This window comes from Urocitellus parryii, unplaced genomic scaffold (genome assembly GCF_045843805.1).
Source record: "Urocitellus parryii isolate mUroPar1 unplaced genomic scaffold, mUroPar1.hap1 Scaffold_109, whole genome shotgun sequence".
In the NCBI taxonomy this organism is placed as follows: domain Eukaryota; kingdom Metazoa; phylum Chordata; class Mammalia; order Rodentia; family Sciuridae; genus Urocitellus; species Urocitellus parryii.
In genome coordinates this window covers 509739-653917 of record NW_027551845.1, presented here as the reverse complement: position 1 = coordinate 653917, position 144179 = coordinate 509739, and the positions used below count along the sequence as shown (strand labels likewise).

At 35.6% G+C, this 144179-nt stretch overlaps 2 protein-coding genes and 1 pseudogene across 5 annotated transcripts; 2 read left to right on the top strand and 1 right to left on the bottom strand.

Moving 5' to 3' along the window:
• The first annotated feature begins 23083 nt into the window (after positions 1-23083).
• Positions 23084-70650, top strand: LOC144251571 (lysosomal cholesterol signaling protein-like). Its single transcript, XM_077794416.1, has 16 exons — positions 23084-23145; positions 33773-34269; positions 42085-42484; positions 44200-44365; positions 45204-45359; positions 47118-47201; positions 47818-47935; positions 51534-51618; positions 51712-51802; positions 52780-52990; positions 59187-59291; positions 62171-62307; positions 63798-63893; positions 65991-66055; positions 67666-67803; positions 70353-70650. The coding sequence occupies exons 2-16, from the start codon at positions 33804-33806 to the stop codon at positions 70648-70650; spliced, it is 2616 nt and encodes an 871-aa protein (XP_077650542.1). The 5' UTR covers positions 23084-23145; positions 33773-33803.
• LOC144251572 (secernin-3-like) lies at positions 69140-104840 on the bottom strand. 4 transcript variants are annotated; one of them, XM_077794420.1, is made up of 8 exons: positions 104777-104840; positions 102854-103020; positions 99627-99808; positions 98949-99148; positions 91484-91696; positions 79876-80038; positions 78759-78939; positions 69140-69217 (listed from the first exon to the last, which is right to left on the bottom strand). In XM_077794420.1, the coding sequence occupies exons 2-8, from the start codon at positions 103007-103009 to the stop codon at positions 69212-69214; spliced, it is 1101 nt and encodes a 366-aa protein (XP_077650546.1). In that variant the 5' UTR covers positions 103010-103020; positions 104777-104840; the 3' UTR covers positions 69140-69211. The 4 variants fall into 4 exon arrangements, with proteins under 4 accessions (XP_077650546.1, XP_077650543.1, XP_077650544.1 ...); XM_077794417.1 differs by lacking the exon at positions 69140-69217 and adding an exon at positions 72085-75933; XM_077794418.1 differs by lacking the exon at positions 69140-69217 and adding an exon at positions 72085-75933 and having other exon boundaries at positions 91484-91693.
• A 120-nt stretch (positions 104841-104960) lies between these two features.
• Positions 104961-140714, top strand: LOC144251573 (corepressor interacting with RBPJ 1-like; annotated as a pseudogene).
• The last annotated feature ends 3465 nt before the right edge of the window (positions 140715-144179 follow it).

Here is a 144179-nt window from a genome sequence, read left to right as displayed (position 1 = left end):
CACTTGATACTTTACAAATTAAAGAGGTTGATTTGGCTCTTGAATCTGGTGCCTGGAAGGTCCAAAGAGCAAGATGCTAGTATCTGGTGAGGACACCCACCAGCCTCACCCCCAGCCTATATCACAACATGGTGAATATGTAGAAAGGGAAAGAGCTGCATGCAGAAGGGCCAGTCTTGTGGGGTGGCCTCACTTTATAGCAACCTGTTCTGGAGAGACTTATTCAGTCACATGAGACCCAACCCACTCCTGCAGATGGTATTAATCCATCATGAGTGGTCATAAGGGTAAAACCCCTCTGGGTAACAAGCTTACAGCATAAGAACTTTTTTGGAAAAATATCACATCCAAATTATAGCACTTAGTGAATATATATATAGTGTTTGTGTGTGTGTGCGCGGGCACGCACATGCATGCACTGCACTGAAGACTGAATCCAAGGCCTCATCCTTGCTAGGCAAGCACTTTTACCACTGAGGTATATCCCCAAACCCAGCAAATGTGTTTTTATAACATTGAATGAACGTTTCCTTAATGTATGAATGCTTTAGTGTATTTATTCCATAAGAGCCTCTATGCACTGGCATCTTTGAGGACCCGGAAAGACAGTGCGAACAATTTAGACTGAGTCACTGCTCATCACAGAGCTCACATTCAGAGGGGAAGCCACAAACAAGACATATCAGGATTGAGATCAAGGCTATGAAGAAAGCGAAACTAGATGATGTGATTTAGTGATGGACCGGGAGCAAAGAGCCAGTTTAGATTGGGTGGAGAGACAAGGAAGAGAGAGCTAAAATCTGAATCATTAGAAGTAGCATTCATGACCTGGGGTAAGAGCATTCCAGGCAGAGTGACCACTGATGAGTAAAAGGAACTAAACTAGGAGACTTAGGTAGAGACAGATCACTGTCTTTTCTAAAACATAAGGAAATGAAGGATAATAAGTAGGAGAGTAACATTTTCTGATTTAAACATGTAAAGTCAATCTGATGCTGTGTAGGAAAAGGGTCAGTGGGGTGCAAGGAGAAGGAGGTGCCTGGGAGACTGCAGCCATAGGCTAGGTGAGAGTTAAGTGGAGCTAAGAGCAGAGTTTACTGGGGTTGTAGAGAAGTGGACTCATTCTACATATTGGGAGGTAGAGTTTCATGGGACTAGCAAAGTATAACTTAAGTGGCTTCTCTGGGCTTACTGTTACTTGAAATTCTATTAAGGGTGAAAAAGAAATTACCAAGTCTTATATCTAGTAACTTTGCATGTAATTAGAGATAAGATGTATACCTATGACATATTTATAAAACACACACAGACTCAACGTGCCTTCTAGCGTGACAGAGGCAATAATGTAGGAAAGAAGGCTCCAGTGTGGGTAAAGTTAATAAGGAAAGCTCCATGAACTTGAGAATGGTCTTTAAAGACTCAGAAGATTTTAAAAATCAAAAGATAAAAAAAATTTTTAAAAAAAGAAGATAAATAAAATTGAAGGAGAGCATTCCAGGTTGGATAGGGTATGAACAGAAGAGTGGAGGATTGTACAATACTTAGGGTGGGTGAATAAACTGATCTGATGGGAGTAGGGTACTAGTGTAAAGTGAAGAATGCCACCAAAGTTAGGTCAGCCAAGTAACCATAGATGACAGAGGGCTTTAAAATCTAGGACAAGTTTAGATTTGACCTTCCAAGTCAGAAGTCAGCAAACTGTTTCTGAGAGGGCCACACAGTAAATAGTTTGAGTCTTGCAGGCCATACAACAACTCAAATCTTCCTTGCAGTGTGAAGGCAGCCTTAGACAATACTTCAAAAATGAGTGTGGCTGTGTTTCATTAAAACTTTATGAAAACAGGCGGCAAACTAGTATTGGCCCTTAGGCTAGAGAGGTAGTGTCATAAAATAAAGCAGGGTTTTATTAGAATTTTTTAAGTGACCACGTACAAGCATAGTATACATTTTACAGTTACTGAGTCAGCATCTATTTCCCCATTCTCCTTCCTCATGGTTTCCAGGCTTCCAGTCAGATGTCTGCTTCTCTCACATGTGTAGGACGGAGCTGATGCACTTGCCACAGAGGAGGAATCTCCGACTGTAAATCTCTCAGGTTATCCCATCCCTCTTTCACAATGTTGGCCCCTGCATCCTAGACCTAAGCCAACTAGTGCTTTCATTTGTCAGTCACAGATGTTGGTTCATGGAGAGCAGCTGGTTTAGTTTGGCCCAGTAAGTTTACTAGGCCTTCTGGGAGAAAAGCTTTCTCACAATGTGGAGGGAGCCACCAAATGGGACTCTCTTGCTCCTTCAGGAGAGTTCTATTGGTGCATACATCACTTTCATTATTGAAATCCATCTGAGTTCCCCATTAGTTGAAATTCAAGGATTCTACTGTCACAGCAAAATAACATGGAATGGGTAAATACTGAAGGGCTCCAGATCAGAGGAAGACCAGGACTGATGTGATAAGGAACAAGGTAGTGATGAGAAGGGGCAAAGGGACACTCTGGGCCACTGAAGAGGGAGAGTTAATGTGGGCTAATCTATATTAACATGGCCAGCATTTCCACAGTGGATATATGAGACAAAGGAAAATTTTAAGGAAGACAGAGAATGAGGGAACTTGAGACTACTCACAAGGAAATACATATAAAACAGAATTGAAATGTTGAAGATGAAAGAGACACTTATTTGAAAGCTTAGCCAATACTAATTCAACAGATGATCTCACCCTGGCAACAAAAGCTCACTATAAAAGCTTCAACTAGCCTGGCCCTGGGGGCACAGGCCTGTAATCCCAGTGCCTCGGGAGGCAGAGGCAGGAGGATCCGTAGATCAAAGCCAGCATTAGCAATTTAGCAAGGTGCTAAGCAACTCAGCAAGACCCTGTCTCTAAATAAAATATAAAAAAGGGCTGGTGATGTGAGTCTGTGATTAAGTACCCTTGGGTTCAATCCTCAGTACCAAAAAAACAAACAAAAAAACTTCAACCAGAGTTCATAAAACACTATGTAAAACCGTAAAACAAACATCTGTAAAGATAGAATAACTACCTAACTTTACAGAACTTTACAGAATTTTCGGGTTATGTCTTGGCATGGAAGATGCATCACATTAAGAACAAAAAGAATTGTGATTGTGTGTGTGTGTGTGTGTGTTTTGGGATCAAACCCAGGGCTTCACACATTCTAGAAAGTGCTCTACCACTAGGCTGCATCTCCAGCTTAAGAACAAAAAGGAAGAGAGGGAGGGTGGCCAGATGGCAGATTGTGAAACTAACTAGAGGTCAGTGTAGGACTGACTGATCTATTTCAGTTACACACATTTTAATATTTTGAGTTAGGAGACATGAAGTCCATTTACATATATCTTCCGGAAGCCCCAGTAGAACAACAGGACAAGTTAGAGAAACAGCTGAGAGAGACCCAGCCCCAGTTCACACAAAATCATTGAGCCTTCTCATGTTTCAGTGATGAAAAGGTAGATGGGAACAACTGAAAGGACTAATGGAAGGGCGCCCTGTGCTTAAAAGAAATAGTATTCAAAGGACAGAGGCAACTGTGAAAAGAATGATAAAGTAGAGGATGAAGCATGGCGTTGTAAAAAGAAAGACACGGAAAGTTTTCAAAAGAAGTAATGAAGATGTTACTTCATTACTTCATAGGAAGACCATTTCTTGGGGATGCAGGGTTCAGTGGCACAAAATAATAGTGAGAAACGAATTTTGTTGGGTGTCTGTAGTATGACAAATTGAATAAGATGTCATTTTTAATTCATGTCATTTAATCATGCAATAGGGCTTTATTGTTCCTATGTTAAAGTTAAGAAAGCATTAGGTAAGGTGTAGATTCACACCTATTGCATTAGTTTCCTTAGAGAGTACCTTAAACTCATTCTGAATTTTTTTTTTCAAGAGTGAAAGGAGTAGAATTTATTTACATGAGAAGAAAAGAAGTAGAGCTCTTATTGGGTGAGAAGGAATGTGAGAGCAGTTTACCCTAAACTCATCTAATTTAAGAGTAGGGATTAACATATTTGAAAGGTCAGTATGAAAAGAGAATCCACAGGAATAAATGAACTTTGAAAGTGCCATAATGAAAACCTTTGGGGAGTAACAGGTTAAAATCATGGGAAATTTTAGTTTGTTTTAATTTTAAATTTATTCTAATTAGCTAAACATGACAGTAGAATACATTTTGACATTGTACACAAATGGAGCACTTCTCCTTCCTCTGGCTGAACATGGTGCAGAGTCACACTGGTTGTATAATCACACATATATATAGGGTAATAATGTCTGTTTTATTCCACTGTCCTTCCCATACCCAAACCCCCTCCCCTCCCCTCAGTCTCCTCTGCACAATCCAAAGTCCCTTCATTCCTGACCCCTTCCCCCATGAAGGATTAGCATCACTTATCAGAGAAAACATTTAACCTTTGGTTTTTTGGGTTTGGCTTATTTCATTTAGCATGATATTCTCCAGCTTCATCCATTTACCTGCAAATGCCATAATTTCATTCTTCTTTAAGACTGAGTAATATTCTACTGTGTATCTGTATCACATTTTTCTTTATCCATTCATCTGTTGAAGGGCATCTAGGTTGGTTCCACAATTTAGCTATTGTGAATTGAACTGCTATAAACATTGACATGGCTGCCTCACTGTCGAATGCTGACTTTAAGTCTTTGAGGTATAAACTGAGGAATGGGATAGCTAGGTCAAATAATGGTTTTATTCCAAGTTTTCTGAGGAATATCTATACTGATTTCCATAGTGGTTGCACCAATTTGCAATCCCACCAGCAACGTATGAGTGTACTTTTTTCTCATGGGAAAGTTTTAAATGTGCTAAAGCTATAAAGACAAAATATACATGGCATATAGTAAGGCTAACATGTACATTCATACTTTGAGCTCCTAAACACTTACCAATGACCGATGAAACATATAAAAGAGGAAATTTAAAAAATAAGTGGAGTCTTTTGGTTTCAGTTTTCACCTCTAAAAAGCTTGGAAATCACCACTCCATTCTAACAAGTAAAAAGCTGAATAAATTGAAAAATCAAAACTCTTCTTAGATCAATCAGAGTAGAATTACAGGTAAACTGCTACTTCCCAAATTGGAGAGACAGACAGATGGATATAGAAACAATTTACTAGAGCAGAAAGGTTTGCAAGAGCTAGCATTTAGGTAGGAATATCTGAGCTTTAACTGACAAATCACTGAAGGCAAGGAGTGGACAAAACTAACAGCTAAAGACTCCAGAGGGACACAGTCATGGAGAGCCTCCATGCTTTTGTGAGTTTTTACCTCCAGGTGCCCACAGTAAATGTTGGAAAAATTCCCCTAGGGCTCCGGTGGGAGAAGAGAAAAGGTCCTATTTTGAATATGGCAGAACCCTCAGTTGGTACCAAGGTCTGCCCTCAGGAAAAGCTAGTTTACCAGAACCTAACCTGCTGGAGTTTTACTAGCACTTAACTAACCTGGAGGAAGGGAAAAACCCAAATCCAACCTACTCTAGTCATTCCATCCCACCTAAGTGGGGAGAAAAAAAGCTGAGGAAACACTTCTGAAGTTCATAGTTAAGAGGCATAGGCTCATGAAATAATGAGACTTCATCACAGGACCATGAGTGCCTCCTACCTACTTCCACCTTACCACACATTCCTAAAGGTCTACTTAGTCTATTCTTTTTACCCAATACATCATGTTTGGCTACCAATTAAAAAAAATTACAAGGCATACTAAAAGGCAAAAAACACAGTTTGAAAGACAGAGCAAGCATCAGAACCAAATGTGGCAAGAACACTGACATTATCAAAGAGGGAATTTCAAATATCTACGACAAATATACTAAGAGCTCTGATTGGTTAGCAGACAACATTGCAAGAACAGATGGGCAATGTAAGCAAAGATAGAGAGGTAGAAATCCTTAAAAATCAAAACATACTAGGGACTTTAAAAAGCAACAACACGCTATGTGCTGTGGCACACACCAGTAATCTCAGCAACTTGGGAGGCTGAGGCAGGAGGCTGGCCTCAGCAATTTAGCAAGCTCTTAAGCAACTTAATGAGTCCCCATCTGAAAATAAAATGGGCTGGGGCTGTAGTTCAGCAGTTAGGTGCACCTTGGTTCAATCCCCAAATCCCCAGTGGAAAAAACAAAAAGGAACAACATTGTTTTAGAAATGAAGAATGCCTTTGATAGACTTAATGAACAACATGACTAAGGAAAGAAATCTCTAAAATTGAGGATATGAGGATATGTAAATAGAAACCTCTGAGACTTAAAGAGAACAAAGAATAAACAATGACAACAAAATATAACAGACTATCCAGAAACGATGGGACAACTTCAAAAGGTGTAAATACATATAATGGGAGTGCCAGAATTAGAAGAAAAGATAAAAAGAATAGAAGAATTATTTGAAGCAATAATGACTGAGAAATTCCTAAATTAAGATCAGCTACCAAACCACAGAACCAGGAAGCTCAGACCACACCAAACAGGATAAATATCCATCTAAATACACCTAAATATATCATTTTTATACTACAGAAAAATCAAAGATAAAGCCCTGAATAAGCTTGGGGGTGGGATGAGAGTGGGACACGGGGAGGGATTACCACCCTGTCAAAAGAAGAGCAAAGATAAGATACATATTACTTTCCCCAGAAGCTACACCAGCAAAATAAAACTGAATGTTTAAAGTATTGAGAGAAAAAGACTACAATTTAGAAAAAAGACAACAATCTAGAATTCTGTGAAACTATCCTTAGAAAGTGAAAAAGAAATAAAGACTTTCTTGGATAAACAAAATCGGGGAATTTGTTGCCAGTAGATCAAATTGTAAAAAAAAAAAAAAAATTAAAAGAAGTCCATCTACACCTAAAAAATAAATATTTAAAAAATTTTAAAAAAGAAATTAATATAGTTAGAAACTCAGATCTACAAACATATATATTTATAAATATTTATTTTTAAATATTTATTTTTTGGCTTTGGAGAACACAATATCCTTATTTTATTTTTATGTAGTGCTGAGGATCAAACCCAATGCTTCACGCATGCCAGGTGAGCACGCTACTACTTGAGCCATATCCCCAGCCCCAATAAGGACATTTTTAAAGGAAGTAAAATAAAAACTTTTATTTTAAAAAAATCTTTTCTTTTGAGATGGAGTCCTACTGTATTGCTCAGTGTGGCTTCGACTTCTGGGCTCAAGCAATCCTTCTGCCTCAGTCTCCCAACTAGTGTTTTGGATGTGAGGTATCCCCCAAAAGTTCATGTGTGAGACAATGCAAGAAGGTTCTAAGGAGAAATGATTGGGTGTAAGAGTCTTAATCAAATCAGTGATATAATCCCCTGCTAGGGATTAACTGAGTGGTAACTGAAGTGTTAGGGTGTGGCTGGAGGAGGTGGGAATTAGGCTGTGGCTTGGTGTATATATTTGTATCTGGAAAGTGAAGTCTATTTCCTGATCACGGTGATGTGAGCTGCTTCACTCAACCACACTCTTCCTCTGTGTTCAGCCTCACCTTGAGCCATGAGGAATGGAGCCAGCCTTCTATGAATTAAGATCTTTGAAACCGTGAGCCCTCAAATAAACTTTTCCTCCTCTATAGTTGTTCTGGTCAAATCCTTTGGTCACAGAAATGAAAAAGCTGACTAAAACATAGACTATTGGTGTGTGCTACCATGCACAGTTTTATTTTTCTTATTCTTAATTGACTTAGACAGCAAATAACATCACTAATGCATTTGATTATGTATAATTTATGTATATATCATATAAACATATGCTTATATATAAATGAAACAAATAACAGTCCATGATATAAGGGATAGAAGGGAGAAATTATTTTGCTATTGTACTTATACTATTTCATGGGTACCATAGTGTTATAGAAAAGTAAGTTTGGATTAGTTGTTAATGAATATTGCAAACTCTTGGGCAACCACTTTAAAAAGTTTTTTAAAGTATAACTTGAAGCCAGGAGTGTTGGCGCATACCTATTATTCCAGCTACTCAGGATGCTGAGGCAGAAGGATGGCAAATTGGAGGCTAGTCTCAGTAACTTAGTGAGGCTTTTCCTCAAAATTAAAAATAAGAAGGACTGAGGATGTATCTCAGGGGTAAAGCACCACTGTGTTCAATTTCCAGTGCTTCCCCCCAAAAGTACAATGGATATACTAAAAAAAAAAATGCAGAGAAAATAGAATCGTATAAAAAGGCTTGATTAAAACCACAAAAAACAAACAAAAAAAAAGAATTAAAGGCAAAAACATAAACAAAAAACAAGGACAACAAATAGAAAACAGTAACAGATTATTGATATAGTTAGTAGATTTAATCCAACTATATCAATAATCTCTGAATATCAGTCTACCAATTAAAAGACAGTGTACCAATTAAAAGACAAAATTGTCAAAGTAGATCAAACAACAAGACCCAGGGAGCTGACTTTAAATGTAAATATGCATATAATTTGAAAGTAACAATTAGGGAAAGATTTACCATTCTAACACTAATAAAAAGAAAGGGGAGTTGGGCATGGTGGCACAGTCCTGTAATCCCAACAGCTCAGGAGGCTGAAGCAGGAGGATGGCAAGTTCAAAGCCAGCATCAGCAACTTAGCAAGACCTTGTTTCAAAATAAAAATAAAAGGGGGTGGGCTGGGGATGTGGCTTAGCGGTGGAGCACTCGCCTCGCTCGTGTGCAGGCCTGGTTCCATCCTCAGCGCCACACAAAAATAAATAAATAAAATGAAGGTATTGTGTCCAGATACAACTAAAAAATAAATATTTAAAATAAAATAAATAAAAAGGGGTGGTGATGTCTCAGTGGTAAAGCACCCCCCCCCAGGGGGGTTAATCCCCAGTACCAAAAAAAGAAAAGGAAAAAAGAGGAAGTGGGTATAGCTATACTGGTTTCAGACAGAGCACTTCAAAGCAAGGAAAGCTATCAGGGATTAGAAAATGCATTCTCTAAGAAGACAGAATAATTTTTAATGGGCATGCCTCTAGCAACAAAGCATCAAAATACATGTGTCAAAAGCTGATAGAACTGCAAGGAGAAACAGATGAATCTTCTTTTATAGTTGGTGACTTCAACAACACGGTGTCAGAAATGGACAGATTTGACAGGCAGAAAATCAGTGGGATAAGAACAGCTTTCTAGGATTAGAAGTTCTGACCAGATGGAGGTCCCACTCTTCAGGCATGCTTTAGCAGCAAAGCTGCTCTCTCAGCACCTTAGCCATGGAATCCTCATCTTTCCCCGTTATTCCACTTTCCACACATTAGTTCAGGGCATCTCTATCAGAGGTCATGCCCAATCAGACCAGATCCTCCAGTGATAACTGACAATTGATCACAGTCTGTGCTATCTTCTCTGTTCTTTTTTTTAATTTTAATTTGTTATATATGACACCAGAATGCATTACAATTCATATTACATACATAGAGCACAATTTTTCATATCTCTGGTGTACACAAAGTAGAGTCACATCCTTCGCGTCTTCATACATGCACTTAGGGTAATGATGACCATAACATTCCACCGACTTTCCTACTCCTATGTTCCCTCTCTTCCCTTCCCTCCCCTTTTCCCCTTTGCCCTATCTAGAATTCATTTAATCCTCCCATCACCCCTCCACCCCCAGCAGCATATTATAAATCAACATCCTTAAATCAGAGAAATCATTCGGTGTTCGATTTGGGGGGATTGGCTAATTTCACTTAGCATTATATTCTCTAGCTCCATCCATTTACCTGCAAATGCCATGATTTTATTCTCTTTTAATGCTGAATAATATTCCATTGTGTATATATACCACATTTTTTTTATCCATTCATCCACTGAAGGGCATCAAGCTTGGCTCCACAGTTTAGCAATTGTGGATTATGCTGATATAAACATTGATGTGGCTGTGTCCCAATAGTATGCTGTTTTTAAGTCCTGTGGGTATAGTCTGAGGAGTGGGATAGCTGGGTCCTTGATCCACTTTAAGTTGAGTTTTGTGCATGGTGGGAGACAGGGGTTTAATTTCATTTTGTTGCATATGGATTTCCAATTTTCCCAGCACCATTTGTTAAAGAGGCTATCTTTTCTCCAATGTACATTTTTGGATAGGTAAAGAAGAACTCAAATTAGCACTATTTGCTGATGATATGATTCTTTTAACTAGAAAACCCAGAAAATTCCACCACAAAACTTCCAGAACTAGTAAACGAATTCAGCAAAGTAGCAGGATACAAAATCAACACCAATAAATCAAAGGCATTTCTGTATATCAGTGACAAATCCTCTGAAAGGGAAACAAGGAAAACTACCCCATTTACAATAGCATTAAAAAATAAAGTAAAATACTTAGGAATAAACTTAACAAAAGAGGTGAAAGACCTCCACAATGAAAACTACAGAATGCTAAAGAAAGAAATTAAAGAAGATCCTAGAAGATGGAAAGATCTACCTTGTTCTTGGATAGGCAGAATTAATATTGTCAAAATGACCACACTACCAAAAGCACCATACAGATTTAATGCAATTCCAATCAAAATCCCAGTAACATTCCTCATAGAAATAGAAAAAGGAGTCATGAAATTCATCTGGAAAATAAGAGACCCAGAATAGCTAAAGCAAGTGCCATTACTATACTAGATCTTAAATTATACTACAGAGCAATAGTAACAAAAACAGCATGGTATTGACACCAAAATAGACTGGTAAACCAATGGTACAGAATAGAGAAAACAGAGACTAACCCACATAATTACAGTTATCTTCTCTGTTCTTATGAAACTTCCACATCCCCAGCACACACACAAACAGAACTGTGTCTCTCCCCATAAGACCAGGGTATCTTTATTCTTGAAACAAAGCCTTTGAGTGATTTCAGTATGCAGGGTACAAAGCTAAATAGTAGAGGACAAAAACAGGGTTTATAATCTGCTCAGGAATACGTGCACGAGGGAAAATTATCCTTTTACAGGATGGAATTTGTGAGTAATCTGTCTTGTTGTATTCTTACGAAAATATATGTGGTAGGCTAAATCATAGCACTCCAAAGATGTCCATGTTCTTATCTTCAGAATCTGTTACATTACACAACAAAAGGGACTTGGAAAAAAGTACTCAAAGAAAATTCCTGATCAAATTAAGGACCTTGAGATGGAGAGATTATTCTGAATTTTCCAGGTAGACCCAATCGTATAATCGTTAAAAGCAGAAAACTTTTCTAGATTGTAGTCACAGGGAAATGAGATCATGGAAGAAAGGTCATGGGGAGGCAACATTGCTGGTTTTGAGAGTGCAGGAAGTGGGTCACAAGCCAAGCAATGGGAGTAGCCTCTAGAACCTAGGAAATAATTTTTCTTTAGAGCCTCCTGAAGAAACTGGCTCTGCTGATGCCTTGACTTTAACCCAGTGGAACAGATTTTGGACTTCTGACCTGCAGAACTGCAAAATAATAACTGTGTATGGTTTTAAGTCATTAAGTTCATTATAATTTATTATATCAACAATTGAAAACAAATATGCATAATATGCATGTTTTCCCAGATAGTGTATTCAGTGGTTCTGAAGAGTACACAGAACCTAACACCAAGTTCCTCTTAGGAGGAAGATCATGTAGGGAGCCTCAGTGAAAACCTTTCTGCTAGAATTGGGGTATTTTCTGGGGAGGCAGAAGAACAATTTACCTGGGTCACAGGCACATGTTGGCTCTAGCACAAGATACATAAAGCTACTGAGGCTGTCCCCATGGTGTGAAGGTGCCACTCCTCATTGATCTAGTCTGAATACCCAGTACAGAAATGCAAACTGTAAATGACTGGAATGTCTCATGGGGCTTGCAAAGAAGCTATCCCTTAGGGATGCCGGGGAGGTTGATAGGGACAGAGAAGGAACACTGAGAGTGGCAATAGCCCACCTAAGACTTTGAAGAAAGCAGAAGAGAATTCCAGACCTACAATTCATGAATTGTAGCTAAGCTTATGAGGCTTCTGTGATGGCCAGGGCTCTGCTACTGCAAGAACTCTGGTGACAGATGAGATCTATACACACTGAGAGGCACAAAATTGCCTCCATGTAGAATGCTAACCACTGGAGGTCATAGCACAGCATAGATGACAGCCAATGATTTGAGGGGTGGGGGTCTAATATATCAGAGCCTCAGATTCCTGGGCTGTTAAGGGGTATTGAACATGGAAGTAGTAGAAATGTGACAGTGTCAGTCCATGCCTTTTTACTGAGGAAGCTGACTTGCAGGGTGCGGGGCCGAGTGGGGGGGAGAGTACACAGAGTAGTGAGAAAGAAAAGTGCCATCACCTAGCCAGCCAAGGCAGCCGGTTCAACCCCCTCATTCACCCTCACACCCAGAGACCCACCCTAACCTGCTCAGAGTTTCAGTAACAGCAGTGATACTTGTTCTGGTGAACAGTGGGGAACGCTGCTGCCTGGGAGGAGAGGAATCTTCCCTTGGGCCCACCCAAATATTGGAGTTACTTGCTAAGAGGAAAACAGGTCTTTCCACAAAGGGTGTGGCTACTTAGCCCATTGCAGCCTCATACAAGTTACAGCTTTGAAAACAGATAATTCCATGTCCATGGAGATGCCGCCTTTGCTAGGATGATTTTCAATCTTATCCTATGAGTAAGTGGAAAGTATCATCAAGATTTGGTTATGCTAATATAAACCATAGTTTCAGAAGGTAACAGCTGGCCAGTTACGGTTGAGAAAGCTTATGCTCATCTTGAGAGAGTATGGAGGATTCTGCATGGAGGCCCTCTGATTCTGATGGGACACAGGACAGTACACAAGTAAGCAACTGGGTACCTAAGGCAATCCTGGGAGCATGTAGAAGACAGTAGGGGATAAATATTCACAACGCAGTGCAAGAGCAGGAGCTGGAAATCAACAATCAATTCCAAAGCTGAGTCAAGGACTCTAGGGAAATGGTGGGTGTGAGTATCAAAGCAGGAAAACAACTCTTCCTAATCATCTGTGGGAACATCTTCTAGAAATTGTTCAAATATTGCTTTCTTTGAAATGATCGGTTTTTTTAATTTGACCTCACATGGAGCTGTGAAGTGACTTTTGCTCAAGGGCATCTTCAAGGCCTTGACAGATATTACTATATGATAAGCATATCCCAGTTAGACATTAAACAAACATGTGATATGCCTACCTACAGTGGGAGTGATAACTAGCCCTTAGGCCACGTGTGCTATAGGCCTTATCTCTTCAGTATGGAAAAATTTATATTTCCATTAGCTAATCCCACTGTGCTATCTTCTCTGAATACATTTTATAGATGTTTACATCTCTTTGTACATTCTAATTTTATTTCATTTTACATTAAGGGTTTTTTATCTAGATTATAGCAGAAACTACAAAAGCATTTTTCTCTGTGTTGGGCAGGAACTTTCTGCATTTTTGAGTGTATGTAGAGTGGGGTTCTAATAACAAATGGAAATTTGAAAGATGGTACCAAGAATAACAATTTTAAAAGTCATTTAACTCTTAGAAGAAAATGTAGGTGAATATCATTATCACCTTGATGCAGGGAGGAATTTTTTTATTCTAATTTGTTATATATGACAGCAGACTGCATTACAATTCATATTACACATATAGAGCACAACTTCTCATATCTGGTTGTATACAAAGTATATTCATATCATTCGTGTCTTCATACACGTACTTGGGGTTATGATGTCTATCACATCCCACCATCTTTTCTAGCCCCATGCCCCCTTCCTTACCCTCCCCTCCCTTTGCCCTATCTAGAGTTCATCTAATCCTCACATGCTCCCCCTCCCAACCCCACTATGAATTAGCTTCCTTATATCAGAGAAAACATTCAGCATTTGGTTTTTTGGGATTGGCTAACTTCACTTAGCATTATATTCCCCAACTCCATCCATTTACCTGCAAATGCCATGATTTTACTCTCTTTTATTGCTGAGTAATAGTCTAGTGTGTATATATACCACATTTTCTTTATCTATTCATCTACTGAAGGGCATCTAGGTTGGTTTCACAGTTTAGCTATTGTGAATTATGCTGCTATAAACATTTAGTATGCTGTTTTTAAGTCCTTTGGGTATAGAGTGAGGAGTGGGATTGCTGGGTCAAATAGAAGTTCCATTCCCAGTTTTCCAAGGATTCTCCATACTGCTTTCATTTTGGCTGTACCAATTTGTAGTCCCACCAGCAGTATATGAGTGTGCCTTTTCCCCCACATCCTTGATGCAGGGAAAAAATTTTTAAATAAGATGCCACATGCACAAATATTAAAGAAAAGATTATTTAAAAGCTATATTTTATAAATAGAAACTCAGGAAAAATGGGAGGAATTTTGATTGTTTCTCAAAAACTTTAGTTTTAAGAGATGGTGAAATGACTGCACTGATATTCTGTTACATGATTCATAATATGCTCAACGTATTGACAGAAAACTAGTTCTCCCTTGATGTGAACTTTGTGTCTGGGATTTGAAAAATGGCACTATAGTGAAGATGTGGTATATATCCACAAGACATAAAGAGAGTGGTTTGTTGTGCTTTGTTTTGCTCTTCTCCACAAAGGACAAACCAAACAAATGGAAAAAGTTACCGAAATGGTTTTCTGAAGGAAGATGCCAGATTCAATGTGACTTTTTTCCTATAATGAGAATACATTTATCCCCAGAGAGTACTAAGACTCTAGTAAAACTTTCTGTGCTCCTCTCATACAAATACTACTTGCTTTTAAGATTTATTTCTACTTTTCAGTTTGTTACCTAGATGAGTAGCTCTTGACCAAGAATTTATATTAGAAACATCTGAGAATATGAAAAAATAAAATACAGACCATGGACCCAACTGCAGTGATATTGATTTTGAAAGTCTGCGTGGGGTTCTGGCATCTATATTTTTAAACATTATATTCCCCCAAAGAGGCTGAAGCAGGAGGATTGTAAGTTTGAGAATAGCTTGGGCAACTTAGTATACCCTGTTAAAAATAGAAAGGGCCGAGGAAGTAGCCAAGTGGTACACTTAGCACCTGCCTAGCAAGCGTGAGACCCTGGGTTCAACCAGTAATACACACACACACACACACACACACAAACACGTTTTCCCCAGATGATTCTAGTTGAAAACTGTTGTGACAGACCTTTGGATTCCTGACTGTGATTAAGAATATTGCTTAAATCCTCAATCTTTATGACTGATCTTCACCCCATGTTCTTCCATGTTCTTCCCATTTTGGCCTCCCGAGGCTCTTGTCCAGTAGCCACACATGCAAGTCATACTGAACAAATAATGTGTAGAACAAGCAGTAGCCTGGTAGCACCAAATCACTAGCATGTAATAACAAGATGAGATCACTAAAAAGATGAGAAAATGCTGAGAAAGTACAAGAATGATAGAGTGCCTGGAAGCACATTAAGACTGAGGCCTGAAGAAAAAAGAACAGAACAGCTATCGTTCTGTTGGGAGGAAAGGTCTAAACTCTAACCCCCTGTTGTTTCGGGAAACATTCCTCATATAATATAATCCCTGTCCCTGCTGTCTCTTTACAGGAGTTTTCCATTGGTCACCTATCCTCAGTGGATTGTTGCAACACTGCTCTTATTTCCAAGATCTGGGGAGACAAATTTCCCTTCTTCACTTACTTTGCAGTTATGTTCACTAATGTTCTACATCATTTGAAATGAAGGCTTTCTCTTCTCCAACCTTCGTATACAAGCTAACTTCCACATAACAGAGGTCACACTCTTTCCCTGCTTACCACCTTCCATAGTAAGGAAAGGATTTTGGACAAACATAATTCTCCAATTTTTAACACTTGCAGCTGGATGGGTGAAATTCCAATGGTTGAGAAGAGATTCAGAGAGGGTCTTCTCAATTTTATTGGGGTCTTTGTATGTAGTTCAAAGATTTCTTAAAATGTTCCTATTGCCCTCAGGGATGATCTAATTTTGTCACTAAAACAAACAAATCAATTCACTATGGTAAATATTGGGTGTGATTTTTTTTTCCTGTTGAGGATTGAACCCAGGGCTCTATCATTGAGCCTTAGCCCCAGCCTTGGGCTTCAACTTTTTATACTAGACCTAGGTGGGTTAAAAAAAAAGGAAAATTGTTGATCAGTTATTGAGGCAACATATGAAATGAATTTTTTAAAGTGTTTTCTAGGAATTTAACCAAATTTTAACATCACCATAAATATCATCTCCATAATGAATGCATATAATAAACCTATGTGGGAGGGTCTGGGATAGGCCTTTAGGACTAATAATAAGCCAGACTTGAGGATATAGTTAACCAGGCTACTACTAGCTATATAGTACAGAAACCTCAATTAACACTGCATGAGAAACTCACTTTTATCCACTTTATTCTCCAACAATAATGACTGCCAAACTAGTGACTAGGCCTCTTTGTGACAAGGTCTGGGTAATTTTCTTGCAGCTCAGAAGCTGTAAATTTTCTTTCTAGTTTCAATGTTTTGGAAAGGGTTAGGGAAAGCATGCATAAGAGAGTAAAGGAAATATACATAACCTTTGGACTTATAGAGACATTTAAATATTTGTACAATTAATTATAGAAACACTTTATCATATTTAGTCTATATTACAACCAGTGATGATTCCTCAACATTTATTCTGTTTCAACTACTGATCTGGTTCCTCTGTTGCCACACAGATAATTGAGTTCTGATTCTTCTTTTCCATCAGTTACTTTTACCAAAAGTGAAAGAAACAGGCCAAGAAAGAGCAGGTGTTTCCGTTTTTTAAGTGATTCTCTAAATACAGAAAACTTCACAAACCTTTTTTGGCTTGTATTCCAAGAGTTAGGAAGTCAACAAGTGCCTACTATGTGACAAGTACTGTTATAGGCACTTAGAATACTATGGAAATCAACAGATAGAGGACCTGCCCCTTCAAGGAGGGAAGAAGACTGGAACCCTTGAAATATATACTCTACAAAAAGAATGTTTCTGAGGTACTGGGCTTAATTGTTGGACTGCGCACGTGAGAGCTTTCTTTTCTCTCCCTCTTAGCTAACTATTCATTCACCAGCTCTACACATATTCTAACTAGAAGTGGCTAAAAGCCTACTTATTCCAAATCAACGTTAAAATCTGAGGTTTTTTCCACTTCCTCTTTCTAATGTACAAAATTGGTTATTTTAAGTATTTCGTTTTTTTTTTCTTTTTCTTTTTTTGGCGCTAGGGATTGAACCCAGAGTTGCTTTACTACTGAACTACACCTCGCCCTTCTTATTTTTTGAGACAGGGTTACTAAGTTGCCTAGGGCCTCATTAAGTTGCTGGAACTGGTTTTGATTTTGCAATCCTCTTATTTCAGACTCCCAAGGGGCTGGGATTACAGGCCTGCACCATCACATCCAGCAATATTTCATTTTAGACACTATTCACATTAGAAAATGCTCTGCAGTTACAAGGTCACTTCACTAAAGAATGCTTATTAAATTTGTCAGTGAGCCCACTTTTTCATGAACAAGCTAGAAGAAACAAGTGTATTTTTTGTCTTTCATTTCCTATTTCAGATCTCTGACCTTAAAAAAAAATGTGGTATTAAGAAACTAAGTCTTGAAAGAGACTGGCTGAGCCCCCAAACTTACCATGCTTCTATTGAATAGTTTCTACTCTTTGTCTTATCTAAGTAACTGAATTAGCTTATAATTTCATCACATAATTCTGTTTTGTTTCTCTTCTTAATGTCTTAAGTGCTGGCCCAGGTAAAAGCCTCTGCCTATTTACCCATATTCAAACATTACCTAAGTAATGCAGTGGCACATTCCCATAATCCCAGCTACTCCAGAGGCTGAGGCAGGAGGGTTACAAATTCAAAGCCTGCATCAACAATTAAGTGAGACCCTGTCTTGAAATAAAAATTAAAAGGGCTGGGATGTAGCTCAGTGGTAGTGTTCCTGGATTCAATGGCCAGTAATACAAAACAACATCAAAAACATAAAAGGCCAGGAACAGTGGCACACACCTGTAATCCCAGCAGCTTGGGAGGCTGAGACAGGAGGATCACAAGTTCAAAGCCAGCTTCAGCAACAGTGAGGTGCTAAGCAACTCAGTGAAACCCTGTCTCTAAATAAAATACAAAAATAGGGTTGGGGATATGGCTCAATGGTTGAGTGCCCCTAAGATTAATCCACAGTGCAAATAATAATAATAATAATAATGAGGTGAGATGGTTAGGCTCCACTTACTTTCATTGCTTTTGTGAGAATATTTCAGTAATAAAATTGAAAGGAAAGAAAAAACTAGTAGGCATTTCTTCAAACACACATATTATTACAAATATTAAGTTAAAAGAAAATTTTCAGGGTGTTACCCTGACAGATGAGAAACCAAATTATTAAATTAAAGCATTTATAATAACAAAAAGAAGTCAGAAATTTGGAAGAATATTTAAATAAGGCTATAAATAAAAAGCACAAGTGAAAGCTAGGAAAAAATAAGAAATCCACTTATTGTAAAAGAGCTATATCTCCACTGCTTATATCAAATAGCTCCCACTAAATAGAAGTACACTTCAACTTCCTAGATATCTAGTGGAAATCAGTTTTATTCAATCATTCAAAAACATTTCTGAATGTCTATCATATGTCAGAGAAAGCACTAGTCTAAGTGCTAAGGGTACAAAAATTAACAAACACAAAGCCTTTGTATAATATAAGTTTATGTACTTCACTGTATCAGTGCTCTTAAATTGTTCTGTTTTATGGGTGAATTTAGTTTACCTACCTGTTTTAGTACTTGGTAGTGATTTAGAAGAATTTTTATTAAGTATTGTTTAACATTTCCATATAACCAAAATATATCCTTTATGACTTACTTCAGACTTTTTCCTGATAAAATTAATACACATTTTTGATAGAAATTTTGAGAACTTTTCTACACAGAAAAAAAATCATATGTACTCTTGTCATACAGAGATAATTACTATAGGTATTTTCTTTTAGAATTTTTTCCATGAATTGATTTCAGGTAACAGAAAATTCAACTCAAACTTGTTTAAATAATGAAAATAAAAAATGACTGGTTCACACAAACGAAAGATCCCCAGGTAAACTTGTGAGGCTACTTCACATGTATAGTATGTCATCAAGTTCCCTATTACTTCCTTCTCTCTGTTGTGCCAAACTTGGTATCTGCATCATTTTGAGGATGATTTCTTTCATGGTCCCAAGAAGGCTGTCAGCATCTTCCTCTTGTCCAGCAAAAAAGAACATCAATATTTTCTGCAAAAGTCTTAAGAGTCATTATGTTGAAGTACATTAGGGTAAATGCTCACTCTGACTTAAATCACTAAGTTCAAAAGCATGCCATGTACTGATTGGATAGGCAAGGTTACATTACCACTTAAGGTGGAAGGATGTCAACTTCTCTGGGAACATATAGATACCTAGAGAAAAATGGTACTGTTGTAAGGAGGAGGAGAGTTTTCCAGAAACTAAATATTTCAGGATGAAATTGACCAAAAGTAAACTGTTACATTGTGTACATGTACAAATAAATAACAATGAGTTCCACTAATTTGTGTAAATATAATAGTCCAATAAAAAGTTAAAAACACACAAACACACAAGAAGCTGTTTTAAAAGAAACTTACATCATATTAGATATATTCAAACAACACATTTTAAGACATTCTTTTACATTTCTATTCTTCAATTACACTTAATTGCCACTTTTTCTTGGAAGATCATCCTCAAATTTTCATTAGGTAGGGCTGGGGTTATGGCTCAGCAGTAGAGCACTCAACTAGCATGTGCAAGGCGCTGGATTCCATCCTCAGCATCACATAAAAATAAATAAATAAAATAAAGATATTGTGTCCAACTACAACTAAAAGTATATTTAAATTTTTTTTTCATTAGGTAATACTTAATTTTCACCATTTCATTAGAAATGCTGAAAATATCTATGGGTTAAAATGTTAATATTATTAAAGGAAAAAGGTACTAAAATCTCATATGTATTATAATCCCATTTTCCTTAAATAAGCTGCATGTGCACAGAAAGTGATATAATATCATTTATAATATTAACAGGTTATTTATAGGTATGATTTCACTTCCTTCATTCCATTCTGTATTATCTGAATATTTTATAATGGTTATTTACACTTAAAAATCAGAGAAAAATCAGAACTACTTCATTTTGGAAAAAGCAAAATTTTATCAGGAATCTATATGCACATCACATTGTCTCAACATATACCTACATGACACTTATCATTGAGTCAAAACACTTGTTTTATTTCTCCTCTCAATCAGCTGGAGTTGAAGGCAACGGGTTCAATGGCTACAAATAACTTATTTGTAAGTAGTGGAAGTTAAGATAAATTTATAGTTCCTATTCATTGGTCTGCATAACTTTGAGCTTTTCCTCACTCAGTTAACATTATAATTAATAGAGATCTGCATTACACAGAATGATTAGTAGATTTGATAATGAAATCAAATGATTTTCTTATGGCTTTCACCACTAATTGCTTACATAAACAGGACTTTTCACTGAAGTCTGTCATCTTTTTCTTCACTTTGTTCCTACAGTTTCCCTCCACAAGATATTCTTGGAAAATTCAATCAGTCCACACAGATGTCTCTTCAAACCACACCTTTAGTGCTATTCTATCTCTTGAGTTTCTCTTTTTTCTCTCTGGGTATCTACCAGAAATGTTTATGCACATACACCAATGCCTTCATAAGTAGTTAGCTCACAAGACAGTGAGGTCTTTCATTCTAATTCTCACCCCTAGTCAGTTGGGTGTTCTAATCCCATAAGGCCTCAGATGGAGCAAATAACTTCGTCAAGAAAAAAGATGACACAAGATTGCTTCCCAAAGTTTTAGATTTTAGGTCTAAAACCAAATTCACCCTCCTTGTAACTGTTTTAGGAATATTTCTTCCTTTCATCTTCAGATAAAAGAATTACAGAAAACAATGGATTTTAAAACTGGAAGAGATATTAAAAGCTCACTACACCAATATCTTCTCTTCATTGCAATACATGAGGAAATACATAGTTTAATTAACGCCTTCTTCTTTGTTAGCCCTATTAGTCACATCAGTTCTCATTTTAGAATATTTCTTAAGCCAATTCCATTCTTTTCACTGCCATCATCCTAGAGTAGGCCTTCATTTCCTTATGTCTTGGGTTTTCCCCAAATCACCCTACTGCTTTTCTTGCCTTCAGTCTTTCAACTAATCCTGGGAAAGCTTCCAGATCACACATCCAAAAGTAGTGTGATCATATGTTTCTGTGGGGGAAAAATTTGATGGTTTCACTGTGGTCAAAGAATGAAATTCAAATTCTAAGGCTAATCTAAGGAACCTCCTACAGGTTGATGCTAACTTTCTAGGCCTATCTTCTTAGTAGTCCCCTAATATTCAAAGCTTAGTAAGTATTTATTTAATTGAATTAATCTCCAAACTTTCTAAATAGAGATAACTGTGGTATTAAGAAGATTTTTTTATTTTAAGTAGCCAGGTTCAAGGGAAACATAAAAGGATGTTAAAATGAAAAACACAACGAACAAAGAAGTGTAAGAAAGTAGGAGCAGGATGCATGCCTTTTCTATAGTTTCAATAATGTTCATTTTCTCGAAGTTTCATACCCTTTAACCTATGATCAACTTACTGAGTCATTTCTCGGAAGCCACAGAGTTTTATATCTTTACACTGAAACTGCAGAGATGACAGGATGACAAGAATGTCCTTAAGTTGCCAGACAGAACAGTTTTTAAAAATGCAAAGATTTAAAAAAAAATGCTGTGGAGATATTAAGTGGGATCAGGTTATAAATCTTTTAAAATATGAAATAATTTTGATTCTCATGGCATTAGCCAAGTACTGGGCTTCTTCAGTTTTCAAAATGGCACACTGTATCTGAGGACCTTGACTTCAGGCTCAGAGGTTAGCCTCCGATACAGGCAGATTCTTCTCAGTATATTGAGGGAATACTGCCTTTATGTTTCCCCCAAATTAGAAATACAAGCAGTTACTAATAAGGCCCTTATTCTAAAATCAAACACAATGCTAAAGCTTTACACTTTAATCTGATTTCGAAGGTCAAGGTCACACTTCCTTAGGAAAGATGGGAGGCAGGATTCGACACTGATCGGAGTCTCAGTCCTTGCTTTTATGTTCTGTGCTATGCAAAGACTACACTAACCAAGAGGGGAACTAGCAGATCTCAATACACGAGACTGACGTTAGCCAGAAAGACGAGACAGCTCCGCAGTCCACCAGAGGAGAGACCAGCAAGCCCTGTAAATCCCCCGCGGCGACCGCCATCTTCTAGGGGCCGGGCCGGAAGTCGCGTGGCTGCAGACTGTGGTGGCCGGGCGGGGCCTAGCGCGGGGGCGGTGTGGCCCTGAATGAAGCTGGAGACTGGGGCGGGGCCTGAAGCGGGGGCGGGCTGTGCGGTTAGTCTAGGGACCCGGGGCGGGCCTGAGGAAGGGGCGGGGGCTGTGCGACTGGAGGCTGGGGCGGGCCTGCAGGCGAGGCGCGCGCCAGGTTGCTCGAAGCTGGAGGCCGGGGCGGGGGCTGAAGGCGGGACGGGGGCGGGGCCAAAAGCCGGCACCGGGAGGGGCCGACCCGGCCACAGTGGCTTACCCCACCTCACTTTCTCGAAACGTGCGGCCGCACTCTGCCGAGGAGGGCTTGGGGCGGGAGATGACGGTGATTTCCTCGCTGCTTGGCCCTTGGCAAGCACCGACTCCCTTCTCGCGGCCGCAGGGCTGCAGACGCAGCAGGTGAGCTAGGGCCCCTGGGCGCGGACCCGCCTAGCCCTGACTCTGCCTAGCGGGCACCCGATGCTCCCGCCCCCGCCCTTCGGGGCTGGGCTGGTGGACGGCGCCCGGCCCTCCCTCTGCGCTCGGCCCCGCGGCCAGCTGCCTGCGTCTGCTCGCCTCTGCCTCTCAGCGCCTGCCTTTGGCCCGAGTGGGACCACCTGGGAAGGCTTGCGCAGGAAGGGCGGCTTGTTCCCTCCCGTGGCAGAACAACCATTCCCAGTGTGGACAGCGCCTCACTGCACGTGTATCCACCCTGTCATTCTCCGACTCTTCCTTTTATCCCGCGGGTGGCCACAGTATCTGCCCTCCTGAAAGCATCTGCTCAGGTACCTAGAGCATTTTAGTTAACCATGACCTTGTGACTTCCATGCCCTGCAAAGTTGAGCGACCACCTTTTTCTTACCCGTTTGCCTTTTCCATTTCCACTGCTTTCCCAGGCGTTGGGTGGCAACTGCCCTCTGGACAGTATTTAGTTAGGGACTCTCCGCACTCCTTATCTGGAAGGGCTAAAGTCTGTCCCTGAAGATAAAGGAAGATGGAAATGCTCAGCGCTCCACACCATGGGTTCCCTAGGGAGGATATTTGGTCCCCAGCAAGTAGGTGGGAGTGGATGAATGGTATGACTGTTCGTATTGTAGAATTCTTTAGTAGTTTCTCACTGTATTGGGCTTTTCCCATGGGATAAAGGATGTCCGTGTTTGAGAAATAGCCTAAGAGTTTACAGCTTTATCTTTGATGTTAACACACACCGTTTTCACTTAATAATTATTTGCAATTTATGTGGTTTGCAGAAGTTTTCTAAGTCAAATATGAAGGAGCCAGACGCAGTTTGTATACATAATTTCTCCAGTACCTGGTCAGGTGAACCGTCTTGTACTGTGACAGGTCAACTTGTTTGTTCTGTAACAAGCCTTATTTTTATAGATGAAAAGACTGGGTGTAATTTTTAAAAACTTCCCTTGCTATGGTTTCTGTTCATTTTTAAAATATGCTTTTGGAAGCATATTTTCTTCACGTTTAAAATAGATTTAAGATGAGCCAGGAGTGGTGGCACAAGCCTGTAATCTCCCTGCTACACGACAGGCTGAGGCAGGAAGATTACAAGTTTAAGGCCAGCGATTTAGAGAAACCCTGTCTCAAAATAAGAAATAAAAAGGACTGGGATGTAACTCAGTGGTGGAGCAATCCTAGGTTCAATCCCTAGCACCTCTAAAAGAAAAAAAAAGATTAGGATGGATAAAACTTTTAAATCCTTTTGATTGTTTTGACTTTTCCCTCAGCAGGTGTTGCTTTTATAATACTGGAAAACATTAAAAGAAACCTCATAGGAAGGAAGAAGTTACTTTTCAAAGTTTTTTCTTTTAATTTTCAATTAATTGAAAGTTAACTCTGGACATTGCTACAATTTTTTGACCATCAGAGAGAAAAATGAAGAGCTCCCTTTACTGTTAGCAGCTATTTAAGATCAAACTAAATTAAATTCAACCTCCCTTAATTTGATTATAAAACAGAAGCTGATAACTTCATGACATATGCTATCCTCTAGTTTAGTTGTAGGATCTTTAATACCTAGTATGTTTGGAGAACCAGGAATACATTTTATTAACTTTGTTACCATTCTTATTAGGACTATAGCTTCTAATAGCAATTGCTACCATTTCTTAAAGGCCTACTTTGTGATAAGCTGTGCATAAAATAGCCCATCTACCCAATATCCCTCTGAGAGGGTTTTTACTGTCATTTTACAGTTGAGGAAACTGAAATTCTGGGAGGTAGAGTCACTGACCCAAGGTGTTGGTAACTGTTATGGTCCAGAATCTGTTAGATTCTTTTCACTGAACTACTGTTAGTTACAATTGTTTTCAAAAAATATTGGACTACATTGATGTTTTTGTGGTCCAAATAAGAGGTTGTGGAGCAGTATGACTTATTAATGCTCCAAACAAAGAGAACTTTTGAAAAACATCAGAAGACTGGAATAGTTTATCACCTTCTTTACAACTGCCTTTCCAAGTCCATGTTTCTTAATGGCTCCAAATGTTTAACATCTTTGTTTACCAGCTGCTTCAAGTATGGGTATTTGTACCAATGAATAACTTTCCCAGGATATAATTTGATGCTCATTTGGTAAACTTCAAGTACGTGAGTGTTGTCAGGTTTGTTTATATTGAACCACTCCTGTCTAATCCTGGTAGAAAAATACTTGTCCTAATCCAGATTGAATGTAAGATTTTAAAGTGGTTTGGTTTATACAAGGATAGGATAGAGAAAATTCTCTTAACACATCCCCATATATCACCTGGTGATCTCTGGCCTGCCATGTGAGTCTTTTAATGTGCTAAGGATATTTGATAACTTAACCATGCAGGGTATTATAAATTTCAGGAAGCATGAGCCGTTTTACTTTCTGCCTTATATAAGGCCACTTTAGATGGTAAACCCAGAATAATTACTTAGAAATTGGCAATAATTATCAATTAACTTCAAATTACTAATAAAATTACTAATAAAAGCTGTTTAACTTGAGTCATCCAAACCTCTTCTTCATTGTGTCCCTGGCAGCAAGAGGAGAGTCTGATAATTTTTTGTCATATTAACATACAGAATTTGTTCTTTGTTGAGCATTTTTGGAACATCTTCATAATGTTTTACAACATATTTGTGTTCTTTAACATTTTATGAACATCTTTAGAACATTTTAGAGCACATTTTGTGTTCTAGGGCCTGTTGCTATAGTGAAAAAAAATTAGAATATTTTATTATTCAGAAAAAAATTCCAGGGGGGGACTCAAGATGGCGGCGAAGGGAAGGCATCACCGCAGTGAGCTGCGTAACTAATCGGGAGAAAGTCGATGTGAAACGGCTAAAGGATATCTTGCTGGGAATTTCAAGTGAAATTGAGGTGCTCCAGAATCTAGTTGACAGATTTCCACCGGGTGAAGTTCGGCTGTGAGAGCTCTATTTCTCCGCACGGAGGGCCGCATAGCCTGACAGGCGTTCGCCCCGCGGCTGAAGTCCGTGGCGGCAGGGGGCCGGAGCGGCGGAGCAGCGATACGGATTCCGGGGGCCACCGCCAGTGGTACATTGGCAGCCCCTAGTGCTGAGTTCCGGCTTTGAGACAGAGGAGAGAAGCGGTCCAGCTTGGTTCCAGATACCGGTGGTCAGACCACAAAGGAGGACAGCAGCCGCCATTTCGGAGAGATGATGTAATCAACTCCATGTTCTACTGATCGCAGCCCATTCAACCACGGAACAGGTGACATAAGGCTGGTATTTGCCTGCGTCTAGCAGACAGAGTTCTTGCTCAGGCTCGGGACTGGGGATCTTGTGGAGAATACTACTAGGGGCTCGTGCCGGGCAAGGCGTGCGCCAGGCACTGAGCAGCTAGAGGCTGGTTTCCGGGACTAACCGAGCCCAGGTCTGAGGAAACTGCGGGGTCGGCCTGCGGAGGCCAGCTCCAAGTGGAGTGTGCGCTGAGCTTGGGCCGGCTGAGTTCTGACTCCCGGAACAGTTTTGGCCTGGGGCTGGGGAACCCGCGCGGGTCGCTCGCTGGAGTCAGCTCCCAGCGGAGAGTGTATCGGGATCGGAGAGGCGGGGTTCCGGCTACCTAAGCTGTGTTGGCCCAAGGCTAGGGAACTGGCGGTGACTGCTTCTCAATCAGGGTCCTGCTGGGAGTGGTGGGGGCAGAGTGGAACTTCCACCTGCGCCCAGAGTAGAACAAGTGACCCGCCGGCGTGGTATCATGACACCCCAAACGCAGCTGGGGCTGAAGAGAGTTGCTGCCCACGCCTAGAATAGGACCAGCGACTTCGCGGCGCGGTAGTCAAGTAACCTCATTTGGAGTAGGGGCTGTGCAGACCTGCCATCTGAGCAAGTAGTGCAGGCAGGCAGACCTGCCGCCCAATGGCAAGTCAGGCCAGGTAGCTTGCCAGCGTGGTGGACACGTAACACCCAGGCAGTCGCGTCACACTGGTCGGAGTAGGGGCGCAGCAGGGTCGCCGCCCGAGTCCGGAGGGGGCTCAGCGAATCGCTGGAGAGGTAGTCAGATACCCCCCATTGGGAGTGGGGGCTGTGCAGAACTACGACCCACCGGCCTAGAGGTCTGCCAGCGTGGTAGACGCGTCACACCAATTGGAGTAGGGACCCACCAGAGTCGCCACCCACATCCAGATCTGGACAAACGACCCCAGGGTGTGGTAGTTACGTTACCACAATTGGAGTGGGGGTAAAGTAAAGCCGCCTCCCGGGCCCGCGGGGGGGGGGGGCAGACCTGCGACCGATCAGCGAGGTAGACAGACCACCATAATTAGAGGAGGAGCACAGCCACTACCAGCCCAGCAAGGGAGGCTTCCCAACTATACAAGAGCAACGTAAATAAATAGGGGGTAAATTTCAAAAACACATCAGTTGCACCAAGCAGAAAGAAACGCCAGCAGTATGAAAAGACAAGGAAAGAAGGGACCACAAGCAATGCAGGTCAACTCAACTTTAGAAGAGGTAATAGCTGCAACAGATGGAATGTCAGATAAAGAGTTCAGGATATATATGCTTCAGATGATCTGGAGTCTCAAGGAAGACATGAGACAGCAAAATCAGTCAATGAAAGATCATATTGACAAACAAATCCAGGAAGTAAAAGATCAACTTCACAGGGAGATAGAGGAAATAAAAAATAAACAAATAGAAATACTAGAAATGCAGGAAAAAATAAACCAACTTAAAAACTCAATTGAGAATACTACCAGCAGAGTAGATCACTTAGAAGAGAGAACATCAGACAATGAAGACAAAGTATTTCAACTGGAAAAGAACATAGACAGCTCAGCAAGTCTGCTAAGAAACCATGAACAGAACATCCAAGAAATATGGGACAATATCAAAAGACCAAATTTAAGAGTCATTGGGATACAGGAAGGCACAGAGCTCCATACCAGAGGAATACACAGCCTATTCAATGAAATAATACGAGAAAACTTCCCAGACTTGAAGAATGAGACAGACTCCCAAATCCTAGAAGCCTACAGGATGCCGAATGTACAAAACCATAAGAGATCCACACCTAGACACATTATAGTGAAGATGTCCAACATACAGAATAAGGAAAGAATTTTAAAAGCTACAAGGGAAAGGAAGCAGATTATATTTAGGGGTAAACCAATTAGGATAACAGCTGATCTCTCAACACAGACTCTGAAAGCTAGAAGATCCTGGAATAACATATTTCAAACACTGAAAGAAAATGGGTTCCAACCAAGAATCGTGTATCCGGCAAAATTAAGCTTCAGGTTAGAAGATGAAATTAAAACCTTCCACGATAAACAAAAGTTAAAAGAATTCGCAGCTAGAAAACCATCTCTTCAAAAAATCCTTGGCAAAACATTGCAGGAAGAGGAAATGGAAAATAACATTGAAAACCAACAATGGGAGGTAGGACAGTAAAGGGGGAAAAGTAGTCAAAGAGGATAACAAATCAGGTTTAGTAACATCAACAAACAAATATGGATAGAAGTACAAACCATATCTCAATAATAACCCTAAATGTCAATGGCTTAAACTCACCAATTAAGAGACACAGGCTAGTAGAATGGATCACAAAACAAGACCCAACAATATGCTGTCTATAGGAGACGCATCTGATAGGAAAAGATATCCATAGACTGAAGGTGAAAGGTTGGGAAAAATCATACCACTCATATGGACAGCGGAAACAAGCAGGCGTGTCCATACTCATATCTAATAAAATAGATTTCAAGCCAAAGCTAATCAAAAGGGATAAAGAAGGACACTTCATACTGTTCAAGGGAACCATAAACCAACAAGACATAACAATCATAAATATATACGCCCCAAATAATGGTGCAGCGGTGTTCATCAAGCAAACTCTTCTCAAGTTCAAGAGTCTAATAGACCACCATACAATCATCATGGGAGACTTCAACACACCTCTCTCACCACTGGACAGATCTTCCAAACAAAAGTTAAACAAGGAAACTATAGAACTCAACAACACAATTAACAACCTAGACTTAATTGACATATATAGACTATACCACCCAACATCAAGTAGTTACACTTTTTTTTCAGCAGCACATGGAACCTTCTCAAAAATAGACCATATATTATGTCACAGGGCAACTCTTAGACAATGTAAAGGGGTAGAGATAATACCATGCATCTTATCTGATCATAATGGAATGAAACTGAAAATCAATGATAAAAGAAGAAAGGAAAAATCAAGCATCACCTGGAGAATGAACAATAGGTTGCTGAGTGATCAATGGGTTTTAGAAGACATCAAGGAGGAAATTAAAAAATTCCTAGAGTTAAATGAAAACACGGACACAACATATCGGAATCTATGGGACACATTGAAAGCAGTCCTAAGAGGAAAATTCATTGGTTGGAGTTCATTCCTCAAAAAAGAAAAAACCAACAAATAAATGATCTCATACTTCATCTCAAAATCCTAGAAAAAGAGGAGCAAAACAACAGCAAAAGAAGTAGAAGGCAAGAAATAATCAAAATCAGAGCTGAAATTAATGAAATTGAAACAAAAGAAACAATTGAAAAAATTGACAAAACTAAAAGCTGGTTCTTTGAAAAAATAAATAAAATTGACAGACCCTTAGCCATGCTAACGAAGAGAAGAAGAGAGAGAACCCAGATTACTAGCATACGGGATGAAAAAGGCAATATCACAACAGACACTTCAGAAATACAGAAGATAATCAGAGACTATTTTGAAGCCTTATACTCCAATAAAATAGAAGATAGTGAAGGCATAGATAAATTCCTTAAGTCTTACGATCTGCCCAGATTGAACCAGGAGGATATAGACAACCTAAACAGACCAATAACAATAGAAGAAATAGAAGAAACCATCAAAAGACTACCAACTAAGAAAAGCCCAGGACTGGATGGGTATACAGCAGAGTTTTACAAAACCTTTAAAGAGGAACTAACACCAATACTTTTCAAGCTATTTCAGGAAATAGAAAAAGAGGGAGAACTTCCAAATTCATTCTACGAGGCCAACATCACCCTGATTCCGAAACCAGACAAAGACACTTCAAAGAAAGAAAACTACAGACCAATATCTCTAATGAACCTTGACGCAAAAATCCTTAATAAAATTCTGGCGAATCGGATTCAAATACATATCAAAAAAATTATACACCATGATCAAGTAGGATTCATCCCTGGGATGCAAGGCTGGTTCAATATACGGAAATCAATAAATGTTATTCACCACATCAATAGACTTAAAAATAAGAACCATATGATAGTCTCGATAGATGCAGAAAAAGCATTCGACAAAGTACAGCATCCCTTTATGTTCAAAACTCTAGAAAAATTAGGGATAACAGGATCATACCTCAACATTGTAAAAGCAATATATGATAAGCCACAGGCCAGCATCATTCTGAATGGAGAAAAATTGAAGGCATTCCCTCTAAGATCTGGTACAAGACAGGGATGCCCTCTCTCACCACTTCTGTTCAACATAGTCCTCGAAACACTGGCCAGAGCAATTAGACAGACGAAAGAAATTAAAGGGATAAAAATTGGAAAAGAAGAACTTAAATTATCACTATTTGCAGATGATATGATTCTATACCTAGCAGACCCAAAAGGGTCTACAGAGAAGCTATTAGAGCTAATAAATGAATTCAGCAAAGTGGCAGGATATAAGATCAACACGCATAAATCAAAGGCATTCCTGTATATCAGCGACAAATCCTCTGAAACGGAAATGAGGACAACTACTCCATTCACAATATCCCCCAAAAAAATAAAATACTTGGGAATCAACCTAACAAAAGAGGTGAAAGATTTATACAATGAAAATTACAGAACCCTAAAGAAAGATATAGAAGAAGACCTTAGAAGATGGAAAAATATACCCTGCTCATGGATAGGCAGATCCAACATCATCAAAATGGCGATATTACCAAAAGTTCTCTATAAGTTCAATGCAATGCCAATCAAAATCCCAGCTGCATTTCTTGTAGAAATAGATAAAAGAATCATGAAATTCATATGGAATAATAAAAGACCCAGAATAGCAAAAACAATACTAAGCAGGAAGTGTGAATCAGGCGGTATAGCGATACCAGACTTCAAACTATACTACAGAGCAATAGTAACGAAAACAGCATGGTACTGGTACCAAAACAGGCGGGTGGACCAATGGTACAGAATAGAGGACACAGTAACCAATCCACAAAACTACAACTATCTTATATTTGATAAAGGGGCTAAAAGCATGCAATGGAGGAAGGATAGCATCTTCAACAAATGGTGTTGGGAAAACTGGAAATCCATTTGCACCAAAATGAATCTGAATCCCTATCTCTCGCCATGCACAAAAGTTAACTCAAAATGGATCAAGGAGCTTGATATTAAATCAGAGACATGGCATCTGATAGAAAAAAATGTTGGTTATGATCTTCATTCTGTGGGATTGGGCTCCAAATTCCTCAATAGGACACCCATAGTGCAAGAGTTAACAACTAGAATCAACAAATGGGACTTACTCAAACTAAAAAGTTTTTTCTCAGCAAAAGAAACAATAAGAGAGATAAACAGGGAGCCTACATCCTGGGAACAAATCTTTACTCCACACACTTCAGATAGAGCCCTAATAACCAGCATATACAAAGAACTCAAAAAATTAGACAATAAGATAACAAATAACCCAGTCAATAAATGGGCCAAGGACCTGAACAGACACTTCTCAGAGGAGGACATACAATCAATCAATAAGTACATGAAAAAATGCTCACCATCGCTAGCAGTCAGAGAAATGCAAATCAAAACCACCCTAAGATACCATCTCACCCCAGTAAGATTGGCAGCCATTAGGAAGTCAAACAACAATAAGTGCTGGAGAGGATGCGGGGAAAAGGGTACTCTTGTTCATTGCTGGTGGGACTGCAAATTGGTGCAGCCAATTTGGAAAGCAGTATGGAGATTTCTTGGAAAGCTGGGAATGGAACCACCATTTGACCCAGCTATTCCCCTTCTCGGTCTGTTCCCTAAAGACCTAATAAGAGCATGTTACAGGGACACTGCTACATCGATGTTCATAGCAGCACAATTCACGATAGCAAGATTGTGGAATCAGCCTAGATGCCCTTCAATAGATGAATGGATAAAAAAAATGTGGCATTTATACACAATGGAGTATTACTCTGCATTAAAAAATGACAAAATCATAGAATTTGGAGGGAAATGGATGGCATTAGAGCAGATTATGATAAGTGAAGCTAGTCAATCTTTAAAAAACAAATACCAAATGACTCCTTTGATATAAGGGGAGGAAATAAGGACAGGGTAGGGACGAAGAGCTTGAGAAGAAGAGTTACATTTACAGGGTTGAGAGGTGGGAGGGAAAGGAAGTGAGAAGGGAAATCGCATGGAAATGGAAGGTGATCCTCAGGGTTATACAAAATGACATATAAGAGGAAAGGAGGGGTAAGACAAGATAATACAAATGGAAGAAATGATTTACAGTAGAAGGGGTAGAGAGAGAAAAGGGGAGGGGAGGGGAGGGGAGGGGAGGGGAGGGGGGATAGGAGAGAATAGGACAGACAGCAGAATACATCAGACATTAGAAAGGCAATATGTCAATCAATGGAAGGGTAACTGATGTGATACAGCAATCTGTATACGGGGTAAAATTGGGAGTTCATAACCCACTTGAATCAAACTGTGAAATATGATGTATTAAGAACTATGTAATGTTTTGAACGACCAACAATAAAAAAAAAAAAATTCCACAAACTAGAGAATGCCTGAAAGAGAACATTGATCCATGAAAGGTTAGGGAGCTTATTTAAGTACAAGATACTGTTTTAGTGATTCATTAAACAAGAACTTTTTTTTTCAGTGTTTCTTGTGTGCCAGATACTATGCTAGATGTTAGGGACACAGCAGTGAACAAAGACATGCTTAGTTCTTTCTTCTGTTACACTTAATGTCTGGTGAGGGAGACAGACATAAGTTCTATGTCACTCTAATATATAGTATAATTACAAAATGAGAAAAAAGTGGTTAAAGGTAAGGATAATCATTCCATTTGAAAGAGACTTGACTTGGCTAATTAATTATATGGTTTAGGAGGATCGGTAGGTGTTAATTATGTACAGAGTGGTAGACAGGTAGGTAGGGAATGTTTTAGAGTGGTTTTGCATGTGCAAAGTCGCTGTGGTACAAAGGAACTCTTGGGCCAGTCAGTATGTGTAGGTTGATGGAATGCCATCATTTTTTCATAATTTTGTCTTTCATGCTCTCATATTCAATCTAAAGTTATATTTAGCTTTGTTTAATTCACCAGATGTGATCATAAGGACTTTACTTGAATAGGCTCACGTTTTTGTGAGGTATAGACTGTTATTGCCATTTCACAGATTAAGTGAGGCATAGAAAAGTTAAAATTATTGGTTCAAAGTTGATAAGTGATGCTATACTGTATTCTTTTTCCTTATACTCAATTATGATCACACTCTGGAAGGGACTCAGAATGACTCCTTGGTCATCCCCTGATAATTTCTGAAATTTCCAGAGAATCTGGATGCAAGTGGACAACAACAGAGACTCTGTGGATCCCATCTCTTAAATACTAGATACCTCAGTTGTGGATCACTGGAGAGAAGAGCCTCAGGGCATCACTGCAGCTGTAATATTTGTGCATCTTATTTAACATATGTTGGATAGGAATGTAGAGTAGCAATACAAATGTTTGAGCTGACCTACCTTAGAGACTAAAAATGTTAATGTTAGTATCCTCCCCACCTCCACTTTATTTCCATTGTATTTTTCCTTGGTGATCGTTGAAGGAAGTATGTATAATTATTTAACCGTTTAATAAGTAAATAATTCTAAATTTGCAGTATTTCCTTTCACCTAGAATTCTTCATATTGTTACACTGAATTTTCTTTTCTTTTCAGAGATCTGACCAGAGTTGGAGAGTGAGAGAAAATGGATTCCTTTTCTAATTTGCCTACAGAGAACTCAACCATTGCCATCAATGTATCTGAGACTTCATCTACCACAGTAACACATGGATTCAATTCCACTAATGATTCACCTTCAATGTCAATAACAAGGCTTTTTCCAGCCTTACTAGAATGCTTTGGCATAGTCCTTTGTGGCTACATAGCAGGAAGGGCCAATGTCATAACATTAACACAGGCTAAAGGACTGGGAAATTTTGTCTCCAGATTTGCACTTCCGGCTTTATTATTCAAAAACATGGTTGTACTTAACTTTTCCAATGTAGATTGGGCATTCTTATACAGTATCTTAATTGGCAAAGCTTCTGTGTTTTTCATTGTATGTGTATTAACCTTACTGGTTGCCAGTCCTGATAGTCGATTTAGCAAAGCTGGACTCTTCCCTATTTTTGCTACACAAAGTAATGACTTTGCATTGGGATACCCTATAGGTAAGTTCTTTGTTGTTGTTTTTTCAATTTTTAAAAAATTCAGGTGTTTAAGGAGGTAACAAATATAAGGTTTAAATCTAAACATTTGTTAGTAATAGATTCTTATTCTTGAATTTAAGAAATCTTTCATATTTTTATCTTAAGTATATCATAAATTAGGATGGATTGTAATTTTCCCTCAACATAGGAGTTTAAGGATCCTTTAAACACCTACCTAAAATAAATGGTCATATCCTCATAACCTTTGTAAATATTCTTTCTAGTAGTATTCTATTTCTTCTTAAAAATCACATATGAAAGAAATATAATTTCCCAGAAGGGCTCAAATTCTGATTTAAATCATGTAAAGAAAACTTACATTTATATAAAAATAGTCGTTACTAAGTATTAGCATTAGAAATTTATGCTCATTAAGAGTGATATTTTTCCCTTCTTTATTTTTCTTACTATATATATATATATATATGTTTGGTTTTACTTTAAAAATTGTTTTGAAGCTTTTATTTTTTTCAAAATTTCAGAGTATTTTCATTGAAGTTAAATTATTATTTAAGAACAGAAATGGTAAGGGTATTTTTATCTTTCCATCTCTTTAAGCAGCCTAATTTTATGTTTCTATATGTGTATGTTTTCCTGAAAAACAATAAATAAACCAAATTGAGATGTTGGGGTATCTTGGAAGGAAACGTACTCTATTTTTCAGAACACTCGGTCACCAAGAAAAAGTACACCTACTAGCTTCTTTTTTATATTTTAAAATTAAAGTTATGTGTATTTTGATCATGAATCGCAATGTGCAGACATGACTTGTATGGATATAGTCATTCATTCACTTGTAAAGCACTGTTATATACCAGTGACTGTGCCTGCTGCTAAGAATACCCCTGTAAACAAATAAGTAGTGTAGAGGCACAGGAATGAGAAGATGCCATTTGAGACAAGGTGGTCAGTTAAGGTTTATTTGATGACATCTTCTGAGCAGAAATGTGATTGGAATTTTAAAGTATACAACTGAAATCTACCATTAGCTTTTTAAAAAAAAATTATTTTTATGGGTGTAGATGGACACAATACCTTTATTTTTATGTAGTGCTGAGGATCGAACCTGGGTCCCACCCATGTTAGGCAAGCGCTCTACCGCTGAGCCATGATCCCAGCCCCTCTACCATTAACTTTTAAGTTTCTTATCTATTCATTTCATCCTCTCTTCCCACCCCCAATTTATTTCACCACTGGTACCAAAGAGACTCTAGTGAACTATACTTCATACCTTTTTCCACCTTTGACCTTTCTCCATCTCACTTACCCAAAATTTAAAAATACCAAAGAAATCAAATCATGAGTAAAGCAGGAGGCTTAGTAGATGGAAAACTAGAATCTTAGGTAACTGAGCTATAAATAGTAACAAACTAAATAGGTGTTCCTTTAAGGTTATTGAATTTTAAAGGAAAAGATTTTTGGAAATAGAAGATCGAGGAGTTAATGTGTTTGACCATTTCCTTAGAACTAATAACAGATTAGTCAATATATTTATGATATAAGAAATTCAGAAGTGGCTCAGTACCATGGTTTATATATTTAATAAATATTGCTTATCTTACTTTGACATCAATTAGAAGTATATTAGTTTCATATAATCTCATAGATTAGTAAACCCATAACTAAACAAAACTAACATTTGTAACTTTGTAGTTTACAGAGTACTTTCTTACACTTATCTCATTTGAATAGGGCAGATACTATTATCCTCATTTTCAAATAAGGGAGATAAGCTTACAGAGATTGTTTTATTCCAGGTCACACAGCTAACAGGTGACTGAGATCCAAACCTAAGTTTTCTGATTCTAAGTCCTGGGCATTCTCTTATGCCACATAGTTATATAACATGCCAAGTTTATCTCAGAACACCCAACCAGCCCTTGTTATACATTATTTTCAGAAAGAATCAAAATTCTTTGTCCCTATAGTATTCCTAAATTTTCCATGAAATGAGCAGTAATGAAAAAAAGATCTATTAGATGAATTAATCAAATTTTTTATCAAGGCAGAATATCTAAATAAAGAATATAACCAGCCATTCTCATCCTGCTCTTCTTGTGTCCCATGTTGTTTTAGTGAATCTTGTAATAATCATGTTGGGCATGTGCTTGCCCAAATTTCTTTGATGTGTATGCCAATTTTGGGTTGCAATTTTTGTATTTTATTTTATTTTTTTTTACTCCCAAATAATAAGAACTCTTGTAACATTAGGTTGTAGTCTATAATTTTACTAAAACCCAATAACATAGACAACTTTCTCATATGCCTTCAGATTGGAAAATGTGATACTGAACTATATAGACATATATCTGCTCCTGGGTGAGGTTGTTTATTATTTCTGCCTGTGTCCATCTGCCTTTTGGCCTTGTACAGGGTGAACAGAGAAGCCTCTCCAGAGAGAAGACCTTTCTGTTTGTTCTGTAGCCTCTCCCAAGAATTCCCACTCTCTTGTTCACAGAGGAGCATCAATTGGGAGTTCTAAAAAGATGTCCTTTTTAAGACATTTATTCCATATCTGTCCAATTTATAGGTGACTTGAAAAATGCTAGCAAGGAAAAGGCAGATAAGTTAATGAATAAAGAAAAAGGGTAGTCACATTTGCTTTTTTGAATACCATGACATTTATAATGGCCTATAAAATTACATTAAAGTGATTTTTCTTTTTTACTCAAGTGACAGAATAGTGCATTATGACAGACTTTTTAAAAAGCCCACTGTTTTTTATAACAATTATTTTCAAAAGTACTTTAAAAATCCAAGTGTAGAAGAAACCAAGAATCTACCAAGGTGAAATGTTGATTTCAGCAAATCAGAATGGTTCCCTGCCTCTGTCATTAAAAGATACTAATAGGGCATAGTTAAGTCCTATAATTTATTCTTCAAACAATGCTGATAGCATAAGTACCCTGACTAATCATAATTATGCCCTAGTGCTTGAGCTGTAAACAGAAAGGAAATGAAGCATTTAACTATATGCCATTATATAATAGAATGATCTTGTCAGAGTCTTTGTGTTATTTGCTAGAGATTGAAACCCTGCAGGAATCAAAATAGGAGCCACAGTAGGTGGCTAATTTTATCTCTTAGTTCTTCAAAGCTATATAATAAGTCCTCATAATGGGATTCCTCCCTCCCTCCACGAGCCTTATTTATAAGCATTAATTAATTAGAACTTAATAGTTGATATAATGATTATAAATCTAATTTTAGTTACTGTAGGTTTCCATGTTCATATGTAATTTCTTTTCAGATTTAGAAACCATCTTCAGATTGATAACAGAAAAGCAATGCCAATTTATAGATAAAGATATAATGTTAAATAATTATGCAAGTGAATGGCTGACATAGACTAAAATTCCCATGTTGAACCCTATTCTTCTAGTAATTTAATAAGCATCTAATTACAATTTTTGCTCCCCCACTAGACTATACTTCTTTTGCCTTTGAACACTTGTTCAGCTGAGCTTAAAAACCCCAATTGTAACTAGCTTGTAAATATTCATAGTGTTAAAAAATACTTATAGGATTTCAGTTTGGAGGAATAAGTTCAAGAGATGCATTGTAAAACATGGTGACTACAGTTAATGTCTTATATTTTTTAAAATTGCTAAGAGTAGATTATAAGTGTTTTTATAACAAAAATGATAAGTATGTGATTAGCTCCATTTAGCCATTCCCCAATGTATACAAACAACATGTACAAATAATTATGTTTAATTTTTATTTGTCAATTAAAAAATAGATTTTCTAAAAGCAAAAACAGCTGGGCACATTGGCACATGTTCATAACACCAGTTACGTGTGAGTCTAAGGAGGTTTGCAAGTTGAGGCTAGCCTCAATAACTTAATGAGACCCTCTCTCAAAAACAGGCTGGGGAATGTAGGTCAGTGGTAGAATGCCCCTGGGTTCAATCTGCAGAACTCCTCCCAACACACACAAAAGCAAAAAACATGAAAAACTGATCTAAAAAGAAATGGATTAATTGATGTTGATTAGATAAAAAATTATTGTGTGTTACAAAATACATTTTTGCTAGTCTGAAAACTTTAGCATTCATTGATGGGAAGTTAATCCCATTCAGCAAGTATTTTCAGATTTGTTCAGCACTGTGCTGGGGACTGTGGGTCATAAAATGATGCCTTTAAGGAACTTAGAATTTGCCAAGGTGGTACTAATATGGAACAAAATACCATAGCATTCCAGTGGAGAGATTATTGATGTAAACTGAAGACTTGGTGGAAGAAGTAGCATGAGAGACTGGCCTTAAATAGCAGCCAAGACTCAGGACTAAGAAAGGAAAAAGAGGGTGCTGGGTGCAGTTGTATGTAACCCCAGTGACTAAGGAGGCTGAGGTAGGTGAATTCCAAATTCAGTTGTGGCAACTGGGCTGTTTATGTCAAAAGAGGTTTTTTTGTTTTGTTTTGTTTTGTTCTTTAATTATTTATTCTAATTTGTTATACATGGTGGCAGAATGCAATTCATTTCATATTACACATATGGCTCAGTTGGTAGAGTGCTTGCCTCGCATGCACAAGGCCCTGGGTTCAATCCCCAGCACCACAAAAAAAAAGGCTTTATAGTTGTTGGTTTTTTTAACATTTATTTTTTAGGTGTAGATGGACACAATGCCTTTATTTTTTATGTGGTGCTGAGGATCAAACCCGGGTCCCGTCTGTACTAGGCAAGTTCTCTACCGCTGAGCCACAATCCCAACCCTATAGTTCTTCTTGTGGACAGTGAGAACCGTGGGATAATGTTGACTTTTGACAGTTATGATTTGTTAACAGTAAATAAAATTGATGAAGGGAGTAATTGAAAAAATCCAAAATAATGTATTTTAGTAATACATTAGGTAGTCTAATTTTGAGACTTCTAACTAGTAACAGTAGTAAGAATCAAGCAGAGAAAATAAAGAAGATCCTGCCAAAGAAGAAAGTAAACACGGTGGTTCCTCTAATCTGCCAGGAATATGTTCCAGGACCCCTAGTGGATGCCTGAAACTGAGGGTACCAATGTTTTAATCCTATACACACATACCTACCTAAAAGAAAATTAAATTTATAAATTAGGCACAGTAAGAGATTAACTATAATAACTAACAATAAAGAACAATCATAATAATATTCTTCTGAAATAAAAGTCATGTGAATATAGTCTCTCTTTTCTTTCAGAATATCTCATCCTACCACATACTCACCCTTCTTGTTGTTGACCTCAGGTTACTGAACCTGAGGAAAGCAAAAACACTGTTTGATGATTGGGCAGCCTTAGGTAATAAAACTGGTTGCTCAAAGTTGCATTGAGCTCCTAAAACAATCAGAATCTATTATGTGATGAGGACTACTAATGTACCAGGAAAGTAAATTTCAGAAAAAGGTCATTAATATAAGTGGCTTTGAGTAGATCATACAACTGTAAGTTGTTAGAGGAAACACCTTTGCATTGTAGTGTGCCTGCTTAGGGAAAATTCTTATACTCAGATTTAAAACAAGACATTTCCAAAATATCCACTCAAGTTAAAAACTGAGTGGTGAGCAGGTATCTTTCTCTTAGCGATAGAATGTTTAATTAGAAGTAAAATGAACCTTATGAATCATGAAAGAAAACCACTAAGAGTTATAAAGCTAGCATAATTTAGAATTCAGTGAAAATTATGAAACTTTATATAATCAAATATCTTTTAACTTCTTCATTTTGGAGATATAATAGAACTTCCTATGTGCTTTGCTGAAAAATGCGGGGTGGGGGTGAATTTTATACAAAGAAGATTTTGGCTAATGAGAGCAAGGTGAACTTCTAAAGGTTATATAATCTAGTTACATAACTTTAACGGGTCATGCACATGATATTAACTGAACTTATGTATCCTGAGTAAGTAAACAACTATGTTTTCCTGCCTGTGTCACTTTATCTTAATATAAACAGAGAAACCTAATCTTTACATTTTTCCACAAGATTGAGTCTCTCCTTGGCGACTGGCTGTCCACGTTTTATCTTTTTCAATTTCAATTCTGTATCAGTTTTTCTATTTGGGACCTACTGCCAAAAATGTGCCCACAGACCAAGTTATTTATTCCATGACTCTAAATTGCCCTAATAATCCCAGACCAGGCCACCAACCCTTAACTCCTCCAGGAAACTCTTAGAAGTCAGATCCAATCCACTTAACTCCCTCCAAGGAAACACATCTTATATAGTATCAGATTCTAAAGTCATCATGGATACTCAAACCCTTGGGAAAATTCCTTAAAATTACCTATAATACACAGCACACATACTTTGTCTTATTCTATTTCCTATAACTCTAACATAGCCAGACTTTTTTCTTGAGCCTTATTGTTCTTTAATGAACAAAAGGTGAAATAATTAGTTTGTACTTGAGAACATGCTATATGAGAAAAAAAGATTTTGTTTTCCCAAGAAGGTATAGTTGAATGTGTATTTATCAAACGTACATTTATGTAACTCCACTTCATTACTCTCACAAACGTTTGTTAGATCCAACTTTCTGTCCCTACTTGCTTAGTGTCTTCACAGGTTTTCAGTATTCATTGCCTTTCATTCCCTCTCAAATGGAGGATACTCATTACCCCATAGCCTACATACCACCTGAGCCAGAGGTAGGTGAGACTGGCATCCTCACCTGGCTAGCTGCCGTGAACCACTGCTAATCCATTGCTCCCTACTCTGTTGTTGACAACTATTTTGAAGTTCATGCTATCTGTCCAGTCTGTTCATCCTCATTGCTTTCATCTTCTGACTTCATTCTAGCCATCTCCCCTCATTCATTGGAGACTTTACTGTCCTGCTTGCTGTCATCTTCTTTGTCCTAAGTCCTGCTGTTCTCTTGTTTGACTTTAGCATCCTTGTGAACTTCCCATCAAATTCTCCGCCCTCTAGATCCCTTGGCCTCCTCATCTCTAATGATAACTTTACTCCTTGTCAGTGAACAACTCCCGTGGCCACTTTCTGGACCTAGTGATCTGGAAAATATTAAACTCAACTCACTATCTGACCTATTCTGAATCCTATACTTCCAACTGCACTTAATTCTCGAGCTTCATAAGGGCCTCCAGTCCCTGACCTCTCTACTTTCAGTCAGTCACCTCCCATCTTTACTTCTTTTCCTATACAGTGTGGACTCCATTACTTCAGTGCTCATTTTTAGTTCCTTTTCTCTACACCTTCCTCAGTCCTCTGAAATCTGACTTATGCCTCATGACTCCAATGAAGCTGCTCTCTCCAGGGATACAGTCAATCACTTTGTTGCTATTACTACTTAAACATTTAGTTTGATACTAGATTTTTATTTTTATTGTTTCTTTTAAAACTTTTACAGTTCTGCCTTTTTTATGTTTGTTTTTGAAGACTAATCTTAGATCCTAGATAGTAAAAATTAATTATGTTTTACTAAAAATAATTTTAGGGGGCTGGGGTTGTAGCTCAGCGGTAGAGCACTTGCCTAGCATGTGCGAGGCCCTAGGTTTGATCCTCATAACCACATGAAAATAAATAAATAAAATAAAGGTATTGTGTCCAACTACAACTAAAAAATAAATATTAAAAAAATTTAGGTTATCATTTTGTAAACTAGATTGCATTTAGTATAATAATTTTTTTATTACTAAAATTGACTTTTCAAAAAATAGGATAATGAGGTCATTTGGAACTCTTTAGATAACTTTGCAATATGCTAAAATTAAACAGAAAATGTTATTTGCATATTTATATATTTCTATGGTAATCATTTTAAGATCAATATTCTTGTTTTGCAGTTGAAGCTTTATATCAAACTACATACCCAGAATATCTTCAGTACATTTATTTGGTGGCACCAATATCTCTTATGATGTTAAACCCAATTGGGTTTATCTTCTGTGAAATCCAGAAGTGGAAAGATTCTCAAAATGCTTCTCAAAACAAAGTAAAAATTGTGGGACTTGGATTCCTGCGTGTATTACAGAACCCAATAGTATTTATGGTCTTCATTGGCATTGCCTTCAATTTTATTCTTGATAAAAAGGTGCCTGTATATATGAAAAATTTTCTTGATGGACTTGCAAATTCTTTTTCTGGAGCAGCCCTATTTTATCTTGGTCTTACAATGGTAGGAAAAATAAGGAGACTGAAGAAGTCAGCATTTGTTGTACTAATTCTTCTCATCACAGCTAAACTGTAAGTTTCACTTATTTAACTTGGGAATTATACTTTGTAAAAACCTTGTTTAACCAATTCATTAGGATGTGTCTGAAATTATTTTTTTCCTTTGACTATTAATCCTTCCTTATAGAATAGTTGTGATTTAAAGGAGAATGGAATATTGGTGCATTTTGAAAAATGGTCTTTCATTTCCTTATTCCATGTAGGCTATTCTTTGCATTTTACTGTCAGATATTAATAACTGTTTCCCTTTAGCTTTTTTATCCTGCTTTTATATAGTTTGTTAATTGTCTCTTAATGTCCTAGTTAGATCTTATTTTTCAAGAAATTTTGCAGGATTTCTGAATCTATTAAAATCCTAAAGGAAGAGGCATCCTAGTTATGTAAGAACAATAATTTTTAACAAATTTTTTTCATGAATTTGGGAAAATATTCTGTAATTCTGAGTTTGAATGAACTTTCTAAATAGAGATGTTGATGAATATTATTGGATATCTGATCCTAACCTGTCAAAAAGTTCTTCTTAGCTTCTTAGTTTTCAATTTATGTGTATCATTAGCCATGGAGTCACACTTCATGGTGCAGGTGACATAATTTGACTACAATATTAACTCAGAGTACTTGAGGCATACTTAACTATGGGACTCAGCTCTTGTATAGGCAGTTAAGTTCATGAAAGTGGTGCAATAAGATATGTATTTATATTTGCAAAGTAAAGTTCTGAAAATCATTTACACTGCTGTTATGCTCCTCAGAAACAAAGTATTAAATAAAATTGTCACAGTAATAAATATTGTTCTAATGATAACAGTATTATCAACTTCAACTTAAAAGTAGAATTTAACTAGTCCAATTAAATTTTTTTCTAGTTAAATTCTTATTAAGTATATGTATTTTTTTCAATTAAAAAATTAAATGAGTAGTTCTTTATTTCATCCTGGAGCTTCTCTCTGGGTGCTGCTATAACAATGTTATCAACCTCGGTCTTGCTGTTTTCTTAAAGGAGAACCCAATTATTTTAGTCACTGGTTTTATGCTCTTCAATGAAATCTTAAAAGAATTTGTTTAATAATTTATTCTTCACCAGATCTGTGTTTCATTAATTTTTCTGCTCTACTTCAGTTGTTTGAGTTCCTTTTGCTGAATGTACATAATACACACACACATACACACACACACACACACACACACACACACACAAAGAATTAATTGTAAGATACGTATTTTTTCTACTGGTTTTAGAATTTAATCAAGCAGTGTTATTACCATTTAAACTCCCAATCATTTAATAGAATTCAGGTTATTTTCCAAAAAGTAATTTAGTTATTTTCTTAATATTTTGTTTATTTAGTTATTTTCTTAAAAGAAGTTCTTCCCCAAAATGATCAGGTTTTTTTCTTCTAATATTTCAGTGAACCAATAGAGTAAGGAAGATAGCAGCTATAATTGCAAGTTTTACTAATATTTTTTGGTATAGAAATAATGTTTTCCCCTCATCCCAATGTTTGAAGTATTTACAGAATGTTGTAACTCTTGAAATGGTTCCAATATGAATTCTTAATTCTTTCAATAAAATGTTCATAAGTAGGCATACATAGAATATATGCAAATAGATACAACTCTGGGAAAGAACAGAAAAATAACCTAATGCCAGTTCACTAGCGCAATCTACTATTGAGGGATAAGCATACCTTGATACCAAGTAAATTATGCATTTCTTCTTTCTTCAGCTTGGTGCTGCCACTTCTGTGCAGAGAAATGGTGGAACTCTTGGACAAGGGTGACAGTGTAGTGAATCACACAAGTTTATCAAATTATGCATTTTTGTATGGTGTCTTCCCTGTAGCACCAGGAGTGGCTATCTTTGCTACACAGTTCAACATGGAAGTAGAGATTGTATGTATATACTACTTTCTAAGTTTGATTGAAATCCAGAAAGCAACATTCTTTCTATGATAATTTGATATCTCTAAGCTACCTCATTGTAAATAAGGAGGTATTGTGTAACATTATGTAACAATAGTTATTTAATCCAGGGTCTTTAGTCATCCTTGCTTTCTTACTATTCTTTTTTAGTTTCAAGTATTCTGTTTCCATACTTATACTTAAGCCTGAAAGTTATTTAAAGAAGGGTAGCTTTGGAAATTCTGAGGAAAAAAATATATTATATTCATGATAATTTATCACCAGATACAAAATACCACATAACCTATAGCAGTAAATATCTAAAATTAATTAACATCAAATTATCAGTGTCTAAGAGTATTGTGTCTACAGCATCAAAGATTTTGAAATATGAAAGAACTGAATTATTTATTGAAGGTCAATTCTACTATATAATCTGAAGAATGTATGTGTGGTTATTTTTCTCTTTGCAAATTGCTTTTTTTGTCCTATATTTTATGAAATAGTATGTAAGGAAACTATTCATGAGTTTAATTATATCATTAAAAGGATCACTTTTAGAACCTAAAAATAACAATGGAATTTCTAGTACTTGTGATACAAATATTGATTTAACTTAGGTTAGAAGAGGGACCAAGGGAACTTACCTATGGTTTCTTTTAAAGACTTTCAGAAAGGTAAAATATGTTATCAGACAATATGCTGGATTCTATAATATCTTTTTACTGATTTATTTTTATTTCAGAAACCTTTAGTGTGTTGTGGGTATTTAAAGTTTAAAGTAATTGAATGAGATCATGACTCCTCAATTTGATCTATTTTTTTACAGATAACCTCAGGGATGGTAATAAGCACATTTGTGTCAGCTTCAATTATGTATGTTTCTGCCTGGTTATTGACCTTTCCCACTATGGACCCTAAGCCATTGGCATATGCCATCCAGAATGTTAGTTTCGATATAAGTATTATCAGCCTGGTCTCCTTGGTAAGTATGTTTCAGTGTAAAATTGAATGGAAACCATAGAACAAGTTTGAAAATAGCTTAGTAATAGAAAAAAGATTTAAAAATTAGTTTCTTAGGAAATAAAATAAAGTTAAAGCCTGCCCATAAAATGGAATATCAACCTTTCAATTAAATGAGTTTTGTCTTTTCATTTGGGAGAGTTCTAAGAGTAGACAAGGTGTGAGATTTAGTCAGACCTGGATTTGACTCCTGGCCCTATCACAAATTAGCTGTGTATCCCTGGAAAGTTAACTTAATCTCTCTAAGCTTTAGTTTTCTCAGCTATAAAAGAAAGATAATAATTTCACATATCTCCATGGGTTGTTTAAGGAATAAATGAGATAATAAATGTGATAAACATGCTGTGAATGACGACTTACCATATAAATACTAGCTGTTGTAGAATCATGAGGTCAGAAGAGATCTTTGGGGCCCTGTTCAATTGCCGATTTTATGTTAGTGACAATTTAGATTACTATTCAAATTGGATATATCTAGTTCAACTTAAATAATTAAGCATTTGACAACTACAATATCTTGTAGATCAACTTGCCTCTTAAATTCAAGCAATATTTTCAATGATAAAGGGGGTGGGGTGGGGATGAATATGTATATTGGCAACAAATAAATGTATGGCTAACATAGTTTTTAATAAATTTGACATGTCACATATTGTAAAATCTATGCCCACTGAGAAGAGAATGGTGATATAAAATCTATTGGCAATGATGGGAGAAAGAAGGAAATTGACTAGCCTACTTACTTGGCCACTATGTGGATAGAATAGAAACCCAGACCTGGGACTCAGGGCATAGCCCAGTGGTAGAGCATGTAGTTAGCATGTATAAGGCTCTGGGTCAATCCCCAGAACAACAAAGAAAAGAAACCTAATCCTTTTAAATATGAAAAATGCAAGATGATAATTCTCAGTATAGATAGTCTGTTTAAAGAAAGACAGCTTAGAATTTTGAATTTAGCTACCTTATCAGCCAGTGTGGTAGAAATAAAAAAGGGAAAACTTAGGATCTTATATTATTATTATTATTATTATTATTATTATTATTATTACATCTCCACTAAAACTTCTTTCCCAAATAATTGGCTGTGACCCAGTGTCCCCTCTCAGCCATGGAAGATAGGCATAGTTAGAACATGGCTCTAGTCAAAGCATTAGTTTTTAAAGATCACGTAATTTTAAGATGGTTAATTACTATGGGAGATTCCCATGCTTTTCATTTTATTTTTGATGTAGTTATTTACCTTAATACTCTATTTGGTACTAGGTAAAGAAAATAACATTGGAATTTCTTTCTGAACTAAGATAAAGAAGTTTTTGTTTGTTTGTTTGTTTGTTTGTTTTGTACCAGGGCTTGAATCCAGGGGCACTACCAGTGACTTACATCCCCAGCCCTTTTTTGTTTTGAGACAGGGTCTCACTAAGTTGCTTAGGGCCTCGAAAAATTGCTGAGGCTGGCTTTGAACATGCAATCCTCCTGCCTCAGCCTCATATAACTAGTTGCTGGGATCACAGGTATGCGCCACTGTGCCTTGATAAGAGGATTCTTTAAAGATAATCATCCCAGGGCTGGTGATGTAGCTCAGTGTAATACTTGCCTACTTTGCATGAGGCCCTGGGTTTGAGCCCCAATGCCACCAAAAAAGAGTTAATCAATATGTTATTTAATAAGTAATTTTAAATATTTAGAAACATGAATAACTTTTGAAACTTTTGTCTTCAAGATCTGGTCTCTGGCTACTCTTCTCTTGAGTAAAAAATATAAGCAGCTTCCTCATATACTTACAACCAATTTACTCATTGCTCAGGTTAGTATATCTATAGATATTTAGAATTTTTCAGGGCTATTCTACTGCTCCTGAGAAAATTAATGTTAGGTTTTTCCAGTTATAAAGTCATAAATACTATTAAATATGATCAATTAAATTTGATCATAATTAGTTTATGCCTAATATATTAAATATTGCAATAGGCCTTGAACTTTCAGTTGAGGCTAATAATAGCATTTGATAATAACTTTGAGTTATTAATAGAATCAATTGAATCATTAAAATCTGAACTCTCACAGTCTTATTTTTCTAGTTAGATCTTTGCATGTCACAAATCATAATGGAAAGAAATTTAGCATTTTCTATATAAATCATTACTAAATTTAAGGTTAGTATTTAGAATATATTCATTATCAGTTTCAGTTAAACATGTACATTGTTAAAGGCTCTATATACAGAAGTTTTTATTACAAAGCTTGAATTTTTCATATAACTAGTTGATAATTGGTCAGAAATAATTTACAATGAATAATTATATTTGCTGTGAATAAAACTTATACAAATATAGTTGATTCAATAGCTATTTTCTATAATAATGTTGAATTGTACGATTTGCTTAGCTATTTACAAAGTCTTTTAATAATTCTTTCTTTAGTCTATTGTCTGTGCTGGAATGATGATATGGAATTTTGTTAAAGAAAAAAATTTTGTTGGACAAATTTTGGTGTTTGTTCTATTGTACAGCTCCCTGTATAGCACCTACCTGTGGACAGGTAAGTTGATCATGAATGGATGGATATTGAGGTGTGCTTCCCCTTCCCCCATGTTTAAAAGGCCTCAGCTTCTAGTGATCTACTTGAAGTCTGGTAGCACAGGATCAGGGCGTTCATTCAAGCAGATATGCCCACTAATATGAGCAGTCTACAAAGCTGGTTTCTGTTTCCTAATGTACTCTATTTCTCCCTGGGCTCAGAGCCTTTTCCAATAGCATGGCCCTTTTTCTTGGAGTCTTTGGCTGTATCTAGGCCACTATCAGCACAGCTCCCCTTTGGAGACACCAAGGGGCAGGTGCTGAAGGCAGGTGGAGAAAGTAGAGAAAGAACAGAGGTGTGTGTATCTCAGAGCTTATTACTAGAATCCCATTGACCTGCAAAATTGTGGCTCTGATTTATGCAAATTAATTGCCTTTTGGAGTCTTAGTTTCTTCACCTGTAAATCTGGGTTATAGTATTTTACAATTATTTTGAGGATGAAACAAAAGTATGGATATTTATGTCTGCTGGGTGCTAAGTGCTCAATAAATGGACCTATATTAATTATTAAATAGAAGAACAAGAAAAGTAGGAGAATAAAAGAATGTGGAAATATGAGTCAATAAGACTGTTTCTCATCTCAACTGGCTCCAGAAGGGTATTTAAAGTGTTTAAGCACATTGCTATTCTTAAGTATAACATTTATTTGGATGCCAGCATTTTGGTTGTGTATTAAAAGTTCTGTCTGGCTATTTTGTGTTAATACCACAAATTTGAACCTGTAAAATTGTACATAAAAGGAAATTGCATAATGGTTAAGAAGAAAGTGTCAGAAAGAGGCTTCCAAGGACAGACCTTTGGTTTCATGCCTTCAGGATCAAAAGCAGGTCCCATCCAAGTTAACAGTCTTTTGAAGTGAAGCAACAATGAGGTGAGGAATTGTAGAATGAAAAATTCAGTACAAACAGAAGATAGTTTGTACTTCTTAGAGAGAAGTACACCTTGCATGAGTTTTCATGAAATGTCAAATTAAAAGAGCCTATCGACTATACTTGCAAATATAGAAGCATCAACCTGATCTCTAATACCTAGGTTTATTTAGGTAAAATTTAGGATGAGAATAAGAATAGCAAATAAATCAATATGTTAAAAAATTCCCAATTCTCTCTGAAACCTTCTTCAAGTATGCATGTTAAAATTTATCCCAAGAAATTATTCTGAATTCCCTGACCCTGAAGAGGTGCCCTTTAACCTTCAGATTATTATGATATTACAGAATTTTAGATCCCAAAGTGTATATTTTACTATATATTTTTTTAGTTGTAGTTGGACACAATACCTTTATTTTATGTGGTGCTAAGGATCGAACCCAGCACCTCACATGTACTAGGCGAGCACTCTACTGCTGAGCCATAACCCCAACCCCCCCAAAGTATATTTTTAAATCTACTGTTCCGTTATTTTCAATTTTATTCATTTGCATACCATTCTCACAATTTTTGCCCTGTCTACATACCACATTTTTTTCTTCTTAAAGTCAACTTATTTTTTTAGTTCAATCAATTGAGCTTTATGTCAATGAAATCTCAGATTTCATATGCTAATTACAATTTTTCAAATGCTCATTAAATGCATAGCTAGTCAAAAAATCTCCATCTTCCTGCTGCTTTAGTTTAAACCCTTCATTTTGCAAATTAGGAAAACAGGCCCAAAGAGTTCAACTGATTTCAGGCAGGGGATCTCACAGCTCCCTCAGTGAGAAGCAGGACTATATTCTGCCTTATTGTGTATGCTTCCTTTCATAAGGCAGAAACGAAAAACAGAATCTTAAGGAGTGCTCTTACATAGTAACACAGCACCATTCGATGATGAATTACTTGTTTCCTTGGCACTTTGAAAACCTAAAACTAGAGAGTATATAGATATATTGATGAGGGAGTAGTGGTAAGAAAAAAAAATTCTCAAAGACCTTTAGGTGGATAAATATTCATTCTAGCAGTGTTATTTAATCTGTATAATTTCAAATCTAGGTATGAATTCTTTGTATACAACTATAAAAGCACAGCAAATTCATAGATTAGAGTCAAGCAAAACTACAAACCCAGTAATCTTTATTAACACATTAAATAACATAACAAAGGAACTTGTGTTACTAATGTAATTAATAACTTGTAATGTAAAATGGAACTCAGTTCCCTGGTATTTTAATTTGGCTTGAATTTATTAGGTCATGACCTGGTTATCTTACTACTTTTCTTTCCTCAAATTACCTCAGAACCTTCATTTGGACTGGATATTGTGATATCATTTGGCTTTCAGCTGTTGCAAACTTTTTGGGAAGGCGGAGGGGTGAGAGGTACTAACCAGGGATTGAACTCTGGGGCACTTAACCACTGAGCCACATCTCTAGCCCTTTTATAAATTATTATTTTTTTAAATTTCCAGACAGAGTCTCAGTCAGGGCCTTACTAAGTTGCTAAGGCTAGTATTGAACTTGTGATCCTCCTGCCTCAGCCTCCAAAGCTGCTGGGATTACAGGTGTATGCCATTACACCCAGCTAACTTGTTACAAACTTAATATAAAACCAAATACAAGCTCTGAAGTCATGAGACTATACTTGATTATAAGGATGGCATACAGATGATTATCACTGAAAATAAGCCAAAAGACTTAAAATTTCTTTTTTTTTAAGTTATAGACACAATACCTTTATTTTATTTATTTTTATACGGTGCTGAGGATTGAACCCAGTGCCCCACACATGTGAGGCAAGTGCTTAACCACTGAGCTACAATCCCATCCCAGGACTTAAAATTTCTAACTGATTTTTTTCCCTCAGATCCTGAAGCATATATGATAGCAACCCCAGGGAGACCTACAGATCTGAGTTTGAGAAACAGGGAATTGAAGAATTTACCTTATGTCAAAAGGCTTAGTTTCTAGACTGGCTCTGCCCTCTGCTGGCTGTCTGACTTGGGCAAACCTTTGTTTCCATGTCTAAAAAATGAAGGTGTTAATTTGAAACAGAGGTCTCTTCTAGCCCTAAAGTCCTAAGATTCTTATAGCTCTGTAGAATTTATTAAGCAAGATGTAACTTGTATAAATGATTGGGTATAAGGTATAAGGAAAGTCTAAAAACTTGAAAACATCCGTGTTTGTATTAAGGTCACACCATGTTTGTATTAAGCTCCATCAGCACACTTAATGTGAAGCATAACTTGTATAAGAATTGCTTATAGTTCTTACCACTGACAGAGTATGTTTTCTGTACAGCTAATTTTCTTTCAATCATATTTAGAATGCAATCATATACGTCCAAAGAATAAAATGATCAGGGCTTTTGGGGAAAAAAAATCCTACTGGATAAAACAAGATTTGAGTAAAGAAACGATACAGGAGAGAATTCAAATGATTTTTATTATTCATTTTTAGCTGTAGATGGACACTGCACTTTTATTTTATTTATTTATTTTTATGTGGTGCTGAGGATTGAACCTGGTACCTCACATGTGCAAGTGTTCTGTCACTGAGCCACATCCCCAGCCCTCAAATAATTTTTAAATTAGGGAAACATCAAGAATAATGATCTCTCTTTCTATCTTTATTTCTTGTTCTTAGGCCTTCTAGCAATTTCTTTGTTTCTTTTGAAAAAACGAGAAAGTGTACAAATTCCTGTCGGAATCATCATAATATCTGGCTGGGGGTAAGTTGGTAGTTTTTTGTTTGCTTACATGTTTCCATATGCACAGTTACTATTCATTCTCTCTTTCTCTCTCAATTACCCTTGTTATTATAGAATTCCTGCTCTCCTTGTTGGTGTTCTTTTGATAACTGGAAAACACAATGGAGATAGCATTGACTCAGCCTTCTTTTATGGAAAAGAGCAGGTGGGAAGAGTTTATTAGCAGTTCTGTTCTTGAGAACATCTCATTTTAGCTTGTTAATGTACCTAATTATACTTACATTGAAATTAACTTTAAAAATCTATTCTAATTTATTGCAGTTTATACTGGTGATCCTATATCACCTTGTCACACCTCAAATATGATGAACGTTTTGCATACTAAGTCTGTATTTAGCTGAAGAATGCTTGAGCTTAATTGATTCTTCTTAAAAACTCTTATGAATTATGTTTTCTTTACTGGAGAAAAGAGTGATTAATTTAAAGCCATTTAACAAGCTAGTAGTTATAGTAAATGTCAAACTCTTGATTCTTAATCCTATCAAAAATATAAATTTCAGAAAACAATGTGTCTGGGAAAAAGTGTACTTGAACAGCTATAGAATAGGAGGCTTATGAGCCTGCTGAATTCTTCAGGAAGGCCCCAAGAATGTGTTTTTAAAAACCTCCCTGAAGATTTTCATTTGTTATCCTTTTTTTTTCCTGTTCTGTAATTTTGAATTTGAGTTTTTATGAGAATAAATAAGATATACATGTAAAGAACTTTGACTAGTGCTGGCATATAGTTACTGCTCATAAGTATTAGCTGTACTTATTCATTTTTACTATCATTATCATAAAATTTCTCAACTGAAGTATACTTGAACTACATAAGCAAAAATTCAAAATTAAAGTTATAACAAATTATTCCAATTACTTGTAAAAGAAACCAGTGGCTATGTTAATCAGCTGCTGTACAACAAAGCATCTAGAACACTTACATGATTATAAACAGACTCTGATTTCTCTTCAAGTACATTCCTTATATGCTGTTACCCATTCTTAAGAACCACTGTTCTAGAGTATTTACAACTGTGCAGATGTATTTTCCATCAAAAAATGCTCTTAATGCATTCTGCTAAGATTATCAGATGGGATTATAAAAGTGGCCTAATGTCTTTTTTTTTTTTTTAACATCGTCAGATGATCACCACAGCAGTCACCCTGTTCTGCAGCATTCTAATAGCTGGTATATCACTCATGTGCATGAACCGCACCACCCAAGCAGGACACTATGAAGGTTTCAGTCAGTCTCAGAGCCACAAAGCAGTGGAGCCTGGAAACACTGCTTTTGATGAGAGTCCAGCACCAACAAATGAACCAGAACTTTTTACAAGTTCAGTACCAGAAACAAGTATGTTACGTGCCTTTATAGCATACATCCTAATTATTTTGCTTAAGAGAGGATCCCTGAACTATTCTGAAAATCATAGGTATTTGCCAAATTAAGAACCTGAATCACAGTCAATAATCGGAAGAGTTTACAAATTATTTCTGAAAGTATGTTTGTGAGAACAATCTTTTGTTAAAAATGTAGGACTTCCTGAGACCTGAGAGCTTAGAAAGTTTAGAAAAAAGTCACAATGGAAAGGAATATTCTTCCTAGAAATCTACACACATATATATGTTAATTTAACAACATTTTATCAACAAAGTGAGCTAAAGGAGGCCTACTAAGAGGCTGGGTTGATAGTAGAAATTAGGCATCTGCAAACTAGAGCCCAGACCAAATCACACCCACCATATAAAAATGATTTTTACACTTTTAAAAGGTTGAAGAAAAATTAATAAATATTTTGTGACTACTGGAAATTATATGAAACCTAAATTTCATGTCTGTAATTTTATTAAAACAGCCATGCTTATTGATTTACGCATTGTCAATGGCTGCTTTCATGCTGTAATAGCAGAGTTGAGTCATTGCATCAGAGACTGGCTTGTAAAGCCTAAAATATTATCTAACCCTTTATGGAAGATGTTTGCCCATTCTTGGTATAAGTAAAAATATGATCCTAACTAGTATATGTGTTAGTAAGAGTCAACAATTGTTACAGGATTTGTTTCAATTCATGAAGGGAAGTCAACAATAGTGTATGCATTTTGGATGCACTGATGCATGTGGAAAGTTCACAGATAACGGACATTGTGTTCAGAAGAATAAATGATGGTTTACAATATTTTGTTTAGATAGCTTGTGGAGTAGAAAGATGAGTAAAGTATAAGAAGAAAGAGTGACAACAGAGATAGAAGATAATTTATTCATCTTCAAAAGGAAGAAATGAGAAAGTTTCATTGCACAGCACTTTGTCATGAACTGTGTTAGTGCTAGGAATGTTGCATTTAAAATGCTGCCCACAAATCTCGCCATTTTATATTTCCTTTCTTCCTTCCTCACCAGTTCCAAACTGGAAGTAAATAAAAGAGTGATTAAAAACTTACCCTGGAGCCATATTGCCTATGTTCAAAGCCTGACTTCATGATTTACTACTGTCTGATCTTGGGCAATTTCCCAGTGTTTCACTTTCTTTATCTAGTAACACCTACCTGTAAGAATGTGATTGGAGCCAGGTACAGTGGCAACCTATAATCCTAGCGGCTTGGGAGTCTGAGGCAGGAGGATCCCGAGTTCAAAGCCGGCCTCAGCAACTTAGGAAGGCCCTAAGCAACTCAGTGAGACCCTGTGTCTAAATAAAATGTAAAAAAGGGCTAGGGAAGTGGCACAGTGGTTAAATGCCTCTGCGTTCAATCCCCAATATCAAAAAAAAAAAAAAAGAAAGAAAAAGAATGTTACTGTATAAAATGAGTGAACATGTATAAAGTCCAGCACATAGTAAGTATGAGTAAGTAATAGCTATTATTATAACATTTATTAATTTTTTTACAGAATTTTAAGTGTACTCCAGATATTTTATATGACAAACTATGGCAAATCAACTCAATTGTATTGAAACAAAGAGAGTAACTCAACAAAATTATCAAAATATCCAATAATATGAAACTTTTGCATTTTGAATTAATATGGCTTGATGAAGAGCCTCCCAAGAGGCACACAAGAAAAAACACAAAGATACAGGGCAGATCCTGTTTTCTGAAGACAAGACATCCTTATCCAGGAAAAACAGTTTCCTATAGTTCTCCAATATCGCACCCCTGTACAAAACCCTCTGAGCGGGGTTCAGGCACTTGCATTTCTCCTGTTGGAAAACACTGTGGCTACATCCCTGAATGCCAATAATCCCAAGGGCACCCACATGCAGGTGTAGGGACCCCAAGACTCTGGAGGTATAGGACTAGGTACTGATAACATTTTTTATTATGATTATTACTGTTATTGTTATTTTTGGTACTAGGTATTGAACCCAGGAGGGCTTTACCACTGAACTATATCACCAGTCCTTTTTACTTTTTATTTTGAGTCAGAGTCTCACCAATTTGCTGAAGCTAGCCTCAAACTCGCAATCCTCCTGCCTCACCTTCAGAGTCCCTGAGATTTCAGGTATGCACCATTGCACCCCGCTTATTATAACATTTCATTATAAAAGGAAGACATCAAGGTTCAAGACTAGCCTCAGCAAACTAGAGAGCCCCTAAACAACTTAGTGAGACCCTGTCTCAAAATAAAAATGGCTAGGATATAGATCAGTGATAAATTGTCCCTAGTTAAATCCCCAGTACAAAAAAAAAAAAAAAGACATTCATACAGTAAGGAATTCAAATACAATTACAATTATAATTCAAATACAATTAAAAAGGAATTCAAAGACAATTAAAAGAGAAGCTAAACTCTTCCCCTCCCTTGCCCTTGGCTCTACTCCCCAGAGTTATTTTATGGTTTATTTATCACAATTCATAATGTTCCACAACTTCTGCAAAGGTAATGAAATATGAGATAACAATTTTTCTTCTTAGATAACTGTAAGAAATTCAGTAAAGCTTGAACTCAGGGTACATATGGGGAAGAGATCAAAAAAAGTTGGAAAAGTAAGCAGATACAGAGGGCATTCTGTGTCATCGGAAAATATGAAGGTTTTGTCCTACATGTAAAGGGTCCTATTAGTAGTTTTTGCAATAGGCTAGGCCAGATACAGGGCAGAGGGTGGTAGGTGTGGGATGGACCGGATAGGTCAGACTCAGAAGCTGTACTGATGGACTTGCAATCAACTGGACTGGTGAGAGCTAATGGAGGACCTGAGTATAACTTCCAGAAATTTGGTTTTAGTGAATGTGTGATCATCCTTCAGGCCTTCCAGGCACATCTTCTCTTTCCTTCTCAGGTATTTTAGCCTTTCAGAACAGGCAGTTCTCCCTCCGCAGGGTCCTTCATCTACACCTGACCTTTATTCCCCACTGTGGCCTCCAGTCTCTCTGCTAGATTCTTGTAATTCCTTCCAAACTGGGCTGCCTGTCTCCCATCACTCCTTGCTCCAATCTGTTTTATATGAATTGGCAAAACCTTCCTCACAGAGCTCTGGTCACATAGACTCCTGATGCAGGTCTAGGAGGACCCTGCAGTTGGACAAGGTTCACACTCCTGAACATGGTGCTCAAGATCTTCCACAATCCAGACATGCCCTGCTCTGGCCCAGTTCTGCCCCCTCTCCTCTTCAGCTTTCCCCTCTCTCCACTACTGAGCTTTCCATGCTTTTCCCCAAAATGGCATTCATTTTATTACACCTCTTTTCTATTATATTATATTATATTATATTATACCTCCTTTTAAATATATAATATATATTTTATATATATTATACCTCTTTTCTATTATATTCTTTTCTATTATTCTTTTATACTTCATGGCCTTTAAACCCAAGCTCACTAATTTCTTTCTTAGGTAATTCATGATTATATCAGAATTTCATTCAAGTTTCTTGACCACTTTCCTTTTGAAAGCTGAAGTTCAAGGATTGAATATTTAAAAGCTGACTTCCATGGGCCTAGAGTACTGTTCTGATCATGCACAACTTCCTTTCCTACTTTACTTTCTTGAAGAATCTTTCAGGTATCCTACAAACCCATATATTGATTGTTTTCTGACAGAGCTTGAAGACCATCCCACCTACAGCTGGCTGTGTCTTTCTTTTCCACAAGTGTTTTAAAACTGGCTACCAAAGGCCAGACATCTGTGGGAATTGCTGAACTAAGAGTTTTAGGCCCAGAGACTTTTGCTGCTACATCTTTACCTATTATTTAAAAATAGCAGATGAACTGTATAATAGCTTTTCTTTAAATCCATTATTATCATCTCCAGCAAGAAAATAACGTGAACCTATAGTATAAATAAATGGAGAGCAAGATGATAGCTATACCTTATCTAAGAAACCTTCTGTGATGTTTATACTTCCCTCTTATTTCACTATTTTATAATTGCTTTTTAAGTTGTTTATATAGCCCACTAGACTAGACTATAAGTGATTTGTCTATCTGATAGACTGGCTGGATGTGGTGGTGCAATCCCAGCTACTCAGGATGTAGCAGGAGGATTGCAAGTTCAAGGCCAGCCTCAGCAACTTACCAAAACCCTGTCTCAAAATAAAAAATGTTTTGTGGATGTAGTTCAATCCCTAACACTGAAAAGAAAATTAGCTGATTGAAACCTTCAAGTTTCTGAAGAAGTATGGACTAGATAATGTATTTTCTTTTCTATTATCCTTTGGTTCTATTTTAACCTTGAGATAGCATCAATATCTTAAATTTAGCAAGGCCATTTTTGACTGCAGTTTTGTTACTTTTAAATACTTTTAAGAACATCATTGAAGAAATTAAGCATGTTGTCAATGAAAGGTTATTCTTGGGAATTATTCATTTTTCTAGCATATTAAATTTTAATAGTTTATTATTAAAGTTATTATTCAATTATAATTCATGTCAAGGAGCACCATGTCTATGTAAGTGTGAAAGGTTTTAAAGAGCACAGTGGATACAACAATTATTAATTGGGCATTATGTAAAATTGTGGATGTGTAACCGACGTGATTCTGCAATCTGCATTTGGGGTAAAATTGGGAGTTCATAACCCACTTCAATATAATGTATGAAATATGATATGTCAAGAGCTTTGTAATGTTGTGAACAACCAATAAAAAAATAAATAAATAAATAAATAAATAAAATAAAGAGCACAGTGTACAGTTCTATGACTATATGGAAGAAAAAATTACAGCTCTATAACAGATATCTCAGTGTGACTTCTATAAGCCAACCTGCCTATAAACCTGCAAGAGATTTTCAGCAGTATATATTTGAAAGAAAAACATATATCATTGTTTTTACTGCATCATCTAAACTAATAGGAGACAGATTCTTGAAAGAAGTGATTTCAAGCCTAACTTAGAAAGCAGGAGAAGATTTGATCAGCCTAGGTCTTTTATTGTTTGTTTGTTTGTTTGTTTTAATTAGTTACACATGACAGTACAATGATCTTGACATATACAATTGAATCAGATGGGATATAATTTCATTTTTCTAAGTGTACAGGTTGTAGAATTACATTGGTCATGCAGTCACTTATATACCCACAGCAATAATAATGTCTATTTTATTCTGCTGTCCTTTCATTCCCCCCTTCCCCTCCCCTCCCCTCCCTTCTCTCTACCCAATCTAATGTGACACAATTCTTTTTTTTTTCCCTCACATCGTCATACCTGTATTCTGTATAATGAATATGCAATTCCCTTTCTCCCTACCTTTCCCTTCCACCTCTCTTCCCTAACTAGAGGTAATTTTCTTCTCATGCTCTTCCTCCCTACCCCATTTTGAGTCACCTCCCTTATATCAGAGAAGACATTCAGCATTTGTTTTTTGGGATTGACTAACTTCACTTAGCATGATCTGCTCTAATTGCCATCTATTTCCTGCAAATGCCATGATCTTGTTATTTTTTAGTGCTGAGTAATATTCCATCGTGTATAAATGCCACATTTTTTCTATCATTCATCCATTGAAGGGCATCTAGGTTGACTCCACAGTCTAGCTATTGTGAATTGTGCTGCTATAATTATTGATGTGGCTGTGTCCCTGTAGTATGCCATATTTAGGTCTTTTGAGTCAGCCTAGGTCTTGATGGGACTTGTGGAGGGTGTGAAGAATTTTCCTGAAAGAAGGAAATGCTTTTTGTTGCTTAGGATGGGTAGCTGGCTAGGAAAAGAGGCCAAGTCATAGGCAGCTATCCATTTAGACTGAGTTTGAATTTTCCACAGTTACCAATAGAACGCTAGTATGTATTTTTGAAAAGTGATGAAATAAAAGCTGTGTTTTAGGAAAGTGAATTTTTAGTTCCCAAAATACAGTAGAATTAAAACAGCAATGAATAAATTTTTTCTTCTCTCATATAAGAAGACAATATATAAAGATGATGATCATTCATCCTACACTTTTTAAAATGTTAATATTGTACAGCACATTTGAATACTTTTGATAATTGTCATGTGAAAATATTTCCATGGAGGCAGCATGAGTAAGTTTTGGGTGGTTTGGTTTTGTTTGGAATTTCTTGAACTTGTCCATTTCTGTTGTGGTTGGGCTCTACTCTCACATTATTTTTCTATATATAGGTTGCTGCTCTTGCTCCATGGGAAATGGTGAATTATGCTACCCATCAATAGAGCCAGCAGCAAACACAAGCACCAGTGGGCCTGTGATTCCTTCATTTGAGAAAAGTAAGTGCCCTGGGATATGAGGAAGGGCATAAGGAACAGAAGAGCCCTTGTCCTTCTGTGTCATGAAACCTCTACATAGTATTTCTTCAGCAGCTGTAATACTACAGAACACTATTTGAGAACAGATTCTCAAATAAAATAGGAAAAAGATGTGAATAGAATAATAATCGTGCAGAGAAAACATTTATTTTAAAAAGATAAAGTTCTTATAGTATCACACGCGTGTATGCATGCACGCACACACGCACACACACACACACATGCACACACACTTTCCAATAAATTTAACTCAAGAGATAAACCCAAGAAATTTGCCCTAAAAGCTATTATTATTTTGGCTTTTTTTCTTATTTTAGAAGCTGAGACTTTCCCCTATCACTAACCCTTATGACCAGGACTAATTAATTAGTGCTTAATTATATTGTGCTTTAAATATAACTTCTTTTAAAAATAAGAAAAACAACTTTAAAAGTAATAAACCTTTGGCATGTAAACTAAGAGACTAAATCACTTTTTTCTGAATTTTAAATTATTTAAAACTGAACATATTTATATAGAATTGGAATTGCAGTGCACTTTCAGTTGATTTTGCTCTTTGTGATGGAGAATCTGTCAATTACATTGTTGCAAAAGGCATTTTTAAAAGTTTTTTAGTTATAGATGGACCCAGTACCTTTATTTTTATTTTTAATGTGGTGCTGAGGATCGAACCCAGTGTCTTCCACATGCAAGGCGAGCACTCTACCACTGAGCTACAACCCCAGCCCATGGCATATGTCTTTATATAATAAATGTTGGGAGGATTATAAGAAATTATGGGTGCAAATCACTTAGCATTGTGTATGGTATACGTGGTAAATGTTCATTAAATGTAATACTGGCAACAGTTGTTATTCAGGTGGCATTTATATTTGTCTGCTATCTGTTGGCTAGGAATGAATCTTAAATAGTAGCAGAACTTCGGTTTCCATAGAAAGAAATATCAGATTATCAGCCTTCATTAAATTTTCTAATAGGACATCCAATCTCGAATTCAGTTAAATTGTCTTAGTTTTTATTTATGTGCTTCTTTTGTAAAGTAGTGTTTCTTTATGTCCCAAGGTTTGCTTTCTTAATTTTTTTCTCTCTACCCAATATCATAGTAAAGTCATTTTCTGCTTCTCAAATTATCCTTAGTCTTTCTTTAACTATCATTTTCTTCATTACTAATACTGATTCATGAAAACTTTTATACTATAGGGACTTTCAAAATTTTCTGATCATGTTTTGTAAAAATCATATTAAAAGAAAGCCATCATATATGGACATCATCTAACCATGTAATTTAGTATCATTCCTAAGCCTGAAATTTTAAAAAAAGCCTAAAGGAAATTAAACCATAGACAAATGAGAATTTCTAGAGCTTTACAATATAATTCGTCCCCCATTCCCTGCTGTTGCACAAAGGCAAAATAAATATTACATTTAGATTACTATGTGGCAACAATGTGGGAAAAGGCAAATGAAAAACTAATAAGATTTATTTTATGCATTTTAATAATGTGTGTACATAATATTTTAAAACCAGTTTTTTCATAATATATATACACACATATATAAATATAACTCAAATTTTCTACACATAAGTTATTATGTTAGCTTTCTATTACTGTGACAAAATTTCTGAGGTAATCAGCTTAATAAGGAAAAAAGGTTTATTTTGGCTCATAGTTTAGGAGGTTTCAATTCATGGTCAAGTGACCCAGGTGCTTTGGGCCTAAGGCAGCACAGTACATCATGGTGGGAGCATGTGGCAAAGAAGCTGCTCATCTCATGGCAGCCATGAAGCAAAGAGAGAAAGAAAGGAGGGGCTGGAGTCCCAATATTTTTTCTTCCACTGTGCCTTACCTACCTCCTAAATGTTTCACAACCTCCCAACAGTGCCTCAGACTAGGGACAGCCTTTAATACTGGGTCTTTGGTGGACATTCAAGAGTCAAACTAGAGCAGATATATACAAATAGTTATTATTAAAATAGAATCATACTACAGAGATAGTTTGGTGACCTACTTTCTTTTTACTTAGCAAGACTGTAAACTTTCTCCCTACCATTAACTATTATGCTAGACCACATTTAGTGGTTGTATGTGTCCTTTCCCAAAAAGTGGCCTTAAGAAATAGATTTTTATTTTTAGGGTAAGAGCTATAAAATTGTTTTTTAATCTTTAACTTATATAAGATTGTATGTTAGACTAGGCATGTATTATGTAAAAATTTTTCCTTTTTCTTTAGTACCATATACAAAGTGGAGCTGAAGTGGAAAAACAAGTTTCTTTTGAAAGATCCCTCACCCCTGTTTTAGGCCAGAAAAGAGTCAGTTCTGTGATTTGAGTTTGGTCTCATATGTGAACAAAACATAGCATATAGACCTAGTTGGTACCTTGTAAGGCCTTTTGTAAGGCAAATTTTAAACTCAGAAAAGGCAGGAGTTAATTGTAAATTTATTTCACAGTTAGTCAAAATAGTGTATTCATGACTACTATGAAGATTTAATGCAGGTGAAACATGAGTTATTAATTTAGCCTTTTAAAATTTTATGTATAATTATAAAACATATATTAATATATAATTATATAACAAATTATATAGATAGAAAACATTGGTGAATGGAATAAAAGGGAAATATTACATACTAGTGGTTTTTTTTCAGATAAAAACACTCTCCAACTAAAACTCCTAAAACAACATGACGGAGCTTTCCCCCGATTTCATCGAAAATTACATACTGATTCTTAGCTGAATGTGCTTTTTTGTTGTTTCTCTTAGGAAGTCATTATAAATTTAAAATGCATTCAAATAAAAAGCTCTGATTACAAATTGTTGTGCTTACTGTTTCATAGATGATCACTGTGTGAGTCGCTGTAACTCCCAGAGCTGCATATTAGCCCAGGAAGAAGAACAGTATCTGCAGAGTGGAGACCAGCAACTGACTCGACATGTCTTGCTGTGTTTACTTCTCATTATTGGCCTATTTGCTGTAAATGTTTCTCTGGTTTTGTTTGGGACCTGTTTCTTTAAATGTCTGGCAAAGGTTTTATTTAGGCATCTGGGACCGAAACTTAGTTGCTACTTTTCAAGAGTAGAGTGGCTAGGCTATCTAAATTCTAATCTAGTTTAAGTGTTTTTTGTTTTTTTAGTTTTTTTGGTGGCGAGGGGAGAATCATTCATATTACTCTGTTGCCTAAGTGTTCCAGTAGCCTATTCTATTAGAATTACTTATTCATTCTGTGCTCTGAACGTAAATTTGGTAAAATCAGATAGATATCTCCATCATGTGTCCAAGGGCCAGTTATCCCTAACATGCTTGACTGACCGAAGTGGACAAATGCCTACATTATCCCTCACAAGATATTTCTCATATAAATTAACTTGAAAGAATAAGATTTAATTATGGAAATCAACCTAACTACTTCATGCAGTAGGGAAAAGAGGAAAAATGCCCATCAAATTACTGACATCTGGGGCTGGGGATGTGGCTCAAGCGGTAGTGCGCTCGCCTGGCATGCGTGTGGCCCAGGTTCAATCCTCAGCACCACATACAAACAAAGATGTTGTGTCCACCGAGAACTAATATATATATATATATATATATATATATATATAAACATCTCCATGCATTATATTTTCTAGTGATATATTCCCAAAGTTGAGAAACCTGGATCAAAGAGAATAAATATTTCTGTGATTTTAGACGTATTCTACTAAATTGTTTTTCAAAGGGTAGATAGTATAGATTTATAAAGTGCTCTCACCAATATTGAATATTGTAATTTTGGGGGGAGGGATTTAACCCAGATATGATTTCTACATCTCCACCCTTTTATATTTTATTTGGAGATAGGGTCTAGCTTAGTTGCTGAGGCTTGTCTTGAACTTGTGATCTCCTGTCTCAGCCTCCTGAGCCACTGGGATTATAGGCATGCACCACCGGGCCCAGCTAGTTATTATAATTTTTTAAAGGTAGTTTAAGTGTAACCTGCCTAGAGGTGGGAGATAGGCCATATAACCTACGAGCCCTTTTCACACAGAATGCTTGTTACATAGTATGATATCAGCCAGCTACACTTTATCTGCTGTTTAAGGACAAAAATTAAAAAAAAAAGAAATGCTTCCAAGAATTCCTGCTTAGTGATATAATTATTTTCATTGTGTAGAACTAATTTTAAAATCAGTCCTGTCTTAGGCTAGTCGGCAGTCCTGGTATATTATGTAAGTCTCTGTATTATGACTCATGTCTTCTTGCTTCAAATCTGATCAGAATAGATGCTGTTTGAAAGACATCTGTCAGAAGAAGTAGTTGAAACCTCTTGTTTGAAAGACAAAGCCTCTGTATTCTCTCAGTGTTTTTCCCTTTAGTCTCTCCCCCCCCCCTAATTATTAGGTAGAAAAGTTATTGTACTGTGCTCTGGATGGAGAGAAATGATTAGCAGGCTTCATTTTAAAATACTCTTTTTTTTTTCTTTATAGAATCTTTCCAGTTGTTTATGGTGGCTATTCAACCAAGAGCCTGGAAGACTATACGTTGAGTTACAGTTTTTCTGTGCTGTGTTTAACTTTGGCCAGGTACTTATTTACTGAAACTTTGAGGGGTTTTTGTCTTCCTGGATGAGTTGAATGCAGAGAAGGGTATGCGGATGTTGTTGTTTTCTTCTAAATCAATAGGGTTTAGTTTGTTTGCCAGCTGCTGGTATACATGACAGCTGACAGCTGCTGCCTGTCTTCTAGTAGAGATGAATTCTTATATTGGTTAAAGTCATCAGAATGTACATTGAGTGTTTCAACCAGCAATACCAAATAATTTTTTTGCTTTGGTTTTGAGATAAAGAATCATAATTTAAGCAGGGACAAGATGTCCTAAGTTCTTTTTAAACTTTTTGTAATCTTAAAAACTCACTTTGGGAAAAATAATTCACCTTCCTTTAAAGGATTTATCCCCTTAGATGGACAAATATTATTTCATTTACATTTTAAACAACAGATACTTAAATCTTTACTTTAAAATCATGTGGTGTGTAAATAAAACTTTAGTCAGGGGTAATACTTTTCTTTCCTTGATAGTTATTTGTGTGCCAAAAATTGCTAAGCATTTTATATTCATTATCTCATTTAAACATCATAATAATACTTGCAACATAGATGTTATCATCCCCAGTTTAAAACATAGAAAACTAAAATTCCATGAAAAAGTGATGTAAAAGGTACTATTGTCTATGTTCATGACACTATTAAAATACATATTTAACAATACGTTTTACATATTGGAAAATATTTTTAGGTGCAAATTTCAAAATTTGATCTTTTCATTAACTGTGGGTGTCGGGGTGGTGGTGCTGGGGATCAAACCCAGGATATTGCATATGCTAGTCAAGTGCTCTATCACTGAGCCACATCCCCAGCTCAGCCCCTTACTTTTTAATTAGAGAATACTCATCCCTCATCCAGAGATTGAATATCAGTTTGAAAAAATATTGTATTTGAAATCAGTATGTTGCCTACTAAATGTAAAATAATTTGCCAAGAGTTAGTTAAGACTTGTCAATAAATGCTCCTGCAAGATTTTTCCTAACATTAATTTCTTGAAGTATTTCCAGTTTGTTTTGCCATTATTGTGGGAACAAAATGGTTATATCTAAAGGTACAAATTACCTCGGTTATTTGTGTCAACTTATTACAACAAATATGAACTTCCCAAGATCTACTTGATAACTATATCTTACATTGTGATATTAAGATCTGACTTTGTATCCAAGAATTATAAAATACTAGATTGAAAAATCTCAGTCTTCTGTGGCATTATGCATTCAGAAAGCCAATTCAAGCTTAGCCCTCCTAGTCCTGGGGCTGAGAAAGCTTCATTGCACTGCACTTTGTCATGAACTGAATTAGTGCCAGGAATGCTCCCACACAAGTAGTTCAAGGGAGTGAGAGACACACAAACCTCACTCTCATCCAGTCTTCCTCTTGGAGAGGAGGAGAAAGATATTCCCTTCTGACTGCTTATAGTTTGGGGTAAAGAAAATCGGGCCCTTCATATAATGTTATATTGCCTTCTCCATCCCACCTTCCACCAACCTGCACCTCAGTATGCTTCACAAATGGCAGCTGTGCTCTCTTTCTCCCAGGCAGTCCTAAATTTCCTGATCTGGGGCTTATATCTTGTGCCAGTTTGCCTTATTACTCCAATTCCTTCAAGCCCTTTCCCTAACCACTAGCCAGTACCACTTCACATAAATTCTGTTCAGTTATTATTATTGGATATTGCAGCACTTGTTAATTATGTAATTTATGAAGTTTCAACAAAAAAACAATAAATACCTAAGCACAGTGGGAGATTTTTTTTTCAAAAACAAGAAAACAAAGACATATAATTCTTAAATATTTTTATTTTTCTTTAGTAAGGAGTCATAGGAATATGGTTGCTCAGCACTAGTTTTTATCACCCATCATAATTAGAACAGAATGATTGGGAAGAGGCAGCAAACATGTCTGGTTCCAGGTACTGAACTTTAGAGTACCTGCTTTGTATGCTCCATTTGAAATGTTGCTCTAATCACACTATAGGTTTGCCTCCTCAAGCACTAAATTTGGTGACTTCCTTAATTCCTGCTCTTACAATTTTATTGCTGCATTCAGAAAAAATAATTTTGTTTTCTTCCCTAGGGATTTATTTCCTTTGGAATCTTTGGATTGGACAAACATTTAATCATCCTGCCTTTCAAAAGAAGGTAAATTTAGTTTTGAAATAAATCTCTATATTCCTAAATTTGATGACAAAGCCATTATATTAAGATACTGATATTTTTATACCTTTAAACTGTTAGACCACCACTAAACACCATACAAGGGTTATCTGTTGATTCACATAGTTGTAAATAACTGCAGAGAAAATGTTGGAAGAACTATTATAAATGGAGCAATATAATTTGCATTTTAACAAAAACTGATGGACTCTGATTTTGATCTATGCCATTAGCTACATAAAGTTAAATAAAACTTGAACATATCTTTAGAAAGGGTAGTATTAAGTGGTGCCCCCAAAGGAATATATTTGATTGTCTTTCACCTTTGACAACAGGATTCTTCTATCAAACTAACTTATAGAAAACTCAATTTTTCTTTCTAAATTATTTTATTGGCTTAGTAAAGGGCTTCTTTGAATTAAGATCAAGAATTTTAAAAAGTAACAAGTATTGCAACTTGTAGGTGGGAGGAAAAGGCAGAGGGACAAATCTTTGTACTTCATTTGCTTTTAAAGTCAAAATTAGTAGAAATTAGAAGTGCTAACAGAATTCATCCTACCTGCTCTATGAATAGTGCCCCAAAACAGTATCTTTTATTCTTTCTTTCTTCTCCTTCAGCATCAGCATCAGCATCATCTTATTCACTAAGATTTCATTGTTAGGGTCATAATCATTTCATGAAGGAAAAGCGTAGTAAGAAAGTTATTGAACTTAGTTATCAGCTTCATAATGTGAACTACTCAACAGTTCAATTGTGTGAGCTGGCCAAAACAAAACCAGTCTGTACTCCAGAGCCCAGTATTTGCCTCTGTGATACCAAAATTTCAAAATGATTGAGTAAACTATTTGATATCTAAGTTATCTTTATGTTTCAAAAATGCAGTATAAGGAATATTTCTTAGTAAAAACTGAAATGAGCCAAAAATGTCTAGAGGATTTATAAAATAATTAGGTCACTCACCCAGCCTTCTGTGAAAAGGAAACTAAATGCAGAATCAGTTGTGTTGTAGATGAGATGGGAAATTTGGTGACTGGCTTTGGAACAGCCATTTTGATAGAGCAGAAGGGATTCTCTCTCCGTGCTTTTCTTTCGTTAAAAATAGCCTCCTTCGGCTGGGGTTGTAGCTCAGTGGTAGAACACTTGTCTAGCACATGTGAAGCACTGGGTTCAATCCTCAGCACTACATAAAAATAAAAGTAAAATAAAGTTTTAGAAAAAAAACTTTAAGAAAGTGAATATTTTTTTTTTAAAAAAAATAGCCTCCTTAGTCAGGCATGGTAATACACATCTATAATCCCAGCTCCTGGGAGGCCTCAAGTTTGAGGCCAGCCTGGGCATATTAGTGAGAATCTGTATCAAGACAAAAACATTTCTTAAAAAGGGGCTGAGGGGCTAGGGATATAGCTCAGTTTGGTAGAGTGCTTGCCTTGCATGTAACAAGACCCTGGGTTCAATCCCCAGGACCACAAAAAATGGTGGGGGGTGGGGGGACTGAGGATGTCACTCAGCAGTAGAGCATTTGCCTAGGTTTTCACAAAGTTCCAGGTTCAATCTCCAGTAAGAAAAAATAAACTCCTTAAATTTTGGTTTTCAGACTTGAATTTCTATGGAACAATAAAGAAACAGCAGAAAACGGAGATTATCTTGTTTCTGAGGAAATAAAAATGACCTGTCAACAATTTATCCATTATCACCGTGACCTCTGTATCCGTAACATCGTCAAGGAAAGAAGGTAAGCAAATTGCCATTGTAGATCCAAATAATTATATTTTAGATTAACTATTTTTGGATTTTAATAAGCTAATAGTTATGGGTCAATTTTTAGTTTAAGAAGTAGCATATGAAAGAGACATATTACTTTGATTTTACTATTTTAAAATATCATATAACTTCTGATTTCTACATAAAATGTGAGAACTTTAAAACAAACCCGAATGTGGTAGAATATTAACATTCACTTCATGTTGGCCATTAGTGTCTCTCACAAAGCTTTGAAATACATTGGATTCAGAAATGGTTTTATATTCCCATTTTCTAGTGTTATATTATTATATTGTTTCATATTGCCAAGAAAACAAAATGAAGGCAGGAGTGGTGGCACACTCCTGTAAGCCCAGCAATTTGGGAGGCTGAGGCAGGAGGATCGCAAATTCAAGGCCAGCCATGTTAACTTAGTGAGACCCTGTCTCAAAATTTTTTAAAAAAGGATGTAGCTCTGGGGTAAAGTGCCCCAGATTCAATCTCTGGTACCACAAATAATAATAATAATAAAATTTCTGCCTCTTAATTAATTCTGCTGCTTATATTTCACCTCAAGTCCTAATCTTCCTTTGGTCTATGACATTATATCTTCAAGGTATGGAATATACTGCAGCAGGAAATGACCAACTTTGAATAAACAAATTTGTAGTGAAAATATTTTTGGTTGTCATGCAAGAAAAATAAAACATAAGGAAAGTAACATGTGTATAACGGAAAATTATATAGGAGAGTTTATTTGCACCTATTATGCCACTATATTTAATATACATGCCATTATAATCAGAAGGTAGCCTAGGTTAGATGGTGGAAAGGGGAAGCATTTGGGTGTAGGTTAATACTAGAATTCAACTCCTGAATTGAAGTTTCTTGGCTGTGTGACAATAGGCAGGTTCAATTCTCTAGCCTTAGTTTTCCTTTTCTTTAAAAATCCGACTCTCAATATTGTTTGAATTAGGTGACAAAATGTCTGTGATATGCCTAGCCTAATGGTAAACTATGGAGAAAAGCTAATGTTCTACCCTTAAAGGGCTGAGCACAATTATTTCAAGATATTATCCGCATCAACAACTTGTTTTTCAACTGCTTTTCAAAATTAAAAAAGAAAACTCTGTTGTTATCTCTGTCAGGCCTGTTGTGATTGCCAACTGTCGGGAAGTGTAGCTCTTACCATTTGCAGGGCTGCCAGGCTGCCTTGGTCCCAGATGGTTGAATGGGCACCAGCTGGTAGTGTTCTGGCCTGTTCCCTGTCCCTTTCCAGGCTCTACTGCCTGTACAGCATCACATTCTCTGACACTCTGTACATCTCCATGGGCTTTTGTTACAGCTGCCTGATCACAGTCTTCAAGAAACTATTCAATTGGTGTCTGGGACAGAAGGCATTAGGACTATAAATTAAAAGCCAACAAACAGGAAGAAGGCTCAGACAGGGGTTGTAACATTCAGGCTTCTGTCAAAATGATGTTTGCAGTTGCAAAGAATTAAGTTAAGAGTTCTTATTACTAAGTTAAAATATTGTAATCTGGGGTTGGGGATGTAGTTCAGCGGTGGAGTGCTTGCCTAACAAGCATGAAGGCCCTGGGTGACATCACCAGCACCTCAAAACAAAACATATTGTGATTTTTACATACTTGAGAAACATTTTCGTTTATTAACCTTTTTTATAATTCTTATATGATACACATATATTTTATTTATGATAAAATGTTTTTAAATTCTTGTCACCTGTTTCTCATTTCATCTCAGTCTTCATTCGCTATTTCTCATTGTCAAGCACTTTAGGTTTTACAGCTTGACTGATGCTTGTGGACAGATTTTTGTTGTCTATTGCATATTTGTACAGAATTTATGTAATTGGGTTTGGTTGGGTTTTTTTTTTCATTTCTCTTTTCCTTGTTTATTTGAACACATTTGAAGGACCTCATATTTGCATTAAGAAGACAAAATTTAAGTGATCAAGAAGTAGATTTATAAAGCACATTTTAAAAAATCTTAAGATTTGTAGCAAGACAGATCTCACTTATTCTTTCCTTGCTTTTTAATGAAGCAAATCCTGACAAACACAAAAGTGAGGTTGTCTTGGTTGCTGATGGAAAGAAACACTACTTGTGGGCACGATAATAAAGTTTGATTTGAGTAGTTTAATAAAAATAGTAACTTCTTAAGAGCTTACAAAAAATATGTAATGTTCCTGAGACAATTAAAATTACATAGCACAAATAAGAATATAAGAAATTATAATATATTTAATATTCAGACATTACCTATGTCCATTTTTTGTTGTTGAAGCGTTTCTGTTTTCACAAGCATTATTGGCATATTTTATTTTTCTCCAGGAGTCTTTCTGGGGTCAGGAAAGTTAACAATTCCTTTATATTCAGAACAGTTTCATTCCTGCCATGCTTTTAACTATCGTGCCGTCTTCCCTTGTCTCCTTCTATTTTTTCCTTGCTTGTCCTCTACCATGCAGTGCTGATACCAGGTTTACAGAACATATGGGTGAATCATTCCTTTGACATACAGGTGTGGTGCAAAGACTTCTGCTGGGACCTTCTGTGGCTGTGACCAGGTGAACTGGCTAATTGAAGTTGGCCTTGCCTCTGACCGTGGTGAAGCTGTGATATATGGAGACAGACTGGTGCAAGGGGGAGTCATCCAACATATTACCAATGAATATGAATTTCGGGATGAGTACTTGTTTTACAGATTTCTTCAAAAGAGTCCTGAACAGACTTCTGCTATTAATGCAGACAGCCCCCAACAGGAAAGCTATAAAGAAATTGAGCATTCACCCCCATCTTCACTTTCTCCTAAGTCCTAAATGATAAAGGAGAGAATCCTCCACGGAATCATATTCTAGTCCCAGATCCAGTATTTATCTGTGTGATCTTGGGAAAGTTAGACCCTCTCTGAGCCTTAGTTGCCACTTCTGTAAAATCTGACAAGATGCATTCCCCCCGCCCCGTGCTAACACTGTGGTTTTAGTATGGAAAACACATAGGAAAGTGACCTAGGAAAAAGAAAGAAACAAAAGGAAAAGTTCTGATAGTGAATATAATAATTACTATAAATAATACTAATGTGGCAACATTATAAAATGATTTCTTCCTGCAACTGTTTGCTATAACTTCAAAATCAATATCCAGTTGACAATTCCTTTTAATTGCCAAATTTGACAGATGTTCTGCTGGTGAAATGGACATAAAATTATGGTAACTTTACATTTATTAATGGCACTTCCTAAAAAAAATAATTTTACTGAATCTAATAAGAGGTTCTTATTCCTCCCAGCCCCCGTCCATTTCTTCGAAAAAACTCATTAACAAATTAGAATCACTGCCTTTTTTTTTTAAATAGGCTTGTCTCTTCTTGCTCTTCTAACCAAAGTACTAATCTATGTCATTAGGAAAGGAATAAAAACCTCCATAAATATTATCATCAAAATCCAATCTCTAACTTTTGTGCTACAGATAGTAATTTGTGCATATTTATTTAAATATTAAAAAATTATTGTCATGTGATGTATCACTTATTATTTGCACAAAGCAACATAGTACAGAATAATAACCCTACTACTTTTCTCCCTGCAGTGAATAAAAAGGACCATATATATAGGCCAAGTCAAGAGTTAAAACTTCTAGACATAGCACCCTATGACTACCTTTAGAATTCAGTCTATGAATTCTATGTATTAAAAAAAATCTGTTTTTTAAATTTTTAAATTACTAAATGTTGCTATCTTAGTCCATTAAGGCAGCTATAACAAAACACCACAAACTGGATATCTTATAAACAACAGAAACTTATTTCTTATAAGTCTGGAGGCTGTGTAGTCTAAGATTTAAGACATGGGCAGGCTCAGTGTCTGGTGAAGGCCTGATTTCTGGTTTACAGCTGGTGCCCTTTTGCTGTGACCTCACATGGTAGAAGGGAAAAACTCTTGTCTCTTCAGCCCTGAGAAAGGGACTGATGCCATTCATGAGGGCTCTACCCTCACGACCTAGTCACCTCCCAGTACTATCCCACTGGGGATTACATTTTAACATATGAATTTGAGGGGATGCAAACATTCAGACCATAACAGATAAAGTTCATCTTCAGAAAATTAAAGGGAGTTATTCACATGATTTTTGAACATCTACTTAATTATTAGGTGTCAGTTTAACTTACTTAAAATATGTTGAAATGTTTATCTCATGTTTAGTGTTTTCTATATAAAGCCGTTTAGAAAATTATTGCCCTTTTAATGCAACAGATATATAAATTTTTTAAAAACCTGCATGGAAGCCTAGTGTATTTAACAAGTAAATTTTACTTTAGTATACCATTAACCTATACAAATTTCAAGCTATCATTAGAGAATGGGCGTGTTTTTAAACAGAACTGTCTTGTGGGGGAACTTTTTCTAAAAAAATATGACCACGTTAATACTCTTTGAATGCTCAGGAGTAAGCATAAAGCCTCACTGCTGTTCCAATAGAGATGTAACTCACATGCATGCAGGCAACTCAAACTCAAGTGGAGAAATTTTTTATTTATGAACAAGTCATACAAATAAGTCATACTGCATATGTTCTGTTATTTGCACAAAAGGATTCTGCAACCTCTTTTTCCATGGGAGACACTAAAAGAAAATCCTAGATCAGAATGATCTGCAGTTTCAGATAAAGGATTTTAAGAGATGTTTTTAGATTAAGGATATGTTAATTTTATTAAATGAAAATATTTGTAACTGTTACTTTCTCACTGACAAAGCAAGTTTCTCAATAAACTACCTATTTTAACTTTCACTGCTGTCATCTTTTCTTTGGGCAACTGCAATGATACAGATACTATCAAACGGGTCTTTAATCTAAGTTCTTAATGTTTTCTTAAATGAGTTTCTTAAGACTGTCCCTTTCTTCATGACCCATTAGGTCCTGTGCATAGGAACTTCCCCAATTATGAATTCACTAAACACCTTTTATGAGTGAGTTAATATGAAATTAAGAGTGCCTTACATACATTTCATGATTTTTCTTAAATATTATTTTTAGTTGTGATTGGACACAATACCTTTATTTTATTTATTTTTATGTGGTTCTGAGGATCAAACCCAGCGCCTTGCACATGCTAGGCAAGCACTCTACTGCTGAGCCACATCTCATGATTTTTCATATGTAGAGTCACAGCTGAGAAAATTATCTGGTACAATTTTGATTAAAATCTACCCCTTTTTACTAATCTTCAGCATAGTCTATTGTTATCTTAACTCTCAATGAACAAGTCCATGCCTAACTTGTGCTTTGCTTTTAATATTTTTAGAATAAGATAAAGTATATTTTGGTACTTGGAGAATAATGATTAGTGACCCAAAAGTTATGCAAAAGAGAAAAATTCACTATGTAGAACTGTTTTTGGAAAATTTTACAAGAAGGAACTAACTTTCCAAAATTCTAGGCTACATATTATTTCTAGGACAACATTCTTTTTTTAACAATAAATATATAAACTGATATTTTCATCAAGATCAAACAATGTAGCTTTCTGTAAAGTACTCAATTTATTAGATGACTCCCTTGGTTTATAACATAATTTAAGGGTTGACCTAATAAAAAGCTTAATTCAGCAACTATATTTTTTACTCTTACAATAGATAAAATTTAATAAAACCTTAAATTTTTTACAATATATCCCAAGGCATTAATCACCCCCACAAGTACTCACAGCCCAATTGCATTTATACAGTAAAAGTCAAGCTATATTATATTAATTTACACTAATAATTACATACATTAATAATACATTAATAATCCTTGTGTTTTTAAACATTTTTGTTGTAGATAGACACAATATATTTATTTTTATGTGGTGCTGAGGATTGAACCTACTGCCTCACACATGTGAGGCAAGTCCTCTACCACTGAGCCATGGCTCCAGCCCCAATTATCCTTGCTTTCATATGGGGATATATTCCCATTTCTAATATGGAAAGAAGCAACAGCTTGATTTGAAACTTATCAAAAGCTAACAAGTTGTATAGATAAATTATCTAGATAATTTCTGCAACCTTGCTTTTTATAGGCAGAGGACTGTATAAATTTTTCCTGTCAGTATCTGAATATTCATTTTGCAAATATCTATTAATAAGCATTTATTACATGCCAGACACAATACTGAACACTGCACATACAACAGTAAGAACAAATATGATTCCTAGTTTCATAGAGCTTAGTTCTACTGTGTTTAAAGTTCTGTGCAAATGTTTAATGTATAATTAATTTGTGATCAGGATAGCGTGTGGCTCCAAGAGTATTTAAGAGAGACCTGACCTTGTGGTTTGAGGAAAACTTCCTTAAGGAATTCCTGTCTTGGCAAAACCATTAAAAGAACTACAAAAGGTGAGAACACGGAATGAATGTTCCATGAGGAAGGAACTTGGGCACATTCCAAGACTTGAAAGGGCAGCATAGGTGAAACATAAAAAACAATGGTGAACGTGTAATAAGATAAAGACAGAGGACAGATTAATTAGCAGGCTCTTGGTGGTATTTGTTAAGAGACTTTAACCCAAGAACAATGTCTTTGAAAGAGTTTTAGACTCAACAATAAGAAAATGAACAAACAACTGATTTCAAAATGGGCAAAAGATCTGAACAGACACCTCACCAAAGAAGATGTACCCAGGTGGCAAATAAGCAATGAAAAGATGTTCAACATTTCATGTCACTAGGGAATTGCAAATTAATACGAGAAACAACTGCACAACTATTAGAATGGTAAAAATTTAAAACACTGACACAAAAAATGCTGGGAAGGATATGGTGCAACATTGCTGGTGGGGATGCAAATGGTAGTGACTCTGGAAGACAGTTTGGCGAATTCTTACAAAAACTGAACATGGTCTTACCATATGACCCAGCAGTTGCACACTTTGTAATTTACCCAATGTAAGTTGAAATTTTACATCCACACAGAAACCTGCATATGGCAGTGTGTAGATTTACTCATAATTGCCAAGACTTAAAAGCAACCAAAATGTCCTTTAGTAATGATACATCCAGACAGTGATACATCCAGACAGTGGGATATTATTCAGGCTAAAAAGAAAGGCGTTATCAAGTCATGAAAAACAAGGAATAACTTAAGTGTATGTTACTAGTAAGCAAGAGAAATCAATCTGAAAGAATACCTACTGTATGATTCCAACATTATGGGGAAAGCAAAACAGAGAAAACTAAAAACAAAATAGTGGTTTCTAAGAGACAGTGGAAGGCTAAACAATTGGAGCTATAAGTTCACTGGTAAGCCAACTCTTGATATAGAGTGTGTTTAAATGAAAGTGTATTTTCAGAATTAATACAATGACAAAGATTTAGTGTGTAAATCTAGAAAATTCCCATGTTAGCACTGGTTAATATTTGCTTAAAGTGTAAGAAAACTCACCACTTCATATTTTTTCCGTTACTAAAAAAAACTTAAAATAATTGATAAAATGATTTGAGGGTTCTACGAAATTATAAGTATAAATCCATGCATCATATTAATGTCTTATGCTTTATGTAGAATTGAATACTTAATTTTTTTTAGTTGTAGATGGACACAATACTTTTATTTTATTTATTTGCATGTGGTGCAGAGGATCAAATCCAATGCCTCACACATGAGAGGGAAGTGCTGTACCACCGAGCCTCAGCCCCAGCACCTGAGTACTTAATTATTGTGACAAACAAAAAGTTATTGTGGCTAAAAGAAATAATTGCCTGGAATAACACCTAGCTACCTCATGATATATGTTTGGTTTTCTTTGTCAGTATCTCAGCAAAACTATATGAGTTTTAACAATTGAACTATCACTTGAATGCTATTAAAGAATAATAGCTAAGTAGGTTTACCTCAAGACAATGGATTCTGACTTTGAGGGAGATTTCCACCATTTCTATGATTGCTATGAAGTAATATTTGCCTTATAAATTCTAATTTCATCCTTTGTACTCTGAGGAAAGAGATTAGCAATTTTATCCATATCAAGATGCTTGTTTTGGAGGACTGACTCCATCTTTTTGAATAGTTCTTTCTCCAGCTTCCTCATGTTATCCAGTATTGTTCCTAAACAGTATTTATCCTAAACAATGAAAAGTACACAAATACACATACATGAGTACATGAATCTATCCAAATTCCAACCCACCCTCACAGACAAGATTTGTTCACTGTGGTTTCTACTTCTGGATTAGTTACCCCTCCTAATATGTAAATATAGAAGGAATGAATCTCTATTTTAGACTGAATGAAATCCCTGCGTTCAATTATCAGCATCAAAAACAACAACAACAAGGGCTGGGGTTGTGGCTCAGTGGTAGACATTTGCCTCACATGTGTGAGGCACTGGGTTCATTTCTCAGCACTGCATACAAATAAATGACTAAAGGTCCATCAACAACTAAAATATATATTTTAAAACAGCAACAACAAAATCCCTGCACATAACAAAGTTAACATTCATATTTTTTGCCTCTTTGATGCAAAACACACAAACATAAATGACCCAAAAGTCAACTGAGAGGGGCTGGGGCTGGGGCTCAGCATAGCGAACTTGCCTGACATGCGTGAGACACTGGGTTCAATTCTCAGCACCACATATAAATAAATAAAAGAAAGGTCTGTCAACAACTAAAAAAAATTTTTTTAAATCACCTAAGAAATAAACTATGAAAAAAAACCCAGCCAAGTCATTTAATATTTATACCAATAAATATAGAAGATTTTCTATCTCACTAGTAATCAAGAAATGTAAATTAAAACTATCAGTAGGACTGAGTCTCCCTAAAACAAAAAAGTAGTTAGAGTCAGAACTAGAACACAGCTTATTGATACCACCCTCAAATTACATTATTTTTCCACCACTTTATATTGTCAATCAACAATTAACATCTTTTAAACAGTAACAGCTTCTAATGTTTTTAAACATTTATTTATTTATGTATCTTTAGTTTTAGGCAGACATATTATTTTTTTTAATGTGGTGCTGAGGATCGAACCCAGTGCCTCATGTATGCTAGGTGAGCACTCTACCACTGAGTCACAACCCTAGCCCCGAGCTTTTCATTTTTATCCCAAAATTACTTTGTAATTCCAATCAGCAATTTAATTTACTTTAACAAATATTTAATACTAACTCTATAAAGCTCACCTCCCAGAAGCAGCATAATGGGGAAAAGAGAAGTGAAAGCTCATGAGAGCAATTATGAGCAACAAAGGCTGTGTGGAAACTGCACAGGAGGAGTAAAGGGAAGTTCCTGAAGCATAACACTAAGGGACTTGAGCAAAGACCAAAGAATCAGAGTGCACATCATTGTTCACCACACTGTTCTGAGTGTGGAGAATAAGCTAAGTACATAGGAATGATAGACACCTCAGGCCCAGTCACTTGGGCCCCAGTCAGCATATTAAGTGGGTTCCTATTACTTGCCTCTCATTTCACACCACTAAGCTACAAAACAGTATTTAGACTGTAGACCAGATGTGAAAACAAACTGGTCCCCAATAAAGCAGAATCAGCATTAAGAATTCTTAGCAAATAGGAAGTCTGGCAAAGTGCTTCAAGCAAAAGCAAAATAGTGAAGTGGGGGGAAAAAGGCAGATAACTATGCAAACTTATTACAGGCAAAAATGAGTAATTGCCTGGAGGAAAATTAATTTAATTGATTTAAATGTAGACAGATGTAAATGCCTAGATCTTGAAAAAGTTAAAGGATTATATAGCAAGAAAAATTAGCAAGTGGTAAAAATAGCCAAGAAAAGATATAGGATGGTTAATCTTTTCCTTCATTGCACGTTGTCAATTGATAGTTGCCTTTAGACAGCACTTGTACTTTCTTTTTTTCTTTTTTATTTCTTTCTTTCTTTTCTTCTTCTTCTTTTTTTTTTTTTTTTTTTTTTTTTTTTTGCAATGCTGGGTGGGGATCAAACCCAAGGCCTCATGCATGCATGCTAATGCATGCTAAGCAAGTACTCTACTATTGAGCTACAACCCCAGCCCCATTTCATTCTTATGGGGGGGGGAGTTGGACAGGCAAGGGATAGGGAAGGCTGAAGAGGTATATTTTATAAAATTAAGTTTCAATCTATGTCATAAAATAAATACATCTGCTTATTTCTGGAGATTTCAGGTGATATGTTGCTCTTTACAATGTTCACATTTTTAAAATAATAAGCATATATTATTTTTTTAAAAAACAACTTATTATTTTAAGTCTATGTGGCCTTCAATTAATTTTCATCTGCAGTTGTAGGATTAAAATTTACTGCCCTTTAGAGTCTTTGTAATTTTTGGTGTGAGATACTAAGCTAATTACTAAACCTCTCTCCTAGTCTTGGATTCCTTATCAGTAAAATGGAGATAACAATAGTACCTATCTCATAAAATGATTGTGCAGATTAAATAAAATAATCCATATAAAATGGTATATGATAAGTGCTTAATAAATGTTAGTTATTATTATGTTTAATATACTAAATTTCTCTAAAATAGTCACAACATACATATTCTTAACCAAAAGTAAAAATAATACAGCTTTACTATAGTAATAGCATCTACACTATTTCTTTTTTTTTGGGGGGGTGGGGGTAGAGGGTACCGGGGATTGAACTCAGGGGCACTTGACCACTGAGCCACATCCCCAGCCCTATTTTGTATTTAAAGACAGAGTCTCACTGAGTTGCTTATTACCTCGCTGTTACTGAGGCTGGCTTTGAAATCCAATCCTTCTGCCTCAGCCTCCCAAGCTGCTGGGATTACAGGAGGGCACCATCATCTCCAGCAACATCTATACTATTTATAATCCTACTTTTTACATGAAGGAAAGAAATTGGTTCTTCAATGTTTAGAATTCAGATTGAATCATACTTTAAACTATTCTAATGATACAACAGATAATATAATAATACCTCATTATTATTTATTACTTCCAAAGCCTGTTGGTGGTTTTGGTAGAGTGGGTGTCTTCTGTCAGGCTTACTCTTTAAGTGCAGCCTCTTTTTAACTGGATCTTCAAGTTCAAATGTTGGTGAACTGGTATCCAACAGTTGTGAAATATGTGGCACAAATATGAAAGGCTTAAAAACTGATCTAGAAGAAAGAGACTTAATTAAATTGACATGTCAAAATGTTGAAAAATTCAGCATTATTCTAAGTTTTCCAAGATTCTCTTAGAGAAGTTTCTGTTAATGATGCTACATAAGTAAGTTGTTCCTGTCATATTAATTATGCTATGCCCAAATCCCAGTGTACAGTGTGATCTCATTTATAGCAGGGGCAATGCTTAATTTAGGGCTGCATTCATACCGACCTACTGAGAGCACAGCACATATACCATGTCAGTGAATGAACAGTTTTCCATTTCCTAAGGTAAGAACAATTCTCAGTGTTATAGACTGAGGATTATAACTTGGAGTGAAAATCAGTACAAGTGTTAATGAAGGGACACAGGTTTCACACTCTAACTTCTTGAAGTATCTTTAACAATATGAAAGTCTATAACATTAAGGGATAGCAAGTACGAAATCATTTCTAAATGTAATGTGGTGTTAAATTTGGTAAGAGATACAAATGACTTGAATCAAGATAGTCTATAAATAAAGTCCTAAAGATATAACTTGAACTACTGATAGTTTAAGTTTTATATGTATGTTTTCTATATGTACAAAAGTAAATCTAGCACAACTACATTACTTATTCAATTTACTAACTTATAAATCATCTAATGTCATTAATGTCTGAAATCTGAGAAACCTATCTACCTTCTTTTCTTGACAATGTTAAATATATTTGTAGGAAAGAGGAGTACAGATAAGGGTAAATACAAAACTATAAGCCTTTTCTTCCCATAAAAAATGAGAACAGTTACACATTTATGGAAATTGCAATCTAAAATTGGCCCAGAAAATCCACCAACAAGTTGTCTTATTTATGTAACAAAAATTTAGTCTCACAGAATTATCAACACACTATGATTCTTCCCCATACCATGACCACTTGCTAGTTCACAGTATTTTGTGACTTTACCTCTCAGGATCAGGAGTCCGCGTAAAGAAGTGAATGCAAGGAAGGTTGGAATCTTGAGGTAAAACAGAAACCATGCTTGCAGTGGTCAGGAATTCTCCCTCCATATTAATGCCACTTGGTTTATCTCGGAGAATTTCCATCATTGTTTCAAATGTTATGTTTCCTAGGGAAATAATTTTAAAATCCATTAAATATGTTTGCATATATATATTTTACAATTACAAACTGCTTTCTCTACTGATAATATAGGAGATATCGATTTTGGTATAAATGAGACATCAACTATAAACAAACTCTGTTTCAACAGCACATTGTCACAGAAAGATATTTTCTTTTAAATATAAAATATGCAAAATCTCAAAAACATTCTAACAGGTAAAAACTTTGTAAGCAAAAGCAATCAATAGTATAAAAATACATTCAATCCTATTGCACTTACAGAATTTTTAAGGCATATTTAGTAATGAACTGATGATATTTCAATAACCTATTATCTGAGCCTGTCCATTCAATCAATAAAAATATTGTATTTAGTTTCCAATATTATAAAAAATTATTTTTATAAAACAACACATTATTTTTCCTATATTAATTTCTGTGTCTGACATTAATAAGCTTACATTAAAGTGTGGGCTAGAACTTGAAAAAGAATGAAGATGACAAAACACATTATGGTTAATGGAATTTGGGTGTGCATAATCCTGCTGGGCTACTTTAAAAATTAAACGTCCATGTGTGAGATGAAACATGTATGTGATGATATATTGCATGTGATTATACTGTTTTATGCTTTTATATTTAATGTGTATTGTTTTTCAGAATTTTTTTTGAGGAAAATAGAAAAAATTATTTTCTATCTTTAGTAAATATAACATGTCCCTGGTTACACAGAGTTTCAGAATTCAGTATTTGGAAAGCATCACAAAAATTTTTTTAAAGTCATTGATGTTTTCAGACAGCTCTGTTCCTTGCTATACACATTTATAGTCAAAGATGTGGCTCAGAACTACCTTACAGTAACAACAACAACAACAAAAAAACCCTAACCTACCTATATAGTTATTATGGTTTGGATATAAGGTATTTCCCCAAAGTTCCTGTGTGAAGGCAGAAATGTTCAGCAGTGAGAGGATTAGATTGTAAGAGTTGAAACCTAATTAGTGGATTAAGCCACTTGATGGATTAATAATTTGAATGGACTAGTTGGGCAGTAACTATAGGCAGGTGGGAATGACTGGAGGAATTAGGTCTCTAGAGGTGTACCTTTGTATTTGTCCCTGATCCCTCTCTGTCTGCTTTCTGGACATCATGAGTTGAGTAGTTTTCCTCCATCAGCCCTTCCACCATGATGTTATGCCTCACCAAGAGCTCAGAGCAATGGAATCAGCTGAGACCTCTGAAACTGTGAGCCAAAATAAACTTCCTCCTCAAAGTTGTACTTGTCAAGTATCTTGGTCACAGCAATTAAAAAGCTGACTAACACAGCAGTCCTACAAAAATAGTTTGTTTTTCTTCTGACCTATCATTAATTTTCTTCTGCAAAATTTATCACTCCAAATTCCTCCTAAATCAAATTCAAACTCCTGAAAATTAAAACTTACTATTAAGCTCAACTGAAATGACCTTTTCCTCTCCATCTATAAGCATTACTAATCTTTTGTTTATTTGTTGTAGCCCCATCATTAGATTATACATTCCCTATAGAAAAGGATGATATTTCCCTCTATTTAGTTCTCATTTATTTAAAAAAAAAAAACATTTTGGGGCATCTGTTAAGTGCCAGGCACTGTCATAGAAACTAGAGGTGTATATCTATATAGAGATATAAATATGAAGAGATATATCTCTTCATGAATATGATCCAATTTCAACTAAAGTAACAACAGTTAACAAGTCATTGACAATCTCTCCTAAAAAGTTTCAGAATAGGCTTAAAAGTTTTCCTTTGAATATAAGAAATTCTCATTATCAAAAGAAAACTGACACAAGAAAAGACTACTACTCAAAGTAACACATTTAAAATGAGAATCAAAACTTCATGGTAAATAATGGAGTAAAAAGGATTGATTGAATTTTTAATGTAAAATAAAAATATTACAGAAATAAATTTATATAAATATAAACTTACAAAAAACAATTTAGTTTTAAATTTTAACATGCTAATTCTTAGAACAAAGAATGAAGTATAATTTTTCCAACAAAATTTTATGAGAATACTTTATGACTACTGCAGGATGATCATAAAGACAATTTTCACAAAAATATTTGAGGATTACATCAAGTTTCTTAACCCATCATTTCCCAGCATCCAATAATGGGTTGTCACTCTCTTAATCCTTTAATACTGAAGTCACTGTCTTTGAAAGCACTTGATCATATTACCATCCTTAGTTTTCTCTTCAATTAATAGGTCTAACTCTATCCATGTGTTATTTGTCATTGACTTTGTATGAGACTTTTCTTGGGATAAACTGAAAAAATATTATAAAATTCATTGGCAAAAATGAACATTCAAGAATTTCCAGAAATAAAAAAAATTAAATCAACTAAAAATAAAATAAAATATATGATTATTAAAAAAATTGCCAGGATAATTCTGAAAAAGCAGAGTAATAAGGAGGTGTTTTTCATGTCACATAAAAAAAAAAAACAGTATTATAAATACTCTCATATTGTTCTCTAGCTCATAAAACAGGTTTTGAGGGGCTGGCGATATTAGCTCTGTAACTCAGAGGAAGAGCACTTGCCTAGCATGAATGAAGCCCTGGGTTCAATATATAGCACTGAAGAGAGAAAGAAAGAAAAAGAGAAACTGGGTACCATGGGGCACACCTATAATCCCGCTACTTGGAACACAGGATTGCAAGTTAGAGGCCAGTCTGGGTTAACTCAGCAAAACCTGTCTCAAAATTAAAAGAGGGGTGGGGTATAGTCAGCCTAGCATACTTGAAAAATGTTCAATTCCCAGGACTGCAAAAAAAAAAAAGTCATGTTCTGACTGTTTCAGGTATTCATTCATGTTTTTAAACAGGGAGATTTCCACTACTCCAGTTATTATAGTTATTCCTGGAAGAAGGTAAGTTTAATTCCAAGTACTCCAACACAGGTAGCAGTATTCTTTTAACCACTCCATTATTATGCCTCCAATTTATTAAATACATCAGTTTTTTCTTACCCAGAAATAGTACCAGGTTATTTTTTTTAAAGAGAGAGTGAGAGAGAGGAGAGAGAGAGAGAGAGAGAGAGAGAGAGAGAGAGAGAGAGAGAGAGAGAATTTTTAATATTTATTTTTTAGTTCTCGGAGGACACAACATCTTTGTTGGTATGTGATGCTGAGGATCGAACCCGGGCCGCACGCATGCCAGGCGAGCGCACTACTGCTTGAGCCACATCCCCAGCCCAGTACCAGGTTCTTAATAACAACAATAAACATGGTATATCCATATTGTAACAAGTACAGTTTGTTTGTTTTTTAAGTAATAAAACATAGTGTCTGCCATCAGGTATTTCAGATAACTTATGTGGAAATATTTAATTGTTTCCTTAAAATCAGTTTTTGGTTTTGTTTTTGATTGTACCCAGGGGTGCTTAATCACTGAATCACATCCACAGCCCTTTTTATTTTTTATTTTAAGACAGGGTTTTGCTACATTGCTGAAGCTGGCTTTGAACTTCCTATCCTCCTGCCTTAGTCTCCCAAACTGCTAAGATTACAGGCGAGCATCACCATGCCCAGCTAAACATAGTTCTAAAGACTTAAATAACTTTCACTTAACATGGTTAATTGACCACAAGTTTTTGTTTGTTTGTTTGTTTTCCTCTCTCCCCAAACTCTACAGTTTTGGGGCTGGAGATATAGCTCAGTGGTAGAGCACACGCTTAGTATGCACAATGCCGTGGATTCAATCCCCAGCACCAAATAATAAACACAACATTTTACAATACTTACCAGAAAGAAATTTTAAAATGAAGTAACTCACAAAGATAAATAGAATAGGGAAAGCAAGAATCTCCCCACACCATTCCCCTAACATGGGGATTAAAAGAAAAAGCTTCACTGGGAGCAGTGGTGCATGCCTATAATCCCAATGGAAGGCTGAGACAGGAAGATTGCAAGTTCAAACCCAGAGTTTAGCAATTTAGCAAGGCCCTAAGTAACTCAGCAAGACCCTGTCTCTAATAAAATACAAAAAGGTTTGGAGATGTGACTCAGTGGTTGAGTGCCCCTGGGTTCAATTCCGGGAGGGAAAATGGAGGGAAGGAAAGAAAGAAAAGAAAAAGCTCATAGCAAGTCTATACCCAAAATATGATTTTTTGTGATACTTCAAAAGAAAATTAACTTTCATATACAATAATGTAATGTTCTGTCATCAGTTAATCATGCAACTTACCAACAATTTTATGGTAATGAAAATAGATTTACACAAGTCCATATTCTATCTGGTTTCTTCACAGTATAACCATGACTTCAAATTCAAACAAGAAAAATAACTTACTGAATTTATAGGTAACTTGTTATAGGAGTCATAATTTTCTGTTAATTTTGAAAAACACAGGAAGAAAAAAGGGTGTTACCCAAAAAAGCACCTTTAATGTTAAAACTCGGCAATAAAACAAAAGCCTACCACCCATACTGATCTACTACTATCAGATACATAGCTCCAATACCTAGTGAGATTTAAAAATGATTCAAGTCTAAATTCCTATAAATGCAAGTTTTAATAAAAAACAGTGGCAGAACATAACACTGTGATAATACAAGTATTACAAAAATGTTTTCTGTATTCAAAACCTACAATTCTCAAAATGAAAGGAGGATTTACATGATCACTTGAGTAGGGTAGCTATAAGTAATCCACTAGCAAGCATTGAATAAGTACTGAGACTGCAGTGGCAGGGTTCAGTAAAATAAATGCAAAACACAGGGTGCAATTTCATTGCAATTTAAACTAGTTATTTAAAATACATGAGTGAATATAGATACAATTTGGATATACATGCAGCACAGTTAATAGCCATCAGGTAGGGATGGTTAGAAAGGAGAAAGGTAGGCTCTTCTATCTAGAAAAATTAGCCATAATGTACTAGTGGACAATTTTCTATGAAAGAATTGGAAATACATTTATTCTTTTGGCAAAGCACAGAAAGCTAGATGAACTATACTTCACACTTGAAAAAAATAAGCTTCATGTCAGATGCATATATTAATATATTCATGTATAACTATCAAATCTACAATTCAGTATTTTGTAGTTAAATATAACAAGTATTATGATGCACTGGGGAATTAATGTTTTATTATTTCTATTTGGTTTTCTTCCTTTTGTCCAATTACTCTAAACCTTACATTCTTGACATTTTCCTTTCCATCTTAATTATGCATTGTTGCTCTTCATTTTTAAAAATTATCTGCTAATTTTATTTCCTGGACTTTATGTTTACTGCCTGAAAAATATACACAACAGTGATCTTTGCTAAACTACCTAGAAGTTACAATTTAATTCAATTCAACCCAATAATGATTCTTAATTAATCATTTCAACACTTATTAAGCACACACAACATAGTAGTACAAGACATTGAGCTAAGTATTAAGAGAAAAATAAAGGTAAATTTAAAAAGCCCTTTTTTCAGTTTCATAGAGAATATAAATGAAGAGCACAAATACATATAGTTTTCTCATTTGTAAAATGAAGATAATATCTACTTCATATGGCTGTTTAAAAAGAAAATGTAAGTGAATAACTTAATACAGTACCTAGCCCTGGATAAGTTTGCAATAAATGAGAGTAGATACTGCTACAACTTTTTTTAAATCTACTTTTATAATAAGTCTAAAATTGAAATATTTAGTATAACATTCTGTATCATTTTTTATATACCTATCCCTATGGAAAAATAGTTTAAATATACTTATAAAATGATAAATTAGCTGGGCATGGTTGTACACACCTGTAATCCCAGTGGCTCAGAAGGCTGAGGCAGGAGGATCAAAAGTTTAAAGCTATACTCAGCAACTTAGCGAGGCCCTAAACATCTCAGGAAGATCCTATCTCTAAATAAAATACAAAAAAGGGCTGGGGATGTGGCTCAGTGGTTCAGCACCCCTGTGTTCAATCCCAGTACTAAAAATAAATTAATTAATACATAAAATAAAATGATAAACTAACATTAAGAAACTTTGTAGAAAATATTTCAAATTTTGACATTGTTTTAGAAATTAAAATATAAGATATTAAATACTTTGAAAAATAACTAATGTGAAATTAATTTGTTTAATGAATACTTGAAAAAAGCAAATATCAATCACTGACTGATCCATCTGAGTAGTTGGTATCTGATTGATTTATAGAACCATTTTATTCTTTAAGTGAAGGAGGATAGAGCAGTCACATGTTTTTTTAGTAAAATGACTCTTTTAGCTATTATCTGCTACTCAGTAATCTAAATAAAATTTATTTTGCCAGAATTATTTGGTAGCAAAGGGGAAAAGTACATTAAAAGTTATTTTTTAGGAGTTAATAGTGACCCAATATAAAAAATGGGAAAAAGATACACTAATAAGTGGACAATTTATAAGAAAATTATAAATTTTCAATAAATATCGGAATGTCTAATCTTACTAATAAAATAATATATATTGAGATAATAATATGCCACTTTTACCTACAAAATTTATAAGGGCTAGTCAGGTACAGTGGCACACACCTATAATCCCAGTGTTTCAGGAGGCAGAGGCAGAAGGATTATGTGTTCAAGATTAGCTTCGGCAGACTAACCCACAAAATTACAATTATCTTTTACAATTATCTTATATTAGACAAAGGTACCAAAAACATGCACTGGAGAAAAAATAGCCTCTTCAACAGATGGTGCTGGGAAAACTGGAAATCCATATGCAACAAAAAGAAATTAAAACCTTATTTCTCACCACTCAAAAAACTCAACTCAAAATGGATCAAGGACTTAGGAATAAAACCAGAGACCCTGCATCTAATAGAAGAAAAAGTAGGCCCTAATTTCCATTATGTGGGATTGGGCCCCAACTTCCTTAATAGGACTCCTGTGGCACAAGAATTAAAATCAAGAATCAATAAATGGGATGGAATCAAACTAAAAAGTTTCTTCTCAGCAAAAGAAATAATCTGTGAGGTGAATAGAGAGCCTACATCTTGGGGGCAAATCTTTACCCCTCACACATCAGATAGAGCACTAATCTCTAGGGTATATAAAGAACTTAAAAAGCTAAGCACCAAAAAAACACAAATAACCCAATCAATAAATGGGCCAAGGACCTGAACAGACACTTCTCAGAAGATGATATAAGTCAATCAACAAATATATGAAAAAATGTTCATCATCACTAGCAATTAGAGAAGTGCAAATCAAAACCACTCTAAGATTTCATCTCACTCCTGTCAGAATGGCAGCTAGTATGCATACAAACAACAAGTGTTGGCGAGGATGTGGAGGAAAAGGTACATACATTGCTGGTGGGATTGCAAATTGGTGCAGCCAATATAGAAAGCAGTTTGGAGATTTCTTGGAAAATTGGGACTGGAGCCATCATTTGACCCAGCTATCCACTCTCCTGGGTCTATACCCAAAGGACTTAAAACAGCTTACTATAGCGACACAATCACATCAGTGTTTATAGCAGCACGATTCACAATAGCTAAACTGTGGAACCAACCTAGATGCCCTTCAGTAGATGAATGTATTAAAAGAAATGTGGCATATACACAATTGATTATTACTCAGGAATAAAAGAGAAAAAATCATGGGATTTGCAGGTGAATGGATGGAGTTAGAGAAGATAATGCTAAGTGAAGTTAATCAATCCCCCAAAAAACAATCCTGAATGTCTTCTTTGATATAAGGAGGCTGATTTATAGTGGGATAGGGAGAGGGAGCATGAGAGGCAGGGATGAATTCTAGATAGGGCAGAGTTGTTGGAGGGGAAGAGGGGGACATGGGGTTATAAATGATAGTGGAATGTGATGATCATTATTATCCAAAGTAAATGTATGAAGACATGAATTGATGTGAATATACTTTGTATACAACCAGAGATATGAAAAAATATGCTCTATGTGTGTGGTAAGAATTGTAATACATCCCACTGTCATATATAAATAAAAATTTAAAAAATAAAAAGAACTATTTAAAAATGAATAAAAATAAGATCAGCCTCAGCAATTTAGAAAGGCCGTAAACAACTCAGCAAGACTCTTGTCTCTAAATAAAACATAAAAAAGGGCTGGAGATGTGGCTCAGTGGTTAAGTGCCCCTGGGTTCAATCCTGGGTACCCCCCACAAAATTATAAAGGTTAAAAAATAAGTATTTAGAAAATAGGCACTCAACTATTCAAATATTGCTGGTGTTAATTTAAATTGATGTATCTATTCTGGTGGCCACTGTGGCAATGTGTTTCAAAAACTTTAAAATATATATACATCTTGACTGCACATTCTTCTTCTAAAAACTCATTCTACTAAAATAACCATGGATATGAATATAAGTAGGCTATGAACACTTTATATGATTTTCAGTAATGAAAAACTAAAAATTACCTAAGTAACAGTTATTTGTTAGCTAAAGTATGATTCATACAATCATTCTTTATTATGTAATGATCAAAATACTACTACATAAAAATTGAGGCAATATCAAAATAATAAATATGTATCTATTTAAAGGAAAGTTCTGCAGATACTAAAATAGAATGATCTGTATTATATACTACTAACTTTGGAAAGTTATATGTACAAAAGTATAAATGGCATGCTACCATTTCAGTAAAATACATATACATATTTGTCTCATTAAACCTGTTTCATCTCTGGGAGAATATATAAAGAATTGCCTATGGGGGAAAAAACTAAGTATTTGGGGACAGACTACAAATGTACCTTTAAATTTTCAATCATGTGAATATATTTATTTTTAAAAGTAAAATAATATCATGGAATAATAAAAGACATGTGAAGGAGTTCTACTTTGAACTTCACTATGTAAGCTTGTATCAGACCAACCCTCCCTAATATAAACTTGGAATAAAAATGCAATGAACAATTAACCTGAGGGCTCTTTACAACTAACAAAGGCAAGAAAATTTGGAGGTGATGTGGATGAGAGGATGATGCATAGGGTGAGTTTCCCAATTTTTTTATGACTGCAACTTATAGGAAGTCCACAGTCAGTGCTGTGCTGGCTGCAACAGATAACCTTGGTATTTCTGACCTCAAGAACCAGAGGTCAACCACAAGCACTGGAAAGTGAAGGGCAAATCCCATAATGCAGAGAGTCAGGCAGAAGAAATTCTAAATTCTCTGTTCAAAACAATAACAAAAAAAGAACACATCTGCCCAAATAGCCCAAATATTCATCTGATCCCTAAATAATCATGTGGGGCAGAATGCAAGAAATGGACTGAAAGTTGAGCCAATGATAGTTTGCAGATTGAGTATAATCAATTAAGATAAGTATCTGCTAAAACAAGTTATCCATTTCTTATTAGGTAAATTTGGTGTTCTGTGGATTTTAGGGAATTGGTTCATTTCCTCTGAGTTAATGAAATTAGGAGCATAGATTTATTTGTAGTATTCCTTTGTTAGTTTCCTAAAGTCTGTGGAGCCTATAATGAACTCTTATTTCTGACACTAGTCATTTATATCTTCTTCCTCCCCAGAATTAGACTTAAACCAGCCCCAAAGGAAAGACTACTATAGAGCGATCCTAATAAGTCTTAAAAATAGGCCTAAAGGAATGAAATTACTAAAATTCCAACAGTGTTTCAAAGAATACAAAATTGCAGCATTCATCAAATAAAATCATAATGCCCACCATCCAATCAAAATTACTAGATCCTTGAAAATGCAACTCCCCCTCCCGCAAAAAAGATGAAAATTTGGTCACCGGAAGACAGACTCAAAAATTATGGAGATGATATTGTTAGCAGACAAGAATGCTAAAATTTCTATTACATTGCTATATGACGAATATGCTCAAGGATTTAAAGAAAAACACAAAGGTAATGAGTAGACAAATGAAAGATAAAGAACCAAATGAAATTTGTAGAGATGAAATACAATATTGAAAATGAAAACATCACTAGATGAGATTTAACAGCAGATCAGATAATACACAGGAAAAGTCAGAATACTTGAGGACATTACAGGAGAAGCTATTATAGTATAGATAGAAACTTCATTCTTTCATCAGAATCCCATGTAATTTAAATGTTTTCAGTGCAGTTACATGTAGATTTATTATAGTACATTTTCCTTTAGATAGGTAATTTGAGTAAAATCTGAATATGTATTGTATCAAATATTCACATAGTAGAGTTAGAAATACACATATGCTGAGGTCTTGTATGGTTTACTAATTCCAAACCAACATTTGTTTCTCAGCCCCACACAGGTAGCCCACAAAATAAATGTGGTTGAGAGTTCAATCTCTCATAAGAGACTGTATTGACTTATAGCCTGAGAAGGCAGGAAGCGCAACTCTAGGCTAGGGATCTAGGCAAGAAGTACAGTAATATTTTTTAGATTTGTACCTTGGGAAAGAGCCTAGCTCCTATTTTCCAAACAAGTCTTTGACCTAGCCATCTATGCTTTCATGGATGTTAAAACTCTAGCCTGTAAGGCTTAGCTCCAATGCAGAATCCCCCTGCCCTTTGACCCAGAGATGAGGAGGACTGTCTGGGGGTGGAAATATTCCAAATCTTGCTCATATTATAGGTTTTCTCTTCATTTTTAGAACCTGGTGATTTCCTATTATTGTATTTGAACTTAGTTATATATGCTTTTAATGACTATTTTAATCAATATTTCTGAAGTTTTGAAGTGGGAAGGAGGGAATTCTTGTATCTGCTCAGTTTGTCTTCTCAACCAGAACTTCTAGATATAATTTTCAGTAATAAAATAACCAATAAGAGTACTATCAAGGGGCTGTAGCTGTAGCTCAGTGGTAAGCACTTGCCTTGTATATGTGAGGCACTAGGTTTGATCCTCAGCACCATGTAAAAATAAATAAACATACTGTATGTTTATCTACAACTAAATAAATATTTTTTAAAAGAGTACTATCAAAAGATAAATACAAGAAGTAGCAGCAAAAGTCAAAGAAGCATGTTTCCATGTTTCAAAAAATTCTGAGAGCCAGGTAGGGTGGTGCACGCATGTAATGCCAGCAGCTCAGGAGGCTGAGGCAGGAGGATCACAAATTCAAAGCCAGGCTCATCAACTTAGCAAAGAACTGGGAATGTAGCTCAGTGGTTAAGCAGCCCTGAGTTCAACCCTGGTACCAAAAAAAAAAAAAAAATCTGAGAAGTAACCACAATTTTGTTTGAAGAATATTAACAGAATTTTTTTTAAAGTTTCTAAGAAATGAAAATCTGAACTTTCACATAGAATCATTACCTTCCCACAATTATAAATTTTACACATCTCAAAAAATAGCTTACATCATCATACTGTTTTCAGTTTTAATGACTATATTTTTATTAAATATAATTCCTAAAAACTGATTTATCACTCCTACATTATATCCACAAAAATGTAATTTGTTATTTTGACATTATTAAAATGCTAAAATTACCTTTGTGTTTATTCAGAAGCTTGTAGCCCTCACAGTATCTGCCTGATGAAGTCATCATCTTGGCTGTGTCAAGATAAGAATATGTTGCAGCAAAATCAAATTCCTTTTTACCATCCCACCATCCTTTCTGCTTAGCATAGTTTCTCATGTCTGGGTGTTCTTGGTCAATCTTGGTTGTTATAGAAAACTGATTAGAAATATTACGAACTCCTTCTATTTTCAAAGAAAAGGGAAATGAAAACGAAAAGTTATGTTTAACATTAATGTTCCATCTATACATTATAAATTCTTAATCACTATTTAAATGTAAACATAGACTTCTAAATTTTGTACTATGTTCATCTATTGCATATTCTAAGAGACAATTTTTAGAATTAAACTTTTTATGTTCAGATAATTGTAGATGCATATGCAGTTTTAAGAAATAATCCAGGGAGAAACTGTGTTCCCTTTACTCCATATCCCCCAACAAAAACATTTTGAAAAACTAGAATATAAAGTCACAATCATAATACTGGTAATGATACAGTCAAGAAAAAGAATGCTTGTACTACCACAAGAATCCTTTATGTTGCCCCCTCTTAGAGCCATACCCACTGTCTCCCACCCGTAGCATACATGAACTCCAGGCAACCACTAGTTTGTTCTCTTATTTCTCTAAATATTAATTCTAAAAATCCTAGCTTTTTTTTTTACTCAACATAATTCTCTTTTTTTAATATTTATTTTTTAGTTTTCGGCGGACACAACATCTTTGTTTGTATGTGGTGCTGGGAATCGAACCCAGGCCACACGCATGCCAGGCGGGCGCGCTACCACCTGAGCCACATCCCCAGCCCCTCAACATAATTCTCTAAAGATTCATCCAGCTTACTGTAGGTATCAACAGTTCGTTCCTTTTTATTGCTGAGTAATACTCAAGGATGTGGATTTACTATAGTTTCTAACACTATTTTTTTTAAATCATAAATACATTGCTTGCAAAGATATTGTGGCACAAGTCACAAATAAAATTTTCCACTAAAATACAAAAGAGGAAAAAACAATAAAAGTCTGTTCACAATAAATTATATAGCTGATGATAAATGAAAATTGACCCAACCACTCAGGAGAATCACAAGTTTGAGGACAGCCTAGACAACTTAGGAAGACCCTGTCTCAAAATTTTTTACAAAGGGCTGAGAATGTAGCCCAGGGGTAAAGTGTCCCTGGGTTTAATCCCCGTACCACAAAAATAAATGTTAATTAATTAAAATTGATAATGTTTTGAAACTGATTTAAAAGACAGCTGCAAAGTAAAAATCAACTAAGTAATTATTCTACTGAAGTAATACTTGGGATAGTCTCACTATAAAATCAAGACTTAAGTCAAAATAGAATTAAGGATAGTGATGAAGTTTCCATCTAAGAGATGATTCCCTATAATCCAACAATTCAGTTTTTTTAAATCAACATATATTTTAATTGACACATAATAATTGTACATATTTATGTGGTACAGTGTAGCATTTCATTACATGTATAATAATGTCTAATAATCAGACCAAGGCAAATGGGTGTATATTATATCAGACATTTATCATTTCTTTGTGTTAGGAACATTCAAAGACAACAATTTAGTTCTTGGGCTCATTTAGAAATAGAAAAACTGGTGACAAAACGTACAACTGGATAATGAGACCCAGTGAAGGTGCTTATTTTGCATGACCTAATGAGACTTTTTCACAGAATGTTGAACTGTGTTGAATAGAATTCATTTGTCTTTTCATGTAGCATATTTGATAAAATTAAAAGTGCTTAATGATATAATAGGGTCAATTAACACAATCAGAAAATAGTCTAAGTTAAACTTTATATATTAAAAAAGATAAAATACATAAAATAAAACATAAAACAATATATATAAAGCAAAATATATAACAAAATGTCCAACAAAACAACTGGCAATGATCTGTTTTGAAAATAATATCCAAATCCTCCAAAGCTCAAGTCTTCCTTTATGAAGCCTTTCTGAACTCCCCCAGCTTACAATGACCTTTCCTTTCTTTAATATTCACAGCATCTATGTGTATCATTCATACAACAATTAACATTTTTACATGTATATATTATCTCCTTAGTAAAACTAGGAGATCCTCCTGGATCTCAAACATAATCACATGATTATGTTTGAACACAGGTTGTGCTCTAGTGAAAGAACACTGAACTGAAATCAGGAAGATCTCAATTCCAAGTTTTGCATATACCAGTCTCTTACATCTCTGGATTTCCTCACTTGAAAAAAATAAAAGGAATATATGATCAAAACAAAACTATGGGAAAGAAAAAGCAAAGCATTCTAAAGCAAACAACTTGTGTTGTTCTACCCAATGACATAAAATTTTGTTTTACTATTATATCATCGTACCCTTTCTTTTTTACTGATAACATTAAAATTAAGCATAATAGTGGGATTTATTATTACATATTAGTACATGCACATAATTTAGTCAATTTCATTCACCAGTACCTTCTTTTCCCTCTCCTCTATCCTCCTCCTTGTCCCTTTCTTCTACTCCACTGGTCTCCTTTCTATTTTTATGACAAACTTGCCCCTGCCTTTTATTTTCTTTAGCATCCACATACGAAAGAGAATATGACCATTGAGTTTCTGAGTCTGGCTTACTTCATTTAACATAATGTTCTCAAGTTCCATCCATTTTCCTTTAAATTACACAGTTTCATTCATATTTATGTCTGAATAAAACTCCATTGTCCAAAGTACATGTATGAAGGCACAAATTGGTGTCAACATACTTTATATACAACCAGAGATATGAAAATTGTGCTGTATATGTGTAATAAGAATTGTATCCGGGGCCGGGGATGTGGCTCAAGCGGTAGCGCGCTCGCCTGGCATGCGTGCGGCCCGGGTTCGATCCTCAGCACCACATACCAACAAAGATATTGTGTCCGCCGAGAACTAAAGAATAAATGTTGAAAGTTCTCTCTCTCTCTCTCTTTATCTCCTCTCTCACTCTCTCTTTAAAAAAAAAAATTGTATTGCATTCCGCTGTCATTTATTTTTTTAAAAATCAATTTTAAAAAGCTCCATTGTATATATATGCCACATTTTCTTTATTCACTTATCCATTGATAGACAATGTTAAGGTCTGTAAACAAGTCAAAATAACACCTGGTATTTTGCCAGGGGAATGTTAGAGTTCGTAAACAAGTCTGGATGGTGCCTGGCAAAATGCCAGAGGGAGTGGTTTGAAAAGTAACAAAAGCGAGCCATTAAGTGTGGAGATTCCTTATTGGTTGACTGATGTATCTACTTTATGCTAATTAAGATAAGCTGTGCAAAATGTATAAATAGCTCTGTTGTCCTACAATAAACGCTCCTACTCCTGCTGTATCAATCTACAGAAGTTATTCGTCACCCCCCACCCCCCCACCCCCGGCTATTTTGCTGCAGCCGGACTGCAGCAGATGGTGGCCCGTTACGGGGAGCCCCGGGACACTGGGGGGTAAGTGACGAAAAAAGCTGCCTGTCCATAGATAGGACGGGAGCAATCTACTCGTCCCTAGGCAGATAGGGCGAGAGGAAAAATGGCCATTTCAAGAAAATGGAGAAGATTGATACAGTATGTTTGTGTCTTGTTTTGTCTTGAAATGTTGTATTGTCTTTATGATGAAAATATGGAAGGGGTGAGAAGTAAATTGATAAGGGAAAGAGACACCGCAGTGGAACCAAGAAGAATTAGGGCATGTGTTGATAAAAGCCCAGGAACTCTAGTCAGAAAGAAAAAGAAAAAGAAAGTTCAGAAAAAAAAGGATTATCAAAAAAAAAGTTGCAACAAAAGGCTATTACTGAATACTTTTCGTACCGGAGGGTGCGTGAATTGTTGCGGCAGCTGCCATGTGCGGGAGCAGGTCACGGTGCAGCAGGTACTTTCCAAGCTGCGGCAGCCGGCTCTTCCACTGCCGAGAGCGCAAATCTAGACCTGACCTGGAGGCACAGTCTCCCAGGCTCTTGCTCCCTGTGCCCGGAAGCAGTTTGAGTCCAGGACACTCACCAGGGCCATCTGGGGCTGCCCAGGGCCACTACAGCCAGCAGAAGACGCTACCAGCGTCCCTGATGTTTGGTCATTTTCAATGCCAATAACTAAGCTACAATGGTTCTCCCACACCTGGAAGCTAATGAGTAATGAGCACTATTAAGGCTTATTTCAAATGTAAAAAACCTTGAGATAATGTACTAAATTGTTCAAAAAGTTGTTTTCTTAGTGGAATGCTACAGGATTTTCTTTAGCCAGAGATGCGGAGTTCCTGTCTTCATCCCAGTGCCGGTAAAGATGAAGGTGGAAGAATTTCCAGTGTTGCTGAAAACCGGAGGAGATTTCAGCTGACAAACAGATGAGACTTCGGATCAAGCTAGCTGCCTGCAGAACTTACCTGGACTGCGATTTAAGCTAGCTGCCTGCAGAACTTACCTGGACTGTGATTTACCTGAACTGTGAGTTAATCTATTGAAACACTGCTTTACTTGGACTGAAACAACAAACTGTGATCTACAACAAATTGTAACTCGGTATCTTTGCTAACGGTGTCATTGCTGGTATAATTTTTCCAAGGGCTTCTTGCATGGAGCCATCAATTGGCTTGGTATTGTAACATTTTGTATCCTCCCTTTCTGTTTATAACAGATTATTTATGATGTTTCTGTAAAAACCACTATGGCCTTATTTAAATTAAACAAAAGGGGGAAATGTTAAGGTCTGTAAACAAGTCAAAATAACACCTGGTATTTTGCCAGGGGAATGTTAGAGTTCGTAAACAAGTCTGGATGGTGCCTGGCAAAATGCTAGAGGGAGTGGTTTGAAAAGTAACAAAAGCGAGCCATTAAGTGTGGAGATTCCTTATTGGTTGACTGATATATCTACTTTATGCTAATTAAGATAAGCTGTGCAAAATGTATAAATAGCTCTGTTGTCCTACAATAAACACTCCTACTCCTGCTGTATCAATCTACAGAAGTTATTCGTCACCCCCCCACCCCCCCACCCCCCCACCCCCGGCTATTTTGCTGCAGCCGGACTGCAGCAGATCTGGCATTTTGCCAGGCAGGCACCATCCAGACTTGTTTACGAACTCTAACATTCCCCTGGCAAAATACCAGGTGTTATTTTGACTTGTTTACAGACCTTAACATTAGACACTTACAGACAGACATTGGTTCTATACCTTGGCTATTGGGAATTGCATTGCTATAAACATGGGTATGTATGTATAGCTATGCTGACTTTAATTCTTTTGAATAAATATTGAGGAATATCATAGCTGCATCATATGATCTTTCCATTCCTAGTCTTTTGAGGAACCTCCATACTGATTTCCATACTGGTTATACAAAGTCATAATCCCATCAAGATCCCATAAGTATTCTTTTTCTCCTTCATTCTTGCCAGCATTTATTATTATTTGTATTTCTTGATTACTGCCATTCTAATTGGAATAAGATGAACTCTTAGGGTAATTTTGATTTGCATTTCCCTGATTGCTAAAGATGTTGAAATTGTTTTCATATATTTGTTGACCATTTGTATTTCTTCTTTTGAGAAGTGTTTAATTTTTTTCCCCATTTATTGACTGTGTTATTTTATAGATTTTTAAAGTTCTTTATATATTATGGATATTAATCCTCTGTTGAAAAACTAGCTAGCAAAGACTTCTCCCAGTTTGTATACTCTCTTCATGCTCTTTTTTTACTTTGCTGTACAGAAGCTTTTCAATTTGATGCAAACCCATTTATTAATTTTTGGTACTATTTCCTGAAGTTTAGGAGTCTTGTTGAAGAAGTTGTTGCTTGTCTGTACCTATATGTTGAAGTGCTGACCCACTTTAAAGTTGCCACGTTTCTGGTCTGATTCCTAGGTCTTTCATCCATTTTGAGTTGACTTTTGTGCAGGGTGAGAGGGAGCTCAACATCAAATTCAGGGTGAGTTTCATTATTCTACATCTGGATATTCAGTTTTTCCACACATTTGTTTAAAAGGCTATCTTTTCTCCAAAGTATATTTTGGGCACCTTTGTAAGGATCAGATGAATGTATCTGTGTGGGTCTGTCTCTGTGTCTTCTATTGCATTGCTCTATGTGTGTTTTTATGCCAGTTCTGTTCTGTTTTTCTTACTAGCTTTGTAGTGTAATTTAAAATTGGGTATTGTGATGCCATCAGCATTTTTTAATTTTCTTTGAGTTGCTTGTGATATTCTGGATTTTATATTCTTCCATATGAATTTTTGGACTGTATTTTCTAGTTCTGTGAAGAATATTATTGGTATTTTGATGGACATTGCATTGAATCTGTAGATCACTTTTTGTACTACGGCTATTCTGCCTCTCCATGAACATGGGAGATCTGTCCATTTTCTAGTGTCTTCTTCAATTTCTTTCTTCAGTGTTCTATAATTTTCATTATAAAGGTCTTTCACCTCTTTGATTAGATTTATTCTTTCTTTCTTTCTTTAGGTTATTATGCATGGGATTGTTTTCCTAATTTCTTTTTCAATGGATTGATTATTGGTGAATAGGAAAGTTACTGATTCTTGAATATTGATTTTGTATCTTGATACTTTGTTGAGTTTGTTTATTAGTTCTAGAAGTCTGGGGGAACTTTTTAGATCTTATAAGTATGGGATAATATCACCTGCAAACAGTGATAATTTGACTTTTCCCTTTACTCTTTGTATCCCTTTTATTTTATTTCCTTCTCACATAATTGCTAAAATTTCAGAAAATGTATTGAAATATATATACTCGTGAGAGTGGACATTCTTGTTTCACTATATCCTTTCTAACCACCAACCCAAAGACATCCATCTCCAGCTCCATTCCCCTTTTCTCACCTCCATACTTAAGCATGAAAGAATTTTGGTGTTCAGCTCAAAGTTAAAAGAGGACAAGATAGCAAGGGGTTATTAAAAGAAAAAAAGCACTATAAAATAGCCAAAAACTTATGCACATAAAATATACACACATTATATGAAACTCATATAGCCAGAGATAATGCTACCTTTTAACCTTTTCAAGAATGCACTTCATAGTACATGTTCTTTCCAATTTTTAACTTTTCCCCTACAGGTTACCCTTTATTTTGCTGGAATATAAATCTTCAAAGACAATGAAATGCAATATCTGCAGTTAAGGGTATATTTTATTAATAGTAAATTAAATCACAAAAAAAGTTGTCCATCTAGATTAATTACCACAAGAGCAAGTTATTAAAGCAAAGTCATTCCTTATGTTCTTTGTCTTCTGCATGTGCCCATTTGCCCTACTGCTTTCCCCTACAGGCCGAAGCAGTAAGACCTGCCACAAGAAACTGAGCAGATGTGCCACCATATTCTTGGATTTTCCCCCCTTTCAGAATTGTGAGCCAAAATAGATTTGTTCCCTTATAAATAAAAAAAAAGTTTTCCATACCTTTTACTTTTTCTGCTGCCCAATGCTTCCCTGCAGTCTCCAGAATCCAGGCTTCATTCCTATCAGCTATCAGGAAACTGTTGTGATAACTAAATTCCATCCTGCCCTCTGTACAGTTTCCACCCTGGCCATATTTCTCTAACAAATCAACAATGACCTTGAGGGCTTTTTCAGCTGTGTCAGCTCTTTCAAGGCCAAGTCTAAAATAAAAATATTAAAATAAACTTTGTTTATTTTTCTGAAATATTTTCATGCTCATATGACTTTGTGTTTACATTCAAAGCAAAAATTCTTTCAAGTTAACAAATAATATGAAATCTAATTTTTAAACTTTTTGACTTGGTAATTTATCGGCAAGTTGCTTTATATCTGAAATTCAGATATCTCATTTGTAAAATTATGATAGTAATACATATTCCATAAGGTTATTGTGTAAATTACACAATTATATTAGGTACTTCCAATGAATCATGATTTCCCTCTCCTTCCCTTCTCCCAATTAGTGATCTTTGATAGCCATGAAATTGCATGCTGAAACTCTAAAACATTTTTATCTTTGATACTATGAAGTATCAAAGTCCAAAAAAAGAAAAATTGAAAAATAAAATAGGTAAGAATTATACCAAGATTTAACAATTAGACAAGTTCTATAATGAAAAAATATAACACACAAATTACCTGACAAGGTCCATGCCCAGTAGTGCTTCTTCATCACAAACTTCTTCTCTTCCCCATACAGCTTCATTCCCAATGCAAACTCCATGCTCATTGGCTCCCATTTCTGCCCCCCACAACCAAGCAGGGTGACTAAGGACAACAGCATATGTTTCTGGAACTTGATCAATTTCTATATAAGTACACTGTTAAAAAAAAAAAGTCATAGCCATAACCACAAAACCAAAAAAAGTTATCAAAATCTAGAATTTCAAAAATCATTCAAAAGATACACCATTATCAAAGAGGTCAATGAAATATAACTAAATTGAAACTTTTAGTAATAAAGGCATTACTCTTAAAAATATTCAGAATTAATGCTAAATCATTTATTCATCCAAATAATGGCTGAGTATCTCCTACCGTAAAGTAGTCTGCTAAAAGAGATCTTAGTTATAAAGACTTAATCAATACAAAGCTTACTTATAACAAACTAAGACTTCTACATTAAGACAACAAAATATAAAGTACAAGAGTCATGAAGAGAAGTGAACATGAGGCACTACAGAAGCTCAGGAAAGATTTCTAGTTGTAAAGTCTTGAACATTTTTTGCAAAGGAAGATGTATAGGAATTGATGATTAAGAAAGGAATTCTCCAGCTGCGGTTGTGCCTCAGCAGTAGATCACTCGCCTAGCACATGCGAGGCCGTGTGTGCGAGGGCCTGGGTTTGATCCTCAGCACCACATAAAAATAAAATAAAGATATTGTGTCCATCTACAACTAAAAAATAAAATATGAAAAAGAAATGAATTCTCAACCTCAATGTCCAGTGTTTCCTAATTAGGCACACATATGGTAACCCCTAAATACAGGAGTATTATCATAGAAGTCTATATCACTTGTGGAAGAAGTCCATCAGGTATGTCTGCAGCAGTGGAAAGAATGAGAACCACTGGTTTACAAGATAGCCAGATTTAAATATAGAGATAAAGTGGAACCGGTATCCCAGATGAATAAACAGTTTCAGAAAAAGAAAAAATATATAGCCTAATATATAGAAAATGTCTAATATATCTGAGTGTTAGAATGTCACAGAATTAAAATACAAAAAGTACATAACTTAGCAATAAAATATAAAGTGAAACTTTCACTAAAGTTCCATAGTAAATTATTTCTTACATAAAAATTTTAAAGGATCCTTCAATTCATTTGTATACTATCAAGTGACTGAATAAAATGCATGTTGTTAGTGCTATTGCAGGGCTTAATAAACCTTTTAATGAGTCATAAACCTTTATCCAGAATCTGGATTAACTTTTCTTATTCTACACCAATCAAAATCTTTTTTGTCTAACAAACTTCCTAGTGAAGCTTTCCTTGATCCCTAGTCTGAATCACATGTTTCTCCTATGCTGCAATATGTTGCTTCTACTTAAATTTATCATTTAATTTATAGTGGAATTAGTTGCATATACCTCCTATTCCAACTGTAGACTCTGAATTCCCATCAGACAACATCTGAATCTTACAGCTGACTTTAAACTCCTTGCTCTAACATGCTTGCATGTGAAAAGTATTCTAATATTTCATCAAAGAATAATTTTCATTAGTTATTTCAATTGCTTCCAAATCATTGAAATAAAAATCAGAAGCCTATTTCTAATTCAATTATTTTTCATATTTAAATTCTTGAATTTTAACTTCTATTATCTCTTCCAAATTGCTAGTTAATGATAGTAATAGGGCTGGGGATGTGGCTCAAACGGTAGCGCGCTCGCCTGGAATGCGTGCGGCCCAGGTTCGATCCTCAGCACCACATACCAACAAAGATGTTGTGTCCGCCGAAAACTAAAAAGTAAAATATTAAAAAATTCTCTCTCTCTCTCTCTCTCTCTCTCTCTCTCTCTCTCTCCCTCTCCCTCTCCCTCTCCCTCTCCCTCTCCCTCTCCCTCTCTCCCTCTCTCTCAAAAAAAAAATGATAGTAATAACTGTTTTATGATATTTTTAAAGTAGCATATTGCTAATAAAACATGTATTTCAGATTTCCTGTTTTCTGGGATACTTTGGTTTGCAATTTGAAGCAATGAAGATCTCTGACATGCTAGAGGGCTCTGCCTGTTTTTTGTGTCAATTCATGGCCTTGGTGATTTGTCTATAAACTATTCTAAATTCTGGCTCCTGGTCAGAATTAGACAAATGCCTTTTGTGAATAACATGCCACCCCAGAACTCATCTAGGAACGGGTTGTCTTGTAAGCAGAGTGATGCCTGACTTCTTAAAATTCATTTATACTCACCTTCTGTGGCATCAAGAAACATGAACACCCATGGGATATTCTCATTGAAAGTTGTCACATATAAACCAGTGTTTTTAAATATTAGAGGTTACACCTAACATTATTCTCTGATCAAAGGAAGTTTTCAATCACTGTTGTGTAAAAAGAGTTACGAAATAATAGTGCTACATCTGGAGAAACAATCCAAGGGCCAGTGGGAAACAAAAATTCAACATCATCTCAAATAGAAAGTTGGGGACCCTTCTAAGAGTGTCAGATAGAAGCAGTTTTTCCCTTGGTGGACTGTCTAATTTTGTAAAAAAGAGAGAGAGAGAGAGAGAGAGAGAGAGAGAGAGAGAGAGAGAGAGAGAGAATTTTTTAATATTTATTTTTTGGTTTTCGGCAGACACAACATCTTTGTATGTGGTGCTCAGGATCGAACCCGGGCCACATGCATGCTAGGCAAGCACGCTACCACTTGAGCCACATCCCCAGCCCAGGACTGTCTAATTTTTATTGCTTGGTATTAAGTGGAGAAATTAAGCTATAGATTCTGGTGTTTAAGACAACCTTGGTACTCTGGCGATGTGAGGACTGTACTGCCTCTTAGAAGATGGACTAATATCTATGGGTGTTATCTTATACTTTTTTAATGACATTCTTTTAAAAATGAGTTTCCGGGCTGGGGTTGTGGCTCAGTGGCTGAGCACTTACCTAGAATGTGTGGGGCACTGGGTTCAATTCTCAGCACCACATTGAAAAAATACATAAATAAAGGTATTGTGTCTATCTACAACTAAAAAATATTTTTTTTAAAAAACGAATATTTTTTTAAAAATGAGTTTCCTCTGTTGTACATATTTATGCACTCTTTGTGAGGTGAAGGTGCTTCCCAGATTTAGACTTGGAATGAAGGCAATTTTTAAAAATAAAGATTTGAATATCTAGAAAATAAAAACATATATTTTACCTACCTTAAGAGGTTCTCTGTTATCATGAACTGCAGCAGGAAAATAAACTACCTCTTGTACTTCATCACAGAGTCTGTCTGAATTTTTTCCAAAAATAATCCTCTTATCAATTGTTGCTGGGGGTAATGCCACAAATGTATCACAGGAATAGGGCTCCATTTTCTAAACAACTACCAATCACATAGAAGTTTTTAAATAACAAGAGAAAATATTGTTAAGTATATACAAAACAAATACTGCTACTCTCTGGCCAAGGGATATTATTACCATGTCTAATAAAGGGTGTTCATTAAAGCTTTAAATATCATAAACTATAATACAATAATCAACATGACTTAAGAATCAACCATGAACTACAAGAATCAACAAGAAAATAGCAATGTGAACTACTTTCTTCTAGTTGATGGGTCAAATTTATTCTCTAAAACCTTTCTCTCCTAAAGTCTCCCCTGAATTTCTTTTCATTATTCCTATATTCGGGAATCTCTACACCTAGCCTACTGTTATAAAGGCTATATTCTATATATTTGTGCACCAGTCCTCTTATTGGCAATAAAATCCTTATGAGGCGAGAGTATGCCTTAATTATCTTTGTATTGTTATCATTGAAACTTACAGGGGGAAAAAAAAAACATGTTTTCAGTATTTTCTCGAAATAAGAAAGAAAAGGTTTCCTTTGACCTAAGGAAGAATATGCAGAGATTATAATATTAAAAAGACAGAAATTTTGAAACAGATTCACTACTTCAAATATAAAAAATGTCAATGAAATTCCAATTGTCAATATTTCATGGTGGAAGTTCACAAATATAATTTGTAAATCCTGATTGTAGAATTTCATATGTAGATTGTCTTCACTAGAAATTTGAAAAATTTAAATCATCAATTTTAGTAATATACTTAAGTATTCTATACTTTATTTTGCTTTCAGAATAGACACATTGTTTTAGCTGTTTATTTTATAATGCCCAAACTCCTGAAGTTTTTCTCTTCTCAATGATGAGAAAGAGGTCACTATCCTTATTGTTCTTTTCTTTGAGTATTTCAACTTTTATATCTTGCATCTCCTTCTATTTGTGTTCCAAAGTTGGTTCCACCACTACATAACTTTGACAAGCTATTTAATTGTTCTATGCTTGCAGGCTCAATAGTAGAATAAAAGATTAAACAGAGTTATTACGGGGATTTCAATTAGACAAGTTAAGCGTTTTGCTTAACATGAAACATAGTAGATCCTCAAATGAAAGATGTTATTATCTGGCAGAAGAGTAAATTACACAAATAGTCTAGTCTAAACCCCGCTAGAGGACTTGGTTGATGTGTGCTCTATAATAATAGCAGCCACATCTATTCAAAACCCTGGAGTCCTGACGTCCATCACGCTGCACTAGGAGATCTCAACTATCCAAGAGGGGTCGTCAGGGAAGCTAGGTACAATTGCTGCCTAGTTAGAATGGTACTTGGCCCATTGAGAACATGAAACTTGGACTCTCACACCATTTATCACTCAACAAATGTTTGCTGAACATCTTTCTGCACTAGGGAACGTACAGCTGGAAATAACTAGAAACAAAAGGAGCTCCCGCTCTTGTAGAGCTGACATTCTATTTTATAGCTTTCAAAAAGCATCACATCGTTTGAACCTCACAATCGTACTCCAGTTAAAGCGAGAATTACTCTCTCCACAAGACAGGTGAAAAACCCGGTGCAGAAAAGTTTTTGCAACTCGTGTCAGCGTTCAACGAAAGCAATGGGCTCGAACATCTGACAGCTGGTAGAAAGAGCCGCCACCTCGGACCCCGTACACTGCGTGAGACGATCAAACGGCTGTGGCCGCGAGTCCCGCGGTCAGGCAGCGCTGCGCCGCAGCTAGTCCAGGGCTCTGGCCTCCGCTGCGCACGTTCCTCCCTCTAGCAAGCCCCTCACCTGGCCTCTGCGCTTCCAGAAGTGACAGCTGAAAGTAGCGGGAGGAGGCGCCAGTTGACGGAAGCTGTCACCTTTGACCTAGGAAGTTCCCGCGGCTGCTGGAGGCGCAGTTCCGGTTAGGCGGCAGAGTTTGTTTACGTTGCTCGCTGACCGGTTGGTTGCTTTCCTCAGCTCGGATGCCAAGATGGGGAAATCCTTCGCCAACTTCATGTGCAAAAAGGACTTTCATCCTGCCTCCAAATCCAATATCAAAAAGGTGAGTAGAAGAAACCCAAAGGGATCTGGCTTACGGCCACTGGGTCCCCAGGGGCTGCTGGGGTGAGAGTGGTGATGTCGCTGGGATGCCAGGATATCACCTCCTCTCCAGGCCAGAAGCCCAGGTGCTCTCGCCCCCTTTTCCTCACTGATGAAGCAGGCGCTCTACGTTTGTTCTACATCCAAGACGAGTTGGGATGCTCTCGTTGGCTCTGTCGGTCAAAGTGTAAATCCATAAAACGTGGAGCCTGCGCTCACAGTTGCTCAATACTTGCCTTAACTGGTTCGGGTTTGGTCTTTTCGAATCCGAGGTTCACGGCTCCTTAGTTTTCTCCTCTACAAAGACGACTGTTTATTTAAGATAGATCGTATAAAAGAAATCACCCTCATTGAATATTAGCGTTTTAAATAATTAATTACAGTCGGGGCGGTGACGCACTCCGGAGGATCTCAAGTTGGAGGCCAGCCTTTGCAATTTAGCGAGATCCGCAACTTCGCGAGACCCTGTCTCAAAATAAAAAAAAAAAAAAGAAGAAGAAGAAGAAGAAGGGGTTGAGGATGTAGCTTAGTGATAGAGTACATCTGGACTCAATCACTGGCACCAAAAATAAATAAAGCAAAATTAATTTATTAGAGGCTGGAGTTGTGGCTCAGTGATAGAGCACTTGCTTAGCATGTGTGAGGCACTGGGTTCAATTCTCAGCACCGCATATAAATAAATGAATACAATCAAGGTCCATCAACATCTTAAAAAATATTTTTTAAAAAATAATTAATTAGGGCTGGGGATGTGGCTCAAGCGGTAGCGCGCTCGCCTGGCATGCGTGCGGCCCAGGTTCGATCCTCAGCACCACATACAAACAAAGATGTGTTCGCCAAAAAATAAATATTAAAATTCTCTCTCAAAAAAAATAATTAATTAATTAATTAATTACAGTTTGGCTAAGCTCAGGGCAGAAAAACCATAGCGAAAATGATTGTGGTGAAAAGCAAAAGGATGAAGTAAAAAGTCAGAGCTTTGGAGGCAGACGAGGATTCTAACCATTCCAGCATAGTCGGTATTAGACCTTGCATAAAATATTTATATATTTATTTGTTTATTGGTATTGGGGATTGAACCAATGGGCTGCATCCCAACCATTTTTTATTTTGAGACAAGTTCTGCTAAGTTGCTAAGGATCTCTCTCTACAAGTTGCTGACACTAACCTTAAACTTAGCAATCCTCCTGCAGTCCCTGAATTACAGGCATTGTCACACAAAATAGTTAATATTCCTGATCCAAAATTTCTTAATCTACAAATAAAGGATGATCAGTATCACTTGCTTTGACTTGTAAAGTTGTGAAGAGTAAATGAGATGGTGTATCTCATCCAGCCCCTAGGACTGTCCTCCATAAATATTAACACCTCATACCATTGAACTGCCATCCTTTTCTTTATACCCTGCATTCTTCCTTGAATGTGTATCTACTTTCCTAAATCTCTATCTGTGCCTTTGGGGGGAAAAAATGAGATAGTGTGGGTAGAGGATTTGAAACAAAGTGAGTGCTTACTACTGTGTGCATCACATACAGGGGGTACTAAAATTGTTAATTGACTATACACACAAAGTTGTGAAATGAACTAGGCTTTTAATTTTATATATAGCATGTTTTATGTTTTTGAGTTTTATATAGCCATGTGAATATGTACATATATATGTAAAGTATGTTACCACCATGTAAATAGAATTATGTTTTATATACTAATGCATATGCATTAGAAAATCTTTGGCAGAACAGGGCATAATAGTGCACACCTGTAATATCAGTGGCTTGGGAGACTGAGGCAGGAGGATCACAAGTTCAAAACCAGCATCTGCAACTTAGTGAGGCCCTAAGCAACATAGAGAGACCCTGTCTCTAAATAAAATTTTAAAAGGGCTGAGGGTGTGTGGCTTGGTAGATAAGACCCTTGGGTTCAATCCCTGGTGCCAAAAAAAAAAAAAAATCTTTGGCAAGGGTTGGGGTTGTAGCTCAATGGTAGAGCACTTGCCCAGCACATGTGAGGCACTGGGTTCAATCCTCAACAGCACATAAAAATAAATAAGTCAAATAAATATATTGTGTCCATCTACAACTTTAAAAAAATTTAAAAAGAATCTTTGGCAGGATATGCAATAAATGGATAACACTAGCAACCTGTGAATACAATTACTTGATAAAAAATAACTTTTAATAACCAAAACTAAAAAATAAATAACCAAAACTTATAAAGCATTCTATGCTTGTAAAGCATTCTAATCTATGTCTCATTCTCTTTACTATTTTTATGGTGTTGTGAATTTCACACAGACACCTTTACCCTAAGGTGTTCATGCTCCTGAGCACTTCTGTCTCATTTCTTTGGTTTTTTGTTTTGTTTTATGCTGAGGATTGAACCTAGGGCCTCCATCATGTTGGGCAAGCACTCTACCACTAAACTAAATCCCTAGCCCCTGTCTTATCTCTTTGTTTCTTTTCTTGTCTCTTTCTTTTTTTCCTACAATTTCATTTCCTTTCCCTTTTTTCTCTTTCTCCAGTTCTCCTCTCTTAGGGTATTGGTGACACCCAGTAGCATTGGTGGCCATTGCATAACACTACTTCTAATGTTCTGTACTAATGGGTTATCTATGTTAAACATATTCTATGTAAAGAAATGCTTTTTTTGCTCTCTGAAATAATGTAGGGACCGGTACAAGGTGCTGTTGTACCACACATACTGAAAGCAGTTCTCATGTTTGTGTGAAAGTATAGCTATGTTGAATGGTTGAATTTTAGGATTTATATCAAGATACAAATCATATTTTCAGATATTATTTTGTGATGATGTCATTATTACTAAATTGGACTGTCATAAACAATGCCATTTTATATTTAATTATGAAAAAACAAACTTGCTACTTAACTTAAATCCAACTATTTAATTTACTTTTTTACTTTACTCATTTAGGAATGGATGGCAGAACAGAAAATATCATATGATAAGAAGAAACAAGAAGAATTAATGCAACAGTACCTTAAAGAACAAGAGTCATATGATAATAGGTGAGATATGCCCCTCTGCCATTGTTTATAGAATAATCAATTACAGGAGACTAATCCCTTTACTCTCATAGATGGTCACTTTATTTGACTTTACCCATAATTCACGTAAAATGTATTTTCTACGACTCATATAGTTTCTGAGAAAAGCTGGGTGTGGTAGCTGCTTCAGAGGTGTGGCAAGAGATTTGCTTGAGCCCAAGAGTTTGAGACCAGCCTTGGAAAATAGTGAGACCACTGTCACAAAAATAGATTTAATAAACAAAGCACAGTGGGGCACATCTGTATTCCTAGCAGCTCAGGAGGCTGAGGCAGGAGGATTGGAGTTGAAAGCCAGCCTCAGCACCTTAACAAGGCTCCAAGCAACTCATTGAGACCCTGGCTGTAAATAAAATATAAAAAAGGGATAGGGTTGTGGCTCAGTAGTTGAGTGCCCTTGGGTTCAATCCCCTGTACAAAAATATAAATAAATAAATAATAAAAATAAGTAAACCAATCAATAAAAATCAAGTGAACTGTAGAACACTCCTCTGTTTATAGGCATTGGGTTGCTTATACTTTTGAGCTATTGTGAATAATGCTGTGTAAATCTTTAGAGGTAACTGCTCAAGTTCCTGTTTTCAATTTCTTTAAATATATTTTTAGGTGGGGCTGGGATTGTGGCTCAGCGATAGAGTGCTCGCCTAGCACTGGTGGGACTGGGGTTTGATCCTCAGCACCACATAAAAATAAAGGCATTGTGTTATGTCCATCTACACCTAAAAAATAAATATTAAAAAATAAAATTAAAAAATAATAAATATATTTTTAGGAATGGAATCACTGGATCATATAATTCACCAAATTCTTTTCTGTAGTGACTGTGCTATCTTTTTTTTTTATTAGAACTTTATAGTTATATATAGTAGTTGGGGGGCTCATCCCAACAAACTCATACATGCATGAAATTTTAATTCAGGTCATGATCCCCACTTTTTCCTCCCATTTCCTTCCCCTCTCCCATTCTCCTTCCTCTACTATAATTCCATTTGCTTATTTATTTATATTTGATCAGTTCTTTTTACTTATGCATAATGGTGAAGTTCCCTGTTGATTTTTGTTTGTTTGTTTGGTATCAGGAATTGACTCAGGGGCACTCAACCACTGAACCACATCCCCAGTCCTATTGTATTTTATTTAGAGACAGGGTCTCACTGAGTTGCTGAGCACCTCACTTTTGCTGAGGCTGGCTTTGAACTCATGATCCTCCTGCCCCAGCCTCCCAAGCCACTGGGATTTCAGGCATGTTTTTGTTTTTTAATTTATTTTTTATTTTTTAATTTATTTTTTATTTTTTAGTTATAGGTGGACACAATATCTGTATTTTATATTTATGTGGTGCTGAGGATAGAACCGAGAGCCTCACCATGCTAGGCGAGCGCTCTACCTCTGAGCCACAACCCCAGCCCCTCCCGGCCACAATTTCTTAATCCATCATTTATTGGTGGGCACCTGGGTTGATTTCATAATTTAGTTATTGTGAATTGCTCTGCAATGAACATGGAGGTGAATTTATTGCTGTAGTATGCCAATTTTAGATCTTTTAGGAAAATACCAAGGAATGAGATAGGTGGGTTATCCCTAGTTTTGTAAGAAATCTCTATACTGCTTTCCTGAGTAGTTGTACTAGTCTACAGTTCCACAAAAATGTACAAGTGTACTTTTTCCTTGCCAGCATTTACTGTTTGTGTTCTTGATCGCTGCCGTTCTGACTGGAATAAGATGAAATCTTGGTGTAGTTTTGATTTGCGTTTCCCTGATTGATAGAGATGTTAAACATTTTTTCATAGATTTTTTTGACCATTTGTGTTTCTTTTTTCAGAAGTTTCTGGTTAGTTCTTTGGCCCATTTATTGATTGAGTTAGTTGGTTTGAGTTTTTGTTGTGTTTTTTTGGGGGGGTATTAAGTTGAATTCTTTATATATTCTGTATGTTAACCCCCTATTGGAGACGTCACTGGTCAAGATTTTCTCCCATTCTGTAGCTCTCTCTCCATACTTTTAATAATTTCCTTTGCTGAAATGCTCTATTTAACTTTTTTTTTTTTGGTTTTTTGTGTTCAGCAGTAACCATCCTAGTAAGTATGAAGTGGTATCTCATTGCAGTTTTGGATTTACATTTCCATAATATTTAGTGATGCTGAGCTTTTTAATTTTCACTTTTTAAAAATATTTTTTAGTAGTAGTTGGATACAGTATCTTTATTTTATTTATTTTTATGTGTTGCCGAGGATCAAACCCAGGGCTTCGCACGTGCTAGGCAATTGCTCTACTGCTAAGCCACAACCCAGCCCTTAATTTTCATTTTTTAATGGTGTTAATATAAGATAAAATTTACATACTTGTGTAAAGATATGTTGACTTCTAAGTATATTAAGAGTTTTTGGGGCTGGGGATGTGGCTCAAGCGGTAGCGCGCTCGCCTGGCATGCGTGCGGCCCGGGTTCGATCCTCAGCACCACATACCAACAAAGATGTTGTGTCCACCAATAACTAAGAGTTTTGGCATCATCACCATAATCTAATTTCAGAACATTTCATCTCTGAAAAAGAAATCTTATACCTATTAGCAATTACTTCCAATTTCCCAACCTTGTCCTTCTTCTACCTCTCAGCCCTAAGTAATTGCCAGTCTACTATCTCTATAAATTTGCCAATTCTGGACATGTCCTGTACATGTGGCATCTTGTAACTGATTTCTTTTTCTTAGCATGTTTCATGGTATGACATGTATCAGCACTTAATTCCTTTCTGTTGCTGAATAATAATCCATTGTATGGATGTCTGTACCTATGTTCCTTTGCTTCTCTTTTTTTTTTCCATAACAGTTGTTTATAGAATCCAATGGAAGTAAGAGAAGAATCTCAATCATGTAGCATATCCATTTTGATTGTCTTTTCCAAGTATGAGAGGAAATTCTATTTCCTTGTTGGCTTTCTTCTTTATAATTAGCACTTTACCTGTATTTTTTTTTATATTTATTTTTTTAGTTATCGGCGGACACGTTGTTTGTATGTGATGCTGAGGATCGAACCCGGGCCGCACGCATGCCAGGCGAGCGTGCTACCGCTTGAGCCACATCCCCAGCCCTTTACCTGTATTTTTTGAATTAAACTTTAACTCAGGCATACAATTTGTGGCTGAGGATTTTTTATAAAAAGCCAAACATTTCTTTTTGTAAATGGAACCTGAACAGGAAACTTTCAGTGTTAAAATGGAACAATAAAAATAAGATTTTTGAGGTACAGCAGGCACTGATTCTATCATATTAAGTTGCTTATTGGAGAGTTTTTTTAAAATGAGTCTTTTTTCATTGGCCTCACTAAAGAATTTGATTCTCTCATTTAGATTCTTACAAGCATTAATTGGCTTTGACTTTCTCAAGAAAACCCAGACTCATTTTCAAAACTGATTCCTCACAATTAAGAAAAACTGTTGGCAACCTTGTCCTTGTCCAACTGTTTAACTTAATTCCAACTCTGTGATGACCTTCAGGATTTCAACAGCATTTCAGAATTTAAGAAAAGTCCTTTAGAGTGACCGTAGACGTAGAGCTTTTCCTCTTTTTTGTTGAGAGGACCAGAATATTTCAAGTAAGAAGACGGTTTCAAAACTTACAGCCTATTATTAAAGAAATAGTATTGTGATTTCCATTCACATATTCTAAAGAAACAGTATTGTTTGATTTCCGTTCACATATTCTAAATGTCCTCTAATCAGTGGGGTAAAATTTTAGAATTTGAACTCTAACAAAAAAAATATTTATTTTTATTCTCTTGGGGTTCCTTTTGGGGTGGAAGGATAAAACTGTTAAGTTTATTTCTTATGTCATTTAGATTGCTTATGGGAGATGAATGTGTAAAGAATGGCCTTAATTTCATGTATGAAGCCCCACCAGGAGCCAAAAAAGGTACGTGCCCTGTTTCCTTAAAATATTTTATATGTTTACAACTACAGATTGAGAACTGCTGGGTGTGATAGCACAAACCTGTAGTGGCAGCTACCAGGGAGTCTCAAAACAGGAAGAGGCAAGTTCAGGACCAACCTGCACAACATAGTGACCTCCATCTCAAAGAAATTAATTAATCAAAATTTTTAAAAAAGATTGAAAACTGCTAATAGACTTTTTTTAAGAGAGAGAGGAGAGAGAGAGAAAATTTTTTTGTTGTTGTTTTTAGTATTTATTTTTCAGTTTTCGGTGGACACAACATCTTTATTTTATGTGGTGCTGAGGATAGAACCCAGCTCTCCACACATGCCAGGAGAGCGTGTTACCGCTTGAGCCACATCCCCAGCCAGCTAACAGACTTTTTAAAAGTATTCTTTGTTTTTAAAGATTGTTATCATGTCAGGTGCAATGGTGCAAACCTATAATCCTTATCTGGGAGGCTGAGACAGGAAGATCACAACTTTAGTAACACCCTCACTTAAATAAAAAGGACTGGGTTTGTAGTTCAGTGTTAGAGCACCCCTGGCTTCAATCCCCAGTACTACAAAATAATAAATAAAAAATAAATAAAATTGGTTTTCTGAGGAGATAATAAAGAATAATATTATAACCAATAAAGTAGAATAAATATTAAAAATATTGTTCTAGTAATTTTTCATGAGGTGTCCTTTTGGGAGGAAAAAAAATCTCAACACCAGCAGAAATGCATTTATTCTTTTATAATGTGGTTATATCTTTAGTCTTTCCTTCTAAATATACTTGTGTATATAAAATACAATATTCACTATCTGTAAAAAGCATAAAAGTTTCAAAATTAGCAATTAACAATTAGCAGTTAACATGTTTGTTAAATATAGTATTGTTAAATTCAGTATTGTATTTTATCCTTTCGTCCTTGATTTTTATCTCATGCAAAAAGAAAGAAGTCAAACCAGTACAATCTTACAAATTATAATCAAATAACATATCATAGTGGTAATATACATTTGATTTTTACACTGATAATTTTAACTTGTCTTACTTTTTCCCCTCCTGTATTTTTGATATGCAATCAAGAAAACAAAGAGGTAAAGCACTATTTACTGTTTTAATTTACTTATAATTAATTTTGATTTTATGGAGAAAATTGAAAGACTTTTTAATGAATGTTTTAGAAAGAAGAAACAGAAGGAGAGACAGAATACAAATTTGAATGGCAGAAAGGAGCTCCATGAGAAAAGTACGGTCTGGTTTGCTTTTAAGATACAATATATATCACTATATCTGCAATCCCATCTTATGTTATTACCTTTATATGCATTAGAGAAAGTAACTAATATGAAAACATTTTTATTGAACTTTCTTATGCAACCAATCTACTTTTATCATAGTCTTGTTTTATATTCTTGTTCTTTTTATTTATAAATTACAAACTATAAGCCTAGATATTTGATAACTATTTTGAAATATTAAATAGACTATAGTTCTGTATACTTATTGAAGTAATAACACATTTCATATTGTTTTGAGGACTATAACTTTTTCAAGTTAACTACCATTGAATTTATTAAATTATTCTTAATATTTTATTTATACATTTTCTCTATTTAATAGATATGCCAAAGATGACATGAACATCAGAGATCAGCCCTTTGGCATTCAGGCAAGTGACATGTATTTTACCCTTTACGAATAATTTTTATTTAGTAAATATCTACATAATTATCAAAAAGGTGTTCACGCTGAAAAAGAACAATATGGTTTGTATTGGTATCAGATGATGGTAGGAATAAGGAGAAAACATTAAATGTGGTAGACTGACCAAAAATGTGAATCAAAATTACTAATAAGAGTTATGGGGAGGCTGGGATTGTAGCTCAATGGTAGAGCGCTCGCCTAGCATGCGTGGGGCCCTGTGTTCGATCCTCAGCGCCGCATAAATTAAATGAATGGAATAAAGGGATTGTATCCAACTACAACTTAAAAAAATAAATATTAAAAAAAAATTATAGGGCTGCAGTTGTGGCTCAGCTGTAGAGCCCTCACCTAGCATGTGTGAGGCCTGGGTTTGATCCTCAGCACCACATAATAATAAATAAATAAGATAAAGATATTGTATCCAACTGCAACTAAAAAATAAATACTTAAAAAAAAGAGTTATAATGATGTTGGTGTCTGCTCTTTTCCAAGAATTTGGAGAATTAGGTCATGACCAAGAAAAGATTTAAAACAGTAATTTGTTTAGAATCAGGGCAGCCTGTCACTAGAGGGAATCCTTATAAAGAAAATGTTGTTGGAACCTTTCCTTGCTTGTTCATTTATGTATTATCTGTAACTTAAACAGCAGAGCTGAGTCCTTACAGTTGGCACAGAGGTTGGGCCTGAAAAGCCTAAAATAAGTTCTATTTGAACCTTTACAGGAAAATTTTGCCAGCTCCTGGTTTAGAAATTTGAAACTTTTAATTTTGACTTATTAAAACTAAGAAATTTTAAGATGATATTGTTATATTGCAACCAACTAAGAAGTAAAAAACAATAGGATTCAGCTTAGGTGTTAGGCAGAATTTATAATAAGATTTTAGTATTTGTATTAAATTTACCAAACTTAGTTTTGTAGTATCTTTTCCTACAGATCTTTTTAAAATGTGAGTAATTTAACTTGAATCCTGCCAAACATTGGTTAGATTCGTAGTATTTTAGTAACCAAAAGAATATTCATTCACTTTTCTCAGGTTCGAAATGTAAGATGTATTAAATGTCACAAATGGGGTCATGTCAACACAGATCGAGAATGTCCTTTGTTTGGTCTTTCTGGAATCAATGCAAGTTCGGTTCCCACTGATGGCTCAGGTAGGCATTAGACATGATTTTTTTTAGAATTTAGGTAAATAAGGAAAGAAAAATAACATTTTTTTCTTTAATCTGAGTATTTTTTGTTTTATTTGAGTTTTATTGTTTTAGACTAAGGCACATTACCAAAATATGATTATCATTGAGAAATTCTGTGTTGAAACTAAAATGCTTTGTAATAGAATTAAAATGTAATTTTTCCAGCCAAAGGCCCTATGAACTTGATTTTTTAAGGTAAGATAACAATAAATACTTTATCAGGTTAGTGGCCTAAAATTAGAAAATAAATAGTTGATTCTCATATTTAGATTCTCCTGATTTTTAAAAAAGGCTGGAGTGAAAGCCTCAGCAATCATTTCTCTTTGGTTCATGGAATTAAAAACAAAACTGAGTAAAAAAAGATGATAAATATGTTTAAATTGGGTTTATATTGGAAAATTATTTATCTTACTACGTATTATTTTCTAAAAAAAATTTGTCCACTTGGGTTTGCATCATTTTGGCTCTTCATAAAAAGGATACTAAAACTGTGAAGTTTTAGCTTAAGTTCATCATTATCTTACTACTATTTCATTGAGATAGCCATACTAATTTAATCCTGTCTCAGAATAAGTCATAATAGAAATACCCTACTTAATTCTATAACCTTCAATGAGTAATTTCACTTTTATGGGCTTCAACTCCTGATTTTTTTTTTTTGGTACAAGGGATTGAACCCAAGGGCACTTTATTACTGAACTACATCCCCAGCCCTTTATAAAATCTTTTACCTGGAGGGAGGGTTCCACTAAGTTGCTGAGAGTCTGACTGAATTGCTGAGGCTGACATCAAACTTGAGATCTTCCTACCTGAGCTTCCCTAGTCACTGGAATTACAGGCATGAGCCATCACACCCAGCTCAACTCCTGATTTTACAATAAGGATGATAGTATGACTCAGATTTTCAGCACTTTATAAAGCAGCTATAGAACTCTTTTTTTTTTTTTAAAGAAATCTTACATAAAACCCTAAAACATAAAAGCACTGCTATTTATTGAAACAAGTCCTCTGGGCATTAAGTCCCCTTCTTTCAGTCGCAAGGCCTCCAGTCATCTCTTTAGAATCTCTATGGCTTTTGCTGTTCACCTCAATCTTGAGCCTAGGGTTCACCCTCATTCAGCTTTCAACCTTTTGCATCTGTTCTTACTTTCTTCTAGAAAACCACGTTCAAAAAAGTTCATCTTAATATTAGGAGTTTAGGAATTTGATCCATCGTTATTTTGGGCATTTCCCTAGTGGTGGTATAGATGTTAGAATTGGTGAAGGAAGCATACCTATAAAATACTGTGATTGATTTTTGAAAAATCTTTATTCCTGTAAAATAAGTTCAGAAACCACCTTTTAAGGAGAAGGAGAACTAGTTGTTCAGTTGTAAGACAATGTTAATACAGTCTTTGTTCTGGCAAAATACCTTATAAAAGAACTTACCAGGGCTGGGGATGTGGCTGAAGTGGTAGCACGCTCGCCTGGCATGCGTGCGGCCCCGGTTCGATCCTCAGCACCACATACCAACAAAGATGTTGTGTCCGCCGAGAACTAAAAAATAAATATTAAAAAATTCTCTCTCTCTCTCTCTCTCCTCTCTCACTCTATCTTTAAAAAAAAAAAGAACTTACCACTGATACCACAATACAGATACTCTTAATAACCCACATAGCTAATTCTCCCTCCTTCCCTGCCCTCTTCCAATTAGTAGAAGGGATAAAGGCCCCAAAGGAAATAAAACCCCAAAGAAAATGGAGTGGAGTAGGTCATACATCACGAACCCATTTGGCTCAAATATTTTTGACACTTCCCTTTCTTAGTCCAGAGATTCATTGTTACATCTTAAAAGTATATTCTGTTTTCAAGATAGGGTTGCTTCTTTCTCATCTTTTCCTTCATGCCAGTCTTATAGTTTCCTTACACCTACATGATTCATGGGTTGTTTTGAGACAGGCAGAAGTAGTAGCTGTCTTTCTTCCCCAGCCTCATCTTACTCTGATCCTGCTTCTGAGAGAATGAGTAGGATAGACTCCAGGCTTAGCCCTTTCTTTTAATAATCAGTAGGCCTGCCTTGTCTTGAGTCTGTATTAGAAAGTATGCTAACAACAACCCAAAGAACTTGTGTATTAACCTATTTTTAAAAGTATTTAAAACAAGAGCTGGGGTTGTGGTTCAGTGGCAGAGCACTGGCCTCGAACATGTGAGGCACTGGGTTCGATCCCCAGTGTCACATAAAAGTAAATAAACAAAATAAAAGTATTGTGTCCAACTACAACTAAAATATTTTTTTAAAATAAAGATATTATGTCCATGTTTAACTAAAAATATTTTTTAAAAAAATAAGTATTGAAAACAGTAAAACCCCACAGTCACATGCCACACAGTTAGTAAATTCCTGTTTAATGCAGCTGGTTATTGACTTTTCTTTAGCCCTCCATTTGTATCCATTAACCTTATGGTAATTCAGTGTATGCAATTCAGGTTTTTGTATGCCATTCATTGGGGTATTATTGTAGAACTATTCTTTTCAGTTAAGTGAACTTTGTCCAAATAACATGAATGAAGTAGAAAAATACATAACTTGTTGAATCCTATTGTTTTACCTATATTTAACCATATTTAAGAAGTCTACATATATTGACATATGTTACATACAATATATTGTCTGTTTTGCCTGTGAAATTTGGTAAAGACTTGAAAGAACTGTATACAGGGTGTTGGAGCAAGTATGGTAAGATGAATATTTAAATCCTTTGTTAATAAATTGAACAGCCATTTTGAAGGGCCATAATATATATCAGAAGTATTCAAAACATCATTTGGGGCATGCCTGTAATCCTAGCTACTCAGGAGGCTGAATCAGGAGGATTGCAAACTTGAGGCCAGCCTTAACAATTTACTGAGGCCCTGTCTCAGAAAAACACAAACAAACAAAAATCCACCATATCCTTTTACCTTCCAGTAGTTAAAAGAAAGCAATAAGGTATACCCTCAAAGATTCGCAGTAGTGAAAGATTAGAAACAACATGTAGACTTCTCAAGTATGGTTAAATATAGGTAAAACAATAGGATTCAACAATTTATGCATTTTTCTACTTTGTTCATATTATTTGGAAAAAGTTCATTTGACTGAAGAGGAATTCTACAATAATACCCCAATGAATGTCCATCAGTAGGGGGTTTATTCAGCAGTTATTTATGAAGCAATTATAAGTTCTGTGATGAAAATGTAATTGGAATCTGTGATCAAAACTAACTGGGGAGTTACTATATTAAGTGGTCAGAAAGGCCCCTCTGAGGAAGTGATGTTAAGATGAGACCTGAATGACAAGACGATTACAGCAGTGTGAGATCTGGGAAAAGAGCATTTGGCGTATCAGGCAAAAGGAACAGCCTTTCATACAGAGGGACCATCAATCCTGATAGGGCACATACTTAGTGGCACTCACCTAGTGGTTAAAAACATTGACTAAAGGGCCTGGGGTTGTGGCTCAGCGATAGAGCGCTTGCCTAGCCATGTGTGAGACCCTGGGTTTGATCCTCAGCACCACTTAAAAATAAATAAATAAAGGTATTGTGTCCAACTACAACTAAAAAATAAATATTAAAAAAATATTGATTGAAGATGACTCCTTAGATGCCTGCTTTAGAACTTCTACTGTGCTGCTTCTTAATTGTAACTTTAGGCAAGTTATTTAACATCTCTTGCTGATATGTATAAAACATAATAGTACCTACATCTCATAAAGTTGTTATGAAAACTAGATAAGTTAATACATGATGCTTAGAATAGTGCCTGGCATGTAATAATCACTTCTTGAGTATTTTTTTTATTAATTGTGGAGTATCTCCCGCAAATGGAATACTCTACAACCGTATGTAATATATATACATAAGTAATATAGCTAGAGATCTATGTTGATTTGTAAGGATATAGGAGGATATATCAAGTGTAAAAAAAGTTAAATGGTATCAATTAAAAGTATGTAGGATAAACAAAATGTCAAGCATTCCATAATTAAATTGGCTTTCAAGGATGAAGTTATTTTTAAAATCTGTATGACTTTAGATGCTCTACCTTTTATGATAAAAGGATGACTTACTGATATAAGAGCCTCTATTTTTAGGGTTGTCGGTGTAGCTCAGTGGTAGTGCATTTGCCTGGAGCCTCTGGATTTGATCCCTAACCACCCGCACCCCCCAGAAAAGCCCTATTTGAAAATTAATTCTTAGAACCAGTTTATTATTTATTTTTCAAACACTTGTTTTTAGCAACTATGTATTTGACATCCTACACATTAGCCAATAAGTTTTTTAAACTTTATGTTCTGGTTTATTGAAGGTATAGACTATTCCTAGTTTCCAATCAAATCAGAAACATTAACATATCACATAAGAGACAGTTGGGCACAGTGGTGCATGCTTATAATTCTAGCAGCTCAGGAGGCTTAGGCAGGAGTATCACAAGTTCAAAGCCTGCCTCATAAACTTAGCAAGACCCTGACTCTAAATAAAAAATAAAAGGGGCTAGTGACAATCTACTCAAAATTAGAATACGATTTAAGAGTCTGTTTAATAGAGGAAAGCATTGTTAAATTAGGTAGTTAAGAGAGTAAGAAGGACTAAAATGATCTCTGAAGAATTAAAATTTAGATAGGTAGAAAGAAAGTTTGACACCTCCCCCACCAAAAAAAAAGACCTGAAGAAAAACATAAGCACAAAAGAATTTAACTTGAATAGAATAAAATTTGAATGGCTCTCAAGATGGGATGGAGGGAATTTGTCCATTCACCCTGCAACCAGTGTTTCCCAAGCTGACCTACTGTAAGGAATCACTTAACACAGCTTGTTTAAATATTGGTTCTCAAGCTCCTGCCCCATAGGGGCTATTGAATAAGAGTCCAGAGAAAAGTCTGAGAATCTTATCCTCGGATAATGCTTATGATCTGTTGTTTGTCTTTGGAAGGCAAATAATATAGAGGAAAATGAAAGAGAAATGTGTTGAAAGAGCCTTTACATAAAAAGGGGGGGGACAAATTTTCAACATTTCTAATTTTTAAGTATTGTAAAGAATCTAAATATCGTGCAATAGGGGAATGGCATGATATTAATTAAACTAGGTGTGGTATCGAAGGCCTATAATCCATCTACTCAGGAGGCTGAGGCAAGAGAATCACAAGTTGGAGGCCAGCCTCAGCAACTTATTGAGACCCTGATTCAAAATAAAAAATGAAAAGGGCTGGGGATATAGTTCAGTGTTAGAGAGCACCCCTGATTTCAATTCCCAGTACTCCAGATAAAAAATACTAACTGAATTTTCATTGGAATTAGTTAAGATGTTAATTTGATGAAATTACAAGCAATATTATTTTGTATTAAAATTTTAAAATAAACTTAAAATTTAGCCTTTTTAAGCACTAAAACTCTTCAGAAAGCTAATGCTTTCCTTTCTATTCCCATGTTAAGTTTATTTTCAGAATATTAGAACAGCTAAAGGAAGCAGAGTTATTGTTGTGGTGCAAAGGCTGTGTTCACAATGAGAAATACCTAACAGACTGAATTAATTCTTTGCCTTAATCTTTATATCTTTAAGATATTAGGGAAGCTTTATCTTTATATCTTTAAGATATTAGAGAAACTTCCATTTCCAGTTTTTTCTTTCAAACTGACAAGGTATGAGAGTAAAAACTGCCATATACACAGGGTATTTTAATTTCTTAAATTCTGTATCTGAATTGTCTAAGAATATCTGAAGACATTGAACTCTGTTAAAATTGTGAAAGTAATAGGGATTCATTCAGTTGTAAAGCCCTTGCCTAGTATGCACAAGGTCATAGGTTCCATCTCCAGCACCACAAAAAAAGAAAAAGAAATCAGTAGCTTTCACTATCTAGGCTATTACATAAGGTGAAAGTTACCAATCTGTTTCTGATGTACCATCAAGGTTGAAAACCATTATCTTAAGCTGTTTATAAGAATAATTGAAGATTTGGGAGGATAGTACCTTTTACTGTATATTTGTTTGTTTAACTTGTGTTTTATTTATCATAAAGTCATAAATTTATCCTAAGGAAATAGTCATGAATATGTCCTAAAGATTTAGTCACAAAGAATTGTGTATGATAGTGAGAGACAATACTAAAATATCTAGTAAAAAAAAAAAAAATTCCCTCATACTGGGGTTTGAACCCAGGGGCATTCTACCCACAAGCTATATCCCCAGCCCTTTTTATTTTAATTTTGTGACAGGGTCTTACTAAATTGCTGAGGCTGTTCTCGAAACTTGTGTGTGATTGTTCTGCCTCAGCTTACCAATCTGGGATTATGAACATGAACCTGGACTGTTGAAAGGAAATTAAGTGAATTATGGAACATTGTTATAATGGAATTCTGTACAATGCAGCATTTAAAATGATAAGATTTCTTAATGATGGGGATATTTTTTAAAACATTTAGTGAATTTTTTAAAAATAGTTTATGAGACAGAGAAGTTACAGTTGTATATCTGTTTATGTGTATAGGTAGACACAGAAACAGATATTTTAAAGAAAAGGATTGGAAGGAGATAGACCAAATTAATAGTGGTTGTGTTTGGGTAGTAGGATTACTAAGATTTTTAGTTTTATCTTTTTGCTTATCCATATTTCCAACAGTGAAGATAAATTACATTTATAAATTTTTAAGTGAGCATTTCTTTAAAAGAATTAAAAATTATACATAGAAATAAATTATTTTAAATTGTATTGCTCCATTAATGCCTCTAAAGTTTGACCTGAATTTAGCAGTAGTACTTAACTAAAGCTAATAGAAACTCTTAAAGGTTTCTCAAAAACAAAATCAAAACTCTACTATCTTAAATAGAAAAGTGAGTAATAATGATGTAATATTCTGAACTTGAATGCAATGAAAAATAAACTGACCAATTTCCTAATCCACTTGGTGATTCAAACTAAAAAAAAAAAATCTTTTCATTTAAAAAAATCACCTATTGAATAATGTCTCACCAGTGAATAGAGATTATTTTTGCAATAAGGCAATTTCAGTAGATGTGGTTATCATGGGATAATCACACCCCTGGGGTACAGCCTTGTGCCTGTAATCTCCCAGGAGTGTAATTATTTCATGATAACTGCACCCCCTGGTGTTACATTATTTCTATTATGAAATTCTTAGTTTAGTATATAAAGTAACTTACTTTGATCACTGGAAACTGCAAGGTGCTGTTAGAATGCTCCAGCTGTGAGGTTTACAGAGACCAGCTATAAGATTTACTTCTCCTTTACAAAGTTAAATTAGGCAATCAAAATGCTTCTTTGGGCTAAGCTGGTTTAGAATATCTTTTCTACTGAAAAGATCATCTTACCTTTTTCATCCACTCCAGATACATCAAAATTATCCTTAAAACTTGTAAGCTTCAGTGGTAACTGAATTTTTATAAAATATTCTATAACATAATTAAATGACTAATTCATATCTTTTATCTATACTCTGTAGAACTTATTTTTTATCACTGACTCTTAACATCTGTCAGTTATTTGTGTTTTTAATGTATATTGAAATTAAAAATCTTTTTCTTTTTTCTTAAACCACAGTGGAGTATTTCAACAGAGCAAGTGATTTGTTTGTTTTTTCTGGTACTAGGGATTGAACCCAGCCAGGGCCTCATGCATGCTAGGCAAGTGCTCTACCACTGAGCTGCATCCCCAGCCTTTTTATTGTATCTTGAGACAGGGTCTCACTAAGTTGCCCTCAAACTGAGGCTGACCTCAAACTGAGCAAGTATTTTTTAAACAGCTTTATTGAGCTATAATTTACATGCCATCAATGCAATGGCTTTTAGTGTATTTACAGAGTTGTACATCCATCACTGTAGTCAATTTTAGAACATTTTAATTTTCCTAAAAAAGAAAGAAAGAAAATCCCTTGACCCTCACCCTCCAGTCCCCAGCTGTAGGCAACCACTAAACTACTTTCTGTCCCTATATCTTTGCCTCTTCTGGACATTCCATTCTTCCATGGAATGTGTTTTCCCATTATGCTTAAATGCCCAGATATTCACACACACATACACCAGTCTTATAATAGCCCACCAGGATACAAGTTTATATGTAGGCACCTATAAAACAGGTAAATGTGTAAGATTTTCTTCAAAGAACATAAAGCAAAATTCTATTTTTAAACTCCTTTTTTCCCTAAACATGGATTTTGTATCTCTCTCCATGTTTGACTTTCAGATCTTTTTCTTCAGGAAGCAAATAGTTAGCTCTAAATAGTTACTCTATAGGAGAGCTAGACATGCTGAAGCACTTCCATTGCTAATATTTTATTAAAGATTATTACACCTATATTTTTATACCTTATGAGAGGTACTGGCATGTAATTTTTCTTTCTTGTTTGTATTTGGTTTTGGTATCAGGATGATGTTAGTCTTATAGAATAAGTTAGGTAATGTTCCTTCTGTTTCTGTTATCTAGAAGAGATTATTAATATAATTTCTTCTTAGGGCTGGGGATGTGGCTCAAGTGGTAGCGCACTCGCCTGGCATGCGTGCAGCCCGGGTTCGATCCTCAGCACCACATACAAACAAAGATGTTGTGTCCGCCGATAACTAAAAATAAATAAATAAATAAATATTTAAAAAATTCTCTCTCTCTTTCTCTCTCTCTCCCTCCCTCCCTCCCTCCTTCTCTCTCCCTCTCTCTCCCTGTCTCACTCTCTTTAAAAAAAAAATATATATATATATATATAATTTCTTCTTTAAATATTTGATAAAATTAACTAGTGAATCCATCTGGGCCTGTCACTTTTTGTTTTAGAAGGTTATTGATTGATTGTTGGCTAAATTTCTTTACTAGATAGATACCTATCAAATGACCTTTTTCTCCTTTTGTCAGCTTTGGTAGATTGTGTCTTTCAAAGAATTGGTCCATTTCATGTAAATCAGATTTAATGGTATAGAATCATTTGTTGTATTCCATTATTACCCCTCTAATGTCCATGGATCTGTAGTGTTGACCCTCATTTCATTTCTCTTTCCTTGGTTAGCTAGAGCTTTATCAATTTACTGATCTTTTCAAAGAACCAGCTTTTGTTGTGATTGATTTTTCTCCCTTGTTTTCCTCTTTTTATTTCTTCTCTTCTTATTTTGAATTTAATTTGCTCTTCCTTTTCTAGTTTTATAAGACAGAAGATTATGTAATTGATTTGGGAGAGGTGATAAAGTTTGAACCCAAGGCCTCACCCATGCTAGTCAAGTTCTGTTCCACGGAGCTACACTCCAGCTCTACATATTGATTTTAAATCTTTCTTCTAATACATGTATTTAGTACTATAAATTTCTTTCTGAGTTGGTTTTTGCTGTGTCCTACAAAATTTAATAGGTTTTATTACAATGATTTCTGACATTAACTACCCAGAAATAGGCCAGACTTCACAGGTTAACAGTTCTCCAAAGACTATTCTCAATTAAGACACCAGCTACAAATTTGGGAGTTCCTAGACCACCCACCAAACCTGCTACAAATCCATGCTTCCTTCTACCTGCCTAAGGTTTGATAATTCACTAGACTAACTTACAGAACTCAGAAACTAACACTATACTTGTGATTACAATTTTACTATAGTAAAAGGATAAAAATCAGGGTAAGCCAAAAGAAGAGGTACATAGAACAAGGTCTGGGAAGGTCCCAGACACAGTCTTCCAAAGTCTCCCTGTAGAGTCAGTACCTGTCAATCTTCTTGTACATTAATATATAACAACTTTTATTAACCAGGGAAGCTTATCCAAGCTGTCTAGTTTTTATTGGTCTTTATTACATAGTTGTGAATGATCAAAATCATTAGCCATGAGATTTAACTCTTCTATCTCCAGCTCTTCTTTCTTCCTCAAAGGGCTTCTCTCACCTAGCTCAAAGTCTAGCCCTCTAATCACATGATTTATTTTTCTGGTATGGTCAGCCACTATCTTGAGTCAGCTCTTTTTTTGTTGTTTTGTTTAGTATTTTTTTAGTTGTAGGTAGACACAATACCTTTATTTCATTTATTTATATGTGGTGCTGAGGACCGAACCCAGGGCCTCTCACCTACTAGGTGAGTACTCTACCACTGAGTCACAACCCTAGCCCTTGAGCATGATCTGATCATGTATATTGAAATTAAAAATCTTTTTCTTTTTTCTTAAACCACAGTGGAATATTTCAATCATGAGTCACCATCATGAGGCACATCAATAACATAAACTATCAGGACCCACCAAAGATACTCTTATTACTCAGGAAATGTCAAGAGTTGAGGTTCCCTCAGAACTGGGGACAAAGGCTAGGCATGGGGACCAGCCCAGCCATTCAGGAAGCTGCGGCATGAGGATCACAAGTTCAAAGCCAGCCTCAGCAATTTATTAAAGCCCTGTCTCAAAAAATAAAATGTGTTGGGGATGTGGCTCAGTGGTTAAGCACCCCTATGTTCAATCCCTAGTACTTTAAAAAAAAGAACTGGGGACAAAGACCAGCCCAAAATTGTTATACAGCAGTTGTATTGTCTATTCTTTGTTGAAAATATTTTTTACTTTTTCCTGAGACTTCTTTGATATATGTGTTTAGAGCTCTGTTATTTAATCTCAAAATATTTTAGGTTTTTCTTTTACTTTTATTAAGTTGTGTTATATGGCCCAGATGTGGTCTATTTGGTAAATGTTCTATATGAATGTGAGAAAATATATATTTTTCTGCTGTTGCTAGGTGAATGAAGTATTCTATAAATGTCAACTAGGAAAAAAATGTCAACTAGATCCAGTTGATGGATCAGTTCAATATATTCTGATTTTTCACCTGTTGTATCTGTCAGTTATTGATAGAGGGATGGGAAGTCTCCAGCTATAATAGTGGAGTTGCCTGTTTCTAAAGATACTCATCAGTTTTTGCTTTACACATTTTGATGCTCTGTTAGGCACATACACATATTTGGGTCTTTTTGGAAAATTGACCCTTTGACCGTTATGTAATACTCTATTTAGCCTTGGTATGAAATCTGTTTGTCTAAAATTAATATGGCGCCAGGTACAGTGGTGCATGCTTGTAATCCCAGCTACTCAAAAAGCTGAGACAGGAGGATTACAAATATGAGGCAATCATACTTAACAACCAGAGCAACTTAGCAACCCCCCGTCACAGATTTAAAGAATAAAAAGGGTGGCTCAGTGGTTTTAACGCAGTGGTAGAGTTCTCCTGGATTCAATAAAATTAATATATATGCTCCATCTTTATTTGGTTATTGTTAGCCTGGGGTATATCTTTCTCCATTCATGCACTCTTTTGCTTTGTTTTTATTTTTGTTTTTTGTGGTGCTAAGGATCGAACTCAGAGGCTACCACATGCTAGGCAAGCACTATTACTGAACTAACCCCATCCCCCATTCTTTTACTTTTAATTTGTGTCTTCTTTTTTTTTTTCAGTACTGGGGGTTGGGCCCACGGGTACTTAACCACTGAACTACATCCCCAGTTCTTTTTTGAGATAGGGTCTCACTAAGCTGGCCTTGTCCTTAAGATCTTTCTGCCTTTGCCTCCCGAGTTGCTGGGATTATAAGTGTGCATCCCCCAGCTCCTGTGCCTTTATGTTTAAAGTAGATTTCTTTTGAATATCATACAGTTGGGTCTTTTTTTTTTCTTATAGTCTCTTAGTTGGTATGTTAAGATGCTTTATATAAAAGTGATGATTGGTATAGTTAATAGCTTTCATTTTTTAACATTTATTTTTTAGTTATAGGTGGACACAGTATCTTTATTTTACTTTACGTGGTGCTGAGGATTGAACCTAGTGCCTCACACATGCTAGGTGAGCACTCTACCTCTGAGCCACAACCCCAGCCCCTAGCTTTTGTTTTTTGTAATTGTTTTCTATTCATTGCCCTCATTCATCGTTTCATTTTTGTTCTTTTTCTGCTTCATCTGGTTTTAAATGAGTATTTTATATGATTTCACGTTTTCTCAACATTTCAATTATACTATTTCTTGATATTTTTTTTAAATTGGTCATCTCAGACTTTGCAATATACACGTATAACTAAGTCTACTTTCAAAGAACACTCTACAACTTCCTGAATAGTGCAGGTGCCTTTTAACAAAGTACCTAGTTCCTGTTATATAATAGAGTTCTTCCTTCCTATCCCTTAAACATTGCTGTTATAATTTCATTTACTCATAAGCTATAATCATTTATTTTTGCTATCTTTATTTTGAATCAGCAGTTATCCTTTGGATCAGTTAAGAATATGAAAAATGGGTTGGGAATATACCTCAATGGTAGAACACTTACCTAGTATGCACAAGGCCATGAATTGATTCCCAGCACTGCAAATAAAGAAAAAAAATTGAAAAATAAAAGATCTGATTGATTTTATTTGACCTTCATTTATTCTTTCTTGAACACTCTTCCTTATGTAGACCTGAGTTTCTGACCTAGGTTATTTTGTTTCTCTCTGAAAAACTTAAAGACAGGTGTACTGACAGCAAATTCCTTGTTTGTCTGTTTATTTTATATTTTAAAGAAGGTCTTTGTTTTTATGCTTTTGAACAATAATTTCAGTGATACTGAATTCTACATTGGTGGGGTTTTTTCTTTCTTTTTATTCATTTATTAGTTCTAATCAGTTATACCTGACAGTAGAAAGTTCTTCAATTCATTGTACACAAATGGAGCAGAAATTTTCACTTTTCTGGTTGTGCATGAACTCAACCTATACCCTAAAGATTTAAAAAGTGACGCAACCACTTCAGTGTGTTGTGTATATGTACCATCATTCCATTTGAAAAATAGATACCTTCTTTATCTATTCATCTGTTGAAGGGCATCAAGGTTGCTTCCATAGTTTAACAACTATTCACAATTGCTAAACTGTGGAAGCAACCTCGATTCTGTCCCTCCTTCCTTCCCTTCCTTCCTCACACTAGATAGCATTAATCCCTTTATGAGCGTTGATCCCTCAGAGACTAAACACTTCTTAAAGGTCCCACTACCTCTCAACACCATAACACTGGGAACCAAGGCTCAACATGTGTATTGGTGGGGTCAAACTATATTCAGACCATAACAGACAGATATTACAACTACCAAAAAATTGACTTAAAAATAAAGAAGTTAAGCACCAATTCTCTCCTTTATAAAGTTGATCACAAGTGCTTATACTTGATTGTGGTTGATTTAATTTTTTCCTTTATATGTAGATGATTTTATGTTGTTAAATATTTTATGCAAGAAGAAGCTAGGTAGTCGTTGAAAAAAAAATGTGGACCTATTAAAGAGATTATCTAGGCTGGGTACAATGGTGCACACCTATAATCCCAGTGGCTCAGGAGGCTGAAGAAGGAGGATTGTAAATTCAAAGCCAGCCTCAGCAACTTGGCAAGGCCCTCAGCAACTTAGCAAAACCCTGTCTCAAAATATTAAAAAAGTCTGGGGTGTGGCTCAGTGGTTAATTGCCCCTGGGTTCAATCCCTGGTACCAAATAAAAAGAGAAGTTTATCTAGTAAAACTTGTCAAGTCATATTGTGGCAGAAGTCAAAATGATACTCTTTACTAGTACTTTAAATTTTAAGTGACACCAGTGGTTAAGTTATTTCAGACTATTTGTATATATTATTATAAGTTAGTGATTAAATTTGTTAAAGTGTCTGTTCCTTGAAATTCTATTGATGTGAACAAATTAATTACAGTCCTGTTCTAAATGACTCTGTTCTGTGTTAAAGGTGTGTGTGGGGTTAGAGGAGGCTACAACTCCCACATTCTCAAAGGGGTATTATGATTCTCAGATAACAATCATAATTCTCTCTTACATATTTCTTCCTATTAACATCATTGCATCCTTTCAAGGTCTTCCAGCCTCAAGTAATAGAAATTAGTTTGAGATTACCCAGGAAGGAAAAGGAGAATGAATGGAATTCAGTACACCTAGTAAAACTAATTCTTCTACCCAAATCAAACATAATAAACTTAATATTAACCTTCATCATGTTCCAAATGCTTTGCTTTTTACCTTTTCTAAATTCTATGAGAATTTGAAAATCTAACTCAAATTCTATTTTATTCCTGAAAAATCTTAAGTTTTTCTGAGATAGGGCCTGTGTCTTATTTATTTTTGTATCCCCATTGCCTTAAACAATGTACATACTTAGTAAATAATAGTATAGTTGGTGAATAGAAAGGCTTTGCTAATAAACATCATTGTTGATCATCTCCTCTTAATTATATATATATATGCATATATGAGTATATATTAGGGGTACCAGGGATTGAACTCAGGGATACTCGACCACTGAGCCAAATCCACAGCCCATTTTTGTATTTTATTTAGAGACAAAGTCACACTGAGTTGCTTAGCACCTCCCTTTTGCTGAGGCTGGCTTTGAACTCTCAATCCTCCTGTCTCAGCCTCCCTAGCCACTGGGATTATAGGCATGTGCCGGCTTCCTCTGATTATATTTTATAATAGAAATTATAATTTGTTTTACTTATGAACTAATTTTCCCCAAAATATTATAAGTTTAAAGGTAAAATCCAAGTTCTTGAGAAGTTCTAGTAAGATGAAATAACAAGCCCTCACTAACACACAAATTTAAAAAAAGAATTTTCTGTGTTATATACTAGGGATACATAAGTTCAAATTCCCTATACAGGGCTCTCCTCAGTTATATACATACAAAATATATATGGGTATAGCCAGAGTCTATAGTATCATGGTCACTCAGTAATTACTAGTGACTGAAAAGATCATGTGTAACTTTTTTTTTTTAATAAAATACACTAGTCTTAAGTATAGGGTTTAAGTTTGGCAAATGTACACACCTGGTAACAAACATACCTGACAAGATAAGGAGCATTACCATCACCCTAGAAAATTCCTATCTGTCCCTTTCTGGTCTGCCTCCTCTAATCATGAATTTCTAATCCCATCTATTAGTCATACCTGGTTTTTTATTTGGTTTAGTTTTTGGTTTTTTGTTTTGGCACTAGGGATTTAACCCAGGGGCACTTTACCACTGAGCTACATACCCAGCCCTTTTTATTTTGAGACAGGGTTTCACTGTGTTGCTTAGGGCCTTGCTAACTAAGTTGCTGATGCTTGCCTGGAATTTGTGATCTTCCTGCCTCAACTTCCTGACTCATTGGGATTACAGGCCTGCGCCACCATGATTAACTTTATTATTGCTGGTTGTATCACCACTGTAATATTTGCATATAAATTAAGTTGAAAACAAGTTATAAAGATATAATGAAATATGTGTCAAATATCTTCATACTGATTCTGTAAATCAAGGTTGATTTTAATAAATAGTAATTTTTACTAGCATATAATAAGGACAGTTTGATATTTTTTTGCCTTTGTGTATTTTTTAGACACATGGACTAAAATGAAATGTTTGATTTTCCTTTATATTGTGTGTTTTAATAGAGATCAGTTAGTTGTCTTCAGTATGAACTTGGGATGAGGGCAATAAGAAATCCTATTGTTTCCAGCCTCCTCAAAGATGAACTGGCAGTGTGTCAGGAAAATTCCCAGTATGGAGCAGTTTTATTACAATTCAGTACAATTGGTTCTTGCATAACCTTTAGAAAATCATACATAAAACATTCTCATCTATATAAATAAAAATCACCCACACACTTTATTAATAGCTTTGTTCACTTTTTTCCCTGGGAATTATGCTGCATGTTCCTACTGTGCCCCTTTTTTAGTCTTTTTTAAAAGACAACTTTCTATAAGCTTTCTTAAAAGCAAAATGGTTACAGTAATATAAGTGTGAGGTAATTCTCAATAATTCCCACAAGACCTAGATCTCCCTCTTAATAATGTACTATAAATAGTGTTTCTAAGTGTCATAGTCAGTTTAACCTTAGGAAAGAAAAAAGGACAGAAGATTATGCTTTCATGGAAATGATAGTCATGTTTTCTTTTATTTGTGATAATATATGATGATTTACTTATTTGTATTCATTCTGGGGATTGAACCCACAGTCTCGTGCATGCTAAGCAGATGCTCTGCCACTGAGCTGTATACTCCCAACCAACCACTGGGTGTTTGGGGGGTTTTGTTGGTAGTGGTGGTTTGGCTTGCTTGTTTGTTTCTAGTGTTACTAGGGGTCGAACACAAGGCTTCAGAATTGTCAGTCAAAAGCTCTACCACTAAGCTGCATCCCCAGTGCAGGGGGGTTATTGATCTTATTTATTTATTTACTTATACATTCTTGGAGATTAAATCCTAGGTTACTCTACCACCCAACTTTATCCTCAGCTCTCTTTATTTTTTTTATTTTGAGGCAGTGTCTCTCCAGCAGTGTCTCCAGGTTGCTCAGGATGGCCTTGAACTTGTGATCTTCCTACCTGGGCCTCCTGAGTAGCTAAAGTTATGGGGCATGCAGCACCACCAGCCAAGGAGTGTTATTTTAAAATACACATTTTCAAGTTTATGCTGCTGTTCAACTAAGGCCGCAGTAAATACATGGTAAAAGGGGTTACAGAACATACTAAGTAGAAGTCTTACTAGCCTGATTTGCTTAATTGGAGATATATTTTGGGGCTATCATTTTCTGGAATACAAACTTTTTGGAAAATTTTCTATATATTATTCCAAAGGTAATAATGTAATAATAAACCTGTAGATCCAACTACCAATTTACAGAAAATTAAGGAGCTAGAAGAACATGTTCAACAGTATCACCCTCCATAATGTGGGATATTTAACAGGACAGATTACCTGGTTTCTTCAACAAATGAATAGCAGGGTGAAGGGAAGGAGCGGGTAAATTTTTTAAGATTAGAAAACTAGATACAATTGGAGAAATTTAAATATAAACTGGATATTAGATGGTTTTTTAAATTATCAATATTGATAGGTATGATAAAAATAATGCAATGTTAAGAAATTGTCCTTACTGATTCATACCAAAGTGATATCTGAGATTTTGCTTAAAATACTTTTCCAGAAAAGAAATTTGGATGTAATAGATGAAACAAGAATGGTAAAATAGTAAATGCTTGAAGCTATGTTACATAGGTTTGAAACATTCTGTACCATAAAATTAAATTTAAAAGACATAGTTGGTCTAGGGATATAGTTTAGAAAAAGATTGCTTGCCTAGCACACAAAATCCCTGGGATCAATCCCCAACACCACTGAACACACACATATATTGGAAAGGGAAAAATATAGATCACCACAGTAAAAGTGAGCAAAACTGTATTCACTTTCAGAATAGCAGTTTAGTTTAGCAAACAACATCCCTATAAATTAACATGTAAAATTTGGGGGAAGGATAAAAAGGCATTTATAATGAAGCCTTACTCAACCTACAGTTCATCCTATTTTCTCTTATACCATTAAATTTTTAGACAATACTTCATTTAAAAAGAATAATGAACTCAGAATGGAAGATACATCTGACAGTGGGAATAGTAGATGGACCTAACTCTGGCAGCGGAACACAACAAGGGTCTGTCTTGTCTTCCACCTTAGTCTCCACCTTGTACCATTTGTGGCATTCACCTGGGACTGCTGTCTTCTAATTGTGGAGGGGTCAGATTTGTGGCCTTTCCTCATAGCCAGACCTTTGGCTTTGTATATTTATCTGGGATAAAATACCTATTTTACTACAGAACATTTTTGACCTTCTATTGCTCATTGCTTTTGTTCAGTTTTATATATTTTTTAAAATATTTATTTTTTAGCTTTAGGTGGACACAATATCTTTATTTTATTTTTATGTGGTGCTTAGGATCGAACCCGGGGAATTGAGCCAAGGGCCTCAAACATACTCTAACACTGAGCTACATCCCCATATACACCCCACCTCCTCAGACAAGGTCTCGCTAAATTGCCCACACAGCTCTCAAACTTGTGATCTTCTTGCCTTGACCTCTCAAATAGCTGGGATTACTGGTATGTACTAGTGAGCCTGGCTAAAATAAATGTCCTTAATGAGTAGATTCAGCCTCTTACAAACATACTTTGTGCAGCTTAATTTACCTTCTGAGAATTTTTTCTTTCCTGAGTTACTGATTGCATGGTATTTTTCCTGGGAGAACATAGTCCACGTCTAATTAGTATATAGAACTGAACACCATAGCACTGGTACTTTGACACTTTACAGTATTGCCATATTACAATAAGAAAAGTTTGCAGAATAAATTAATATTGAGATTAATTCCTTCAATGGACTTGCTTCCTAAATCAGAAATTGTTTTTTATGCTATAGAGGCCTAACCCAGTGTGGCTGAATGATGTAGAAAGCCCTTGCAAGTCTACGTTTTATTGAAATCTCTAGAATTATTCTGCCATAGTAAATTTAAGAGTTAACTAAATATTCCTGAGACCCAACTCCATTTGTAATTTAAATTAAGATATCATACATTAAAAATGTAGTTATTTTTTGTATTTGAACATTTGCATAATCTATTTTATTAGCATATCTGTATTATCAATGAATTTTGAGTTCTCAGCCTAGTGTCATTTCTGTCAATATAACTCTACATAGCCACTGCCATAGTGACATGAAAGTATAAAGATGTCTTGCTAAATATATCTTAATTAAACTTGACTTGTCACATCTTCTAAACACAGAGACTTAAACCTAGAACTTTTGATGCTAGGAGATTTAAGTACAAAAATAAGCCAGGCATGGTGGCGCACTCCTGTAGTTCCAGTGACTCCGGAGGCTGAAGCAGGTAGATCACAAGGTTGAGAACAGCCTCAGCAACCTAATGAGACCCCTAAGCAACTCAGCAAGATCTTGCCTCAAAATAAAAAGTAAAATGTGCTAGGAATGTGTCTCAGTGGTTAATAACCACTGGGTTCAATCCCCAATACTGGGCTGGGGTTGTGGCTCAGTGGAAGAGTGCTTGCCTAGCACACATGAGGTACTGGGTTTGATCCCCAGCACTACACATACACACACACACACACACACACAAAACCAACTAAATAAATCCCCAGTACCCAAAAAATAAAGGTGAATAAGACTAGATTTGAAAAATGTTACTACTAAGAACAATTTTTTAAGAATTATAGACTGTTATAAAATAATCATAAAGATTATATAGCTACTGGTAAAAATGAATTGTTACTATTAATTGAGTACTGTTTGTCAGGCACTTCACTAAACACTATTTACAAAGTAGTAATGTATGCTGTTTTTGTACTGCACAAAGTTCGGTTGGGGTTTTAAGAAATATAAATGCCATAAGAGTAATAGTTGTGTAATCTGTATAATCTGTCGCATTGATAAAAGAGAACATTTTCTTGAAGTAGTTGGAAGTACTGTAAAAAATGCATGCTTTCTAAAACATTAAAATTATCCATCTTGTGATGAAAACTAATGAAATTAGTGGTAACCTCTCATCCTAATGACCAAGCTCTTTGGCCCTTTACTAGAGTGGTTTTTATCTTAATTCTTAGCATATTTGCTTTCTGAATTTATATGACATATAATAAAGTTAACAGGGAATTGTATTTTTGACAGTTCAGAGGACACATTTTCTACTTTCTAAAAGTATGTTCCTACATGTGAAATTTGAGAATCCCACCAATTCAATTGTTTTGGGTTCGGGGTTTGGGGTTTTTGGTTTTTGCTGTGCTGTGGCTCAAACCCCCGTCTTTGCAGATACACTAGGTAAGCATCTACCACTGAAGTACATGGAGCTGTTATTCATTCATGTGAAGCCATTAATTGTATGAGCACTTTTATGCCATTTACAGACAACTAGTAACTAATACTTAAATTTTGAATTTTTTAAATTTTTAGTTGTAGATGGACACAATACCCTTATTTTATTTACTTTTTTTGGTGGGGGGAGGGAGGTACCAGGAATTGAACCCAGGGGCACTTAACCACTGGCTGAGGCTGGCTTTGTACTTGTGGTCCTCCTGTCTCAGCCTCCTGAGCCACTGGGATTACATGCCCCAGCGTATTTACTTATTTTTATGTGGTACTGAGGATCAAACCCAGTGTCTCACATGTAGTAGGTAAGCACTCTACCACTGAGCTAAAACCCCAGCCCCTGAAATTTGATTTTTATTTAAAATTTTATTGTCAATATATGCAACCATTTTGTAATTTTAAAGGGTCATTAAAGTAATCCATAGGAATTAAATATGAACTCTCCCCATATGTCAATGATAGGCAGTTTCCTCCCTATTCTCTCCTTCACAGCTAGAGTAGCCATTCAGTTTTTCTTGATAACATGACTAGAATGGTAAAGCCTAGAGAGCAGTACCCTTTTCCACCCAGTTTTACCAAAGCTGCTATTGACAAATGAACAGATTTGGATTGATTGCCTTTTGGTTTTTTTGTTTGTTTGTTTTAAGTTCTTTTTTTTCTTCTTTTTAAAGAGAGAGAGAAAGAGAGGATTTTTTAATATTTATTTTTTAGTTTTCGGCGGACACAACATCTTTGTATGTGGTGTTGAGGATCGAACGCGGGCCTCATGCATGCCAGGCGAGCGCTTGAGCCACATCCCCAGCCCCTTGATTGCCTTTTGTTTTCCATGGTAACAGATAGTTACCATATTAATGATAAATAAGTGGTAAAAGACCAATAAAGAAGAGAAAAGGGAAAAAATAGACAAAATTTTTAATCAACAAACTAGAGAATCTGTTTCTGAATGTTTCTCTGTCTCCTACCATTTGTTATGAAGTCCTTGTCTTCAGTAACTGTCTCAGTCTTCCTTGTATTACAGACATGTGGCCCAGGGTAGTTCATTTAAGCTAATGTACAGAAATTTGGGTGTAGTTACCATGAAATGTTGTCAGTTTCTTAGCTACAGGGAAAATAAAATGGAACAGGAATATAGAAAAGAAGGAGCTGGGGTTGTGGCTCAGTGGTAGAGGGCTTGCCTAGCACATGTGAGGCACTGGGTTCGATCCTCAGCACCACATAAAAATAAATGAGTAAAATAAAGGCATTGTATCCATCTACAACTAAAAATATTTAAAAGAAAAAGAAAATTAAGAGTGAAGAATCTCTTCTGCTTTACATAGCCTTATTTTAAGGGAATAGGACAGACCTTTCAACTTTTTTTTATAATGTATATTCTGTTAGTCCGTATCACAGGACCAAAAAGAAACTCACTTTTCAGTTTGGGATTTTGCAAACAGTAGCTTATGAAAAATATAAAATATGCACACCTATACCTATCCTAAAATTGCTTTTATCAACCCAAATCTAATAACTAGAAATTTCAAAATCTGGGCATATTTTATAAGCGAGATTAAAGAGCCTAGTCGTTACTCAGTAGACATGGAGGCAAGACTGTTGATAATATCAACCCCACAGCATTGTATTCAATATTGGTGTTTGATAAGCAGGGGTAAGGAATTTTCTTTTGGAAAGTAGGATAATAAATTGTGTATGTACCTGTAAAAATATCTCTTTTAAGTGAATTCTTACTGAGAGAGTAACTATTAAAAGTTTAATTGTAGTTTGTCATTTTGTTTTGATCTTATACTAAAAACTTCCAACCAAACAATATGTAAATATATCTTTTTCAATATGACAAAGTTGCATAAGAGAATCCCCTTGCACGTAAAGAAAAATGCAATTATTTTCTATTCTGAATCTCCAGACTGCTGTTTTAGAAAATCATATCTGATTATTTGCTCAGCAGAAGATTATTGAGTTGATTTAGCTGTGATTTTACTTAACAAAGCTTCAACTGCATTCCTACTGTGGAGTCCGAAAAAGGTAGAGAGATATAAATGATACATTCAAACTGTGATTTTTGTGAACAGGGCCATCGATGCACCCCTCGGAGCTAATAGCGGAGATGAGAAACAGTGGGTTTGCACTGAAACGAAATGTACTGGGGAGAAACTTGACCGCAAATGATCCATCACAGGTAATGATCTTTTTATCAGTAAGCTGAAAATGTCTATAAATCTAAATGTGATTGCTTGTGAATTGCTACTTAATGTTTCCAATGTGCATATATCCATAGGAAAGTCACATAGAGCAAAGAAAATTCCTAAAATGTATTTTGATTTTGCCTCTTTATTATTTTAACCTAAATGAGAAATTGTTTATAAACATATATTTTAATAAATGAAACGGCTCCTCTGTGTTTATATGGATAAAATAACCGAATGAGTGTTAAGATTGTTTTTCCCTTCCTGCCAACTCACCCCTGACATGACATTAAATTGAACTAATGGTAAGAAATATATAGGCAAACTCCTAAAAATTACAGAAAATATTTTAAACTTTTTTAATTTATTAAAGTTAGAAAATAGTTGAGTTTGAAGGGTTGTATTAGTATGTATTCGATAACATACAACTAATATTATAAAGGCTAAAATTATGGATATCTGTGGATATTTTGACCTTCCTATAAGATTCATGATCTTTTTTTTTTTTTTACAGTGTTGGTAATTAGCTACATGCTAAACAAGTGCCCTACCAGTGAGCTGCACTCCCAGCCTCTCATGATCTTCTTGTTTTTTAAATTTCATTAAATTATTTTAAAGATAAAATATTTAAATAGGAAAATGCTGAAATTCAAGAAATCTAAAGATTGTTTCTGTGTTCATTTTTTCTTTTCTTCCTGATAAAGTTTTCTAATGTTAGCAAGGCAGTTGTACTAACATCTTATGATCCACTGTAACAGGTAGACTACAAAGAAATTTTTAAAATTCCATTTGCAGCCAGGTACAGTAAGATATATCTGTAATCTCAACGGCTCACAAGGCTGAGACAGGAGGATCACGAGTTCAAAGCCAGCCTCAGCAAAGGCAAGGCACTTACAACTCAGTGAGACCCTGTTTCTAAATAAAATACAAAAAATAGGGCTGGGGTTGTGGCTCAGTGGTTGAGCATCCCTAAGTTCAATCCCTGGTACCAAAAAGAAGAAAAAGAAAAAATTCCATTTGCAGTTCCTAGTCCAAAATACCATATTCATCTATAGTATGTCCCTATTAAAAAAAATCTTGTTTATGTTTTCTTTCCTGATAACTACTTGTCTGAAAATTTAGCAATTTGATGTCTTTGTTGACTCAGGAGTATGTTGCAAGTGAGGGTGAAGAGGATCCAGAAGTGGAATTCTTAAAGTCACTCACAACCAAACAAAAAGAAAAACTTCTCAGGTAATTGGAAAAGTATATATTTAATAGATTTTATGTGTGCATGTTTGTGGTGCTGGAGATCTGAAGCAGGGCCTCATGCACTACAAGGCAAGTGTGCTACCACTAAGCTACACCCCCAGCCACACTAAGAGCTCTTGAAGCTATTTAATATGCATCGTGTTGATTTATTCTTCAGCCAAAGTAATACAATTCTGTTGTCTTTTTTTTTTTCAATAATATAAGATTGTGTACTTGGATAATACCACAAACTATTGCACTTTTCAGTATATTTAATTTGAAAATTGACTTATTTGTAGGTTTTACTTTTCAGAATAGATTTGTGTGTATCTTTGCACAGTTTTTCTTAGAAACTATTTTTGGTGCTGGGAGTGGTGGCACACGCCTGTAATCCCAGCAGCTCAGGAGACTGAGGCAAGATGATCCCGAGTTCAAAGCTAGCCTCAGCAAAAGGGAGGCTTGCTAAGCAACCCAGTAAGACCCTGTCACTAAATAAAATACAAAATAGGGCTGGGGGTGTGGCTGACTGGTTGAGTGCCCCTGAGTTCAATTCCGGGTACCAAAAAAAGGAAGAAAGAAAATGTTTTTGCCCATGTGTCTTTGTTTTCTTTCTACATCTTGTAAATTTTTGAGAAATGCTGAAAGAATGTTTAAGGTACATGTAAACTTTATATTAGACTACCTTTGGATTAATAAATCTAAGAAATATCTGCTGAGTCCAATAGAGGGAGCTCATGATGTTCTCAGGAAGTAGAGTTTTAAGAATGGCTGAGAAAAGCCAGTGAAGACACTTACCTCAGAGAAACTCAAACATACCATATAAACAAGAAGTTACTCTTCTGAGACTGCATATTCGTCTTTAGAAATTCTCAATGCCCTGATGGAATTGCTCTAATTATTTATAAAACTGAACAGTTGTTGAAAAGTAGTATGTGATTGTTTTGTTACATAAACCTAGAAAGGTCATCAATTTTTATTTATTTTTGTGGTACTGGTGATGGAACTCAGGAGTGGTTTACCACTGAATTACATCCCCAGTCCTTTTTGTTTATTATTTGGAGACAGGGTTTTGAGCCTCACTAAGTTGCTAGGGCTGGTCTTGAACTTGCCATCCTCCTGCCTCAGCTTCCCAAGTAGCTAAGATTACAGGCATGCACCACCTTGCACAGCTAAGGGTATCTTATTTTTTTTTTTTTAGTTGTCAATGGACCTTTATGTTATTTTATTTATATGTGGTGCTGAGAATAAAACCCAGTGCCTCAGACATGCTAGGCACGCTTTCTACCACTGAGCCACAACCCCAGCCCTAAGGGTATCAATTTTTAAAGTGTATTTTTATTTGGAATTTTTGGAGAATATATTCTTGAATATTGATAATGTAATATTAATATTCTTGAATACTGATAATGTAATATTAATATTTTCATACTTTAATACACAGAAAGTTTCAACAGGTTCAACTAATGTGTACACCATTCACAGGCTTTCAGATATATATAGATATTTCTCTCTTTTTTTTTTAATTGTAGATAGACACAATACTTTTATGTATTTATTTTTATGTGGTGCTGAGGATCAAACCCAGTACCTCATACATGCGAGGCCAGCACTTTGCCACTGAGCCACAGTCCCATCCCTCACAGGCTTTCTTTAGATCAGAATTACTATACCTTTAGAGTACTAAATAATTTCAAATTCTAACCCAGTAAGAATTTAATAGTCATTTCCATTGATGAAGTACAATCAGAGAATTGACTTAATACATTTATTTACTTAAATATAATGTAAACATGCCTTGAACAATTTAAAAGAAAAAAATGATTTGCCGTTTAATAAAATAAGTTGTTTATATATGGATACCATTTTTTAGTAGCTTCTAAGAAAGCATATTATCCATTAACAATTTTATAGTTGGTGAAATGGCTACTTTTTAGTTTGCTACTATTTTTTCCCCAATTACAGGAAATTGGACAGACTTGAAAAGAAAAAAAAAGAAAAAAGATAGAAAAAAGAAAAAGTTACAGAAGAACAGAAGTAAACACAAAAAACATAAAAGCAAATCCTCCTCCTCTTCCTCTTCCTCCTGCTCCTCCTCTTCCTCCAGTACAGCTTCAGAAAGCAGTAGTGAGAGTGACAAAGAAAAGAAGAAAAGAAAGAAACACAAATGTTCAGGAAATAACAGTGATTCTGAAGAAGACAAGTCTAAGAAGAGAAAACTTCATGAAAAACTTTCTAATAGTCATAGTAACAAGGGAAAAGTCTAGGTCTTTAAAAAAAGAGAGTTCCGGAGAGAATAGCAAACAGAGCTATCCTGATAGCCACAGGTCCAAAAGCCACCACCACAGCCCAGAGAAGAGAGGATCAGAAAAAAAAGAGGGGAGCAGCAGAAGCTGTAGCAGGGATGAGAGGAGTAGGAGAAGCCGAAGCCGAAGTCCTGGTAGTTATAAGCAAAGGGAGATAAGGAAGCAGCCACAGCAGAGTCCCAGTGAAGAGCGCAGCAGAGGAAATGACAGCAGGAGCCATGGCACCAGTGTATACAGAGGAGAAAGAATGCACAGGGAGCATCCCGGAGATAAGCACACCAAAGGGACCCACAGAGAAAGAAGCAGAAGTCGGGAGAGAATAAAGAGACCGCATGTAACAGTTACCTAGTAATAAAAGCATCTCCACTTCCTTACTAAACACTTTTAGTAAGGGCTAAATTATGTACTATTATCTTTGTAATAAATAAAGCTCTATTTTAATTTTCCATCTCTGTAAACTGTCATTTCAAATATAAAACCATAAGAATGAATTTTGCAAATATTTGTAAGTAATGTATTTTGAGAATGTAGAAGTATTTTCTGTTAACTGTTTCTTGTGCCCCTGTACCAGATAAAGCTCCATATAATTCTGACATTTTCTTTGTTCTGAAACAAATTAAAAGAGTGACAGTACATTGAATGGTTATAATTTGATTTTCTTTTTGGTCAATTCAAATTTGTTATTACTTTTAAGATTTGAATTTGCTTGAAGCAAAGTGTAATCATTGAAATTCACTAGTGTGAATTAAACAAGGGATATTTATCAATATTTCTTTAAGGCTTTTAAACTCCTTTCAGGTGTTTTGTTCTACAGAGTAAGCTAATTACATTTGGATGATCCATTAGCTTTCTGTGCTCCCATAGAAATAACATAGAATTTTACCTCAAACTTAGAACAACATAATAAAAATCAAGGCAGAGGCAGGACTGTGTTCCTTCTGGGGGCTCCAGGGGAAAAAAATTCTGTTTGCTCACCTTTGCAGCTTTTTACTGGCTCCCTTCCTCCATTTTTCAAAACTAACAAAGGGGAGTCAAGTAGCAGACACTTCCATATTCGGCATTCTACTTTTTTAGGACCCTTGAAATTACATTGGGCCCACCTGCAGAATCCAGGATAATCTCCTATTTTAAAATCAATGGATTAGCAATCCTAATCCTCCTTTTCCATGAAACATAATATGTACAGGTTCTGGGGTTAAGACATGTATATCTGTGAAGGACCATCCTACCTACCATAGATGGCCTTTCTACTACCGGCATATAACTATTATCAGATTTTGCTTAAAAATATCAAGCATTTAGATTATGTCCCAAATGAAATAATATGGACTATTTCAATACATTTCATGAGTATAAGAATATAAGACATATTTAAACTTAACTGTAAATTCTCCTATATTTCAAAGGAAAGATTTAGAAAAAAGTTAGCACAAATCATAAGTAACATGCAATTTCAAAAACACATATGATGGACATAATATTAGGGCTCTACTTTTTAAAGACATCTGTCATTTAATACAAAACAAATATTGATTAGATGGTTTTGATAGTTGGCAGTCACAATTTCTTAGGTTCTGTAAGAAAGTAAATTTGAAAGAAAAGTTAAATAAAATCATTCCAAGTAGTCTGATACATATCTCTTATTCTTGTCTGCACACACAGAAAACACGTGTGCTACAATTTAAAAGAAACTAAGGTGGTAAGGAATACTTTGGTTATTTAGATTAAGAGAACTAGAGGAGGGGAGAGGAACCTGAATTCCTCTTCACTGTTCTTTCATAATTTACAGTTCATCTCAAAGACCCCATTCCTTCACATTATATATATTAATAACTGTGCATTTGAAATTGATAGACTAATAATTTACACCTTAAGTTCATCAGTGTTGTAGTGATTATTTTATCTTATACCTTCTTAGACTTTATAATTTTCATAATATCAAAACCTATGCAATACTTAGTGCTTTAAAAATGGTTTCTGAACCAATATAGTACTCATGAAGAGAAATGTTAAAAATGAATCTTGTAATTAAGAATGAATTAAAGAAATACATATTTCTTTTCACTTTGACTTTCACAAAAGTGCAGTCCACTTTTAACTTTAAAATAGCTGTTAGGTTTTTTTTTTTTTTTGGTGTGTGTGTGTGTGTGTGTGTGTGTGTGTGTGTGTTTTAAATTTACTTATTCCGATTTGTTATACGTGACAGCAGAATGCATTTCAATTCATAGTACACACATGGAGCACAATTTTTTATGTCTCTGGTTGTACACAAAGTATAGTCACACCATTCATGTCTTTATACATGTACTTAGGGTAAGGATTTGTTTGTTTATTTTTAAATCTCTGATTTAATCTTCATTGTTAAGATTGAGAAACCATAAAGTGCTATTTCTTTATGAGAAAAATTTTCTTAGAGAAAAAGTCCTACATAGTTATGAAAGATGTCAATTTGCTGTTTGTCTTATAGCCTTGGTCACCCAAGTGTGTGCTAAACAACCCCAAAAAGCTAGCATTCTAACTTCGTAAACTTAAAAATGGAAGGGAAGCATTTTCACACAGTCATAACATAATAAACAGCTTTAAAGAGGTTTTATCTAGTGTACTTTGTGCACCCTAATGATATAGGGGGGGAAGTGATTTTTTAATAAAAATACTAGGCACCTAATTCTACTTTTGCTTTTGAAATGTAAAAACCAGAGATGAACCTCAAAAAAAGGGGGGGATCTGTATAATTGTATGTGTAGAGATTCCTCTAAGTACAGAAGCCAAAGAAGAATCCTCCAAGTTTAATATGATTTAAGAACCCAAACAAAAGTCCTCAACAGTCTAGGTTCAGTGGCTACCCAGGAGGCTAAGGCAGGAGGATCACAAGTTGGAGGCTAGCCTGGGCAACTTAGCCACACTCCAGCTCAGAAAAGTAAAAAAAAAAAGGCTGGGGTTTTAATCTATGCTAGAGTGGCCCTAGGTTTAATCTCCACTACAAGGCAAAATTAGTACTCCAAAGTGACAATTTTGTGAAAATCCATCCGGTGAGGTTGGTCATTCTTCTTACCCTTAATAGAGAAGTTCTTTTAAAGGAATCTGGGTACATGTAGACATTTCTTGATGTGTCCATAGGCCTGGAACTGCACTGAGAGGCATAGAACATGTTTGGGGGACATCCCCTTAATCCTTTTGCCCCAAGCCTAACACTTAACGTAACACTAGCAAACTGATTCCTGTAGGAGGTGCTGTCGATTTACAAATGACCAGGAACGATCAGGCTGCTAGGTTAGGACTTAAGTTATCTGAATGTCTACATAGTGAATTACTTATAATTTCTTTTAATAAATGACAAAATAGTAAGAGGTTGCTGCAGCGTAGCGGCAGGTCTGCTTACCTTGCAATGTGAAATCGATCTTGTTTTGAATCATACAGATGCAATCTGAAGAAAGCTTTTTATGTGAAAGGTTTGGACCTTTCTTACTGTTCTTCCATGAGACGGCTTGCTGACAGAGAAACAGATCAAGTCCCCACTGCTGGAAGCAGGCTTCCCAATTTTAATCATGGAACATTTTTGGTATGCTTTAGCCCTGAAGCTCAGAGTTCAAAATCCACTTGGCCCATATCACTTTTCTTACTTAACGACCAACGAGCCAAGACGCTGGCGGAGGCCTCTAAAAAAGGCCACATCCTCCACACCCTGTGCTTAAGACCAGGAAGAAAGCTGCATTTTTAGCTCCAGTAGCTAAAGGATACTAAAACATCTTATTTAGGTTTTCTGAAAAGAAACCTTTGCTATAGTTACCACTTCTTGAAAAGAAATAAAGAAAGGCATGCAATACCT

Coding starts and splice junctions, on each gene's coding strand:
- LOC144251571 (XM_077794416.1), top strand. CDS start 33,804: ATGGATTCCTTTTCTAATTTGCCTACAGAGAACTCAACCATTGCCATC. Junction 51,803..52,779: donor TCTTTTATGGAAAAGAGCAG/GTGGGAAGAGTT, acceptor TAACATCGTCAG/ATGATCACCACAGCAGTCAC. Junction 52,991..59,186: donor AAGTTCAGTACCAGAAACAA/GTATGTTACGTG, acceptor TTCTATATATAG/GTTGCTGCTCTTGCTCCATG.
- LOC144251572 (XM_077794417.1), bottom strand. CDS start 103,009: ATGGAGCCCTATTCCTGTGATACATTTGTGGCATTACCCCCAGCAACA. Junction 80,039..91,483: donor GCTTCTGAATAAACACAAAG/GTAATTTTAGCA, acceptor TTATTTCCCTAG/GAAACATAACATTTGAAACA. Junction 78,940..79,875: donor CGGACTCCTGATCCTGAGAG/GTAAAGTCACAA, acceptor TCTTTCTTCTAG/ATCAGTTTTTAAGCCTTTCA.